This window comes from Sciurus carolinensis, chromosome 3 (assembly GCF_902686445.1).
Source record: "Sciurus carolinensis chromosome 3, mSciCar1.2, whole genome shotgun sequence".
Classification (NCBI taxonomy): Eukaryota; Metazoa; Chordata; class Mammalia; order Rodentia; family Sciuridae; genus Sciurus; species Sciurus carolinensis.
Genome location: NC_062215.1, coordinates 14,797,973 through 14,903,345, shown reverse-complemented (window position 1 = coordinate 14,903,345; position 105,373 = coordinate 14,797,973). Strand labels below are relative to the sequence as shown.

The 105,373-nt window shown below is 42.8% G+C and overlaps 3 protein-coding genes and 1 non-coding gene across 21 annotated transcripts; 2 read left to right on the top strand and 2 right to left on the bottom strand.

The window, feature by feature from the left end:
- The first annotated feature begins 2,528 nt into the window (after positions 1-2,528).
- Positions 2,529-67,064, top strand: Map3k3 (mitogen-activated protein kinase kinase kinase 3). Of its 4 annotated transcripts, XM_047544117.1 has the most exons (17): positions 2,530-2,900; positions 10,753-10,874; positions 12,684-12,776; positions 23,902-23,942; positions 29,008-29,107; positions 33,530-33,643; positions 39,269-39,389; positions 53,206-53,339; positions 56,537-56,610; positions 58,991-59,058; positions 59,248-59,340; positions 59,931-60,122; positions 60,644-60,792; positions 61,410-61,541; positions 62,032-62,161; positions 62,543-62,720; positions 64,355-67,064. In XM_047544117.1, exons 1-17 carry the CDS (start codon positions 2,897-2,899, stop codon positions 64,581-64,583), a joined length of 1,974 nt encoding a protein of 657 aa, XP_047400073.1. In that variant the 5' UTR covers positions 2,530-2,896; the 3' UTR covers positions 64,584-67,064. The 4 variants fall into 4 exon arrangements, with proteins under 4 accessions (XP_047400074.1, XP_047400073.1, XP_047400076.1 ...); XM_047544118.1 differs by lacking the exon at positions 12,684-12,776 and having other exon boundaries at positions 2,529-2,900; XM_047544120.1 differs by lacking the exons at positions 2,530-2,900; positions 10,753-10,874; positions 23,902-23,942 and having other exon boundaries at positions 12,708-12,776.
- On the top strand, positions 50,881-50,956 carry Trnav-cac (transfer RNA valine (anticodon CAC)). The gene has a single exon. It is a non-coding gene; the product is annotated as a tRNA-Val (tRNA).
- On the bottom strand, positions 66,714-71,384 carry Limd2 (LIM domain containing 2). Of its 4 annotated transcripts, none has more exons than XM_047544123.1 (5): positions 71,260-71,384; positions 69,948-70,042; positions 69,768-69,812; positions 69,539-69,678; positions 66,714-69,464 (listed from the first exon to the last, which is right to left on the bottom strand). In XM_047544123.1, exons 2-5 carry the CDS (start codon positions 69,987-69,989, stop codon positions 69,305-69,307), a joined length of 387 nt encoding a protein of 128 aa, XP_047400079.1. In that variant the 5' UTR covers positions 69,990-70,042; positions 71,260-71,384; the 3' UTR covers positions 66,714-69,304. The 4 variants fall into 4 exon arrangements, with proteins under 4 accessions (XP_047400079.1, XP_047400081.1, XP_047400078.1 ...); XM_047544125.1 differs by lacking the exon at positions 71,260-71,384 and adding an exon at positions 71,066-71,084; XM_047544122.1 differs by lacking the exon at positions 71,260-71,384 and adding an exon at positions 70,721-70,879.
- Positions 71,385-74,327: 2,943 nt separating this feature from the next.
- Strada (STE20 related adaptor alpha) lies at positions 74,328-104,489 on the bottom strand. Of its 12 annotated transcripts, XM_047545586.1 has the most exons (15): positions 104,361-104,441; positions 103,895-104,080; positions 96,667-96,746; positions 94,640-94,697; positions 92,143-92,171; positions 85,057-85,158; positions 83,851-83,953; positions 83,332-83,453; positions 81,879-81,987; positions 81,638-81,761; positions 79,182-79,353; positions 78,531-78,635; positions 75,925-76,166; positions 75,467-75,509; positions 74,328-75,210 (listed from the first exon to the last, which is right to left on the bottom strand). In XM_047545586.1, the coding sequence occupies exons 3-15, from the start codon at positions 96,700-96,702 to the stop codon at positions 75,058-75,060; spliced, it is 1,398 nt and encodes a 465-aa protein (XP_047401542.1). In that variant the 5' UTR covers positions 96,703-96,746; positions 103,895-104,080; positions 104,361-104,441; the 3' UTR covers positions 74,328-75,057. The 12 variants fall into 12 exon arrangements, with proteins under 12 accessions (XP_047401542.1, XP_047401541.1, XP_047401544.1 ...); XM_047545585.1 differs by lacking the exon at positions 103,895-104,080 and having other exon boundaries at positions 104,361-104,489; XM_047545588.1 differs by lacking the exon at positions 103,895-104,080 and having other exon boundaries at positions 96,691-96,746; positions 104,361-104,489.
- Between the last annotated feature and the right edge of the window lie 884 nt (positions 104,490-105,373).

The following is a 105,373-nucleotide window of genomic DNA, read 5'->3' as shown; positions in this document are numbered from 1 at the left end:
AAATGAGAGCTGAAAAGATATGCTAAGTGTTCAGATATATGTTTGTTAGGGAAAACAAAGAATCAAGGAATCCTCCTCTTAGGTTTGTACTTTAAAAATTGGAAAATAGGAGCAGAATCTTGGGTGAAGGGGAAAAGAATCCAGAATTCTTATGGATTATGTATATTAGACATTCCAAGAGAAGCTACTGCTCAGGCTTCAGATATAGGTCTTAGAGTGGGTACTAGAATTCTGCTGGCATACATATTTTTTATATTGGCCTCAAGGTCATTAAAATTAAGAGTCAAATCTGGGCCTCAGATTGGTAGGTAGTGACTTCTAGCATTGGCCTATTATATATTTTCTTAATGGGGTGATATTGTCCCCAGTGGGACAAAAATTATCAGAGATGAAAACAAACAAACAAAACAAACCTTTAGACTTTACAATGATATGTGACCTGAGGTAAAAAACTTGGTAGACAAACTCTTATTCCTTAGTGTTTAATATCTTTTGTTAGGAAGAGCTTAAATTTAATTAAGTAATTAAAATTTTCAGACGAGGGACTGGGCATGATAGTGCAATCCTATAATCCCAAATTCTCAGCCTGGTTAGGTAACTTAGTGAGACCCTGTCTCAAAATTTAAAAATAAAAAAATTTAAAAAAGGAGAGAGAGAGAGAGAGAAAGAAAAAGGACTGGGGATATATTTCTGTGGTAGAGCACCCCTGAGTTCAGTCCCCAGTACCACTAAAAACAACTGGGATGTAACTCATTGGTAGAGCTTTTTTGCCTAGCATGTGCAAGGTCCTGGATCTGGGCCTAGGTGACACACACACACACACACACAAATAGATAAAAATTAATTTATTAAAATTTTCTCCTGGCAGGGATGGATAATGGGAAAAAAAAAATAGGTTGAGAAACACTAGACTTGTGTATGGAGTCAGACAGACCTGGTATAAATCCTGGTTCCATCACTTGGACATGGAACTTAAATGAAATGACATGTCTGTTCTATACTAAATGGCTGATAAATGTTTCCTTCCCTTTTATTTCCCCATCCCAGAAAAGAGATTATTATTGTTAAAGAACTCCAATAAATTGAGTGGCGACCTAATCTGGTGGGAATATGAGCTTTAAAAACTTATTGAAGAAAAATAGGATATGAGGGCTAATTAAATATTAGGAAGTGGGTGTAAGAAAAATGGAGGCACTGAAGTAATTCTTAAGGAATTTGACACTCAAGGCAAGCCCCCAGTAAAGGTTGTTAGGTGTCAGTTGAAAATGATATCTGAGAAGGCTTACTCTAGAGTCACTGGCATATTTTACTGAAAAAGTGATCAGAAGAAGAGAGTCACATTAATTGTGGTGGACTTGGAATCTGAAGATCTGGGTATATAAGATGTTGAACAATGAGGGGTTGGGAAAATGAATTATGGTCACTATTTTGAAATATCATGCAGCCGGTACAATTGTTTCAGAACAATATTTAGTTGCCCGGGGAAAACGCTTATAAGACAATGTAAGCACATTACAAAACAATATGAAGCCATTTTTGTCAAACTTATATCTAGGTAGGAAATAGATAAAATTATCTCTGGGCGAGTTCCAATTTTCTTCTTTGTAGTTTTCCGCGCTTTTCAAAAAAATTTTTTAATACAAAATGCTTGTGTTGTTTTTAATAACTAGAAAGAAGCTATTTTCCGAAAGAACCTTTGGCGGAATTCACAGAATGTGGTGACCCACATCCTAGCACTACCCCAACCTCTGGGCCCTGAGGAACGGAGACCCAAGGATGTGGCTCCGGAGGTCTGAGACCCAGGGAAAGGGGGGCAGTGGCGAGCCCTCCCTCCTCTGGGCAAGCCCGGCCTCCACACGGGAGGACGAACCAGGGATCAGATGCGAAGCTCAGAGCCAGACCCTCCCCATTCTTTACGCGCCTGGTGCTAACACCGGGAGGAGCAAGGCGCTGGCCTCCGGAGTGGTCCGGACAGCGGGGGCCTCCTAGAACTGGAGGGCGGAAGGCCCAAGGGCCCTGGCGACCGCCTACTAACCCCAGCCCCAGAGTAGCCCGCTGGGAACCGCGCCAGCCCGCGCGTCTGCGGAGCCTTCGATGACTGATGGGAGGTGGGAATATGGGCGGGGCCTCACACCCGAGCTGTGATTGGAGCAGCCCACACCTCCCGGGAAGAGATGGAGAGAGCGCCAGCTAGAGATGCGCAGCGACTGGGGCTCTCAGCCTTCTCCGTATTGGCTAGCAGCACGGGAAACCGGCTATGTTTTCATGATTGGCAGGCGCCAGCCATCCCTCGGAAACCGACTTCGCTTTGCTATTGGCATCCTGAGGGAGGAGGCGGGATTAGTTATTCGTGTGGTGCTGTTGATTAGCTGGCGGCTGAGAGAGTTTAGGGTGTTGGGAGAGAACCGGGGAGGGGGCAGCGGGGGCAGCTGACTTCCTCCTCGTTATTGGCTGGTGAAGTGAGTAGAGGCGGTGCGAAGGTCCAGCAGCTGCCTGGGATTGGAGGGTGCTGGCGTGAGTGACAGTCAGGGGGGCGAGCTGCGCGACCAGCGGTTTGTTTTTCGGAGCGTTCCTGAGGTGGAGAACAGTGGCCGGACCGAACGACTGCCGGACGGAGGGACTGGTGGGCGGGCGGGCCGAGCGGCGCCGCCGAGGCCGGGCTGGGCCGAGCCCGGGAGCGCCCGGGATGTAGCGGGCCACCCTGCCCATGCCACAGCGCCCGGCTGCGGGCGGAGCCGGAGCCGGAGCCTGGGGAGGCGGCGGGGGCCCCGAGCGCAGCCCGCGGCCCCTGTGCGGAGCCAGGCCCGCTGCCGTCCCCGCCGCCCGGGCCCCCGGCATGCAGCCTCTGCTGCGGAGGTGACACTCCTGGGCTCGAGCCGCCGCCGCCATCGCCACCATGGGTGAGTGTCGCCACCGCCCCGGCCTGTGCCCGCGCTGCTCGCGACGCCCCGCCCCGGTTGGAGGGGAGGAGAACCCTGGGCCGCCGCCTGACAGGCATGGACCGCCCGCCCGGCCCCGGGCTGCGGACCGTCGGCCCCCCGCCCACCCGCTTGCGGCTCCGGGCCGGGCTTATGGCTCCGTGGCTGCCCCGCCGACCAAGCCTACTAGGCAGCCCTTTTTCCCGGCGACTCGGAGGACGCATCCCCAGGAGGCGGCGGCGGCGGTGGGACCCAGGGCCAGTGCTCAGCTGGGCTGCGGGCTCCAGCCCCAGCGAGCCGGCTCGCGAGCCCGAGGGCGGGGGAGCGAGAGCTCAGTGTGAGGCCCGGGCTGGAGGCTGGTGCAGGCCCAGCTGCTGTTGTGTCTTTTCCTTGATTTGCTTTTTTTTCCTGCCTGTGTCATTTCCTTCCCTTTGCTCACATAGGCCAGCCTGTGAGTTCCCGGGGCTTGCTCTCGAGTCCTGGTGCGCGCCCCAGCGCAGGGGGAAGGGCGTGCGAGGATCGGCTGCGAAGTGATTAAACTCGAATCTCTGTTATCAACAGCGTGGTTGAGAAATGCGTGCTCACGCAGATTGCAGACGTTTAGGAATGGTAGGGTGCTGCAGGTTATAGTCCATCCGCTGCGTTTTGAAAAATTCAGTTGTGGTATTTTACATCTATTTTATCTTGTGGTATCCCTGAAATTATGTAACTTTTGAAAGAAACATTTGCTACAGAAAAAATTCTAGGAAATCATTTCCTTTTTGTCAATATTTGCAGTTTCAGCTGTGACTGTGTAATCTAAGAAAAGCTGATAATGTCTTCCACACTCAGCACTTGAACTAAATTAGATTTCATATCCTTTTTGGTACTCTACAAATGACCATTGGACTAGATTAAGGAACAGGCGGAACAGGCAGTGTGATACTATTGTCCCCATTCACAAGAATTATTAAAAGGGTGAACTTGGTGCAAAAAAGGATCCTTTGCAAAACCATTCATTGCTTCTCCGCAGTGCCCCATGTGAAGAAGGAATGTTAATGTTTGCTTTACCCTAATAATAAGGTCAAGTCATTTTTGTAGGAGGTTAACATGTGTGCTGTGTCACATTGGTTAGATATTCATTTGTGACCCATCTCCACACACTGTCTTTGAATGAATTGCCTTGTTCTGTTTCATGCTGTCCCTCTTACAGTAGAGGAAGGGTTTATTCATTTGCTGGACTTCTTGTTTCCTTCTCATTCTGTTCTTCAGAAGTTCTTTCTCCTAGGAAAGGTCTCCCATGAGACTTAAGGAACCCAATAAGGCCTGGTGTTCAAATATATAATCCCACAAACATTTTTTTGAACACTTAATATAAATGAGGCACAGAATTCTTTTTGTCCTCTCAAGCCTTTTAACATTTATAGAATTTGAACTAATCTTTGAATAGAATTATGAACCTGTATTGTAATAGTCTTCTATTAAGTCTTTGCTCTTCTCTTATGGGGCAGCATAAAGTCCAAAAGCGATTGTGAAAAACTTGAGGGTGTCCACACTTTGCAAAACCAGTAAGACTGTCCAGATATGAGGTCTACTACTCATTATCTAAAATAGATATATGAACCTGTTTTCACATATCAAGACTTTTTCAAAAAGTTTTAAGTCTGTGAGTATGGAGAAAGTGATGGGGAGCAAAGGAACTATATAGGTAGGTTCAGAGTCCCAAAGATAAAGGACGAGGAACTTTTAAGTTGTCCCCTTATCAGTTACACTTAGAAACTGAGACAGTGAAGAGGGGAATTAACTTGCCTGGTGGCAGCAATATGTTAGATAAGCAATTTAAAAAGGTCTGCCGTGGCTCTTTCTCCTCTTGCCATTCCCTACTTCTTTCTTTTCTGTAGATGATCTTAACACACTGTTAGAAGTAGTATTGAGTTCTCCAGACACAGGGTTCTTTCATTTGCTTTGTGTAGAGCTCAGCAAGGTTATATGAATACATAGACACACAGTCTCTCTGAAATACTAGTTTTATTTTGGTGATGTAAACAATGAAAACTCATCCCCAGTTTAGTTTGCTTTGGTTGCCGTAGTTCTAAATAAACTTAACCAGAAAGCAAGAGACCCTGGGTTCAATCCCCAGCACCAAATAAATGAAGTAATTTGGTGAAAAAGAAACATACATCCCTTAATATTTTAGTTAAACGGGTTAAACTCCATCCCAGTGAAGAAAGGACTAAAATGAATTTGAATACCCTGCCCTTCAGGTTCTTTTGTTAATAGTCATATTTTCCTGAGTTGTTCTATGCCCCAGACTCAAGCCTGTTTGACAACTTGGATTGTTAATAAAAACAGGTCAGATTTTATATTGGTTATTAGTTCCAGTAAATTTCTAGTGGAAACTATACTTTGTAAACAATAGGAAATATTCTTGTGACTTTGATACCACACTTTATAACTATTAAGAAAAAAGTGGGATTGACCGGTTGGTTTTTTCTTGGTAACTGTAGAATTCCCTCCTAGTTTTAGTAATTGTAGTGGCAAATGCTGTTTATAATACCTGAGACTAATTCACTAGTGTTTATTTGATGTTTTTATAAATGTAATCTGAAACTTAGTGGGATATATTACTGAAAAACATGTAACGACTTGGAAATGTTAAGGAAACTATAGTGAACTAAGTACAGGATTAAAGATGGTCTGGTTCTGGTTGACAACTTGATTTGATGTCAGAATCATTGTGATTTACAGAGAGAGGTCTGTGCCTCTAGGGTTCTAAGGCTGCTGGGAGGCTCTTTGGAAAGACCAAATTCAGTTCAGTTTGGCTAGAATCTGATCACCTGTGTAGACTCAGAATGGTTAGTAACTTTTTTTTTTTAAATATATTTATTAGTTGTCAATGGACCTTTATTTTATATGTGGTGCTGAGGATTGAACCCAGTGCCTCACACATGCTGGACAAGTACTCTACCACTGAACCACAACCCCAGCCCAGTTAGTAACTTTTGATTGAAACTTGAATTACAGCCAGGCTTAGTGATGTGTGCCCGTAATCCCAGTGACTTGGGAGTCTGAGGCAATTTAGCGAGAGGCTATCTCAATATTTTAAAAAAAAAAAAAAAAAAAAAAAAGCTGGGCATGTGGCTCAATGATGAAGTGCCCCTGGGTTCAATCCATAGTACCAGAAAGAAAGAAAGAAAACCTCGATTTGCAGTTTCACATAATTATGTTATAACTTGATTTCTGATATTTTTTTAAAAATGACAGTTGGATTTTAAAACTGAATTTTAAGCATTTGTAAATCCATTAAGTACTACTTTGGTGAACACACAGATGATAAGAATCAATTCTGATTCTTTGTAAGCTATCCATTTATTTTTTTGCCCATTTGTCAAGTATTTCCTATGTTCCAGGTGTAGTATTAAGCCCTGTATCTGCATTATTCTGCTCAAGAAGTTAGTTAGATTAGGTGAACCAGAAGCATAAACAAATACAGGTTGAATGTTAGTTTTTTTTAAACTCCAAAATACTTGGGCTCAGAAGTATTTGAAATTTCAGAGGTTTTGGATTTGGGAGTATTTGCATGGCATTCCTAACTCATTTCAGATTTTGGATTAGGGATGGTTAACCAGTAAGTGCAACAAGAAAAGTATAGGTACTTTGTCAAAAGTGTGTAAAGATTTATAAGAAAGAGAGCTCAATTCTGTAATTTAGGGGTTAATGCACATAATCCTATAGCCTCTAGTTTTTTCAGATATTAAAACATAAAGGTATTACTTCTTATGAGGAAGCAGTGGTTTTCTTTGTAATATGTATTTAAAATTTTGAACTGTAAATTAATGTCAGATGCCTGTTATATCCTAGAAACAGAAAAATAAACACCAGAATTTGACTTTGAGATCTAGCAAAGGTTCAACTATGTTATTGAAGGAGAAAAATTTGTGAACTGAGGATGTGAACTTTTTGCACATACTTGTTATAAAATGATGTTTGCTTGGGTATGAACAGGGTGGAGGCATTGGAAGTATGTGAAATGTCATGAAGAGAAAGAGTAAAATTTGACTCAGGGACATTCTGAAGCATAGGCTCTCCTGGGTGAGCAGTGTGATCAGACAATCTGGCAGAGCTGGGTAGAGCCTTGGCAAGATGAAGAAATAACATCATTAGTTAAGTGAAAACAAAGATAAAAATATTACTTTGGAGATTCGTATATATGGAAAAAAAGAGAGTGTGTGGCATAGTAATCAGACATCTTGCCAGATGACAATGTTTATTGGAGGACACTGCTTCTGGCCACTTTTCTGGGTTTTTAGCCAGAGAAACTCTTATATGGGAAATGTCTTAAGACCCTTCTTTTAGATAGAAGGAATATCTCAGTCTGGAAGGATGACTTCCTGCTGGAGCTAAAGAGAGAAGGGTGTGTTGTTTGGCAGCCCCCATGCCCTAGGTCCAGGTTTTGGAAACAAAAAAGTACATGCCGCTGGGGAATTATGGATACCTATCTGCTTAAAACTAAGAGTTTCCACTTTTTAAGCCTGAACTCTGATTCTTGTTTTATAGATGCCTTCTTTTATATTTTCTGTGAACACTCTTCCCTTTCCCTTCTTATGTTCCACCTTCCTCTTCCCCCTTCCCACCTCTCTTCCAATTTTTTTTTTTTGCGGAACTGGGGATTGAACCCAGGGCCTTGTGCTTGCGAGGCAAGCACTCTACCAACTGGGCTATCTCCCCAGCCCTCCTCCATTTTTTTGGAGGTTGGATACTGGGGATTTAATTTGGGGCCTCACACTTGCTAGCAAGTGCTCTACCACTGCTCTGCACCCCCCACCCTTTTTTTATTTTACTTTGAGACAAGGGTCTTGCTAAGCTGCCCAAGCTAGTCTCAAATTTGTGATCTTCCTGCCTCAGCCTCCTGAGTTGCTGGGGTTATAGGCATGTGGTTGACGGTGTCTTGAATTTAACATTTATGTGTGTGTGTGTGTGTGTGTGTGTGTGTGTGTGTGTGTGTTTTAAACTGTGCTGGGCAAACCCTCTACTGAGCTACATCCCCAGCCTTGGTCCATGTTTTTTATAAACTCATATTTTTGTATGGTGTTTATTCTTTTACCCCTTGAATTGAAATGCCTTGAAGAAACTTTTAAAGCTTTGTAATGGGGCTGGGTCATAGCTCAACAGTAAAGCACTTGCCCTGTTTCATGAAGCCCTGGGTTCGATCCCTAGTGCCCTAAAAGCAAACAAAAGAATAAAACTTTCTAATGTATAAAACATGATAAGTGTTTAGTAAATGGTTATTGTTAATGATTAAGAAATTTTCAGGATTAAATTTAAGTGCTAAGGTAGATTAAGTGGCCTCCAGTCTTTTTCCACTGACCTTTTCCTATTGATGATAATAATACCCAGCATTTTTTTAGCATTACTAAATGTTAGGTACCATGAGAAGTAATTTGTAAGTTAATTTGTTCTTTCTTCCTTCCTTTCTTTTTAATTTTCACAACAAATCTTTGAAATAAAGCTTTTATTATCCCCATTTTGCAGATGGGGAAATTGAAGTTTAGGGAGAGTAAGTTTTGTTTGTTTAGGAATACCACACTGAAGGGGTGCAAATAATTCAGTTAAAATTGCTATCAAGGAAGAAATGCCTAAAAAAGCCACTTGATTTGCTTCCTGTCTCTATCCATGTCCTCAGTTTGAAGTATCAGTTGAAGAACTTGTTTGCTTTTAGTAACTTTGACACAAAATCAGATTCTGTAACCTTGTTCTCTTGTGTCAGTCAAGTGATAGTGTCAAATCATTCCTAAGTGTGTTCTCAGTGCTTAAAACTACCAAACAAGTTTATCTATTAAGCATTATTGGGAATTGGTTAGCTTAACTTCCTGGAGACAGAATTTGTTAACCTGATAAGCCAACTCTTATAATAGCATCATCTGATACAGAATTAGAAATAATTCTGCCAGTCATACTTGTGGATTTGACTCAAATAAGTGTGTGTGCTTTATTCACATCCCTGTTTATTCAATATCAGAGTTTAGACAACTGAAATTCTCCCCCACCTCCTCTTTTTTGTGTGTGTGCCGGAGATCAAAACCTGGGCCTTATGTGTAATGGGTAAGCATTTTACCACCGAGGTACACCCTCAGCCCTATTTTCTAGTTTTAAAATCTTGGTTGTAAGGCTAAAAAACAAAACAAAAAAACAAGGTAGTCCCCCCACTACCCCTACCGCTGAGCTATATCCTCAACCCTAAGTTCTCTTTCTCTAAGGAGTATATAAGAAATTGCTAGAAAATATAACATAGTGATGGGACTTAATGTGCTTTAATTTTGACTAATGTCTTTTTGGAGATAACTACTTCCCATTTGTTGTCTCCTCTGAATGCTTTCCCTACTATAACTTTGTCGCCTTGTACAAACTTTTGTGTATGTTTTGAAGTAGAATCATAGGGAAGCTACTTTTCTGGTGTTTTTCTTGCAAGTTTTAAGTCTAATTTTACTTTTCTGGACAGACAAAAACCCCTATATAGGCACCTTTGTCCTTCCTTTCCTTTACCTCCTTTGAGGTGTGGCCGGCATCTGAGTAGAGTAGTCTAGGAAGAAGGGAGAGGCAACTAGTATGGGAGAAGAAACTGGAATCATGCTGTTCTTTCCTTTCCATTGGGGTATTAGAATATTTCCAAGGGACAAAGATAAAGGGCAGAAGATAGGCACTCTCTTTGGGAGGAGTCTTTTGCACTTGCTTCTTTAAAAGGTGTATCCCAAGTCCCTGAGTGACTCACTTGTCACCAAAGCTTGTGAGTGTATGTAACAACTCATCCCTCATATTTCCTTCCAGATCAACAGATTTATTTATTTTCAACCTCTAAATGTTATTTGAATGAACAGAGACCTCTTGAAGAACCTGGGAGAATTTAGCAAAACTTGGAATTGGGCTGATTGGGGTCCTGCGTTTGCTCAGTTTTCAGTATATGAGAACTCTAGTACTTTATGCTATTTCAAGGAAAGGAGATTGAAAGTAATGCCAGTAAGGTAGAGACAATGCATTGCTTGGTCGGGTAAGAAAAACAATAGAACTGCCCTTTGACTTTCCTATAGGAAGCAGAAGGGCTGTAAACTTTGTAGAGCTGGAGGCGAGGGCGGGGGGCATTCAAAGGCAAGGCTTGTAAAACAACTCTGTTCCAAGTATCTGAGGTCCTTGTTTCGTACCTTTTAAGATTTGCTGTCCTACATGTGATGCTTTAAGAATAGGTCTGGGACTGACCATGTCCCATAATCTGCTCTCTCTCTGAATTTATCTTTTCATTATCATTAATATCCTATTACATTGTACTGTGTTGTTCTGCACTCCAACTTTTTTTTCTTTTTTTGCGGTACTGAGAATTGAACTCAGGGGCACTCTACCACTGAGATAGATCCCCTGCCCTTTTTATTTTTTATTTTGAATCAGGATCTCATTAGCCCAGGCTGGCATTGAGCTTACTATCCTCCTGTGTCAGCCTTCTGAGTTGCTGGGGTTACAGGTATGTACCACCATGCCTTGGTTACAACTTTCATCTGTTTTTCCTGTTGAGTTTTTCTAATACTGGACAAATTACTCTTTTTCAGTACCTCCTTTAGTTGCAATCAGTTGGTAAATATTGTCAGACATCTGACTGAAGTGCTTTTAAAAATTCATTAAAATTCAAATTGTCATAATCTGACCTTAGTTATCTACTTTAGGGAGGCATCCACTGCAGTGATTGTTCTTACTGGGTCTGTCATTTTAACTGGGCAGAACCCCCTAAGTATTAGTTGTATAATTTTGTGGAACTCCTTTGCTGGTCTCTGTTTAAGTCCCTTAGCCTGTGTGTTCTTTTTCATTGCAGATGAACAGGAGGCATTGGATTCAATCATGAAGGATCTGGTGGCCCTCCAGATGAGCCGACGTCCCCGCGTGTCTGGATATGAGACCATGAAGAACAAGGACATGGGTCATCCAAATAGGCAGGTATGTGTGGCCCTAATAGAGCTTAACTAGATTTGTTAGGGAGGGATTTTCCAATTGGAAATATATGATAAGTTAAGGCTACTCTACTAACAGGCTTGAATCTGTTGGTTCTTTCCTTTCACAGTCTGTTGAATGGTAAATGATGTATATCAACCAGGTATGAGTCTATGACTTGGAGACCCAAAGCCTTGTGCATAGCATTTCATTTACAAAGAATGAAAATAATTCCTTCACTTGTTATAGTAAGAGTATTCATACATTTTTTTTCCTTTACTGATTATTTGGCAATTATTCAGATTTATGCTTCCTAACTCAGATGGATTTTAAAGTATACTTTCAAGTATGTACTCAGCAAAAATTAATTAATTTTGGCATTAGCTTGGGTAAAATATAACTAGGAAAGGAAATTTTTTTATTAAAATGCTACATATCTACTTGGGAGGCTGAGGCAGGAAGATGACAAGTTCAAGGCTAGCCTCTGCAACTTAGCAAGACTGTGTTTCAAAATAAAAAAGGACTAAGGATTTAGCATGGTGGTAGAGCACCCCTGGGTTCAATCCTCAGTACCACAGAAATAAAAATTTTTTTAATTTAAAAATGCCACATAATATATTCTAAAGGCAACAATGAATGATTTTGTTGTTATTATTTATAGTTATTTCCCATTATTGACTCATAATATATAGTTAAAAGTATCTGTTTAATTGAGAGACATGTGCTTCTTTAGGAAAACATCTCCTATTTTTATTAACCTTTAAACCTGTGTGCTCTTGGGAATCTTCTCACCTCTAGTGTCATTTATTGCTCTGTTTCCTGGGTACTTTGGCCTGCAGAGAAGAGTGATTGGCTGGGGAGCTTCCCTCTCTAGTAGGTATCGCCAGTGCTGTATCTGACAGTTTTGCACATTTGATGAAAATTTGTCCATGAGATCCTTTCTCTCATGAGCTAACCTCTTCTCACATTTGCATCTTATCTACCAGTACTTCCGAAGTATCCTTGGTTCCTAGAGAAAGCATAAGGCTCTAGAATTTTTTCTGTCTGTGGTCTTTGAGATAGAGCCTCCTAGAGTAAGTATTTCCTGCCTTTAGGAATTCTAGGGGGCCCCTGGGGATGGAGAGGATTCTTTTTGTTCCATGTTATAATGGAAAGATTTAGTTTAGAAAGCTGCTTTTATTGTAATTATCTTGTGCAACTGGGCTAGGAACAGATTAGGATCCATTCTTCTAATATTTTCATACATTAGTCTGTCTAAGTATGGGTTCTCCCTTGTTGTAACTTATTTACATTCAAAGCCACTTTTGCAAGGAGCATTTTACCAGAATTGAGTTCCCTCCCCCAGGCTTGAGCCTAATGACCTCACTTTCCTTCCTGTCTTCCTATGTGGAGTATGCCTGCGAACACTGCTCCAGTTAACTGATCTTTCTCCAAACTGGACTGTTAGCCTGGATATCAGTTAGTGGGTGAAAAGGGGAAGCTGTTTTGAGTTGTAAGACCCAAAGGGACTGTCTGAGAAAAACAGTAGTGGAGTAGTCCCCGATAGTTCCTTAACAGGAATTACGTTTTAGGAATCCTTCTGCTTAGAGCCTAAAAGCTATTATGAAAGAAGTCCTGATTTTTTTCCTGTGCCTGCTGTTATGTTATTAGTCAAATCAGTGGTTGTGAAGGTTGTATAAAGAATTGACTTTTTTTTCGAAATTAATCCTCACGGGGTACTGGCTCTTTGAACCTACAAGTTACTTGAATAATGTCACAATTTTATCTGTTACATGGAGGATACAAATCATTAACCTCAGTTTTTTGTTTTTAAAGAAAAAACACAACAGCAGCAGCTCAGCTCTTCTGAACAGCCCCACAGTAACAACAAGTTCGTGTGCAGGGGCCAGTGAGAAAAAGACATTTTTGGTAAGGACCTATGTTAACTGTTAAAGATGAAATGTGCTTTTAAATTTGCTATGCATTCTAGAATAGTGGAATTCATTTCCCAGACAAGTTGTTTCATTGAATTTGTAGGGACCACCATTTACTCATGATCCGTGTTCTGTACCTCTAATCATTCCTCACAATACTCGTAAACAGCCTCTCAGTGCTGTCTAATAAACTTCCTGTGATGACAGGAATGCTCCATATTTGTGCTGTCTAATATGGTAGCCAATAGCCACATGTGTCTGTTGAGCAATTGAGGAACCAGATTTTAAATTTTATTTACTTTTTTTGTGTGTGTGGTGTGCTGGGTGTTGAACCCAGGGCCTTGTGCTTGCGAGGCAAGCACTCTACCAACTGAGCTATATCTCCAGCCCTCTAAATTTTACTTACCTTTAATTAAGTTAAATACATATGACTGGTGACTATCGGAGAGTATAACCTTATATACCATATAAAGTATTGTTATTCAAAAAGAAATTAAGTCTATGCTTAGAGATACATAGAGATTCATTGGTGCCTCCATACTTCTACACAGGTCATGAGTTTCTACAAATTATTATAAACTCATCAATGGGAATCCTATCTAAGATTCTGTTGTTGGGGGAATGTGAAGCTCAAAGTTTTAGGCAATATTGGGTAAAAAGGCAATGAAAGTGTCAAGATGGCTTTTCCCCTGAAGTCAAGGTTATAGAATGATCTCTTCTGGGAAGCCTAGCAGGTTTCACCAGGAGAGGTATTCTTCAGCAAAAATCTTGAAAGCAGAAAGAGAATGCATTTATAGATGAAAGAAGGTGAGATGGGAGTATGGCGAACACATAGGGGAGAAGTGTTTACAGTTTATAATTTAGTGTAATAAAAGCACCTGGAAAGTTGACATGGGACTTTACAATTTATAGAGTAAATTAATGTTTGTTGTTGTTGTTGTTAGCTTAGGCCTAGGATAGGATGAAATAACTTCTTTCATTACAAATTCTTCACCAGAAGGTCCATGCTTAGGAAGAAAGAGGAATGAAAGATCGGAACCTAATTTAAATGGCTAAGAGATGCCAAACTGAGCTAAGAAATGTCAAATTGGGCTAAAGATTCAAATTACGGAGTTGCAGTTGAAGGTAACCAAGTGTTTTGGCTAGTTGGAAAGGTTTTTATTCATGGGTGGAATGGTGTTGGCAGAAGCAAAAAGCTCTTCAGTGTGCAAATGGCAGTGCTGGCTACAAGGCCAAGTTGAGACGGGCACAGCCTCAGGGGGCTCAAGCTCCACATAGCAAAGAAAAGCAGAGGAGGTGGGTTCATTGATAGAATTGTTTGGTGGCTGAGGCTGGATGAACTGGGAAACCTAACTCAACATGTCTGATTGGCAGGACTTAAGACATCCTCTTCTTTTAAGTAAACAGGGTTGATAATTAATTGAAAGGGAGAATGCATCTGGGAACAAGTAAACATTCTGAGCAGCTATGAAAGTATTATGGGCAACGAGATGCTCAGCCATGAACTAGAAGACTGGATCTGTGTTCTGTGTATTCTCTGTACATTTGGTCTCTGGAAACCTACAGCATGGTTAGAGCTGACTGAATATTTTAGGTGTAAGGCACATCAGAGGTGTGACTGGGGCCTGTGGATGGTTTTGCAGGCCATGATGTACAAAATTCCCTCAGCTGTCATCCACTCACAGTGTTTATCAGTGGGTACTAGCTTTCTGTAAGGCTGACAGCTCCCTGTAGTAAAGAGAGCACTGGCCTAGAAGTTATAGAATTGTTTGTTTGTTAATCATCTGTTAACAAGGGATTTCATAATTTACCGAGTATTTTCCACAATGATAGTTAACGTGTGTAATATTTTAAGATTTATAGAGCTTTTACATAAAGGTAATTGAGTAGAATCAGGTAGCAAACCCAGATCTTCTGACTCTTAGTTACATTAATTTTACCAAATGTAAGTCATATAATCTTTCTGAATCTCAGTTTTTCCTTCTGAAATGTGTAGACATAATATCATATTTACCTAATAAGGTTGTAGGTAAGATCATGAAAATATATTTTGTACATTGTAAAACAAATGTATAAATGTGAAGTTGTAGTGATTATATCACTTCTATTCTAGCTTTGTAGGTGTGAATTTTGGAAACAATTTCTAACCACAACTATATGTACTGTTTTGGAGTTAAAAGGCCTAAGTTTTTCCACCTTTATGGAACTGTCATTTCCAACTATCTGATTGATGATCTTCTGCAAACTTCTGGATCTAGTCTAATTTTGGAAAACTCCAGTAAAGGAAGAAATAGAATCTTTATTTCCACTATTCTGATTTCCCTTGAATCTTATCAAGATGGTAGTAAATGCTTGACCAGAGCCCACAGTCTGTATCTGACTCTCCAGACAGTCCACTAGTGGGTCCTTCTGAATGGAAAAACTGCTTTCCTTGTGGCAGACATCAGCAGGGCAGGCCCTTGGCTTTCTGTTCTAGAGGAAGAGTATCACAGGAGCTGTTCTCCTAGCGGGTGGATGATTTCGAGCAGACTGCCTTTTGCTTTTACTGTGACAGACCTGGCTCTTAAGGACTTCCCTTCTCTTTCAAGGGTTGTTGAAAAGAGGGTCAGCCAGTTTGAAAATAAGATATACAGCAACACACAAGCCTGGTATTTTTTTTTTCTAAGAAGGTTGGTTTATAATCATCTCTTCTGCTGAACTCTTCTGATCTCTTTTGACTTTCCTGAGTTACACATGCAAACATGCAAATAAAATTTGTATTTTCATTGCCTTTTTTTTTGCAGTGCTGGGGATGAACCCAGGGCCTTGAGCCTGTGAGGCAAGCACTCTATGAACTGAGCTATATCCCCAGCCCTGTTGCCCTTTTCTCTTTTCTTTCATTTATTTACAATCTCTGACAAAATAAGGACTCCAGTTCCAAAGATGTGGGAAGCCATCAAAGGTATTCATCAAATACAGGAAGAGGGAGCAATACAGAATCAGAGAGAGGGTAAGACAGGTAATGACTAACCGAGTCCTCTGCCAGAACAAACTAGTTCACAAACCTTTGTTTAATAAACAGTGATTTTTTTCTGGATTCTCAAGAGTTCTTTTGGATTATGTGTTTACGTATCAGCCCAGACTTTGAGAAAGTCACTTCTTCTTAAATTTGGTGTTACTGGTGACTTCCGTTGCTTCTGTTGATTCCCAAATCTAGCTCAACCTTGAGGCCTGCCCTGTCCCATTTTGGAGTGTGGCTCTTACTATTACGCTTACAGGGCACTAGAACTTACCTAAACCTGAATTTTTATACCAGAATGAACGAACGAACTAACTTTCTTTCTTTCTTTCTTTCTTTCTTTCTTTCTTTCTTTCTTTCCTTTCTTTCTTTCTTCTTTTAATTTTTTTTTTTTCTGGGGATTTAACCCAGGGTTGATTTACTACTGAGCTACCTCTTCAGTTATTTTTATTCTTTATTTTGAGACAGAATCTCACTAAGTTGCTGAGGGTTTCACTGAGTGGCTGAGGCTGCCCTCAAAGTTGCCATCCTCTTGCCTCTGCCTCTCAGTTTCCTGGGATTATAGGTATGTACCACTCTGCCAGCTCCACAGTTTTTTTCAGCAGCTATGTCACCTCTGTTCAGTTCAACACATGAGTATAGTCAGGCTTCTTAGAAGCATAAAAGAAATGTTAGTTATATTCCCTGTACCCTAGGATTACTGGGAAATGAGAAATACATGAAAAGAAGAAAGAAAACTACTGTAGTATGTGACTGTGCCTAATCAATTGTATGGTCCAAAGAGTGAGTGCTGTGAGAAACCAGGAAAGTGAAAGGTGTGAGCTTGAGCCAGAGGAGTTATGGGGTCATTTCTTGTGGAGGTGGCCCTTAAATCTAGTCTGCGAAGGTTGTGTAAAAGTTCAGTTAGGTGGAAAGGAGGAAGAGTGGCACTCTAAGTCAAGAAACATTGTTAAAGGCTAGAGGAAGGAATAGATATGGCATATTTCAGAAAATAGAGTGGGCATTGGTCTGACTGGAAAGGAGAGTCCTTGGGGAACAAATAATATGTGACGGTTAGATGAATGGAATGAGCATAAATCCCAAAGAATTTCAAATGGTGATGGAGAATTTGGACTTTATGGCATAGTTAGAAGTATCCCTAATTTTTTTGTTTGTTTGTTTGTTTGGTACTAGGGGATTGAACCCAGGGGCACTCTACCACTGAGCTACATCCCCAGCCCTATTTTATATTTTATGTAGAAACGGGGTCTCACTGAGTTGCTTAGCACCTCGCTTTGAACTTGTGATCCTCCTGCCTCAGCCTCCTGAGCTGCTGGGATTATAGGTGTATGCCACTGCACCCTGGTATCACTGATTATTTTTTGAACAAGAAAGGAATATGGTGAAAGAGATGATTAAGATAGTTGGGGCCAAGCACAAGGGCACAAGACTATAATCCCAGCAGTTTGGGAGGCTGAGGCAGGAGGATCATGAGTTCAAAGCCAGCCTCAGAAACTTAACGAGGCCCTAAGCAACTTAGAGAAACCCTGTCTCTAAATAAAATCTAAAAAGGACTGTGGATGTAGCTCAGAGGTTAAACCCTCTGGGTTCAATCCCTGGTCCAAAAAAAAAAAAAAAAAAAAAAAAGAAGAAGAAGAAAAAGAAAAGGTAGTTGGGACTGGAACTGGGCATGGTGGTGCACACATGTAATCCCAGTGACTCCAGAGGCTGAAAAAGGAGGATCACAAGTTTGAGACCAGTCTCAGCAACTTAGTAAGGCCCTCTGTCAAAAAACAAAAAGGGGGGGGGGTGCTGGAGAGATAGCTCAGTTGGTAGAGTGCTTGCCTTGTAAGCACAAGGCCCTGGGTTCAATCCCCAGCCCCCCAAAAAATAAAATAAAAAGGGCTGGGGATGTGGCTTAGTGGTTAAGCATCTCTGGGTTCAATTGGTGGAATAAACAAACAAAAGACAAGATACTTAGAACTGTAGAGGAAATATAGAGTGGGTAGGAAGTGGGGAAACTGAGAAGTACAGAGGTAGCCTGTGGAATCCAGAATCAAGGGGAAAGGGTCTCAGCATGGGTGATGTCAGAAAGAATGGGAAGCAGAATCTTATTTCAAGGGCTTCTGAAGGGAGAAATTGGAACTTGGTATCTGTCTGTGAGGTGGGTAAAGGGAGGAAAAGATCAAGCAGAACCCAGGTTTAAGCCTGTGTAGCTGAGAACAGTAGTACCAACTTAGAAACAGTGATTCTGAGAAGAGAGATTCATTTCAGAGGGTAGTTGATGTAGACACATGTGGCTAGGTTAAGTTTCAGATTATAGGGGGGAGAAAAACTTGAGAGTGTGTGAGGGGTGTGTGCATGTATATGTGTGTGCACACGCACACTGATTTTTGCAGGTCCACAATATTAACTCATTTGGCAGTAAAACTTGCCTGAGTGGATACAGGGCTATTTATAATCTTCCTCTATTCTACTTATTGTGAATATTCTTTTCACCGCAAAAATTAGAATAGCTTAGATAACTAGTTTGTACTGTGTAACAAATGAACTTTGAATCTCAGTGGCCAGTATGAGGAGGGAGAGGAAAGTGTTCCCCAGTCACTTAGCAACTTGGGTTGAAGGGTTCCCTGCTATCTTGGGATATTAGACTTGCCAGGAAAGAGTATAGAACTCAATTCTGTTTCTAGCTTTTGGTCAGAAATAGGCACAATGTCCTATACTAACTTTAGGAAATGCACGGGGATGCAGGAAATACTTGTGAGCATTCTGCCTCTCGGGTGGGAGTGCTGCCCTAGTCACTTCCCCAGGGTTGGGGGAGGATCATGTGATATACAGAGTACACACCATGTTAGCTCTCTAAGTACTGAATGTGCATTCTGAAATACTTTTGGCTGCAAGGATTTTGGCTAAAGGATAGTAGACCTTTTTCAACACTTAAGTATCAGGAACTATTCTAATTTTTTTTATGTAATTATATAATTCTTTTGATGAATCTGCCAGATAAATGCTATCATGATTCTTTCTTTGCAGATGAGGAAATTGAATCACAGAAGTAATAAGTTCAGGCTCATAAGAACTCGGCAATTATAGAGCCAGCATTTAAAGCAGGTGGTTTGACTCTACTGTTACATTCTTAACTACATATCTGCCTCAAATACATGGAAAGCAGATGAAGTTTTGCTTCGTAGATTGAGATTGGACATAGAAATTTGAGAATATTCTAATTAGACGTTGACTTGGTGAAGTTTATCCTTACTGAGAAGGTGTAAGTAAAGAGGAAGAAAGCCAGAAGTTGAAGGTTCATGGTCACATGGTGGGAGGAGTGGGAGAGGGCATGAAGAAGAGGAATCAGCAAAGAAGCAGAAGTAGTTAGAGTGTTAGGAGTTAGAGTGGCAGCAGGTTCCCAGAGGAAGTCTCGGCTACCAGTGCCAAGTCGTGGCTACCAATGCCCCAGAGAGGTCAAGGAGAATGGTTGCCAGGAAGGAATCGAATTAAGTTATCTTCCTTATCCATATCGTCAGCCTGACAGGAGAAACAGATTTAGAAACTCAGCAGATTTGGGCATGCCATGTCTTACATGGAAGCCTGCATCTTGTGTTGGGATGGCTGTGATGATATTAGACAAGGCATCTTTGTCACTTCTTGGTTTCACAGATTTGGTTAGACTTGAGTAGGAGTGAGTTGTGGTTTCGAGCAAAAGTTTAATTCATTCTCTCTCTCTCTCTCTTTTTTTTTTTAAATTTTGGTACCAGGATTTGAACCCAGGGACACTTAACCACTGAGCCACATTCCCAGCCCTTTTTTGTATTTTATTTAGAAACAGGGCTTCACTAAGTTGCTGAGGCTGACTTTGAACTTGTGATTCTCCTACCTCAGCCTCCTGAGCTGAGGGGATTACAGACATACACCACTATGCCCGGCTTAATTCCCTTTGTGACTAACCTCATGTAGAGAAGTGCCCAGGTTATGGCCCATAATGAAATAAATTTAGTTCCTTCAGTCTCATAAAGGAACTGAAGAGGTTCCTTCATAGGTATATCAAAATATAATGTTCCAGGTTAACAATGAGAGCTATTATTGTGTTTTTAAACTATCATTTTGTAAAATGAAAAAAAAAGTAGATAAAAAAAAAAAAAACCTGAGGAAATCTCAGTAAACTATGGACTTTAGTTAATGCATCGATATTGGTTAATTAATGGTAACAAAAGGAAATGTGCCATAACTAGCATAAGATGTTAACAATAGGGAGAGCTTGGTGTGGTGGAGAGAGGAATATATGGGAAGTCTGCTCTATCTGTCCAGTTTTTCTGTAGATCTAAAACTTTTAAAAATCTATTCATTAAAAAAAAAAATGAGAGCTACATCAAGGTGTGCTGAGCTGTAGGCAGGAGCGCTGAAAGGCTGTGGTAACCCACCTGCAGGGGTAGACAGGTGAGCACTGGGGATACTTCAGAAGCTATTGTGGGAATAGAGTGGGAAGTGAAGCATGTCAGTGTGGACCATGGTTTGGAGGTAACGTGTTATGGTAACTGCTTAGCTTTTTGGGTAAGAAGAAAAAGAAAACCATGAAAAAACTGCTGTCATTAATATAAACCTTGAATCCATATGATAACTTCTCCACAGCACTGCTCCATCTTCCTGCTTTATTTTTTATTTTTTATACATATAGTTTTTTTTTACTTGACAGTGGACCTTTATTTTATTTATATGCTATACTGAGAATCAAAACCAGTGCCTCGCACGTCCTAGGCAAACGCTCTGCCACTGAGCCACAACCCCAGCCCTTCTATACACACACACACATATATACATATACACATATATACACATGTGCATGCACAAGCGTCTGTGTGGGTGTGTTTACCTAAAATGCAGATCAGATGGGGCAGCCTACCTTCTTCCTGTTCAACCTCCTCTATCTCCATCCACCCATAATCTCAGCCAAAGGCTCCCCTACTGGTTTCCCAGCTTATTGCTTGATTGATACTCCAGTCCCCTGGTTCTGACTCCACTATTATTCCAGATATAGAGAGATTTCTAGCTCTTTCTCCATAAGTTCCAAAAAGTAAATCACATAACATCCTTTGGTAACTTTCTTATTTATTTATTTTTATTTTTTAATTTTTGAGGGGAGTACCAGGGATTTAACTCAGGGGTGCTTTACCACTGAGCCACATCCCAGCCCTTTTTATTTTTTATTTTTGAGACAGAGTTTCACCAAGTTGCTTAGGGCCTTGCTAAATTGTGATCCTTCTGTCTCAGCCTCTTGAGTTGCTGGGATTATGGGCATGTGCCACCACACCCAGTGGTAGTTTGCTTCTTTTAGCACTTCCATTAAAGCCCTGCATGTGTGAGTGAAATAAACATTTACCTGTGTGACACTTAAGTTGTAGCACAGCATGATAGTTAAGAGCTGGTCTTCCACAGCTTTTTAAGCAGTGATAACTTGACCTTTGGGAAACTTCCTTAACCTCATTGTAACTCAATTTCTTCTGTAAAATAGGGACAGTAATAATACCTGTTGTGCAGATTAGTTTAATAAACATATAACATGCTTAGGACAGTCTTGTTACAAAATGCTCAAGCCAGGCACAGTGGCACACAAGGCACACAATTTATAATCCCAGCAATTTGGGAGGCCAAGACAAGAGAATTGCAAGATTGAGACGAGCCTCAGTAATTTAGTGAAACCTTGTCTCAAATAAAAAATAAAAAAGACTACGATTATAACTAAGTAGTAAAGTGCTTGTGGGTTCAATTGCCAAGTACCAAAAAAAAAAAAAAAAAAAAAAAAAATTTGCAGTCCTTTTGCCTTAGCCTTCCAAATTGCTCGGATTGTGAACATGTGCCACTGTGCCCAACTCAGGGCTATATTTGAAGAGTTAGCACATTACAGGCCTTGTCCCTCAAGGGAGCCTTGCTGTCTACTTTGTGTGTGTGTGCGTGTGTAGGTACTAGGGATTGAACTCAGGGGCACTCAACCACTGAGCCACATTCCCAGCCCAGTTTTGTATTTTATTTAGAGACAGGGTCTCACTGAGTTGCTTTGCGCCTTGCTTTTGCTGAGACTGGCTTTAAACTTGCAATCCTCTTGCCTTAGCCTCTGGAGCTGCTGGGATTACAGGCGTGCACCACTGTACCCAGCTTGCTGTCTGCTTTTTAGTGTATGTACTTTCCAGGGATATTGAACTCTTTGAGCCTCACTTTCTTTGTTTTTAAGATAATGGACTAGAGGATGGTATTCTTATATTCTAATTCAGTGATTCTCAAGATACAGTTTGGGTACCCCCTAGGAGGTTCCTAAGACCATTTCAGGGTCAAAACTTTTTATAGTAATACTAGATGGTATTTGTTCTTTTCACCCTCATTCTCTTAAGAATGAATGAACAGTAGAGTTTTCCAGAGGATAGATGTGTTATTGCAACAGATTGAAAGCAGAAACAAACATGAGAATCCTGCTGTCTTAGGCCAGGCATTAAAGAGAATTGCATTTTCTCACTATATTTTTTTGGAAAATACTGTTTTTTAAGTAAAATCTGTATTAAATACTATATTTAATATAAATATTATATTTAACAAAATATCTATATTATTTTAATTGCTTTGTGTGTGTGGTGGGGGTACTGGGACTTGAACCCAGGGCTTCACGTATGCTAGGCAAGCACTTTACCACTAGGCTACACCCCCAGCCTTAATTGCTATTTTTAAATGAATAAAACAAATTAAATTTTCTGAGCTTTAGTTTCTAAAATGGTAAATATCAATGGATATAATACACAGAAACTAAAGTGCTTTGGGGTCTTTTTGTGTTGTAAATTAGAAACACTATTTCAGTGGACTAAAAGAATTCTAGTCCCTAATGGGAGAAAGGAATTCTTTGTGCACTCTCCTACCTTTCAAGCTCTCTCCCTTTTCTGTCATCTTTGATTACTAAGTATTCTTCATCTTTTAAAATTTATTTTTATTGGTGCATTATAATTATACATAATAGTGGGATTCATTGTTGCATGTTCATACATGCACATAACGTTTTTCTTGTTTAGATATTCTGAAGTTCTCTTTTTCCCTCCCAAACCACAGTCTCTTAATTTGTCTTTGTATAATTTTTGTTCATTGACTTTGAGCTCTTTCTCACCTTCATCTGTTATTTGATGGCTTCCTGATGATCCTACTTTCCTTCTTTCTGTTTTTTTTCTTCTGTCATATCTTATCCCCTTTTCTGTCATTTTTAAAACTCCTTGTGCAATATCTCTCAAGTTGTTCTTTCACATTTTAACACTTATACTTCTCCCTATTTCTGACATTTATACTCAGTTCTGTTCTTCAGTCCACTTGTCTATTTAGCAAATATTATTAATCACAAATATATACCACTCCTTTTGCTGGACACTGGGGATTCAGAAACAAGATAAAAGTGATTCTTGCCCTCTCAGAGTTTACATGCTACCCAGGATGGTTACCTCAGATGAAGCTGGGGACACTTTCTAAGGTAATTTGTCCAGGGTCTTACTTTACCTTGGGAGAATCATGGGAAATCCATGATAGTACTACGTAATAATAGCAGCAGTAGATACAAAAATCATTTATCGCATGTCTGTTACTTGTCAGCTGTTTTACTAACATTATCTCATTTAATTCTCATAGCAGCTCTGCAAGATGTGTTTAGCCCTACCTACAGATAAGAAAAAATAAAACTCACAGAGGATAAGTAACTTACCTATGGTCTATACCTAGAAAGATCAGCATCAAGATTTCTTTTTGTATATAGTTGCATCAGCCAAGAGGTAAAGGTATCTTGGTCAGGAAGTAAAGATTTGGTAGGAGAAATTCCAGAGTCACTTGTAGAAATAGTGTATGAAGCAGAAAATTGCTGTTTCAGAGCATGGCAGTTGAGCTAGGGCAGCTACCTAGGGATATTATCCCAAGAGCTTTGTTGCCCCTGAGGTTAGAACTGGAAGTTGTAACTCACTGGAAAGGAATGCCTTTCTGGGTAGGGAAATTGGACCAGGAGCCATCAGGTGTTTGCTTAATGCTGATATTTGCTTAATGTTGCCAAAGGACTGCTCAAGGCTTACGTTGGAATGGCTAGAGGAACACATGTCAGAGAATGCTCTAACCTATCAATCATTCCTTTTGGCAGAGTGATGTCAGAATCAAGTTTGAGCACAACGGGGAGAGACGGTAAGTTGCCTTCTAATCGGTGCTTGTGTTCATGTGTGCTTAAGCTATCAGAAAGTATTGACTTTGGGAAGCCATACCCGGTCATGTTCTCCGTGGGAACACTGGCTGGGGCATGGGCTTGAATGGGCATAAAGGGGAAAGTTTCACCTACCAGTCGAACCCTGTTTCTACTCTTAGAATTGGAATCCATTTCAGTTGCTGATGTTCTATTCTGCTCTGTTCTGTTATTGTTATTTTACTAGAGGAGGAAATGAGAGCTCTGTTTCTACTCCAAGTCATGGCTTCCAGACAACTGGAACCATGCCACCTCTGAACATTAAAGGGAGGTCAAGATGGTCCTGTGACATGGTGCCATCCCTGTTTTCTGTAGAATTGCCCTGGCTTTGTCTACATTGGGGCCATTGAAAGTTGGGTGAATTGAAAGTTTCTTCATGATGTCTTTAGGACACGGGAAGCTGTATCAAGTCTATCAGTTTTAAAAGATTTCAGAACCTTTAAGGGTATAGAAAGAGGGACAGTTTTTTTTTGTTTTTGTTTTTTTAAAGTCTATTCTGAATCTTACCTCATTAGTGAAAGTAATGTTACTAAACTCTTCTGTCTCCTCCATTGTGGATATTTTAGTAGCTGTCATTGTTATTTTTATTATTGTTATTATTTTGTGGGAAGCCAAGGTAGAAGTTCTCAGATGAGAAAAAAATGTGACTCCACTTCTTTCTCAGGTTAGTTAAGGAAAAACATTTTAAAAGCATACAGAACTCTGTTTGAGCAATATTTGGGACCCTGTTATGTGTATGCATATGGTCCATGTGTATCTAAGTGTGCCTTTCAGTATTTGTTTCCCACACTTTGCCTCTCTTTCCCATTGCTATTCCCCTTTTTTCTCTTGTTTGAGCATTTGAAGAGGTGAAGAGCATGCCAATGAGAAGATCTTTCTACTTTAAAGAGTCCCACCACAGGACCTTAGTACCTCTACACATTCTTCATGCTGTGAGTTGTCTGTAGCTGGTACTTTTCAACCCAATTTGAAGCTAGGTCCAGAGGAGACTGATGATTACTGTTCTCCCTTAATAAGATCCATTCACAACCTGCAAGTTTGTCAGAGACTGCCTGATAGAAACCTTGTGGAAAGTGTGGTCTATGGAACCAAATGCTCGCCCATGTGAGTTTCAGGCCTGAAGGAAGGAGGTTTTCTGAGATCTGTCCCCAGCTGTTCATTCTACTTCCTCAGAAGCAAGGAAGTTAAATTGCCACTTCATAGTTGCTGTTTTTCACACTTTCTGACCTGACTGAGTTTTGGAGGGACAGCCAAACTTGGAGCAGCAAAGAATTTTCAGAAGTAGATATGAAATCAAAAGCTCAATTGTGTTGGAGCCTAATTATGCAGTTATGCTCTTCTGAATTCCCTGTTCCCAAAGTGGTGTGCAGTTACAGTGAACAGACTTTTACTGAGAAACTGTGTGTGTTTGCCTTCAAAGAAACTGCCAAATTGAAACCACAAATATTTAAGGTGGTCAGGCAGGAATGGCCTTCTGAAGCCCTGAGTGGCAGAATGTTGGTATCAAGGTTTTGAAAACTGTATTCTCTTTTTATGGAGCTGACATTTCCCTGTTTGTGTACTATATGTGGAATTGGAGACTTTAGAAAGAGCACAGGGAAGCCAAGTTCATGCTGCTCTTTGCCAGACAGCTCTAGTTACATGTATTTCATGTCAAGATTTTGTAGAGAAAGTTGTTGTGTATTTCTTTAAACTACAGGGAATATAGTAGGATCTTTCTAAATGTAGGCCCTTATAGAATTAGAATTTATAGAAAAAAGCAAAGAAATAGTGACTTTTCCCATTCATTCATGTCAGGTGTCCATGCTCTGGCAGTGGACTTTCCCTTTGTTTTAGAAGGGTGGGGACCAGACTCCTGACCCTCCTTCCTCTTAGTGGCTGGGGCAGAAAAGAAGGACTCTTTCTCTTTGAAAACCTTAGTGGCAGATAACATGGAGGTTGTTGTCTGGGATGTAGATCCCTCTTTGAAGGATAGGCCTAAAATTGCCTAAGTAGTACCTATGATGGCAACAGCTTGGGCACTACCAAATCTTAAAAGTTCTGGTTTCTGATTTTGACCAGACTTTGGGCAACTTTTAGGGGTTTTGAGTTGCTCATTTCCAGACGAAGTTCGGGAAAATTTAATCTCTGAGCTTGATCCTTTTCTAGTACTGTGCTAGGGAGGGACATCTGAGTGAGCTTTTGGCATTTTTATCCAGAAAGGCTGGCCCCTTTTGAACTACTGCTGAGGCCCGATGAGATGAATATGATTTGGTATTAGGAATTAATGGAAAACCATTCTTTCCAAAGGCTACGTAAAGCCCCTCTATCTAAGGTAACCCATCTAGCTAGCATCTAGATAGTACCTGACACTGCTTGGGACAGTTGATGGAGTAGGGTCAGGGGAGGTATGAATAGATTTTTCCCAGTGGAGACAAATGAATATAGTTGGCAATATAACTTCCAAAAGGAAAATTACGGGGAAATTACCTTCCTGAAGTATAGATTATGGTTTCTATCAGAGTTGTCTAGTAGAACTTTTTGCTATAATGGAAATGTTCTATATCTGTGCTGTCCAATACACTGGCCAATAGACACATGTGACTGGTGAGACTGAGGAACCAATTTTAATTTTAATTCAAATGCTTTAAATTTAAAGCTGGGTGTGGTGGCCATTCCTATAATCCCAGCAGCTCAGGAAACTTTCGCAAGAGGATTGCAAGTTCAAAGCTAGCCTCAGCAACTTAGTGAGACTGTGTCCCAAAATAAAATATAAAATGGGCTGGCAATGTGGCTCAGAAGTTAAGCACTTCTGGATTTAATCCCTGGTACCCTCCCCCAAACTAATTAATTAATTAATTTAAATAGCCACATGTGGCTAGTGACTGATATATTGAATAACAATTCTAGATGATGAAGGTTTTTATAAAAAACCTTGGCTCATTGATTGGAGCCAATCTAGTACAGAAGAACATTAAAGAAATTTTATCTGGTCATATTTTATTAAAACTCAGTGACTTAGATCCCTCTTTCCTGTGGCTGATTTCTTCTTCCTCTGGTTATACCATTTCCCACTCTAGGGGAGCAGGGAAGATATGAAAGAGCCACATACTTCCTCCTGTCATCATGGAGGATGGCAAGAAATGCAGAGCCTATAACTGAATTCTGCAGCTGTACCAGTAGTGTGATTTTTGTCTTGCCTAGGTATACTAAGATATGAAGGTTTTTAAAGTATGGGTTTTCCCAATTACATGGGATATCTTTTCATGTGTGAATTATCAATTCATAAGTCTCCTGTAAATTATCTCTATTTTTTTTGTCTTGTTGATTTTTTGTTAAGTGTTTTCTCTAAATTCAATATTTGTTCTTTTAACAATGTTGTTTTTTATTTATTTTGTGATTGAAAGTTTCAATTTTTGTCCTCAAGTCTGTCTTCTCCCTTGTCTTCTATATTTCACGTTATACTTAGGAAGACCTTCCCAACTCTAAGAATTTTTTTAAAGATTTTTTTTAGAATTTAAAAAAAATTTTTTTTAGTTGTTGATGGGCCTTTATTTTTTATTCATTTATTTATATGTTGTGCCGACAGTCAAACCCAGTGCCTCACACATGTGAGGCAAGTGCTCTACCACTAAGCCACAGCCTCAGCCCTTTGAGAGTTTTTTTTGAGATGGAGTCTCACCATATTGCTTAGGCTGGTCTTGAACTCTTGGACCTAAGTGATCTGTGATCCTCCTGCCTCAACTTCCTGAATAGCTGGAACTACAGATGTGTGCTGCTGCACCTGGCCAAGATTTCATTTTTTTAATCCGATATTTGTGTGTGTGTGTGTGTGTGTGTGTGTGTGTGTGTATGAGAGAGTGTATGTGTTTCTGATGTTCTCTTCTGTTTCATTTTTCTCTTTGCCTATTTTTATTGAATTCGGTTCTAGAATTGGGTTGGACCTATTGGAAATTGCTACTTTTTTATATCAAAAATGGTTGACTATTAGCAGCCCTATGTAATTCAACCTAATACCTGCATTAAAACAGTTTACTATGAAAATATCAAACACACACAAAAGTTGATAAAATACTATACTGAACCCCCATGGACCTGTCGTTCAGCTTCAACATTACCAATATTTTGCCAATCTTGTTTCATCTATCCCTACTTTTTAAATTTTGCTGGAGTATTTAATAACAAATCATATTTTAATACCTCTGTACTGAAGGTTTTACTCTACCTTATGTTTATAGAACTTGTTGTTTGAACTGACCTAATGAATTTCCCTAGAAAAACTTCAATATCAACACTACTTTCATGCCTAGATGGAATACTGGTTAAGAAAATCAATCAGGCATATCAAAAACTCAAGGGAAGGCTGGGGTTGTAATTCAGTGGTAGAGTACTTGACTACCATGTGTGAGGCACTGGGTTCGATTCTCAGGTGTATATATATATATATATATATATATATATATATATAAAATAAAGGTCTATTCACAACTTAAAAAAAAAAAAAAAAAAAAAAAAAAAAAACCACTCAAGGGAATTCCTATAACTCCATGCTAGGAAATCTTAATTCTGAGGGTAATCATATTGAGATTTCTGTGCCATCTCAAAAAGGAACAGTGGAAAAGATCTTAGAGCTGAGTCACTTTAGGAATTGACATCATGTTTCCAGACCTGGTGGTTTGATCTCTGATTTTTCTAGCTTATTTCCTAACAAGAGTATTTAGAACATAATTTTTAAGCCCAGTGGCCTGCTGTGATGCTGTCATTGGAAGAAAGATGCAAGCTAAAGTAGTAGAAGGAAAAGTGAGATTGCAGTATGGTTCCGAGAGCAATTGTCAGATCTGAGAGGTGCTTTAGGTGAAGGGTGAAAAGGGAAAGATAGATAAGAAAATAAAAGGAAACAATAAAGAAAAAGCAAAATGAGTGAAAGAATAAAGAGAATCCTATGTTGAGAAGAAAGGGAAAATATATGCAGGTCATTCTCAATCCTACATTGTAAATATACAGTTAACCAACCTTCCTGTTTCTTTTCAGAATTATAGCATTCAGCCGGCCTGTGAGATATGAAGATGTGGAGCACAAGGTGACAACAGTATTTGGGCAACCTCTTGATCTACATTACATGAACAATGAGGTGAGAGAGATGAACAGTGCAGGGACAGGAGAAATAACTGCTTTAAGAAATTAAAAAAAGAGGAATAGATGCCTACCTTTATTTCTTCCTGTTTTAACTGAGCATTTTTTATGTTTTTTAGTCTTTTCCTCTAATATCATCTGCAGATTTTCATTTTCTGGAGCTCCTTTTCTTAATTCTAACAACTCCAGAATTTCTGTTTTTTTACTATATGAGAAATAGCACAGTTATTTCCATTCCTCCTACTCATTGATTGCAGGTATATCTAATATTCCATGGTAGAATCAGGTATGGTACCAGGGCCAGAACTTATTTTGTCTCCTTTACACTTTGTAGGTGCATCTTTCTTTTCAGCATAGACTTATCAAAAAATAGATAATTAACTGGACTTGGTGACACATGCCTGTAATCTCGGTGACTCTGGAAGCTAAGACAGGAGGATTGCAAGTTCAAAATGAGCCTCAGCAACTTAGACCTTGTCTCAAAATAAAAGAGCTGGGGATGTAGCTTAGAAGTTAAGTATCCTTGGGTTCAATCGCCAGTATTCAAAACAAAAGAATTGTAAATGTAGGGTTGGGGATATAGCATAGTGGAAGAATACTTGTGTAGCTGTACAAGGTGCTGAATTCAATCCCTTGTACTGGGGGGAAAAAAAAGTCACCTGTCTCTAAATGTCCCTAAATATTTTCAAACTCTTTTGTTAGTCAGCAGCTGCTTAGAATATTGAGCATTCCCTTATTTTAAATGTTCGTATAGATATTAATTTAAAGCCAAATCTAGATACTGTTTTTAATTATTTTAGATCATGCATCTAAACTATTTTTGCTGTCCATACTTTGTTAATGTCAATGATCATGGGTTGACCAGTTTACATTTTGTTAATTTAAAATTCCTCGTTTTAGTTGTACTATTGGCCTGCTTTGGCAAGCCCCTATGTGGAAGAGATGGGGTTAGAAAATGGGTCCATCTGGCTCTAAGCCTGTGCTTGTTCCATTTCAACAGCTTTAATGCTGCATTCAAGGTGGAAACATGAGTTACCAGAGTTGAGATTTACAAGCAAGTGGGAATTTTCTATGGTAATCTAAGAACCACCAGCAGTGTGGTATACGTTATATAAGGCAATAAAGAAATCTTTTTTGTTCTTCAAAATAAATAAATAAAATTCCTCCTTTTCGTTCTTTTGGTTGCTCCTAAATTCTGCCCTGTCAGGATTTGAGACTCCCAAATGAAAAATCCATTGAGGTTTTATTTAATATATATACATATATAAAATATATAACATTTTTTTCTTTTCTTCTTCTTGCCCCTCCCCCCCAGTACTAGTGCTTGAACCCAGGTATACTTTACCACTGAGCTACACCCTCAGCCCTTATGAAGTTGCCCAAGCAGGCCTTGAACTTGTGATTCTCCTGCCTCAGCCTCCTGAGTGACTAGAATTATAGGCATACACCATAGCTCCTGGCTGTTTATATTTTTGTAATAATGGTATTATTGAGATACAATTCATCTACCATAAAATTCATCCCGTTAAAGTATACAATTCAGTGGTTCTTAGTAGAGTTGTGCAACCAGTACCACCAACTAATTAAAAAACATTTTTATCACCTCAAAAAATCCTGTACCAATTAGCAGTAATTCCCCATTCTCTTTTTCACCAAGCTCTAAGCAACATCTTAACCTAGTCTCGCTCTCTTTGGATTTATATATTCTGAATATTTCATATAAGTGGAATCATATAGTATGTGATCTTTTGTGACACTAAGCCTATGTTTTCAGATGTCATCCATGTCGTAGCATGTGTTAATACTTCACCTCTCTTTGTGACTGAATCATGAATATTCCATTATGTGGATATATCATTTTTTCCGTATCCATTCATCTGTAGATAGACATTTATTTCCAGTTTTTGGTGATGATAAATAATGCTGCTATGAGTACATTTATGTACAAGGTTTTTTAAAATTTTTTTGTCAACGGATCTTTTATTTTATTTATTTATATGTGGTGCTGAGGACCAAACCCAGGGCCTCACACGTGCCAGGCAAATGCGCTCTACCACTGAGCCACAACTCCAGCCACAACTCCATGTATAAGATTCCCCCCCCCCCCCCCCCCCCGTACTAGGGATTGAACCCCAGGACCTTGCACGTGCTAGGCAAGTACTCTACCACTGAACTGCACCCCAGCCCCTGTGTTCAAGTTTTTATGTGAATATATGTTTTCACTTTTTTTTTTTTTTTTTTTTTTTTTTTTGCAGTGCTAGGGATTGAACCCAGAGCCTTAAGCTTGCAAGGCAAGCATTCTACCTGTTTTCACTTCTTAAATATACTTACAAGTGGATTTGCTAGGTTATACATCAACTCTCTAACTTTTGTTTAACTGCCTGACTTTTCTATAATAGTTGCACCAGGGGTTGGGGTTGTAGCTTGGTGGTGGGGTGCTTGCCTAGCATGTGTGAGGCACTGGTTGGACCCTCAGCACCATATAGAAATAAATAAATAAAATAAAAGTATTTTAAAAAGATTGCAAATACAGGAAGTGAAAGACTGCATTAAAAAAAATAGCTGCACCATTGTACATTCCTTCCAGCAGTTTATAAGTTCTCCACTGTAGTAAGCGCTTGTTCTCTTTCCTCTCTCCCTCCTCCTCCCCCTCCCCACAGGGATAGAACCCAGGGCTAGGCAGGCACCACACTACTAAACTGTACTGAACTATATCCCCTAGTTCTGTTATTTTCTTTTTTTTTTCTATCTTTTCAAAAATTATTTTCAGTGCAGGAGATTGAACTCAGGGCCTCATGCTGTCTAGCCAAGCACCCTACTATTCAGCCCCTTTTTTCTTTTTTCTTTTTAAGTTTTTTTTTTAGTTGTAGATGGTCCAGTACCTTTATTTTATTTATTTTTTATGTGGTGCTGAGAATCAAACCCTGTGCCTCACATGTGCTGGGCAAGCACTCTTCCACTAAGCCACCCCAGCCCATGTTTTTTCTTTTTAATAGCCGTCTTAGTAGATGTTAAGTAGTGTGTCATCGTGGTTTTAATTTGCTTTTCACTAATGACTGCTGATTTTGAGCATCTTTTCATGTGCTCTGGACCATTTGTTTATCTTGGGACATATGTCTATTCAAATTCTTTGCCCATTGAAAAAATTTGATTATTTGTTGTTTTATTGTTGAATTTTTAAAAAAATAAATTTTTAGTTGTAGATGGACACAATACCTTTATGTTATTTTTATGTGGTGCTGAGAATCGAACCCAGTGCCTCACGAGTGCCAGGCAAGCACTCTACCACTGAGCTATGACCCCAGCCCTTATTGTTGAATTTTAAGAGTTCTCTATGTATTCTGTGTACCAGATTCTTATGCATTTGTTAAATTATAGCCGATTTGAATGTTAACATCTATTCCAGTGATCTCTCTCTTTTTTTGTGCCGGGACTGAACCCAGGAGCATTTAACCACTGAGCCACATCCCCTGCCCTTTTAAAATTTTATTTAGAGATGGGTCTTACTGAGTTGATGAGAGCCTTGCTAAGTTACTGAGATGTGCTGCAGCATGGATGAACTCAGAAACATTAAGCTAAGTGAAAGAAGCTAGATGCAGATGATTGGGAATCTTTGAGTTGAATTGAATATGTATAAATTGTTTGATTCCATTCATATAAAATGTCCAGAAAAGGCAAATCTGTAGAGGCAGAAAGTAGATTAGTGGCTGCCTGGGGCTGGAGGTGGGAAGGAGGAGTGACTGTAAATAGGTATAAGAAATCTTTTTGAAATGATGGCAGTCTTTTAAAATTTAATTGGGGTACCAGTTGCAGTGGTGCACACCTGTAATCCCAGCGACTAGGGAGACTGAGGCAGGAGAATTGGGAGTTTAAGGCCAGCCTTAGCAACTTTCACCTTATCTCAAAATAAAAAATAAAAAGGCCTGGGGATGTATCTCTCAGTGGTAAAGTGCCTCTGGGCACTTCAATAATAATTATGATGATGGTTCCACAGCTCTTAAAAGTTACTAAAAAATATTGAATTGTCCACTTGGAGGGAAAAAAATCTATGAGTTCATGTAGCTCTTTTAAGACCCCATAGTATTCAATGAGAATTTTTTTTCTCCAGACTTATTTTAAATTTTTTTTGAGGGGGTGTTACCAGGGATTGAACTCAGAGGCACTCAACCCCTGAGCCACATCCCCAGCCCTATTTTATATTTTATTTAGAGACAGGGTCTTTCTGAGTTGCTTAGCGCCTTACTATTGCTGAGGCGGACTTTGAACTCACAATCCTCCTGTCTCAGCCTCCCAAGCTGCTAGGATTACAAGCATGCATTGCACTGCACTCTGCCTATTTTTAATTTTTTCTGTTTGAAAATTAAAGCATTGAAATAGATTCGTATTTTATGATTTAATTTTTCTGTATACCATGTCACAGCTCTCCATCCTGCTGAAAAACCAAGATGATCTTGATAAAGCAATTGACATCTTGGATAGAAGCTCAAGTATGAAAAGCCTTAGGATATTGCTGCTGTCCCAGGACAGAAACCATGTAAGTATCCCCTGTCATGACCCAGCAGTTGAAGACAAAACTTGCATTCCTTCAGGCTTACCTTGCTTCCTTGGCAGAATTTTATATTCCATGGCCTCTGCCAAAGTGTGGGCATAAGCACAGGCCAGCCCACTGTTGTTGGTGGCCAGCAAACCTTCTGTGTTTGATTTCATGGAGATCCAGATTGTCAGTTTCAAATTTACAACTAATGGTTATTTAGCTAATAGTGTGGTAGGAAAGAAAACACTTTATGATAAAGGAGAAAATTCTTTTATCTATATTTATGTTTTCAATTAGATTTTGCCCCCACCATGAGAGAGTTGATTAGTGTAAGCGTGAGGTTTAGTAAAGGCTGTCAAGAACTTGAAACGATCATGCTTGTGAACCCAACTCCTACAGCTCAGCAGTCTTGCCTCTCCCTTGAGACACATGTAGGAAACACATTTTCCTTCTGTTCAATAGAGAAAAGGCCATGGATTGGAGGGCTTCTTGTAACTTACCAGCGGCTGTCCTACAAGTGGCAGGCAATCTGTAGGGGCCATCAGAAATGGAGAATTACCCCTGTGCACTTTCTTCTGCCAAATTGTCCCTGAGAGCCTACATTTCATGAGAACACTTGCAGTTAGAATCTGCCAGATTTCTTTAGATGCATGTTCCTAAAGGTTTCTTGACACTTTTTCCTTTCCTTACACTTGAACATAGGCAACTGTGGACAGCTGACATGACTGCATGAGAACTGTGAGTGTGCCATGGCAGGATAGAGTTTAGGTGGAATGGTATTCATGGTTATCTATTTTCTGAAGAGATTTATGTGCTGGAGCGTCTTATTGATTAGGAAGAAGCACAAGAGAATGCATATGTCCCTGTGCATAAGGAGAGCTCTTTTTGATCCCCAATGTATCTTTTTTTCTGGATATGTTTTGGAAAAGTATCATGTCATTATATTTCATTTCTCTGTTCAAGCTGTCTCCTCCATATAGTCCTTCCTTATTGCCTATCTAGCAAAATCTGAATTTAGCCTCCCATCCAGATTTCAAACTGAATGTCTCTGCTTTTATCTCCCTAATCTCATCTTCCCATATTCTTCATCATACACTCCCCTACTATAGAGACCACTGTTCTTTATTCCTCTTTGCCAGTTCATTGCTATCATCTTTTATTTTGGGATCCACTTTGATTAACCTGCTATAATTTAGTCAGCATTTCTGACTGAAGCCATTTTGATTATTCCTAATTCCTTCGGTCACTGATATGTTTTGTATACTAGTCTGTTGTTGTTCAGTTGTTGCCATCTAGTTGTTGCACAGTTCTAAGTTTTGCCCCAAAAGTTTATAAGCTCCCCAAGTACAGGAGCTATGTCATTTTTTTGGAGCCCTTTGCCACCTATTCACTAAATAAAATGTTAGTGCTTCTTGAATTGTTAGCAAGAGTCAAGCAGAGACCATTTTTAGCAAAACTCTTCCTTACAAAAGAAGCTGGAATTGAAATGTTGCTGAATGATTGCTGCCTGTGGTTGTGATCCCTATACTCCTCTGATCCCCTGATGAGAAGGCATAAAAAACTGGTCCTTTATATCAGCATCCCTATCACTAATGGGGTGACATGATTTCAGATGTTGCCACAACTCTCAGAGCTGTTTGAAAGATTTAGTCTCAGTGACTTGGATACTGAAGCAGGAAGATTGCAAATTTGAGTACAGCTTGGGCAACTTAGCGAGACCCTGTCTTAAGATTAAAAGGACCAGAAATGTAGTCTAGTAGTAGAGTGCCCCTGGGTTCAGTTCCCAATAGGGGTAAAATGACAATAACAACCACAAAAATTGGTTAGTTAATTAAATTATGGCATATCCATTCAAGACAATTCTATATACTTTTAAACTTAGAATTATGAAGATTATGTATTAGCATAGAAAAATGTTTGTGATTTAAGTGAAAAAATAAGTTAGAAAACTGAGTGACTATCATGAAACCATTAATATAAAGTGTGTGTACATATGGCCCCAAACTGAAGAGACATATGTAAAAATCAATAAATGTGTTATGATGACTTTAAATTTTATAAAACTTATATTGAATTGATTATGATTTCTGAAAACATAGATCCTTAGAAAAAGAGGCATTGATGTGGCATTTCTTTTTTTTTTTTTTTTTTTTCCACTGGGGATTGCACCCAGGGGCACTTTATCACTGGAGCTACATTCCCGCCCTCTTCTTTTTCTTTTTTTCTTTCTTTCTTTTTTTTTTATTCTAATTGGTCCTTTTTATTTTTTTAGTTTGAGATAGATCTTAAAATTACTGTAGTCCTTGGAAAATCTTGCCTGTACCCCTCTATAGTTGGATATCATTAATAGTCAGAAAGTACAATGTTTCCCATGAGGAGAACTTGTAGGTTATTGTATCTTTTTTTTTTTTTTTTTTTTTTTTTTTTGCGGTACTGGGGATCGAACTCAGGGCCTTGTGCTTGCAAGGCAAGCACTCTACCAGCTGAGCTATCTCCCCAGCCCATATTGTATCATTTTATTCCCCACCGCTGAGAAGATAACTGACTAGGAAAAGTCCTAGAGAAGACAAAATTTTCAAGGAATTGGAATCAGTTTTACATGTGAAAAGTTAAAAAGCTTGAAACTCTTTAGTTGGAAAGACAGTCTAATCTTGATTACCATCTAAGTCATCAAAGCATTTAAGAGTATAGATAATGAACACACAGATTTATTCACCTAGACTCAGTATGATTGAACACCTGGCATTCTGGCAGAATTTGTATAACAGGTGGTAAACTTGGCTTTGTTAGTCTGAAATTGTGTAATTTCAAACTGGATTGATTTTTTTCTTTTGAGACAAAGTCTCGCTAAGTTGCTTAGAGCCTTGCTAAGTTGCTGAGGCTCACCTCAAACTTGTGATCCCCCTGCCTCAGCCTCATGAATCACTGAGATTACAGGTGTACACCACTGCTCCCAGCTCAAAATGGATTAAAAAAATTAATGAGTTCATGGATAATAAAGCTGCAAATTTAATTAAGTAACCCCAGATGCTTCCACAACTATCTTAACCATCAGTCTTCTGTGTAAATGTCTCTTAGTCCTACCATTAATCAGGATGCTATGGATAAGAGCCCATGTGCCATTCCTTACCTTATATTTTCATGCACCAAACTAAAGCAACTTCTTTCCTTTCTGTTTTCCCTCTGTTTAGTTGAATCTACTTGTTCTTTTGTTTCTTATCACCATATCTTTTATTGAGATCATTCATGGGTTGACTTTTATAACTTATTTTTCAGCTGATCTCCTCCATTCACTGTTCATCTTGATGTAACCAGTTTCTTGGTAACTTTTCATATTGTTCGTGTCAACCACAACATACTACTACCCACATAGTCCTTCAGTGAGATTTTCATGGAATGATCAAATGCCACCTTCTAGCTGCTGTGTTTAGACTGTTTTGCTAGTTACACACATCACAACTGTGGTTCCTATCACTCTATGAGAGTCCCATTATTTTTTAGTATAGTCCCACCTTCCTCCTTTCTTTCCTATTTCTGAATCTTGTTCAGATTTCTATAACTCCTTGCAACAACTTCATTTTTGTTTTCTATGTGATTCTTCCTTGTCCTTTTAAATCAAGGTTTTCTCAAAACTTGAGTGAATATTATAATCACTTTGGGAGATTTAAAAATTATCAATGCTTGAGCCCCATACCCAGAGATTCTATTGTAGTTGGTATGAGACATCAAAAGTTCCAAAAGCAATCCTAATGGGCAGCTGGGGCTGAGAAGCATTACCTGATATTGAAGCATGCCCCAGCTCCTGAGACCTCACTACTCACAATGTGGTCTGTGGACAGCAGCATTAGCATCATCTGGGAGGTCCTTAGAAATGTAGAGTCTGAACCACACTGCAGACCTACCCAAATCAGAATCTGAACTTTAAGAAGGTTCTGGGGATTTGTGCATATGTGTATTAGAATGTGACTATGAAATCTTCTCTCATTCCCTTTACCTGCTTTCCAGACTATTGCCAAATTTCAGCCTTTCCTTTTACATATCTAAGCTTGGACTGGCTGATGAACCTACTTTCCTATCTCAGCCTTTAGATTTTAAAACAAAGGGTTTAGTGTGGATGTTCTTTGGAACTTTTCAAATTTATGCTACGAAGATTCAGTGAAGTCTCACAGTGTGGAAAGCCCTGCATCCAAGCAGGTGCCTTGGGGTGCTCACCATGCAGCTCTTCTTTCTGGCTGCAGGGCTGTGGCCCTCCCTTGCCCTTCACAGACCTGCTTTCCCCAGTGTGTAGATTTGACTGTTTTTTCCTTTCTCTGGGCAGAGCTATTGCACATCAGAGGTTTCAGCAAGAATATTCACTTCCCTTTAGTTTAGACTTCCCCTTAAAGTAAGTTTGTCAAGACAGCCCTACATGTTATTAAGTCTGGTATGGGGAGACGAGCAAGGCTGTTTGGCAGCTGGACATGCCCCTGGGAATGGGAAACCTATTTTTCTGGAGGACAGGATATAGAGATTATCTAGATCAAACTCTTTTCCCCCCACCTTCTCCTAGGGGTAGAGGAGATAGAGAAGCAAGTAGAAACTTTGACCTAAGTTGTTGATAAATCCTGAGCTCCCATTCCTACTCTCAGTAGTGGTTTGCTTATATTTGTAATTATACCCTGACATCATTTACTCACTTCTAGTGTTCAGTTTTAAGCTTTCTCAGTGAAAAGCCCCCACTGTTGGCTTTGATTTCTCTCTAGGGCTCCCCTGCTAACTTGACTGGGTTGGCACATTATGGGGGTAGGAGCAGGAAGCCTGCCGACCCTCTTCTGAGGTCCTTGACCTCCAGCACAATGGTGCCTCCCATAGTTTTTCCTGGTTGAACATGATCCTAAGATGATTTACGTGTAAACCCTGGTTCTTTGAAGCAACCAAGATATTTATACCCTAACTTTCAGGGAGTGATTATGGTTGGGGAAGAAGGAGCATATTGAGCTACTTTTTAAAGTATCGTTGTTACATATTTAGCAATGATAAAATTTTGTTGGCCAGGGAAGTTACCATCATTCTTTTTTCTGACCCCCTCACAGCAGGTGATTTGGCTGCTGAAATAATTTCCTGCTATTCTTCCAAAGCTCTCTGGAGAATTTTATGAGAGGGTATTTACAGTTCTGTCTTCTGTTTGGCAGATTTTTACAGGAATGCCTGTTATTCCTCCATGTCTGGGTCATCATCCATTAAAATGGGCATCAGATCTCAGTGCTTATAAATCACTGAAGCTGTAAAACTACATTGAGCAAATGGTGATTTGTCAAAACAGATTGAGGCATGGGATTTTAGGGGAAAACAGGTAGCTCTTGAGTTTAAAAGTATGAAGGTGGCTAGGCGCAGCAGCACACAACCTGTAATCCCAGCAACTCAGGAAGCTGAGGCAGGAGGATCGCTAGTTCGAAACCAGCCTAAGCAATTTAGCGAGACCCTGTCTCAAAATAAAAAGAGTACCCTTGGGTTCAATCCCCAGTATCGCCAATAAAAAAGTATGAAGGTGGCTGAGCGAGCAGGGAGTCCTAGAGAAAAGCCAGGGAGCCTTATAGGCCTGCCTGCTGAAAGACTTAGTTCAGCATTTTTCCTCTTCTCTTACAGACCAGTTCTTCTCCCCACTCTGGGGTATCCAGGCAGGTGCGGATCAAGGCTTCCCAGTCCGCAGGGGATATAAATACCGTCTACCAGCCCCCTGAGCCTAGAAGCAGGCACCTCTCTGTCAGTGAGTATTTCACCTCTTTATCCCCCTCCTCCCATCTATTTATTGGCTCACAGTTTAAAAATTCAACAAATATTTGGACAACCCCTGTCGGGTCTCTCTCACCCTGTGGGAGCTGTCTCTTCTCACTTCAATAAATCCTAGTCTTTTACACTCAAAAAATAAAAATTCGGGGCTGGGGAGACAGCTCAGTCGGTAGAGTGCTTGCCTTGCAAGCACAGGCCCTGGGTTCAATCCCCAGCACCCAGAAAAAATAAATAAATAAAAATTCAACAAATATTTATTAAATAGTCACCAAATATGTGTAGATTACTACTCTGTGCCAAATAATCGTCTATGTTTTTATTTGGGAAGGAGGGATGGGGAAGTGACTAGAATGGTGTCCTGACCCTTAAGGATCTAAGAAATAAAATGATATAATGTTCTGTTTAAATTTCATTTCAATACCCCTGAGAAAGTGATCTCCTCAGATATCTCTTTGGAGACTCCAGTGGAGTCTATACTCATTTTTGACAATTCTTTCTCCTAAAGATCCAGAGACTTGTACAGTTAGTAGTCAGGTCTAAGTTTGAGTTTCAATTTCTTGCTTATAATTCCTGAGAAGTCCTTATACTTTAAGGAAGATGCTGGCTAGTGAGACTCGTGAAGAATCAAACTAAGTATTCTGGGAAGGACAGAGTGTTAGCATATACAATTAGCTAACTACTTGGAAATCTATTTGAAGCTGGTGCCAGATTTCCCTAGAAGAGAATCCTAAATCAGGTTTGTGCATTATACCAGGTAACATAGTATTCCTCTGGATCCCCTTTCCCAGAGTCTGAATGGGGAGTTCATTTCTTGAATTGTGGAGTCTGTATCAAGAAGGAGGAAAATCTTGCTGCACATGTTGGCTCACACCTATAATCTCAGCAAATCTGGAGGCTGAGCAGAAAGATGGCAAGTTCAATGTCAGTCTGGGCAATTTAGCAAGACTCCCATCTCAAAATAAAAAACAAAAAGTACTGGGGATGTAGCTCAGTGGCAGAGCATTCCTGGGTTCAATCCCTGGTTCCATCAAAAAAAAAAAAAGAGGGAAATCTGGCCTTATCAAACATTTGTGTTGTATCTATTACCCTAATGTTGAGACACTGCTGCTACTAAGGAGCCAGATTTTCCCTTTTCCATACAAGCAGAATTGTATTAAACTGAGCTACTCTGTGAAGGCTCAGAGCTGAGCTTGGGGAGGTGTAAGCATTAGTCCTCCTACTAAACCTGTCTGTGAGTGGTAATATGTCTCCTGAGGAAATGGCAGGAAAAACTGTGTTGCTGTGGCATTGACTTTGACTCACTGAATAATTTCTGGAACTCAAGCAAACATTAATAGTGTTTCCAAGCTAAATGTCTATAAATGAATTTCAGATTTCTGTGGATAATTACAGATAATTGGTGGATATGTTTTCAGTATACTGGTTGAGGAGAACCAGCACCCCACCAAGGAGACCCTGTCCAGAATGTCCCTGGAATCTGAGTGCCCTGGAGTCTGAAAAATTCTGCCATCTTGTCTTCTTTTCCAGAGACCTTGTATAGATTAAAGGAATGGAGAGCAGCAGCATTGTCCTTTGTAGAACAGTAAAGATTGACAATGAGTAGTAATTCAGTCTTTTCCCAAGCATAAGCCTGTGATTAATGTGTGGAGGCAGGGACTAAATGCTGAGCCTTTTGGACCTTTTCTCCATGTTGTAGGGAGACATGTATGGAAATTATTTTCCTGGCTAAGAATCCTGGGTAATAAGATTTCTATAGCTATCCTGTTTATCTTGAAAATGGACAACACAGCCTCACCCCACCTAGATTCTGACTTCCTTCATTCAGCAAGCATAATGTACCATTTGGTGGGCGGGGTAAATGTGGCAGTGGAGCATGTATAAGGGCAAGGGTAGTGGGAGCACAGAGGAGGGATCACTGATTCTGCTCAGGAGAGGAGGACTTTCACAGCAAAGGGAACATCTGAGCTCGCACGCTATATATAGAGGCAGACTTTCCAGACACAGAAAAGAGCCCTACCAGGCATGATCATAAAAGAGTGTGGTGGGCTTCAAGAACCCCAGGCACTTTGGAGCATGTGGGGTGGTGTGGATGCAGCAAGAAAAGGGGGCAGAGCCAGGAAACAGAGAGAGGATTTTTAACTGGGATGACCTGAGAAATACTTTCTGGGGAGGAACTTTTCAGCTAGACTTGAGAGATAATGGAGGATTCCATAGGTAAGGATGAGCTGAGAGGGCTTTTAGACTGTACCTCTGCAGAGCTCACTGTCCTTCACGTCCAGATAGGCTCATGCATTTGGAGAAAGGATACCTGGGTTGCTTTCTGAGAAGCCCTGACTCGGCTTAGTTGTACTTTTTATTGTTTTTGTTTTGTGTGGGTATGAAATGTTGGGGTTTGAACCCAGGGTCTTGGACATACTAGACAAGTGCTGTACCACTGAGCTACACTCTGAGCCCTTTTAATTTTGAAACAGAGTCTTACTAAGTTGCCCAGACTGGCTAAAAACCTACGGTCTTCCTGAATAGCTGTGATTACATGCATGCACAACCATGCCTGGCATGCACAACCATGCCTGGCATGCACTTAGGTTTTTCTGGTAGGCTGCCGAAAATCTTCATTCCTTGTACCCTTCTCCATTATAATGCTTACCACATTATTTTGTTATCTTATTTCTGTCCCATTAAACTACATTTTTATTCATTCATTACCAAAATCTCTGGTGTGTCAAAAACATGAGAAATAAAAAAGGCATGGGCTCTCTTCCTGAAAACAGACATTTTCTGTTTGTCACAATGTGATGATATATAAGTCCAATATGTGACCAAAAGATGCACAGTACTGTGTGTATAGATGAGAGATAGAACCTGACCAGAGGGCCGTGAAAGCCTTATACTACTACCTAAAGCACAACAGAGGGTTCCAGGCAGGAGGTACACACATGTAGAAGCCTGATGACTGGAGGGTGTTTAGACAACTATTTGAGAAAGAAAAGAAGTCCTGATAGAGAGCTAGGAACAGAATTAGACTGAAGAGAGGCAGAATCATGTGGACCATGGTAAAGATGTTAATCCTTCTGTCTAAAGCAGTGAAAGGCCACTTCAGAGTCTTAAATGGGTGATGTTATGTATTCAGATTTGTATTTTGGTAAGATTGCTGTGGCTATAGTGTGGAGAACAGATTGGGTCAAGAATGGACCCAAGGGAACCATATTAGGATAATGCAGTAGTCCAGGTAAAAGAAAACAGAAGCTTCATTAGGCTGGTAACAGTAGTGGAAAGGAGGAACAGGAAGATCTGAGACTTGTAAAACTGATAGAACATGGCATGTCAGTGATTCTCAGAATGTGGAATAGGAACTCTGGGGAGCTCTTAACCCTCTTAGGAGATCTATGAGGTCAGAATTACTTTCAGAATCATGCTAAGACCTGATGCCCATTATCTCACAAATGAGTAGTGGAGTTTTCCAGAGGTTATGTGCTTAAGGTGATGTCATCCTTCTGATGACTAATGGAATGTGTGCTTAAGTATTGTGTTTTTTAAATTTCTGAGTTTGCAGGGTGTGGTGGCGCAGCCTGTAATCCCGGCTGGATCACAAGTTCAAGTCCAGCCTGGACAAATCAGTGAGAATTTGTCTCTAAAATAAAAAACAAATAAAAAGGGCCAGAGGTGTGCTCAGTGGTAGAGCATTTGCCTAGCATGGGTATGGCTCTGGGTTTAAGCCCTAGAACCACACACACCAAAAGGGGGAAAAAGAAAGAAAGAAGAAAATTCTGAGCTTTAATATCTAAAATGATAAATGTCAGTTGACCTTGTTGGGACTCTGAAAATGATACCTTGAAGTGTGGTGCCGTGGCATGCTGAGTACTTTGAACTGAAGGACACTGGAAGGGCCTCAGAAGCAGTGTCTTTCTGACATTTGTCTGCTCCTCTTGTATCCTGCTTCCCATTCTCCTCTATAGCAGACAACAGAAATTGGAATTCTCTTTTCCCCAAAGCACATTATGGAAATTAACCCCTCTTTTTTACAACCAGCCATAAAACCTAAAAGGATTCCTTCTGCAGTGTTTCTGTGTAAGAGCTGATCGTGAAGAAATTCCAGAAGGGGTGATGCCCTGTACCACAAAGAGAGGTTAAGAAGCATCGGAACAGGCAGGGCTTTGCTGGGTTGCCCTCCTCAGTCTGTTACCATTAGGTATACCCATTTTGTCTAATCATATTTCTACATTGTGGTTCACTCTTCATTGATTTCTCAGCGTAAAAATAGTTTGCCCTGGGTCTTTGGATCTTCATTCTAAAGACTCTTGTGTTATATGAAACTTTGATTAAATAAAATTGCTGTGCTTTTCTCTTGTTAACCTGTCTTGTTGTAGACATGTATATCCTCGGTTTTAAAGCGTTAAAAGGGTTCTAAGACTAAAAGACTTAAGTAATACTATGGTATTGGATTGAATTTTCAGGTGTTGAGAGAAAAGTAAGTTACTGGCTTATGGCGCTGACTAAATGGCACTGCCTTTCACTAAGGCAGGGATACAAGAAGAGAGCCTGATTTCAATTGCTAGGAAGAGGCAGAACTCATGTTTTAGGCCTCTTGATGTTAAAGTACCTTTAAGACAGCCAAGAGGAGATGTCAAATGAGCAATTAGATATATAAGTCTCGAACTCAGAGGGGAGAACATCAGAGCTGAGAAGGAAAAAAAGAAAAGAAATTGTCAGTTTGAAACCATGGACCCAGAGTGACTGAACAGAGACTGTAGAATGAGAAGAGAAAAGGGCCTAGGACTGAGCCTTGGGAATCCAACATTAGGATACACTTGGAAGGAAGAGAGGATGAACCTGCAAGGGACAGAGGAAAGGAGCGACTAGAGAGGTGGGGAGGAAATTAGAAGTGTGAGGAGTTGGCCTGACATGGAACCAGCCAAGTTGGACAGGACAGAAGGGTAAGAGACATAAACTTGCTGAGTACTTGTTATGAACTGGTACAGTATAAGGCTTTCTAGAAGTAAAGGGAAGCAGGAAGAAAGAGGAGTCAAGGTTATAGCATGAAGGACTGCTCAGCAAAGTGCTTGCAGTAGAAATGGGGTCCAAGAAGCCACTGGTAAGTAAGCCGTAGCAATTCAGTCTCCCACCCAGCTCTTCTCCCTTCACCCTTCAACAGTAACACATCTAATTGTTCTGTGAGGGCAGTGTACAGGCCATGCAGCTCCCACTGCAAGGGTTCCAAGGTAGAGAAGCACTAGGTAACCCAATTTTAGATATCTCTATTTGAAATTCTTCCTTATATTGAATTGAAAAATGAATTCTCTGCTCTTGAGCAACTCAGATAACATAGATAACATCTTTCAATGACAGTTTTTCAAATATTTGAAACAAGCTATCTTTTTCATCCTTTATTTTTTCTATTATAATATACATACCTTGAGTTCCACTTTTAAAAATCAATCTGTTAAACTAGTTCATGCTAAAAACAAACAAAAACTAAACAAACAAAAAACAGGCTGGGTTGTTGGTGCATGCCTATAATCCCAGCAACTCCAGAGACCGAGGCAGGATAATTACAAGTTCAAAGCCAGCCTCAGCAACTTAGTGAAACCCTGTCTCAAAATAAAAAGTGCTGGGGATATAATTCAGCAGTAAAGCACTAGATTCAATCCCCAGTATAAATAAATACATACAACAATACATATATACATATATACCTTCTAGGAAATGAATTAACCCAAAAGGGTTAAATCTCACTGTGGAGAGATTGCCACATGGATGGAATTTCCCTGTGTGAAGATGTCCTTCCTCCTGTCTTTGCATATGGAAATTCTACCAAGGGACAAGTCCTTTAGTTGAGGCCAAGCTGAAGCACCATTCTTCCATAAAGTTGGGTGATGCCCTTAAACCATGTAGCCAGGCCTCAACTAAAAGACTTGTCCCTGTGTATTCTGACTTCTGTTTTTCCTAGTGTATCTCATGAAGTACCTTTGCTTGTTCATACACCATCTTTCTCTTTTTCTTGCCACTTTATCCCAAATTGAGGCAAGCCAAACAGCAACCCCTAAAATGAGTGGAGTTGATCAGTCCTTTCAAGGAGTTGGGTAGTAAAAGAGAGGTAGGCTAATAGCTTAGGGAGCAGCTGGAATGAGGTGAGGATATTGTCAGGCTAGAGATGTAAGCAGTTTGTGAAGGTAAGTAAAGATGGCTGAAAAGAAGAAAGCCAAGGTGAAAAGACTAGGGGGAAGTTGGACCCTGCAGCGAGGATCGCAGAGTCCGGTAGGAGGGCAGTAGTGCCTTGGCCAGAAGAGAAACCTCTGCCTCAGAGGGAGGAGGAGGAAAAATAATCAAGCGAAGGGAGAAAAGGAATGCTGACATTGTGGGGTGACTTATGATAGTGATGGTTGGGCAGTGGAGAGCTAGAGCGCTGAGTGTAGTACAAACTTCCAGTCCTGGGGCAGGTTTGAAAGGGTCAAAGCCAGACTGCAGAGGTGGCAGTTTATACATAGGAAAAGAAAATGATCAGCTTCCTTCACTGCCAAAGGGTTTTTTCTCCTTCTTGCTATAAATTCTCCTGCCATACTAGATGAGGCCAGAAACTGGTTAGTGGTGGTAGCAACTTCAGAATATAATGGGAATTTTGGAAGTTGAAACACATAAGATGTTCTTAAGGTCTTGTGAGAGGAAAATGTTTAGAAGCACTGTTCTGCTCAATGTGGTCCAGGATGAGTATTTTGAGAAATATTGGTTACAAGTTTTTTCTTTCTTTTTTTTTTTTTTTTTTTTTTTTGGCGGGAGTTACTGGGGATTGAACCCAGGAGCACTTAACCACTGAGCCACACCCCCAGCCCTTTTTTATTTTATATTTTGAGACGGGGTTTCCCTAAGTTGCTTAGAGCCTCACTAAGTTGCTGAGTCTGGCTTTGAACTTGTGATCCTCCTGCCTCAGCTTCCCAAACCACTAGGATTATAGATATGCTCTACCACACCTGGCTGGTTACAACTTTCATTCTTTTTTTTTTTTTTTTTTTTTTTTTTGGTATTGGAACTTGAACCCAGGAGCACTTAACACTGAGCCACATCCCAAACAATGAACCACATCCCAGTCCCATTTTTTTTTTTTTTTTTTTGGTGCTGGGGATCGAACCCACGGCCTTATGCTTACAAGGCAAGCACTCTACCGACTGAGTTATCACCCCAACCCCCCAGTCCCATTTTTAAAAAATTTTGAAACAGGATCTCACTAAGTTGCTTAAGGCCTTGCTGCTTTGCTGAGACTGGTCTTGAACTTGTAATTCTCCTGCTTTGGCCTCGCAAGTCACTGAGGTTACCATGCCTGGCTTGGTTACAATTTTCTATGCCCCAAGAGAAAAAAAAGATTTAGAAATATCTCTTTGTACTTGAAATGACCTGACATGCACATTAACACTGACCCAGAGCCCTAGAACTCCCTGTGGAGGCAACTTCCTGACTGCATCAGCTTCCTGGTGAGGGTTCTCCTTTGAGAAGGGACAGAATCCAAGCTTTCAGCTTAAAGCCCCATCGAAAGAATCAGCCATATCCTAGGGTGAGAGTTTATCTGACTCTGCTTATCGAATTAAGGAGGCTAGCAGAGAGTGGTATACCCCAGGAGGAATTCAGACAGCTGGCAGCCTAACCCCCATCCCTTCTCCTTATGTACAGAATGCTTTCAGGGAAAGCTGTGAGACACTCTGAACTAAGGACTGCTCCTGTGCCCTTCTGCTTCAGCTGGTGCAAAGATGGGCCCCTTAGCACAAATGGCCTAATGAAGCTAGAGCAGCAAGATCAGGGTAGAATACCAGGAAAGCATGACCAGAGAACCTGTTCCCCTCCCCCTGCCTGTGCTCGCCTCCTGGGGGCCACCGAATGAGCCGAGCCTTGCACAGCAGAGCCTTCTGCTATCCAGCTCACTGTCATTGCTGGTAAATATCTGACCATCAGCATCATATAGCCCAATATCTTGGCCTTGTTTACCTCCTGTCCCACTTGTTCTTGACTGCTTGTTGTGCATCTCGTTGGCTCCCAATTTCTGAAATGAAGATAAAAACAAAACTGAAAATACCCTGGAGCAGTTCTGCCAACTCCTGGTTTTTCCATTCGCTTCCTCTGATAGCCATTGGTTTGGGGAGACTTCCCTTTCCTGCTCCAGGCCGTGGGCCTAAGCACAATAGCCCCTGGCATGTTGCCCATCAGATAACAAGGCTGGCTCTCTGCAGGCCGTAGTGTGGATTGGAAAAAGTGAAAGTCTCTGGCTGGAAATAAAAGCTTAGAAAACCTTTGCTATTTTCCCTCTCCTGTTTCTCTCTTGGCTTTGCATGGGCTAGTCCCATCCAACCTGCAAAACCAGGAGATAGTTCAGTGGAGCTAGTGAAGGTGGGGATGGGTGTCGGGAGGACCCTGAAAGTTTGACCCCAGGGAGATCTCACCCCAGACACTCTGTAACAGATGGGAAATTCACCCTGTTTAGGGATAGTTTGGACCAATGTCTGATATTTCATCAATAAGGAAGAATTTTTCTTCCTCTTTAGTCAATTCCTTTCAAGAGATGTTTTTTATTTCTTCTAGGTAAAATGTATAATACCTTTTCGCTCAAGCATATTGATCAGGGTTCAGTTTCACAGAAAAGAATCCATTTTAGGAAGAAGAGATTTAGTGCACAATCTACTCGTGGAATGAACCATTGGGAGAGTGAGAGAAGCGAGCTCTAGGTTCAGACGCACCACAGATTTTCTTTGTCTTTTATAGTTGGGAAGTCACCAATCCAGAAGCCCTATGCCTCTTGGTTCTGGTCCATATCACATACACAGGGATCCCTGCACTTCTGTGACTTTGCCCAGAAACAGTAGGAATGGCAGGAAGCCTCTAAATCTCACACAGGTATATTTGATTAGGTGAACCTAAAGGAATCTTAGAAATGTAACTTTTAGCTAATTAGTTTCTGAAGAACAGGAAGAGATACCAGACAGAATGGATCTTGAGTGTAACTCGTACCTGCCATATAAGTTGAAGGAAATAAATGAGATTCTGCTGAGTTCCTACTATGAGGTTATATCATAGGTTACACATGCCACCACATTTATAACTTCCCCCAAATAGTTCTGGGATAGATAGTTCTTTCCAATTTTTGCAGATGAGGAAATTAAGATGAGAATTTAAATCATTCAGCTAATGGGTTGGCAAAGCCAAGTTCACTTAATCCCAGAGCTTAGGCTTTCTTTGATACACCTTGCTTATCTTCTTAGGGTTGCCTCTACTGCATGGACCTAATTTCCACAGAACCTGGGGACTACCAGAGTGTTATCTACAGCCAAAAGCAGGAATCAGGCACTGGACTAATGTTGCAAATGTTAGCAAGATTAAATATTGTTCTGTGTTTTGAGTCATGGCAAACATAGCTTAAGAAAACCTTCATGTTTTCATGGTTGTACTGGAATTTTGTGTTACAGTGCAAGGGATGTGGCCAGGTACTTTGGTCTTTGATATCTGGGCCACTTGGAAAGTTTCTTATACTTGGTCCAGATTCTCTGCCCCCACCCCCCCATCAAATCTTTGCCTCTGGGCTCTCAAAATGGCATTTTGTATCCCTGGCCCCCTCCTCGTGAATAATCATGGACAAAACAAGTTTGAATTTGAGCTGTGTAAAACATAGCACTCTTTCTCTCCTGTACTGTCAAGAAATCCCCACACTTGTTGAGTTTTGTGGCACATCCTGTGGTCCCAGTGACTGAGGGGGCTGAGCAGGAGGATCACAAGTTTGAGACTAGCCTCCACAATTTAGCAAGACCCTAAGCAACTTAGTGAGACCCTGTCTCATAAAGGGCTGGGGATGTGGCCAGTGGCTAAAGGGCCCCTGGGTTCAATCGCTGGTACCAAAAAAATTTAAAAATAAAAAGGAAGCCATACACAGTGGCTCACACCTATAATCCCAGTGACTCAGGAAGCTGAGGCAGGAAGATTGCAAGTTCAAGGCCAGCCTGTCTCAAAATAAAAAATAAAGAACTGAGGATGTATCTTAGTGGTAAAGCGTTCCTGGGTTCCATCCCCAGTACTATGAAAAAAGAAAAGAAATCCCCACACAAGTCTCTTTTCTATTCCTTCCAGAAAGACTATCACATTTCTCCATGGAAGGGATCTCCATCCTCTCTTGTAAATCTCTCATGGGGGGCAGTTGGAGGAAAAGTTTTGCCTTTTGCTCCTATATTGAGCAGCATGCCTGCCCTTTTTGGAAACGAATGTCTCAAAATTACCTTGGCTGAACTGCACTGGGAGTCAAAAGCCTGTTTTCTAGCTACAGTCCCACCATTAAGTCACTTTAAGACTTTGGGCCTCAGTTTCCCCTTCTGTACAGTATAAGTGATAATCATGCACCTCCACTGCAGGGGTGTTGTGAGAGTTAAGTGAAAGATAACAGTGTTGAGAGAGAATTGCCTTGCTTGGTTTCATTGCTCTGTTACTTCACACCTGAACATCCCTAAATTTATACTCAGAGCTGCTTCAGTTTCTGCCTGGGCTTAAGAACTCATGAACAGACACTTCAATGGGCTGTTTGCGATCTTGTGAAAGGAATGATTCAGGTACTGCTTTACCTCAGGACTGGTAGCCTCTAACCTGTGATGACATGTTGAGTGCCTATTTTCGGAGAAATGTTTCTGGCAGCTGCTGTGGAGTCAGGTGAGGAAGCCACATTAATGAGGGCCCCACGTTAGCCTTCCTGCCCCAGACACATCCTTGGATTGATGCCTCCAAGAAACAATTGGAAGTTTTTGTTTGTTTGTTCGATACAGGGGATTGAACCCAGGGGTCCTTAATCACTGAACCACATCCTCAGCTCTTTTTATCTTTTATTTTGAGACAAGGTCTCACTAAGTTGCTGAGGCAGGCCTTGAACTGGTGACCCTCCTGTCTTAGCCTTCTGAGTTGTTGGGATTACAGGTGTGCACCACCATGCCTGGCTCACTTGTAAGTATTTTTGATGGCAGATTTATCAGGTGTCATCTACATAACTGAATGAGCCATAGGTTCTGATCATTTGACATCATGGAGAAGAATGAAGGAGTTGGTCTTTTGAAGGACAGCTTAAGCTCCTTAGACGCTGTCTCAAAGAGCAGAGCACCATTCTTTTTCTCCTTATAAGCGCCCTTGGGATAGTAGGAGGAGCATCCCTAACTCAGGGAGTTTTGTTGAGCCCCAGCAATTTGTCAGACCCGCCCTCTCCTCCAGGGTGTTCGAAGAACATAGCTGGACTTGTTAGCATCCTCTGCAGTAGATGTGCCACCTCTCCTTCCAGGCTGTGCTCCATATATCCCAAATTTTCCTTCTGAAACTGGTTTCTATTAAGAAAGGAGGGAAGGACGGGGAGCTCAGTTGGTAGAGTGCTTGCCTCACATGCACAAGGCCCTGGGTTCAATCCCCAGCACCACATAAATAAATCAATAAATAAACATTTAACAAACAAACAAACAAAAAAAGATGCTGGGGATATAGCTCAGTTGGTAGAGTGCTTGCCTCACATGCACAAGGCCCTGGGTTCAATCCCCAGCTCCAGAAAAAAAAAAAAAAAGAAAGAAAGAAAGGAGGGAGTTGGCATTGGCTGTTCCCACCTTTCAGAGGAGAATGAGTTAGATTCTTACCCATATGTTGTTGCAGCTGCATTTCAGAAAACCTAGTGTGCTGTAGCCCTGAACTAGACCAGAGAAACCAACCATTAGTGGCAGGCTTCTTTGTTGAGGAATGGTACTTCTGCTATTCCCAAAGTCTTAAGAATTGCCAAGTCACTGGGGAGAGGTGAGGAGTGTAAGATAAGGGTACTTAGGGGAGGGCTGTTTTGTTTCAGGTTTTCTATATGACTGGATAAATTTGTTACCTGCCTGGTGAACTTAGAAAAGGAAAATGTTGGCCTTGCTTTTGTCTTCTCTCATTATGGAAAGCAGAGAGTCAATCACAAAGGGCTCTGGGCTAGGGGTGGAGAAATCTGATTTCCCAGACTCAAAATCCCTTATGCTGGAAAAGTACTGATTAATGATTTCTAAAGCATCTCTGTACACGTGTGTCATTCCATGATATTAGAATGATAAACTATTCCATCTTACAAACCGATATATAATGTAAGTCCACACATGTTGGCTTAGTATTCTGTCACCTGTAAAATAGGTATGATTTCTCCTTCCTAAAATTGTTGGTATATTTTCTTGAGAAATGTAAAGCTCTCTGAATTCAGTTACCTCCTCTGTTAAATAAAGCAAATGCTTATGTCTCAGGATTATAGAAAGAATTAACAAATGTAAAAGTACTATATAGAGTACCTGACCCAGAAAATGCTACCCAAACCTCTGTTACAGGGATGTTGAAAGTCAAATGAAGTAATTACTGAATGTTCAATAAAAAGTAAAGGAGTACTTAAATGCAAAATAATATGATTATTTTTAGTAGTTAGGAAGGATAGAAATGTGTAGCTATGAAACAGGCAGCCCCTTGCTGCTGGCCAGAATGTCAGGGGGCTTTCTTACCTGATTCACATTTAGAACAAGTAGGGGGAGACACTGACTGGGGGGACAGGGCGGCAGAGGGAGATGCCTGGGTATATCCAGTTACCTTTCTCTGGATCCCAGATTAAAAGTGCTGCTGGGACCTAAAGCTCAAGAGGATTAAGCTTTTTAGCTTAAATCCATAGTTTTGCTTTCCACAGTTTCATTTACCACCAGTCAGCTGCAGTCAAAAAATATTAAATGAAAAATTCAAGAAATACACAACTCATAAGCTTTAATATACACACCATTCTGAGTAATGTGATGAAATCTTGTGCTTTTCTGCCTGGGGTGTGAATCATCCCTTTGTCCATTTGCTACCTGCTAGTTACTTAGTAACCACCTCAGTTATCAGATTAACCATCACATTTTAACAGTGCTTATGTTCTAGGTAACCCTTATTATATTTAGTAATGGTTCCAAAGTACTAGAGTAATGATGCTGGCAATTTTGTTAGAATATTGTTGTAATTGTTCTATTATGATTATTATGATTATTATTAGTAGTAGTAGTAGTCTTACCATGACTAATTATAAGTTAAACTTCATCATGCATATGTATATATAGGAAAAAACACAGTATATATCAGCCTTCCGAGGCTTCAGGTATCTGCCGGGGGTATGCCCAAGCATATGGGGAACTACTGTATTGAACCTTTTCCTAGGTTCTTTGCAGATTGGGAGGAAATAATTTTGATGCTCTATAGGGAGAGAGAGAAAGGAGTGGCATTATGAAGGAATAATTATATACATGAATAAGAGCAAATACAAAGCTGATCCGATTGCCAACTCAAATTGATTTCATAGCACTGATTCTGGTTCATGTTTTGTTCCCGCTTCTTAGTTACGTGTGCTGTGGCACATGCTCCACCTCTGGAGTTTGCTGCTGCTGCTTTTTTTTTTTTTTTTTTTTTTTTGTACTGGAGATTAAACCCAGGAGCACTCCACCACTGAGCTATGTCTCCAGCCCTTTTTATTTATTTATTTTTTTAGCCAGGGTCTTGTTAGGTTGCTGAGGCTAGCCTGGGTCTTGCCATCCTCCTGCCTCAGCCTCCCACGTAGGTGAGATGATAGACATGCACCGCCACACCCTGCTTGCTTCCTGTTAGGAAGGGACTTTGCCTCGGGGAGCTGGAGAATGCTGGACTTGGGTGACATAACCCGTCACAGCCCTGGCTTCTAGGCCTCAATATCTCAAACTGGCCCCATACCTGCTCCTCTTGAGCCTCGTGTCCTAGGCTCTGTTGTTAAAAACTTTGTTTCTGTGCTCTAGGCTCCCAGAACCCTGGCCGAAGCTCACCTCCCCCTGGCTATGTGCCTGAGCGGCAGCAGCACATTGCCCGACAGGGATCCTACACCAGCATCAACAGTGAGGGGGAATTCATCCCAGAGACCAGCGAGCAGTGCGTGAGTATGGGGGCCAAGCGTGTACCCATGGACTGTGTCAGACCAGAGTTATGACCAGGGGTTCTCAGTGGGCACAGTGTAGACCTGAGGGACTTGAACCATCCAATAGCTTTTATAAGCCAGGTCTGCCCAAATATTGGTCATTCATTTCTAGGAACCAAATATTAATTCTTACCAAAGTTGAAGTTTAAACTACCTAGCCGTGGTCTTGGGTGAGCACTCGACAGTTTCGCTCTTCTGAGGTCCCCTCAATGGTCCCCTTGCAGAACACCATTCTGCTATTTATGATGACCCTGGCAAATGCCTATCTTCATTTCAGCACAGTGAGTTTTAACATTTAACCAATCCTAAACTGACAGATTGTGTTTTTCATTGGCTATGTTTTAGCTCTGCTATTTCTTGATAAAAGGGAGAAAGTAAACTATATCCAAATCACCTTTTAGGATTGGTTAAGAGTGACCTTCTGTGATGATAGACAGCTGTATTAGTTACCTGTCGCAACATAACAAATTACAACAAACTTAAAATCTTTAAATGACTTATTGCTTTAGTTTCCCTGGATCAGTTGTGACTCATTGGTCACCTTGGGTGTATCCACTATGATGGTTCATCCATTTTGATGAATGACTTTTTATCTAGGGGCTTACTTGCTGAAAATAGCAATGTGGCCTAGCAAACCCAGCAAGGGTGAGATTTCAGGCTTCATTCTGGTCTTTTCAGTGAGCTTGCTTTAGTTACAAAGAGCAAGATCTGCTCTTATAAGTTTCTGCAATTTGGTTTGAGAAGGGGAAATTTCTTAAGGGTAAAATGTCCAACAGAAGGGCCAGTACCGTCACATAGAATTTTACAAAAAACAATTCCTGTAATGTTTCTTTCTTTAAGAAAATAAACTGTATAGTCTATGAGAAGTCCCTTACACTTCTCCCCTCTGTACTCCTGCCTGCTAGATAAATTCATGTTTGGAACAGTGACTCAGAACGCCTTTAGCTGCATATTCTTTTCCTGGGCATTTTCCTGACTGTCCTATTTATCTAACTATTTCACTTCTGCATACCTGCTTTCTAGAGGTGACTGGGTGTGAAATCCCAGATATTGCCAACAAGTTCCGTTGCCTTTTGTTTCTGTCATTCCCTGTGGTCTTATACCCTGGCCCCTTCACATTTTTTTTTTTCCTCCCCTTTCCCTGCCTGGAAAACATAGGAGAATTTGACTCTTAGTGAGTATAGACTTTTAGAAAGAGGCAGCTGGGGACTGTCAAGGTCCTCCCCCAGTCCCTACCCCTTCAACTGAAGCAAATTGTTCCTAGTAACAGGCCATTCAAGATAAACCAAAACAGCATAGTATATAGTGAAAGAATATTCACTAAAAAGTGAAACCAAGATAAGTTTATTTTGTTTTTTCTTTAATCAGATTTAGGTAACAGTTGCATCTATTTGCTGATTTTTAGAATGAACAAAGCATGATTCATGTTAATTTTTTGGCTTAGAAAAATTACTGACAGAAGCTAGCTAGCACAATGTAACTTCCTTTACTTCCCCTTTGACTCTGCAGCACTATCAAAATGAGGGTCATTGTTGCAAAAGCATTCTGGAACTCAGCAGTTTTTTTCAAGGCCTCTTGAACCTTTGGTATTTTTTCTCCATCACACCTGCTGTGTTGTTGTACTCATCCATTTTCTCTTTTCTGTTCACTGATCTAACTTTGCCAAATATGCACTTGCTGTATTTGGAGCAGTTCTTTCCCATGTTGGTTTTATCCACTTGGGGAATTTTGTATCCTTACCAAGATTTGAAATTTTACTTTGCAGTTAATTTGCATTGATGGACAGATTTTTAAAAATCACATATGTAATATGACCTAAAACATTTGAAATTATGGGTGGGGATGGACCCTAGTATGGAAAAAGAGATTTTAGATGGAAACAAATTATGTAAAATGTTATCGATTTTTCATAATTCTAATATTTTCTTTCCTGTGTGAAGTTTAACTTTGGAGCTAAGGTAATGCATATAGTCAGTTCTGTGTGTCCATGGGTCCCATGTCTATGGATTCAACCAAATGCACAATGAGTGTATTTTGTCTGTACTTATCGTATATGGATTTATTTATTTATTTATTTATTTTTGCACCGTGGACTGAACCCAAGGATGCTTTGCCATTAAGCTACAACCCTAGCTCTTTCTTTTTATTTTGAGACAGGGTCTCACTGTGATGCTAAGGCTGCCCTCAAAATTGCAATCCTCCTACCTCAGCTTCCCAAGTCACTGGGATTACAGGCTTGCACCACTGGACCCAGCATGGACTTTTTTTTTTTTCTTGTCATTCCTTAAATATTTCAGTATAACCATACTTATCTTAGACATGATTTAAAGTACACAGGAGTATATGTGTGGACAATATGCTAATACTGTGCCATCTTATGTAAATGGACTTGAGATCCTCAGATTTAAAAGGGAACCTGGAACCAATCCCCAGTGGATAGCAAGGAATGACTGTACTCTGAAATTGAATACCCTAGAGCCCCCGCTCTCTGTAAAGAGAAAACAAAGGGGAGGACCTTCAAGAAATTGGTTGGTGGGGGCGAACTATTCTGAAGGCTTTTTGTAATTGCACTAGACCAGGGGCCAGAGAAATACTTCAATCTATGTAGACATCTATACCTCTGTATTGGAACTAGGAACTGGGAAATTTTATTCTAATACCAGCTATGCACTGACTAGTTTTATGACTTTAGACAAGTCTCCTAACCTTTCTTAGCCTACAGTGCTCATCTATGAAATGAGGCAGTGCTTGTTTTTGTAAATTATGAATTATGGAGTGTAAACAGAAGCATTAGGGTCCCACCCAAACTCACTGGAAGCCTCTGCAGGGTAGTACCATCTCCAGCGCCAGGCGCCAGTGTTGATGAGCCAAGAAAATGCCAACAAGAAAAGCTGCGTCTCTGCTTTGCCCTCCTGGCAAAACTCCTTGGGATGCCAGCCAAGCATTTTTCTCCCTCCTGGAAACTTGCCACTCAAACTACAGGGGAGAATGGTACCTTACTAACCGTTCTTCCCACTATATGGGGAAACAAAGGGCACTTTCATATTTAGACAAAAAAGACCATGTGCTGGCCTCAGCTGGGTCATAAAGCCTGGTCACCTGCCTGGCTGGGATTAGGGTTGGGACTGTGGTTTTATTGTATGCTTGCCTTACAGATGCTGGATCCCCTGAGCAGTGCTGAAAATTCCTTATCAGGAAGCTGCCAATCCTTGGACAGGTCGGCAGACAGGTATGGGGCTATTGGGTGACTTGAGTGTTAATAGATAGACTTTTCTTTTTCCTTTTCTCTCTCTGTTTTTTTTTTTTTTTTTCTGGTCATGGGATTGAACCCAGGGCCACTTAAATCACTGAGCCACATATCCATAGCTCCCCCCTTTTTTTTTTTGGTAGTTGCAAATGGACAGAATGCCTTTATTTTATTTGTTTATTTTGTGTGGTGCTAAGGCTAGAACCCAGTGCCTCATAAATGCTAGACAAGCTCTCTGCCACTGAGGTACAGCCCCAGCCCTACCCAGCCCTTTTATTTATTTATTTATATTTTGAGACAAGATATCACTGAGTTTCTTAGGGCCTCACTAAATTGCTGAGACTGGCCTCAAATTTACAATCCTGTCTCCACCTCCAAAGACGCTGGGATTATAGACATGCACCACCACACTTGACCAATACATAGGCATTTTTGAACTGATGGGTTGAGGAAGCGATATTCACTAGTGTGTGTCTCTGATCCAGCCACGGGTCAAAGGCCCAGGGTTCAAGCAGCATGGCCTGTCCTTAGTTTCCCAAACACCATGAAAATGTTTTGCTTGCATAATAAAATGAATATAATAATAGCTTATAAAATAGCAGTTCATTTATTAAGTGCTTGTTGTGTTGTTCTAAGTGCTTTACATGTTTTGATTCTATTCATAATACTTACCGCTCTTGTGCATTTTGGGCCTTTATTGTGATCTAGACTGAGAAACAATGGACTGTTGAGGTTTGCAGAAAAACAAAATTCTCATCCATGGGTTTACTTTCATTTTTTTTTTTTTTTTCTCCAAGTGTTTCTCTGGTGGAATAAGAAACTGGGATATGAAGATCAGAAAACAATACGCAGGCCTCCTCCCGTGTATGGAGTCTTGTTCTTACATTCTGGGAGGAAATGGGCTCTCCTTTAGATAGAACATGGCTCTTTGGCGCTGGCCCCAGCACTGATTCCACTGCTCCCATCCCGGCCTTGTTCTGATCACCTCTGACCAGATGTAGGGTTATGGTCAGAAGCTAGGGGGCAGGTTTGGGTTTTTCGTTTTTTCAATTTGTGTATCTGATTAATTGTTCATGTGGGTACTGATCTGACTGCAGCCAAATTTGTTCTGAGCACTGATACTCGTGGTCTTCCTCTAGGTGTAGTAGAATGCAGTCATAGATGCTTGTTGGTTCCAAGATGCAGCCTTGATTGGGTCTTGCTTTCCAATCAGGGTAGTAAGAAGGCACAAGTGGAAGTGCTCATTGTTATCACTGGCAAGGACTCTTCCAGGACAGGGACAGACTCTGACTTTGGACTATCTCCTGAGCTTTGAGTTAGGAAGAGAGGACAGAAGTTATAGGGAAGGTGGGAAGAAGAAGGCAGCCCCCAAGTTACTGCCTTGAAAGTCTGACATGTGACCTCTCAAAAGGTACTTGTGTGTTAGGGGAAGGGCCATTCAGGTGGATGCTGGGAAAGATAGCTGAATTTAGCCACTTCCCTGGTCTTGGACATTTCTTCCATCTTTCTGTTGTGCTTTGTTTTCTCCTGGTGACTAAAACCCAGTGATCAGAACTGACTTCCCTGAGGTCTGGCCTGACCTGAGTTCAGGGCTCTTGTCTTCCCTCCTGGGATTTAGGAAAGGGCAGATTTGGAGCCAGATAGACCTGTATCCAATTCCAGCTCCAGCAAATATTTTGGTAACTTCAAATAAGCCCCTTGACCTCAGTTTCCCTACCTCTAAAATAGGATGGTGACGACTAATTGAAAGGAAGATGCCTGGTATAACTGCAGAAACACAGACTTTGGAGTCATAGGCCTGGATTTGAAGTCTAACTCTCTTGCTTCCTAGCTCTATCCTTGGGGAAGTAAATAGGAATGTTCATACCTAAACCAGTAGGGTGTCCACGAAGACTAGTGATATAGCACAGCAGCCGTTCAGTAATTGGTACCTGCTATTATATTATTTTTATTATATTTCCTACCTTGCAGAGTTATAAGGGTTAAATAAACTGTGCTATTATTATCTTTGTTACTGCCTGGGCCAGGGATTCTCTTGCAGCTCTTCACTTGTTACATAGGTGGGACAAAAGGCCAAGAAGGGAAGGCAAAGGGGTGTGCAGCCAAGGTGGCATTCAGTAGGGCTGCCATTCGCCACCCTGGGTCGTGTCAGATTTGGGCCTCTGACAAGTGAAGGGTGGAGAAGGCAGGAGATTAGACTCAGGAAAGGGCTGCTTCCCTCCAGCTCCCCTTGCCACCACCTGTGCACATGGGAGACATTTGAAGGGGAAACAATTAGATGCTCTTGACTTCTCTTCTGCCTTCTGGGCTGCACTGGAAATACATTGAGGTCTATTTTGTAATTCTTTTTTGCTCTCTTTAGCCCATCCTTCCGGAAATCACGAATGTCCCGAGCCCAGAGCTTCCCAGACAACAGACAGGAGTACTCAGGTAAGTTCTACAGAGCCTGGGTTGGCAAAGCAGGGAAGTCTGGGTGGGGCCAGAGAGTTCTGAGTTGGGAAGCCAGGGTGTAGAAATTCTCCTGGACTAACTCCTCCAGCGTCTCAAATGACCTAGGAGCTTAAGTGGCTCACTCAAACTGACCTACCCAAAAGCCAGTGACTCCCCTGTCTTACTTAGATCGGGAGACCCAGCTCTATGACAAAGGGGTCAAAGGCGGAACTTACCCCCGGCGCTACCATGTGTCTGTGCACCACAAAGACTACAATGATGGTGAGTGTGCCTCCATGCTGCCCTCTGCTGGCTGCCTTCAGAAAGACCATGCTTAATGCTCTGCTTTGGAAAAGCCACCACTAGTGGGTGCGACCTGGGTATGCTAGGATCTGTGTTCTCTATTCCTGGGGAATCGTGCCTCAATCTTGAGTGAAGAGAGACAGAAAACTAACCAAATGGGGAGGGTGGTATTTATAAACTAAGTTGCTGCTGCTGGGAACTTTGGCCTTCCTTTGTGTCCATGCTGTGCTCTGGAATGCCACCTCTCAAGCGTTCTTTTCTGTAGCAGCAGCAGACACACTGGAGCTGTGGCAGAGGGGGTAGGAGTAGGATGCCAAGGAAAAGGAGACTTGTGTTGGGGATTGGCCTTACCAGTCCCCGGAGCCTTCCCTGTGGCCAGGACTCCCTTAATTTCTGCTTTTGTCTTGATGCTCAAGGTGCTTGGGACAGCAGCCTTTCTGGCATGAGTCATTTGTAAGGGCAGACAGGATGGACCAAGTCAGTGTTGTTTGTCACTTCTAGCTGGTTTGCACGTTCAATCTTGTGGCCTAGGGTCTGACTTGCCCTACTCTGACCCCTTATCTTTTTAGGCAGAAGAACATTTCCCCGAATACGGCGTCATCAGGGCAACCTATTCACCTTGGTCCCCTCCAGCCGTTCCCTAAGCACGAATGGCGAGAACATGGGTCTGGCTGTGCAATACCTGGACCCCCGTGGACGTCTACGGAGTGCAGACAGCGAGAATGCCCTCTCTGTTCAGGAGAGGAATGTGCCAACTAAGTGTGAGGAGTGTCCCTGGCTAGGAGAAGACTGCCAAGGGTGTTCAGATGAGCTGCAGGGGTGGAGGACAGCCTGGCTTCGAGGGTGCTTAGGCTCAGCGTTCTGCTGCTCTGACCCATCCTCCCCACTCAGGGAGCTCCCCAGAGAGGGCAGCACACCCTGGGTCTTAGGCCTGACTCCACTGCTGTGGAACAAGCCATTTCTCTCTGGTCTTTAGTTTTTTCATATTTAAACTGAAAAGCACACTCTTAATCCCTGACATATTAAGATATTTAGGAGCTTTGGAAGTAAAGACCTTTGATCAATGCAGAAGAGCATTTCACCATGACTTTAGCAAGTCCTTTGTTTCTCAGGACTCTGATCTTAAGCCCCCATTGAACAGGGCTCTGGGTCTGCTTCAGGTGGGGTACTAGGCATGGGGGAGCCTAAGCCAGAGCTCTCGTGATCAAGTAGCTGGAGAACAAGGAGGGTCTCCATGAAGAACACACATGCTTTGACACTCTTTCCTGCTGTTCTCCTGCAGCTCCTAGTGCCCCCATCAATTGGCGTCGAGGGAAGCTCCTGGGCCAGGGTGCCTTTGGCAGGGTCTATTTGTGCTATGATGTAGACACAGGACGTGAACTTGCTTCCAAGCAGGTCCAATTTGACCCGGACAGTCCTGAGACAAGCAAGGTATGGCCTTCTCCATTCTCTGACCTCCAGTTCTCCCCTTCCATCAAAAGTGCCTGTCTTGTACCACACAGATGAATTGCTCCCGGTGCTACAGGTTGTCACCCCCATCACTCGTCCTCCCAAGCTCCTTTGCTATCCACCTGGTCCTGGCTATGGGGTGAAGGGTTGATGGTCCAAGGAGCAGCACGCACCTCAGGGAGGATCTAAGACCATCTCACAGTCCCATGCAACCCAAGCTGAGAGGTGACGATCACTGCCACAGAGGGCACTCCCTGCCCCACTCCCCAGGCACCTTTCCCTGCTTACTTGGGCCAGCTCTCAAGGAGAATCATGTGACTGACACCTCAGTTTGAATAGGCAAATGTAGTAGGTGCCTTAACTAAGCCCCCACAACCCCTCCTCCTTTCTCCCTGTCTGCCTTCCTCCACGTGCGAGTGCCATATCTCAAGGATTGACCGGCACTGTGGCTAAGGGTCAGACAGCTAACAGGCCACCTTTTCTCCAGATGAAGTTCCCAAGGCAGACCCCTGTGAAGCACAGTGTAAGGCAAGCCGAGTGGATCTCAGGCAGGCCGGCCCGGGGCTCAGGTGCCTGGGTAACCACTGGCTTCTCCCTAGGAGGTGAGTGCCCTGGAGTGTGAGATCCAGTTGCTGAAGAACTTGCAGCATGAGCGCATAGTGCAGTACTATGGCTGCCTGCGGGACCGCGCCGAGAAGACACTGACCATCTTCATGGAGTACATGCCGGGGGTATGTGCCCCTCGGACATATGAGTCTCCACACAAGAGGAAGCCTGATCTAGGGCAGGGCCTTGGGGTGACCCTTGGCCTGGGTCACCTCCTGAGGCTTCAGAGGTTTGGGAGAGCTAGGTGAGGTTGTGGCAGGACCTGGCGTCAGGAGGGCCCTACCTGTGGCTGCAGTGCGGGTGTGAGGTGAGGCATGTCCTAGCCCAGACTAACCTGAGGTTCGCACTGAGATCTGGTCTGTCCAGTGAGCATAGCCTTCACCTGCAGCAGAGGCCCCTTCTCCTGGATGAGGGTTATCCATTGCTTGAAGGAAGGACTGTTGTTTATGTTTTTCTCCAAGCTGCCTGGCAGCTCCTGGCAAAGTGCCCAACACATCACAAATGGAATTTGGATGAATCACTGCTTTGCTACAGTGCCTGAGGCCCGGAAATAGCCTTGCTCCCTCCCACAGCCATCCCCTGAGGGGACTCCCTCTGCCTCCTTGTGACTGCTAGGGCTCGGTGAAGGACCAGTTGAAGGCCTATGGAGCTCTGACGGAGAGTGTGACCCGCAAGTATACCCGGCAGATCCTGGAGGGCATGTCCTACCTGCACAGCAACATGATTGTTCACCGGGACATCAAGGGTGAGCAGGGCTTAGGCTGTATGGAGTCCTCAAGACCTGGGTTCATGTCCACCATTTAGTGACTGGGTGGGCCGATCACTGAACCATTTTGAACTTTCTGTAAAGTGGGATCCCCCGTTGCTTCCCCAGTTGGGGATTGATGTGAAGATTGAACAATTTGGGAAAATACCATAGTTCAGTGTGAATATTGACCATGAAGACCCGTGATTTCACACTGTAGGTCTGAGGCTTCCCTTCCCTGACTGTGTGCCCTGTGCAGCTCATGTCTAATTCAGTGGTAGCCTCCACCCTCTCAGTAGTTCTCTGTGACTTGGGAGGGAGGATGGATGGTAGAAAATGCAAGAGGGGCCAAGGTGATAGCTTCTCCCTTCCGTGCTTTAGGAGCCAACATCCTCCGAGACTCTGCTGGGAATGTGAAGCTTGGGGACTTCGGGGCCAGCAAACGCCTGCAGACCATTTGCATGTCAGGGACAGGCATGCGTTCTGTCACTGGCACTCCCTACTGGATGAGCCCTGAGGTCATCAGTGGCGAGGGCTATGGAAGGAAAGCAGATGTGTGGTGAGTGCTGGGACATGCCGGGACTCCATATCCCTGCCTGGGCTGTACTGGCTCTGAATTGGAAATGGTTTTGGGAACCTTGCATATGACAGGAGGGAACTGAGGGCCTGCCTTTTGCTGACTGATGCAGCCAGGCTCCGTGTGTGCAGCGCTGATAGTGTTTGCAGTACACAGATGGGTATGTTTTAATCCCAAATAGCAAATCTTGTTCGTGCTAGGAATTTAAGCCATGGAAGAAGTATCCTTGGGTTTGCTGAACCCCTTGAGAAGCAGTATCCACTCTGAAGGCCTGATCTGTCTCTAAACAAGAGCAGACTTCTGCCCCTTCTCCTAGGGCTCAGGTGGGCTTGCATTTGCTCTGCCTGACTTTATTTCTATTTTCAGTAAGGACCCAGAAGTCATGAGAACTTCTTTCCTTGAATAGTTATTGTAAGGTGGGCTTAACAATGGCTCCCCAATGTCCTAATCCCTAGAATCAGTAAATGTTACCTTACATAGTAGCAGGTCTTTGCAGCTGTTAAGGGTTAAGTGTTAGCTCGGATTGTCCAGGTGGGCCTGGCACAAATCACAAGAGTTCTCAGAAAAGAGAGTTAGCAGTGGCACGCTCCTGTAACCCCAGCTATTTGGGAGGATAAGGCAGGAGGATGGAAAATTCAAGTTCAGTCTGGGCAATTTCACAAGATCCTGTCCCAAAATAAAAATTTTTTTAAAAGGCCAGGAAAGCCTGGGTTGCTTAGTGAAACCCTGTCTTAAAAAATAAAGGGCTGTGGATATAGCTTAGTGGTAGAGCACTTGCTCAGCATGTGCAAGATCCTGGGTTTGATCCCAGCTTTGTAAAGAGTGAAAATAAAAAGGGAGGTAGGTTTGAGTGGGAAGTGGGAAGTGTGATAGTGGAAGCACGTGAGCCACGAGACGGGGGCAGGGGCGTGGCTCCCTGGTGCAGCACATGCTCGAGTGCACAAGGCTCAGGTTGGTCTCCATTGCACACGTGTGTGAGTGCACACACACACACGCAAACAAAAGAAAAAGGGAAGTGCAGGTGGCCTGTAGAAGCTGGAAAGGTGAGGAAATGAATTCTCGCCTCAAGCCTCCAGAAGGAATGAGCCCTGCTAATTAATGGTTTAACTCTAGTCTGGGGAGACTAATTTTAGATTGGTGATCTCCAGAACCATATGATAATAAATTTGTATTGTAGTTATGCCACTAAGTTTGTAGTAATTTGTTATAGCAGCAGTAGGAAATTAATTTAACTATCTAGGAGGGTTTTGTGTTTGTGTGTGTGTATGTGTGGTTCTGGGGATGGAACCCAGTCTCCCACATGCAAGGTGTGCATTCTAGCAGTGAACCACACTCCCAGCCCTCTTGGAGCTCTGTCAGTGCCCAGTGGTTCCTTTTTCCCATCTGAAGAAGTACCCAGGTGAGTGATTTGTGTAGGTTGATGAGGCCTATGTGGCTAAGGGCCAGGAGTCCTTTAAAGTCTTTTCTGGTCTTGAGGATTCAAGGAGTATGATTCCTCAGCTTGTCCCATCCTGTATCCCAGTGTGATCTGAGGAAAGCACCTCCTTTCACAAAGGTGGGTGAGGCAGCTGGGAATTCAGAACTGGCTGAGGGGTGACATGAGGTTCTCTCTCCAGGAGCCTGGGCTGCACAGTGGTGGAGATGCTGACAGAGAAACCACCCTGGGCAGAGTATGAAGCTATGGCCGCTATTTTCAAGATTGCCACCCAGCCCACCAACCCTCAGCTGCCCTCCCACATCTCTGAACATGGCCGGGACTTCTTGAGGCGCATTTTTGTGGAGGCTCATCAGAGACCTTCAGCTGAGGAGCTGCTCACACACCACTTTGCACAGCTCGTATACTGAGCTCTTAAGGCCACGCTGCTGCCAGCTGTCCCCTGCTGCACAGGCAAGGGGCTGCTGTGGGGCTCAGTGAAGTTGCTGCTTCTCCCAGACAAGGCTGTGGACCTTGGAGCTGCAATCCAGCCAGCATTTGTCTTTGCCCCTTCTGCCAGTGGGGCTCAGCTAGGATGGGATGGCTGTAGCCTCAAGGACTGGGAGCCCCCAGCCTGCTAGACCCAAGAGCTCCAGTGTCTTAAGCTCAGTGTGGAAGGAAGGGGCTGGGAAAGTGTGTGAGGCAGCTGCAGGCACTGCTCATGGGATGTGTCCTGACACTGCAGTTGACTGGGAAGCCAGAGGGCCTGGGGGACAGGACTGACCCAAGGGTATGAATAGTGTTATTTTCATTCAGAGTGTTATTTTGTTTCTCCTCCCAATGTCTGGAGACTACCAGGGTGTCTCTGGGCTGGATGAGCCCACTCAAGCCTGAGGTAAAGCCCAACATCCCTCAAACAAGGGAAGACAAAGGCCCAGCTGCCCTCTCCCTCAGAGCACCCAAGTCAGCTTTGCCAGTCCTTGTCCTTTGCCAAAGATGAATGAAGCAAATGTTATGCTGCCTTATTCAGGGAAGGAGGAGCATGTCCTGCCTGCCCCCATGACTCTGCACCCCCAAGCGGGGGCCTGAAATATGGCTACTCCCATTGTGGGGGGAGACCCAGTTTTGTCAATGCAATTGTCTCTGTTTTACAAGTTGGAGTCACTCTTATGCTGTACTCAGTTTCTAAACTGGAGACTTTGTGCCCTATGGGTTCTGGATACCCCTGTGTGAGCTTGGGCTTTAGGCTAGATTCTAGAGTTGATGGGATGACCTTTGTGCTTCTGGCCTGGCATGTTTCCCACTGGAGCAGAAAGGAAGATGAACAACTCAGTGGGCCCAGCAGGGCTGTCCAGGAGAGCCCAGGGGTTGACTCTGCCTGTCAGTCATGACCCTGCCAGGCTAAGCCCACTCCTTTTGGTAGAAGGGAAAGCCCATGTGCTGCCACCAGCAGTGTCCAAAACCACCAGCTCTGTTCTTCCTTAGCCTTGCCCATCCCTGTGAGGTCTCAGCCTCTTTCCCTTCTTGCTTCTCCTCTGGGGGAGGAATGGCAATGGGGAACCAGTATCTCCAAGCAGCTTAGAGTTGGCCATATTTACCTCAGCCTGGGCGCTGGTCCTTTCTTCCGGCCCCTCCCCTCCAAAATGTGCCTATTGCTAGAGCTCCTCCCTCCCAACACCCAGTTTCCTTGGGAGTTATCATTAAAGAAAGGAAAAAAAAAAAAAAAAAAAAAAAAAAGCTAGTGCCCATGGATGGGCATCTCCAGGGAGCTGGGGATTAGCACCAGGCAGCTCACTGCCAGCCATGCCCACTACCCCACGGGCACAGAACAAGCCAAAGCCTTCGTTGTATGTTGACGATGCACTTTTATGAATGTAGTTTCTATCGCTGTTTTTAGCCTTTTCACATCATGTAATGTGAGGCCTTGTACTTGTTAATTTATATCTCAGATCATATTTGATGGTTTTTATATATCAATTCTAGACTGTTACAGGTGATGGACGCCTCAAGAGAGAGAAGAGAAAATGAAAGCAGCTGGTTTTGCAGAAATGTGTGTTGCACGGTGCCAACTGGGCCCCTCTTCCATCCCTTTTCCTGAGGGGCCTCTGTCAGGCCATCTTCCACCCACCACTGCCCTGAGGCCAGTGAGCACACGCTCCTGCCTCTACCTCGGCCCTTGCCCAGGGTGGGGACCGGCCCCTCATCTTGACCAAAGCTGCCAAGAGGCAGCTCGGCCTCTCCAGGACCCCATCCTGATGGCTGTAGCACTCCTTGGCCCACACCCTGTCCCCAGTCCCCAAGAGGAAAAGAGCATGGTGCCGCTGATGAGACTGAGACGACTCTGCGTGTCCCAGGTTCAGGCTCACAGAGCCCCACCCCTGGGGTCTTACCTCACAGGGATTATTTTTAAAATGAAATTTTAAAACAAGCCAACAAACCCTGCACTCCAAAATATCAAAAAAGACCGACTTTTGTGCCAAAAACTGTGGACATGCTGGTTTAGCATCCTCAGGACCAAGCTGTTGCTTAATTTTAATTTATTTTTTTTTTATTATTAACTAATCCAGATTAAAAGTTGTGGGATTCTAGGATGGCCTGGGCCAAAAGTTCTGAAGGGCAGTTTCCTTGCAGCCCCAGGCTTGCTGTGGAAAGGGGCCATGCTGCCATTTTCTCACCATTCCATGGGGTATGTCTGCCTTGGCCAGCCCCACACACGAGGGCCAGGGCTGGTCAGTGCTCGTGCTGCCGCCCTTCTGCCCCTCTTGCCCTCCCAGCTCTGTGTCTGTGTCTGAATTGTGGATAGTGCAGAAGAACCTGCAGCCATAGTTATTTGATTATATCTTGACCGAGGGCTTGCAGTGCAAAGCCAGGCCAGTGTCACGCATTACTTACAATAAAAGGGATCATTTATACCAGAGGGGTCCTGTGTGGTGCTTTGGGTTGGGAGTGGTGGGGGAGATAGGTGTTTGCCTGGGAGGGCCAGGATAGCACCTAGTAACAAGCTTGGGTACCCAAAGCAGAAGAGAACTTGATGCCAAGAAGAGGGGCCTCGTCATGACTTGGTTAGGTACCACTGTTAGCTCAGAGGGGCCCTCCCCTCTCCCTGCCCCTCCCCCTCTAGGACCTCCACTGAAAGTGGTAAACGAGGGCCAATTTACTGAGGAACTGTTGGCCCTTCTAACCTGAACATCACCAGTGGCTTGGTTCCTGGGACTTTAATGGCATCTAGTAGGGCTGTGAGATTCCTTTGCCCATCCTGTAGGGCGTTGATCAGAAACCATCTCAAGCATCTCTCCCTGGCTCAGCTGCTATTGTTGAACTCTGAACAGGGACCATCCTTGTCCCCATCAGAACAGGGGTGTGGATGTGAGTCTGTGGGCTTGGGGTGTCAACCAACCCACAGCCGAGGGGAGAGGAGTTTGTTACAGAATCACACTGCATCTGGCCACGAGGCTCCCTGGCTGGGCTTTCCCTGAGTGAGGCTCTGAACAGCTCCCAGGATCCAGGCCTTGGGTGCCATCTGCGTATTAAGCATTAGCTCTGCTTCTTCAAGGAGAAGTGCTTACCTCCACAGAGCACAGTGGCTCACCTGCCATCAGGAATTGAAGCCAATTCCTACACTGCTTATTAGTAAGTTGGGTTGTGTGGAGCGGTGGCAGCAAATCCTAGATGTCTCTGTCCTCTTTTTTTCTTTTTTAATTATTTTTTCTCTGTTCTCTTGCTCCACCAGCTTATCTATCCCACAGGCAGTTTGGGGAAATCAGGATAACTGAATCTGGGCAGGATAACCCAGTAAGGGTGTTCCTTACTCTTCCAAGATTGCCTTGTTTCTCTGCTCTGTCACCCCTTGGTGAGCCTGAGCTCTCAGCAGCTGAAGAACAGTCTCCCCTTGGATGATCTGGCAGGGGTAGCCGTGGTTGTCCCACTCCCCAGAAGACAGCAATGAGACAGGGTTACAGGGCACAAAAATGAGGAGGGACAAAAGGAAACCTTCAGCAACACTTGCCAGGTCTGTGGGTTCCCACTGTTCCTTGCAGATTTCCAAGGCAAAGGGACAGGAGTGGGGAGCTGGACAGCTGGGACCAGCTAGTAGAAAAGGGGTCAAAGACTCAGCAGAAGGGTTCTTCCTTGTGCCCCACCCAAGCACAGGGAGGCAGTCAGGTGCCATTAATGCTTCTGGCTCCCCTCTTCAGAACAGGGGTGTGGATGTGAGTCTGTGGGCTTGGGGTGTCAACCAACCCAAAGCCGAGGGGAGAAGAATTTCAGTTATAGAACCACACTGAGTCTGGCCACAAGGCTCCCTGGCTGGGCAGAGGAACACCCCTTTTCTCAAGCAGCATGTATTTCATTGTTGCCCCTTCATCAAGGACAGGAGTGCTCTGGACTGACCCTAAACCCCTTCCCCTCCCTGTGGTGAATGGGCATCCTATCACAAAGCCCCCACAACAGGCCACATAAGAGTCAGGATCTGTTTAAACATGTTTAAAACAGGGTTATCACAACAGTCAGAAGGCAGAAACAAGGGAGAGGAGAGGGAGAACGGCCGCTGCTGGCCCCACAGGTCTCTGAAGCGCTCAGCCTTGCAGGGACTTTAGCTTCATGGTGCAAGGGGGTCCCGGCCCCAAGGCCATGGGCCCTGCCTTGCCTTCTACTTCCCCATTCCCTCCCCCGTCAGCTGCTGTGGCATCCTTGAGGTCCAGCAGGTGACACTCTCACTCTCCTTCCTCCCAGTCTGTGGCTCAGGACCAGGCTAAGGGCAGAGGTAGATGGGGAGACATGGGGGCTGACATGGCCCAGGTGGCAGTGAGGGAGCTTGGGACCCTGAGGGGAGCATACTGACTCCTTGCTGGAGAAAAGGCACCTAAATAGGGAAGCTGGGCTAGGGGGCCTCCCAGGGGGCCATGTGGTGAGGTGGGGTGGGCAGAAGGAAGCAGGGTGGTGAGCAAACCCCAATGCTGGTTCCCACCCCCTGATTCCCACTGGAGAAGGAAGGAATCCTGGAGCAGAGCCCTGCCCCTGGGACCTTCTGCCTGAGCAAGCCTCCCCCTTCCCACCCTGCCCCACTACTCAAACCCAGAGCAACCTTTTTCCCCACCCTTCCCAATGCCCAGTTCCAAGCCCTCTGCGGAGGGAGAGGATGGCCAGAGGGGCCTCAGGCTGTCTTGGTGCCGGGGTCCACTTCTTTGTGGGCCCAGAGCTCCTTGTGCTGTTTGCGGCCGAATCCCTCATCGTAGTTGCCTTTGCTCTTAAACAGCTGCTGAAAGTGGGGTTTGCAGTAAAACTCACCATGCAGCGCTGCATAGCTGCCCAGGCTGCGGAAGCAGAGCAACAGGTCAGGCCAGGTCAGGGCTGAGGCAGGGCAAGGGCAGGCAGGGCAGGGCCGCACCTGAGCTTGGTGTGGCAGTGCTTGCAGCAGAAGCAAGAGTTGTGGAAAATGAGCTTGTCTGCCACCAGCCGCTCCATAGGGTACACAGTCTTCTGGCAGGCGGCACAAGTCTCCTTCACCTGGGCCCGCAGGCTGAAGGACTGTTGCGAGGGACGCTCAGCCAGGAGCCTGGCCAGCGCCCGCCCCTTCCTCCGCCCTCACCCACCCTCACCCACCCTCAGGGCCCTACCTTGGAGCGCTGCACAGTGCTGCTGCCACCGCTGCTTTTGGCTTCCTGAGAGACAGACAGTCAGGGCAGGCATTGGGGCGGCTCGGCCCAGATCCTAGGGGCAGTCAAGAGGGGGCAAAGGGTGCCCGGCAAACACACGGCTCCTCTCCCCTCACCCCTCCCACCTGGCTGGTCACCTACATGAGAGGGGGTGGTTTGGGCGGCTCCTGCAGCCTGGAACATGGCTTGTCAGAGGTGATGGAAGCCCGGGGCGGAGACTCGGCACCCGCTGGGTTCTGCAAGGGGAAGTCAGTCGATGGGGCCCCACGAGCCTTCTCCAGGCTGCAGGGTGGGGGTGTTTACAGGCAGGGGGCTGGGGGGCTGTGGTTGGGACTTTCCCTAAGTCATTTCCTGTTGCTCTCGGTCTTGCCACTTCCGCCCCTCACCCACCCCCTTGCCTGCTCGTCCCCCACGCAGCTCCCCAAGGGGCAGGGGTCCCTGCGTGGAACATGTGTGGGAAAAGAACAAAGTTACAGGGGAGCAGCCGGGTACAAAGGGTCCCGCACAGCCTCCTCGTGCGCCCCGCGGGCTGGGACCCCGCCTGGGGTGAGGGGAGGTCAGGGGAGGTCAGGGGAAGGAGGGGCAGGCGCGGCCGGGCGAAAACCCGCTGCCCCAGCCTGACTCAAGCCGCACGCTGCCCGGCGCCGTGCCCAGGCGCCCAGCTCCTGGACAGCGCTCCGGCCCGGCCGCCCGCCCAGCCCAGCCCCGCCCCGCCGGGCAGCCCCACGTCGGCTCCGGCGCCTGCCGACCCGCGGGGATCGGCCCCCACACCCGGGACTCCCGCGGGTCCCGCCCCTGCCCGGGACCGGCCCTCAAGGCAGACGCCAGCCTCCGGGCGAGAGCGAGAGCTACGCGCAGAGCCGCCGGGCGTCGGGACGCCGCGGACCGAGGCAGAGGTGGCCCTCGTCCCCCACCTCGGCGCCCGGGCTCGTGAGCAGATGCGGGCCCTCCCCCCGGCCGCCCGCGCGTCTCACCGGGCCCCGGCCTGGGCCGCGGGGCGGGGGTCGGTCTCCGGGGGCCGCCTCGGGTGGGAGGAAGGCGAGGGCGCGAGCTGCCGCCGCTGCCAGTGGTCCCCGAGCGGCCACCGCTGCCGCCGCCTTATCGCGGCGCCGCCCCCGCCGGCCCCCGCCCCGCGCCCGCCCATTGGCTCCGCCGCGCCCGGAGCCGCCTCCGGGGCCCCGGCGCCGCCGCCGACCCCCCTCTGTGCTTTGTCTTCCCCACTTGCCGTCCCCCCGCCTTTGTCTGCCCCCCGCGCCGACCCCTCACAGCCTCTTGGGCTTGCGGGCCTCCAGGGACCGGCCGCCCCGTCTGCCGGTTCTCGACGACGCCCGGCTGTGAGCGGACGCGCGTGGGGACAGGAACCCGAGGTTGCGCACCGCCCCCTCCTGCGGGGACCAAGTTCAGGCTGTGGTCTCAGGACACGACGCTCCTGGCACAGCCGCGTGGAGCTTGCCTGAGCCTTTCACTGCCCCGGTTTGCCCGTTGGCCCTCGTGGTCGCAGGTCCCAGCGGCTCTTGTCCCGCCCGGCGCAGTGGTCCCGTAGCTTGAGAGACCCCGCTGGGCGACCCCGGAGGCAGGGCAGGAACCCCAGATTCGACTCCCGCGCCCCCTCGGACCGCGGAGTCCTCCCGCCGCCAGGGGCCGCCCCCGCGCCCGCACAGCCCGCCGAGGAAGATGGCAGCGGCACGCGGTCCCACCAAGCCCCGCCGCGAGGCTGCGAGGCCCGTCTTCCGGCCGCAGGGAGGGCTCGGGACAATCGCTTTGGGAGGCCTCGGGCTGGCCGCTTGCCATGGAGCTGGCCTATACGAGGGGTCGGGCGTGATTGCTACCCCAGTGCGCCTTCTGCCGCCGGTAGACAGGGGCAGACGAGGCTGCTGCCCGCAGGTTCCCAGAGCACCCACTCTCCCAGGTCCGGCGGCTTGAAACCTTTCTGTGGCCCGACTTTATGAAATTATTAATATTAGTGGCAGCTCAGCCCAGGCCCCCTGCCGGTTTCCCAGCTGGTTGGATTCGGCTCTCGCCCCCATAAGAAACAGGCAAAAAATGGGAAAAGGAAAAGTGAACTTTATGCAGTTTGACAAACTGGAGAGAAGCAGCTAGATTGCTTCTCCAGTAAGTGGCACTGAAGCGGTTACAATTTACAGAAATAAAAGCCAAGTGATATGCATATATATATTTAGTTGGCCCGAAGAGGGGTCAAAATGGGACAAAAGGCAAGAAATAAACATATATTTAGTGAGCCTGTGATAGATTTAGATAGGCTGAGCAGGAGTCTCCCTCTCAGCCTCTTTGGCACCTGTTAGGGTGAGGATTGCAGACTTCCCCTTCCATTCTCTGCTTGAGGAAGTTCCTTGTAATTCAGAGGAGGGCCCCCAATTCGGTCTGTTTCACTAACCTCTGGCCCTCTAAGGACACCAAGGGCAGGTCCTCAGGGAAAGAATTTCCATCCTACCAGCAAGCAAACCTCTGGGCACCCAAGCCTCTTTCTGCAAAAGAGAACCAAGGACTAGATGTTTGAAGTGACATTCAAGGGAACAAAGGCTAGTGCAGCAGCATTGTTTCCTGCTGCTCTGCCTCAGTGCACTGCATGGCAGGTCTAAAGTGACAGCCACTATGGGGAGTAGAGCCTCAGCTGTGCCTGTGGTCCCTTGTGGACCTCTGCAAGGAGGGGGCTTCCTGGGATCCAGTGAATCATTTGGCTTTGCTTGAAACCAGGCTGGAGGCTGTTTCACAATGCACAGCCCTAAACAGTATGTTCCCACACTGTGGCAGGAATAGAACTGGTGGCTCCAGATTGGGCCCACACACTTGTCAGGGAACAGAACAGCTCCCTGCCTGCCACCTGGTAGGGAAGCAAGGAACTGCCCAGCCCCCCAAACATTTCCCTGGCTGGCTGGCTGCACCCACACTGTGGGCCTGAGGACTCCCTGCTAGATGGGGGAACCCTCCACAACTGCATGTATCTTTGGGGAAAGTGTCCACATCTGTAATCCAATTCTCCAAGGGAGCTGTTTGATACAAGAAAGGTGAAGCCCTCCCAGACACTAGGAGTAGGCTCCTTTGCTATGGGGCACTATAAAGCAGCCATCCCTGAGGACTGTATCCTGCCTAGGACAATGAATGGGCTGAGCTGCAGGAAACTATAACAGTAGTTTAAGTGTTGAGGATGAGCTGACTGCATGGAGAAGGCAATCTTCAAGGAAAGAAAACTAATATGGTGATAAGTTGTTAAGGAAATTTAAGGCTGGTCACAACAGCATATGCTTGTAATCTCAGGGACTCAGGAAGGTTGAGGCCAGCCTCAGCAACTTAGCAAGACCCTGTCTAAAAATTCTTTAAAAGGGCTGGGAATGCAGCCCAGTGATAGTAGAATGCTGCTGGGTTCAATCCCTAGTACCAAAAACCAAAAAAGGGAACTTAAGGCTCCAAGAAAAAATGAACTGGGCAGGGATTAGGAGAAGGGCTGGAAACAGATGCAATGGAACCTTCTCACATTTCAGGTCCTCCACCCCTAACTCATGGCAGGTGTCATTCACTTCACCTTTGGCCCTGTAGATGCTCAAAGGAAGAAATTTAAAAATTTTCTTTAAATTGTTGTTTAAAATTGCTCAGGAAGAGGAAAGTAAGGGTGTTCGATAGTTCAGAGCAGACTTCAGGGAAAAGGGAGGGGCACCTCCTTAATCTGACATTTGAAGTGCCTGGGCCACAGTCTTCACCCAAAAAGACTAGCAAGGTGGAAAGCACTATGCATGCACAAACACATGTAAATGAACGTGCACATGCCTGTGAAGCACCACAGAGGAGACAAAGGTTGGAATTGTCCTTTTGCTACCACTCAATAGCTGACAAGACCAACAGGGCTGGAAGCAGTGGCAAATGCCTGTAACCCCAGCAACATGGAAGGCTGAGGCAGGAGGATCACACTTGAGTCCAGTCTGGGAAATTTAATGAGACCCTGTCTCAAAATAAAAAGGGCTGGGAATGTAGCTCAGTGGTAAAATACCCCTGGGTTTAATCCCCAGTACCAAAAAAAAAAAAAAAAAGAAAAAAAGAAAAGAAAAAGGATGACAGGAATGGGCAGGTCTTGCTCTGAGTTTTCTTGTTTTTTGGGTATTAGTGCCAATGGTAAGGAGACTCCACAAGTCTTGTGTCAGGTCACAAGACAAAACCCTCCACTCCTTCCTGCCAAAGGCAGTGGCCGAGAAGAGGTCCTGCAGAGGGCTAGTCTTCACCACACAGACCTTCCCAGCTCCACGTGGTTTGATGGCAACATGCAAAAATTAATAGTCTTAGAATTTTCAGTAGTTAAGAGGCCATCTATTATGGGTTTTTAAAGAAACTGGCCTACGTACCTAGTGAAAGAAGTCCCTTCTATGCTCCCACAATAACTTCTGGGCCTGTTCTTGGGTGGAAAGGACCAAGGCAGAATGACGAATCTGAGCCTGTCTGGCCATCCTTGGAAGCACAAACACCAGGAAGCAAGCCTACAGTCTCTGTGTGCTTGCAAACACTAAGCCATTCTCTAACAGGTTCTCTGAAAATTTTAATATGTTCTGACAATGAAACTAACACAGCATAAGGATTTAAGCCTTCAGGTGAGGCAAGACATCATGGCCCTTGGAAGAAGCACCAAGGCAGCTGGCAAATTCTTGGGAAAGGAAAGAGCTGCACAGATGAATTATGGGAAGGTTTAGGTGTCAAGGTCCAAGAGATAAGGGGGATAAGGATGGACTGCCCCAGCTTTATTAACCTGGTGCTTAAAAAGACAGATCCTTCCCTTTGTTTATTAGGGAGAGGCTTCAGAGCAAGGGAAGCAAACTGCCAATGACTTGCCCTTTCATGGACCAATAGGATCTGCAAGCAGAGGAAAAGAATACAATCAGGCTGGCAAAAGAGCAAGTGATGGGAAGAGGAGGTGACAGTTCCCTGGGTTGAGGAGTCAAACCCTGGGCTTCGACTTCAGCCTCAAGGCCAGGGCAGCATCTCTTCCTTTTGAGAAGGTTGCCTGAGTTCGCAGGACAGGACATGTCAGCATTCTGACCCTTCCCAACCCCTGGTGCCTGGGATTCCCTTGTTTCAAACGCAGTGCAGAAATCTCTCCTGGATGCTCTTCCAATCACAGCCTGCTCTGCTGACAAAAGGTCCTTTCTACCCAGTCTGCACCCAGGAGAGTAAGAATGTGCCAGCCCTCAAAAAGGGCCCCTGGGTCTTGCATGCCCTAGGCTGGAGAACATGCATAGTCTGCAGAGGCTCAGAATTCCCAGTCGTCCACCTCCAGCTCTTCCAGGTTTGTCACCAGGCCAAAGATTCCACTGTGATCTTGAGACTGGCTGCCCTCAAAATTGGTGATGGGGGTGACAGGACGAAGTAACTCAGGCAAAGCCTCTGAAGCACGTCGCTTGATCTGGGGAAAAGAGAGTTGGGTGATGGATCCTGCTGCTCAGGCCCCGGGATAACACAGAGTAGGAACAATGGCCTAGTGACAGATGACCTGTCAGAGCCAAAAGGAGCAGTGCCTTTCAGTGGCTTCAGAAACATGGTCATTTCTGTAGTTCAAAAGGAGGAGTAGAGAATGCCTAAACATCCTCCAGCTAAGGGAATCAGGGTCAGTAGAACAATAGGCCAGAAAAAACAGGAGCTGAGGCAGAATGCTACTGTACCTGCTTGAAGAAGGAGTGGCTCAGGAGGGCACTGGCACTTGGCCTGGAGAAGAAGGTGAAGAGATCCACATCACCCATGCCCAGCTCCACATCCTGCTGCTTACAGCTTGTCCTAAAGTACCTCTACTTCTTCCCTCAGCTCGCCAAGAATGACAACCAGAACTACCCAGGCTGGCTTCTTAGCAAATTCATGAGCTGATCCCTCATGCTGTTGGGCCCCTCATTCTTCCTGGGAGCCAAAACCCTACTTTGAGAGGTGCATCTTTTATTTATTTATTTATTTATTTATTTATTTTTTGCGGTGCTGGGGATTGAACCCAGGGCCTTGTGCTTGCAAGGCAAGCACTCTACCAACTGAGCTATATCCCCAGCCCTAGAGGTGCATCTTTTAAAACCCTGGTCCCAACTCTGGAGCTCCCTCTGCTTCCCCAAAACCTGGCTCCAGGTCAGAGAGATACCTTTCATCTGGGTTGCGCTGAAGGCACTGCTCCACAAAATGGTGAAAGTGGGGGGAGAAGGTTCGATGGTAGGGATGGGAAGGTGAGTCACCATTGGAAGGCCGGGGGTTGCTGGTGGTCAGACTCTCACTCAGGCCAGGGTTGGCCAAAGAGCGTGAAGGGCTCATGGTCAGTTCCTCAGCAGGGATGGTGCTGGTGTCCAACAGGCAGGGTACTGTGCCATTCAGCTTCTCCAGCAGCATCTGGGGAGGACAGAGCCAGGACCTGGGCTGGAGGGGGCCCTGGAAGACCTGGGAGTCTCTTCACAAATAAACTCCTCCCCATAAGCAAATGATCTTTTGGGAACAGAGAAAAGATGGAAGAAAAGATCGAAAAGATGGATTCCTTTTCCAAAGGAATGCTGGCCACTGACTCAGCAGCTCCTGCTACCTAGGCTGACAGGAGGAGGAGGAGGGGTTGCAAGAAGTGGCCCTTCACCATGGCTGGAAGGGCCACCACTGCCTCTCTCTTTTTATAAGACATCAAATTTCATTAACAGTAGAGCCGTCACCCTAAGGTAGAGGCAGCAGCCAGGTCACCTTCTTTGAAGCCCAGCCCATTTGCCATGCCCAGGTGGGTCCAACTGAGTTCACAATATAGAACCTACAGTATTGGATCCTGGGTTTTTGCAGTGGCAGGCTGCACAGGAGCAGTGTGCCTGGGAATGGACAAACTTGGGTGACTGTTCCTAAGTCTTTAACTAGCACATATAAAACCAGCCCACCTTGAATATAGCTGTCCTCATGAACTTCATGTGCTGCCCAAGCCAGAAACCTAGAAATCTCTCTAGGGCTGCACTAATGTCATAGTCACTAGCCACAGGTATCTATTAATATTAAATTAAATTAAATTAGGTTTAGAATTCAGTCCCTCATTCTAGTCACATTTTCAATGCTAATAGCTATAAGTGGCTGCCATACTGGACAGCACAGGTACTGCAGAAAGTTCTACCTGCACAAGTGCTGCTTCTAAATCTGAACCTGAGCATTCTTCTGTTACTAAATTGTTTTTCTTGGATTTCCTGATACTTTACCTACATTTCTACACCCTCCTAACTCATCTACCACATTTAATGCAACTGCTAGAATGACCTTTCTAAAATATATGTATCTGATGCGATCACACCATGCTTTACCACTGAGTTACACCCCCAGCCCTAATAATATTCAACCATATTGTCTTAGTAAGTTGTGCAGGTCAATTTTTTTTGGGGGGGGGGCGTGTACTGGGTTTTGAACACGGGTGTGTAACCACTGAGCCACATCCCTAGCCCATGTTTTATTTTTTATTTTTTATTTTGAGAAAGGGTCTTGCTAAGTTGCTGAGGCTGGCTTTGAACTTGCAATCCTCCTGCCTTAGCCTCTTGAGCTGCTAGGATTACAGGTGTGTACTAGTATGGTGAATTTTTAAAGATACAACCATAATTTAAATATTTATCAATTGCTTGAAAACATATATGTACATAAATGTGTGTATGTATATATATGTATGTATATGTATTATTTTATATAACATATATATTATTTTGTGTGTATGCGTGTGGTAGTAGGGATTAAATTCAGGGCCTCATGTAAGCTAGGCAAGGGCTCTACCACTGAGCTACATCCCAGTCCTTGATCTGGCCACTCCTAAGCTTCCCTCTCCCCACATGGTGAACAGTTTGCAGCTGGGAGAAAGAGAGGCTTGCTGAGAGTTCATGCCTGCCCCTTCCTCGTTCTAGGCCCCTTCCTCCAGAAACTTGAAACCCAGGTAACCCTTGCCCAGATGACTCTAAGTCCACTTTCCGGGATCTGATGGGGCCTGGATCAGCCTCTTCCCTGGGCCTATCTAACCAGACTGTAGTACAGGCTGTGTATCCTGAGGCCAAAGGGTGGGCCAAAGGGTAGCCATGTATAGGGAATGAATAGAAGGTAAACTTGCGAAATGGAGATTCCAAAGGTGTGGGTCAGAAAGATGGTACAGAACTCTCAAGTGTCAGCCAGGCATGGTGGCACACAACTGTAATCCCAACAACTCAGAGGCTGAGGCAAGAGGATCACAAGTTTGAAGCCAGCCTCAGCAACTTAGCAAGACTCAGCAATTTAGTGAGACCCTGTCTCAAAATAAAAAATAAAAAGGACTGGGAATGAAGTTCTGTGGTAAATTGTCCCTGGGTGCAATCCCCAGTACTGCAAAACAAAATGAAACACTGAGATGTCTAAGAATTCCAAACTAGAAACTGACCTTTCATGGTAGGAGACAGAAGATAGATAGAAGATATTTTATAAATTTATAAAAATTGCTTAGCTTGATTTATACATTTTAAATAGACATATGTAGGTGGGTCTCCATTTGCACTGCTACTCCCAGGCTCCTCCCTTCACTGGGCTGGGCTCCAGGACAACATTATTATCACATAGAGAAGGAAACAAAGAAGTACATAATCATCCCTGACTTCTTGAAGAAAAGGACTGTCTTTTCATCCGAGTTAACCCTTTGTCTATGTCCCTTATGTAGCAGATACTCAGGAAACTTTTATGGAAGGCAGGCAGGTGGGTAAGAAGGGAACCACTGGGCTACAGGCTCACCTGAGTGGCAGGCATATCCTTAAAGGGGACATGGCCATTGGCTAGTTCACAGGCAGTGATTCCCACGCTGTATATGTCAGACTTGGCATCATAACCCTGAAGATTCTAAATCAGAAGAAAAAAGCCACAGATGACTTCATTTGTAGTCCCAGTCTTTGTTTAGAAAAAGAATGTTTGAACGAAAACTGAGGAGGAAAGAATGCCTGTTCCACAATCAGAACCAGCTGCTAATGACTCTCCTTGCCTGTACTGCTGAAGATTAACTGCTATTTTACAAGGAAAAAATGTTTGGTGTTGCTATGTAATATGCTGGAAGGAACACTGGGGTCTTGCTCCTGCAAAGCATAGGGATCTCAAGAGTATCAAGCATTTCCAAAATGCACACTCTTCCATTGGGTGGGAAAGACCCCAAGGGGAGTTGAAAAAGGACTCCAGCAAGAGGGAACCACATCTACCTGCAATGGGTAGATAATATCCATGTTAAATTGGATACCTAGGCACCTAGGCATACCTGGCCAACAAGGACCCCTCCCTCCAGGATCCCTTTACTCCACTCAGAAGTAGGAAGCCATCCCACCCCATCCCAGGAAATTCCTGTGGGCTTTCCTGGAAAATCATGAGTTGTCGGGAGATGGGACCCTGTGCACAGACCTGCTGAAGGACTTCAGGGCTGAGCCAAGGGAGGACCTTGATACTGTACTTAGGAAAATCATGGACCACACGTTGCCGCTGCCCATGGCTGATCATGCTGAGGTTGCTGCGTAAACCAGAAAGGTAGACTTTCCCGTCCACAGAGATCAGAATGTGGCTAGCTTTAACACTCCTGGTAGGGAAGCAGAGGGGTGTAATGAGCAATAGGAGCCCCTCACACTAAAAGCCTTCAGCATTTACAGACTAGATCAGGTCATCTCACACCCAGGTGCATGTTATACATTTTATACATAAACATGTTTTCATGAAAACTTCAAACATACAAAAAAAGAGAAGATAGCATGAACCCATGTATATATCATCAGATTTTTTTTTTTTTTTTTTTTTTTTGGCACCAAGGATTAAACCTAAGGGTGCTTGGTTTGAGCCACATCCCCAGCCCTTTTTATTTTTTATTTTGAGACAGGGTCTTACTAGGTTGCTTACTGCCTTGCTAAGTTGCTGAGGCTGATTTCAAACCTGTGATCCTCCTGCCTCAGCCTCCTAAGCCACTGGGATTACAGGCATGTCACCACACCCGGCAATCAGATCTTAAAACTTACTATGTCCTGTTCTGCTTTTTTTTTTTGGTGTGTGTGGGGGGGCATGACAAGGATTAAACTTGACCACTGAGCCACATCCCCATATATATTTTTTAAAGACAGGGTCTCACTGAGTTGCTTAGTGCCTCCTAAATTGCTGGTGCTGGCTTTGAACTCATGATTCTACCTCAGTCTCCTGAGCTGCTGGGATTACAGGCACACACCACTACATCTACAAATGCTTTTAATCTATACTTTCCATTTGTAGGCATTCTTGTACAGTATGTCATTCTTTTGTATGTACATTTTAAATTTACCTAATGGTTCTGTGTTATGCAACTCATTCTTCCTTTCTCAGTACTATATTTTCAAGACCCATCTGATAGTTGTCTTTATATATCTTACATGTCTGATCTTTGCTTTTGCTTGCCATGTAGAGCCCAGGGTGGGATCTACCACTTTCAGTCTCATTCTCCCATTCTCCAGGGAAGGACACTCATACTGCCTCTACTCAGTACAAATATGACCAATGACATTCATGCATATGTTCCCTCATGGGGCTGTATGAAGGTTTCTTTGGGGTGTACACCCCAGAGGCAGTATTAACTGTCTGTGTATCTGACTGGCTGCATCAGGCATCTCCCACTATCTGAAAAGGAGGGAGCTTCAAGTTCCCACTGCACTGGGCTTCACCCAGCCACCATTGGTTTCAGGAGTATAAAGTGACATTTTGGTTTCATTTACTTTTCTCTGATTGCTAGGTTTCAGGGTTGGTTCTTATGACTGTTAGCTTTTAGGTTTTCTCTTTTATAAACTTCATATCCTTTGCCCATTTTCCTATTCTTTGTTGTCCTTTTCTTGTTGCTTTGCAAAATTTTCTTATTAATCTCTTGTGTATTTTAGACAAAGTTAACATCATCTTCCACTCTTGCCCATTTCTTCACTTTGTTCATGGAATTCTTCATTGAATAGGGAACTGAATCTTCATATAATCAAATTCATCATTTTTTTTGCCTTATGTTTTATGTTTCTAAAATGTTTAAAAGTTGTTTTATGTCTCAGATCAAAAAACCATTTCTTCACATTTTCTTCTATTTAAGTCTGAGTTTTATATCTTACACTTAGGCCTTTAATCCATCGGGAGTTCTCTCCGTATATGAATATAGAAGGAGTTCCAGTTTTATCATCTTTCCTACTATGAGCCAGTTTTCCTGACACCACCTACTAAGAAATCTGTCTTTGCTCCAGCCACTCATCTTAGGACCCACTCAGGAGCATACAAGGAAGGAGACAGGGGAGTGGTCCATGTCAGATGTTCGTTCCTCTCACATAATACTCAGGACCAGGCTGTCCAGTAAACACAAATCAGCAGCTTCAACACTGACAGACTACGATCACTACCATCAGTGGCAAGATCAAAACCTAGATCCTTGATTTAAACTCTGGCTTCATTAACTCCAGTCAACTTTCAACTGTTTCCCTGAGGGTTCATGGCCACAAGTTCCTTTTGCTTGTTTTGTGGTAGTGGGGCTGAACACAGGGCTACTCAACTTCTAAGCTATATCCTCAGCCCTTTTTTATTTTTATTTTGAGACAGGGTCTCACTGTGTTGCTGAGGTAGGCCTCCAACTGGTGAACCTTCTGCCTTGGCCTCCTGAGTTGCTGGAATTAGAAGCATGCACCACAGCATTCGCTCTTATTAATAGAAGGTGAAGTTGCTGAAGAGTGTACCTGTGGGGGCTGAGGTTGTAGCTCAGTGTAGAGCCCCTGCTTAGCATGTTCAATCCTCAGCACCACATTAAAAATAAAGAAATAAAATAAAGGTGTTGTGTTCATCAACAATTAAAAATACAAAGAAAAAAAAAAAAAGTGTACCTGTGCACATAGCCCATATGGTGGATGTAGTCCAGGGCCTTTAGCACCCCCTGCAGGATATAAGCAATCGCCAGTTCATTCATGCCATCCATGAAGTGTGTGCCAATAAGATCCTTTGCAGAACCTGAAGAAAAGAATTGTGGGGAGGAAGCAAAAGGTAACAGAGGAAGGCGATGGCACATAAGCATTCTGCCAAAAGAGTTCTTAGAACCCTCTGTACCAGGAACCCTTTCCCACTCACCATATGCCATGAATGCTGTAACAACCCACAGCTCATTGTCTGCAATAAAGGTGGCTCGATATGGCACGATATTGGGATGGTTGAAGAGTTTAGAGACATGAAGTTCCCCCTGAAAGGAATGGGAAAGCTGAAGTCAGAATCAAGGAGCCCTGAAGAATGATACCCAGTGTGAAGGTGGGAGCATGAATAACATGGGAAACTAGTTCTTTTGGATGTTCTTCTCAGAATCCTAGGATTAGCCCAAGTGCTTCCAATATAGAAGAAACTGAGCCCTGCTGTTCCTGCAGTCTGTTTTGCCTGCTTAGGTCTCAGGGTGGCCCCATACTGAGCCTCAAGAAACAATCCCCGACCAGACAGGAAAATTGCTGTCAACACACTGGAGGGTTCCAGTTAGCCATCTCGGAGATGATGAAAATAAACTTCTGATTAAAGATTTAGGAAGTTAAAAGCTTAGCTCAACTTCAAAGGCCAAGGTACTGAACTCCTCTTGAAGAAAACAGATATCAATTTTCTATTATAAATGAAAATCTAATAGTTGATAGAAACAAAGTATAAAGAACAAATGAATAAATGACAACTATGAAACACATTTTCCAACAACGTCAGACCAAGTGATCTCTTCCTCAGAAGCAGCTATAGGAGTGTAAAAAAAAAAAAATCAGACACAAGATCTACAGAAATTCCAGGGTCCTGGCCTTTGGTTCTTTGGGACAAGAGCTAAGGCCAAGCAGTATGTACCTTCTGCCTATCCTGTGCTTCACAGAATGAAAGCCAAAAGAATCACACAAGTCTAACATGCACTAGAACAAACTCAGATTTTTTTTTTTTTCTCAAATAACAAAGCTGCTTCACTAGCCTTGCTCCATCCTCAGCCCCAGCAAGCTACTCTGAACAGATGAAGTGAGAGTAGAGCACCATCAGGTGAGCTTCAATTCAGGAAAACGCTACAAACACAGAAGAGGCAGGGCTGCAAGCAAGTACACTGAACATACACAGAGCAGGCTCCTAAATCCAAGCCATGTCAGCAAAGGAGACTCAAGGCCCCAGTCAGTTCCCAGACCTGTGGTCTCTCTCAAATAAACAAGAAGGCAACTATTTGCTTCCTAAATAGGAAGGGCCCTAAGGCAAGCAGGATGCTAAGAGCCAGAAGATAGCCACTGGTGGCAGGGCAAGAAGCTCTGCATTTGAAACAAGATGGCCTGGGTCTGAATGCTGCCTCTGCCACTTACTTACTGTGTATTACTGTGGGCTACTTACTTAGCCTCTTTAAATAATAAATGAGCGAAAAAGGAATATTTGAAGAAGGGAGCATAAAATATATATGATGGCCCAATTCTTAGTGTCAAAGGCCTAAGATTCTCCACTGAAAGATTCTGGACTTCTGAATGCTTGAGGTGAGAGATGTCTTATAGTTACTATGGAACTTTTAAGTGTTGCATTCATTTTTCATTACCTGCAAAAACGTCACCATCTCATTGGAACAAGCTTCTAGGTTAATCCTTCGTACGGTCACATATTCTCCTGTTGGTTTGTATCTTGCTAGATTCACTATCATCAGGTCCTCAAATCCTTTGCCTAAAAGAAAAGAGGAATGCCATAAGCAAGGACAATAGCCACAACAGTTTCTATTCTCTTCAAAGGAAAAGAAACTTGATTTCAACAGAAAATTCAATTTAAAAATTTCCCTACTATTATTTTCATGACTGATATTTCTTGGTTTTTCTACTCAGTTCCTTCCTCAGTCAACTATTCTAGCTAACTATAACCCAAGACATCAGAAGTATACAACCATGAAGAAAAAAATGGCACAAAAGAGTTTCTCTCCTGGAAACTTCTTGGCAGAAAAAAAAAAAAAAAACAACACAAAGATGACCCACAGAAGCCAGTTTTGTCACCATAAATCCTACTAACCACTGAGAAAGCTACAGCAGTCCCCTGGAACAGAAAAGTAATGATAGTCTCTGGACATTACCTATAGTGGTAAGCAGCTCATAGCATCCTCCCTCTGGCAGGAAGCTACTCATGATCTCTTGTTTAGAAAAGGATGCTATCGACTCTGAGCTTGCTTCATTGGTCTAAAGAAAAACAAAAATAGGTTAACAGAGAAAATGGGGTGGGATAGGAGTTGGGTGAAGGTGGTAATTTAAACCCATGAGGAAACTGGTGTCTAAACAAACACACAAATCCTGACTTGGAGACAAAGAAACAGTACTAACACTATTTGGAGAGAAATGTAAGATGTACAGCGTAGGAATCAACGATGACATCTGAGTAAGTGCTACAATATCTACAAATGTGGGGGAACGACAAGGGGCTGTTCTAGTCACTGTCAATCTGCTTGTTCCTACAGATGATTCATTTGTTAAAAATCTATGAAATTGGGACTGGGGAGATAGCTCAGTTGGTAGAGTGCTTGCCTCACAAGCACAAGGCCCTGAGTTCGATCCCCAGTACCGCAAAAAAAAAAAAAAATCTATGAAATTCTTACTTGGGGAAAGGATGTCTGGAGAAAGGTATATTTAGAAAAGAGGAGGGAGATAGAAAGATGGAGGGTTCTCTTGAATTTCCTGCTCTATTAGGGTCTTGCTTTTAAGGTCCTGAACTGCAAGTTCTCAAAAAGTCAAATGCTAAATCTTGCTGTGGAGAAAATGTGGGCAGAAGCAGCCCTCTCTTAAACAAACCAAGAGCCCAGGTTAGTCATCCCCTGATACTTCCAAGTAAAGCAAGGTGACAATGCAGGCACTGAACTGCAGGCCAGGAACAGAGCTGCCAGTTCTCAGCTGTCTCCCCAGCAGCAGAAGCAACCTGCTCCCTCCTTCTGTGCTCTCATGCTGCAAATGAAGCCAGAGCCCTGCCCTGCCCTGTCACGCAGATGCCATGTAGAGTTGTGCCTCTGGACTTTGAGGTCCTAAAGGAAAGTGTTCAGCAATGTCTGAGGGTTGAAAGCAAAACACACAGCAGACCAACAGCTCTTCTTTCAGCTAAATGGGCTTGATTTTCTTCCAGACTTACATTTATTTGTATGGTTTAGGGCCCATATTTCTCTTTCTTTCTGATACTCTTTTCTCTTTTGGAGGGAGGCGGGTAACAAGGGATTGAACCCAGGCGTGCTTTACCACTTTTACCCTTTTTATTTTTTTATTTTGAGACAGGGTCATGCTGAATTGCCCAGGCTGACCTCAAACTTGTGATCCTTCTGCCTCAGCCTTCTGAGTTGCTGGATTACAGGCATGCACCACCATGCCTGGGTTAGACCCTCTTTCTTCAGATGTGCATTCAACTGAAATGGAGAGACCCAAGTCAGCTCATATGTCATATGCTACATTCAGAAATCTGGTCCCTAGCTAGGTGTGGTGGTGTATGACTGTAATCCCAGCAACTCGGGACACTGAGGCAGTAGGATCAAGTTTGAGGCCAGCTTCAGCAACTTAGAGAGAACCTGTCTCAAAATAAAAAATGAAAAGGGTTGGGGATGTGACCCAGTGGTAAAATCCCTGGTGCCAAAACAAAACCAAAAACCCGCTCCCTAGTCAGAAAAAAAAAATCTTTATGAACACATGAAGGGTTGTTGGCTCAGCACGAGCTAGAAGGACCCAAGTAGGGAATGTTCTGACAACATGGTATTTGAATCATCACCAGGGAAGTGGCTCTGCACAGAAGCCCATGAAAACAGTCATGTTCAAACCTGTTATTTGAATATAATATACTTTTCGAGCATTTTCACATTGCATTTGATCTTCCCTATAGCTCAGTGAAGTCTATTTTTCAATAACGAAAATAAGGGCCAAGGAGATGAAATGACTTGGCAAACTTCAAAATATGAGTACACAGCATAGATAAGATCTGGGGCCAGGGAGGGAAATTAATGTATCCTTTGAATGGCTGATGTTTATAGCACATCTGGTTTCAAAACAGTTGACAACACCTATGGGGAAAGAAGCCAAGTGGGGTTCTGCCTCCTTTACCACTTATGCTGACACTAAGAGGAAGTTAGTCAAGCACAATTAAGCACTGTTAACAAACTCCATTTCTAACTTGGTCCATTTTTTCTATTTCTAAGACCCAGCAATACTGTTGTATTTAGCTGTTAACCCACTTTTACTGTTCTATGATGTTCCTCTAATTAGTGAGGCCCTAGGTAACTTAGCAAGATCCTGTCTCGAAATAAAAAATACAAGCCTCAATTTATCCATTCCAATACTGATGGGCATTTGGGGTTGTATTCCAATTCTGCTAGGATGAAGTGTGCTACTTTAAACACATCTGGATGTGTTTCCTGACTAAGCTTAAACCTAGGAGTGGATAGAATTGCTAGGTCCCAGAGTATATAAACAATCAACTTTATGAGATAATGCCACATTGTTTTCCAAAATGGTTATACCAATTTATACTTGGCTGATCCATCTTTTCCCAACACTTGGTATATTCAGAGTTCCCTCCTTTTTTTTTTTTTTTTTTTAACCAGGGATTGAACTCAGGGATGCTTAACCACTGAACCACATCTCCAACCCCTTTTATTTTGAGACAAGGTCTCACTAAGTTGCTTAGGTCTTGCTAAGCTGCTGTGCCTGGCCTCAAACTTGCAATCCTCCTGCCTCGGCCTCTGGAGTCACAGGTATTAGAGGCATGCACCACCACACACTGACAAGATTTCTTAATTTTTACCAATCTCATTGTGGGCTTGATTTACATTTCCCTGATTACTAATTAAGGTGAACATCTCTTCATATATTTACTGGTCATATCAGTTTTCTCCAAGGTGGAAATGCTTTTTTCTGTCCTTGGTCTATTTGTTTATTTTTATTTATTTTTTTGGTACTGGGGATTGAACCCAGGGGTGTTTAATCACTGAGCCACATCCCCAGCCCTTTTCATTTTTTATTTTTGCTAAATTACCTAGGACCTCACTAAGTTGCTGAGGCTGGATTTGAACTCAAGATCCTCCTGCCTCAGCCTCCTAAATTGCTGGGATTATAGGTATATGCCACCATGGCAGGCTTTTGCGGGGGGCGGTACTAGAGATTTAATTCAGGGTGCTTTACCACTGAACCATATTCCCAGACACTTTTTATTTCTGTCTTTTTTTTTTTTTTTTTTTTTTTTTTTAATTTTGAGATAAGGTCTCTCTGGCTGAGATCCTTACCAAGTTGTTGAGATTGGCCTCGAACTTGTGATCCTGCTGCCTCAGCATCCCAAATTGCTGGGATTACAGGGGTGTGCCACCATGCCTGGCTTTTCAGTCTATTTGTCTACTGAGTTGTTTTCAGTGTGGTACTTTCCCAAAATAGGCACCATGGAACACTGGTCCTAGCAGCTAATGCATGAAAAAGTTTCCACAACCAATTAAATCAGGAAATGTACATGCTCTCTGTCATGGAGAAGCACAAGGAATACTCCCATACCAAAAGCATGGGGAAGTATACTATGCTACTTATTCAACATTTTTTAACCTACCATTTCCCAACGAGAACTGTCTAGGAAATTTTTATTGCTTAACATCTGTTAAATTTTGAGAAAGAAAATGCTATTTTAAGTGAAACATATGGTATAATACAAAGATCATAGCCTTAGGAGCCAGAGGCAGAATTTGAACTCAGGTCTATCACTTGCCCTGTGAACCTGGATAAGTCATTCTTATCCCTTGGGGTCTCTGCTTTCTCAGCAGCAGTACAATTCCCATCTTGCAGGCTTGTTGTAACTATAACATGATATAAAATATATAAAGAGTACAGCTGCCTGCTAAGCAACAGGTATTCAATATGTGTTATTCCATTCTTCTCCCTCTACTGCTGTCTACTTTTTTTTTTGGTGGTGTACTGGGAACTAAACTCAGGAGCACTCCACCACTGAGCCACATCACCAGCCCTGTTTTGTTTGTTTAGAGCAGGGTCTCACTAAGTTGCTTAGCATCTCGCTTTTGCTATCTATGAAAACCAATTCTATGATCATTTAATTGTCACTGTAGCTCTCTGAAAAATGATCTTGTCTTTAGAACAATTTTAAAATACTGGTTACTACATGCCATGTACTCATACAGGTGAGAAAGATACAAGAGAAAATCGGAGCAGCAATTTGAGCAAGAAGTCTAAATTCAATAAAATCAATGTCACCTGTTAACAGAAAGCTCAGTGGGTTGCTTTCAGACCCAAACTTTCTGTTCTGGCCTATGACTATCCACAAGATCTGACCCCTGCCCACCTCTTTGATCTCTTCCCTTACCACTCTCCTCTGCCATTTTCTCACTGCTGCCTCAATTCATCACAGAGGTGTACCTTAACTGTCATCTCGTCAAGCTGGGTGCCGGTGGCACATGCCTGTAATCCCAGCAGTTAGGGACTAAGGTTGAGGCAACAGATCGCTAGTTCAAACCCAGCCTCAGCAACTTAGCAAGTGAGACACTAAGCAACTGAGACCCTGTCTACAAATATATATATTTTTAAAAAGAGGCTAGAGATGCGGCTCAGTGTTTAAGTGCCCCTGGGTTTAATCCCTGGTACCAAAAAAAAAAAAAAAGTCATCTCTTCAGAAAAGACTATAAAGCAAAGTAGGCTCCTAGTTACTTTATTAGATCTCCTTGCTTTATTTTCTTCATAGTAGTCATCACTGAAGTTTGTTTAACTATTTCCTGTCTTCCCCACTAGAATGCCAAACTTCCTGAGAAAGGAACCTTGTCTGTCTTGACACATATTTTTTATTTTTTAGTGTTTCCCAGTTGTTTTTATTAAGCATTAAAATAGTAAATATAAGTTGAAACCATTTTAAGGGCCAAAATCAAGATTTTATAGGTATCCATTATAATTTCAAATTCCATTTTTTCAACTGTAAGTGGGAAAGCTACACAACCAAATATCATTCATTTCAGTGTGAAAATTTCAATGAGAAGCTTCACCAGAAGGTTGAAGAGGAGGAAGGAGGTGACCTTGGCACTGTGAAAAAGCCACGTAATAGTTTTCCAAAGGAGACGGAACTTGGGATGATTCTCTGCAGCCCTGCCTGGCGTAGGTCAACAGGATATGTTACATTCTTCAGCAAACAACCTGTTATCGCCTCCAGCTCCCCGGTGTCCGGGTCTCCCCATGGCTCCCACCACCACAGCGGGTCATCACTCCACCTGTAGAGCTAGCCCGGGTACCACGGCGACCCGAGATGCACTAACAAAAAGCTGTCTTGACATATATTTAAAAAATAAAAATCATTAAAGCAAAGATTGAAATGAGGTTTTCTGCCCATGATCTGTCATTTCCATGGGCTAAAGAGGAGGGTAGGACGAATGCCAGTTCCTTTGGAGACAGGGCTCAACAAAATGGCCTATATTAGAAATGCCAGCACTTACACAACACATTCACTGGACCCCCCTGTCACCAGGGGCACTCTACAGAACAGAATCTGACACCTGCACATGAGAAAGTACTGCAGTTTTGGGCAGGTAACATTATGGCCCCCAATGAAAAATAACTACTTTGTATTTAAAGGTTTTCTCTCCTCTAAGCTCCAAACTCCTTAAACTTTGTCTAATCTGAAAGAGAAACTATGTAGGAAAACTGAGTCCTGAGATTAAATATTCATTATATACACTTTAAATAAGTATGTGAGTCAGTCTGTAATCCCAGCAACTCAGGAGGCTGAGGCAGAAGGATCAAAACGTGAGGTCAATGTGGCAACTCAGTGAGACCTGGTCTCAAAATAAAAAAACAAAAAGAGTTAGAGATGTAGCTCAGTGGTAAAGCACCCCTGGGTTCGATCCCTAGTGCCAAAAAATAATTAACTGCCTTTGGAAAGACTACAAATAGATTCACTTTACCACTTTATGTCAGGGACACGTATACTGTCTCACCAGGCTTCACATTAAGATGTGCCCTTGTTGAGCAAACAAACAAACCAAGAAACAAAGGCAAGTTAAAGCTTTAGTCAAAGAAAAAACCCCAGTCACCGTCATCATTCTTCATTCAATCTTGGGGCTACCTAGTTTAAACACATTCATTAAACTACTGATGTGCTTAGTTAGCAACCTGACAAATATTTCTACTATCCAGGAGTATAGAAAACCATTCAAAAGTGTTAGTTTTAGAAAATAAAATTCTTGGGCCGGGGAGTACCTGCCAGGCATGTATGAGGCCCCAAATGTAATCCATAGCAACACAAAAAATGGGAGGGAGGGAAAGAGGGAGGAAGATGGGAAAATTCTTTAGGTAATTGGGAATGTGAGTTCATGGGCAACTGAGAATTGCATGAAATTATCTAGTCTAGTGATTGCTGTGGCTCCTCTGCCTCACTGTCCCCAACTCACTGGAAACAATTCTAAAATGAAGGTTTTCTACTTTGTGGCTATTCTATAGGTCTAAAGTCAGAGAGACCAACTTTCACTTATGAAAGCAAATCAACCAACCAAGAAACAAAGGCAAGCTGGTGAGATGGCACACACCTATAATCCTAGCAATTTAGGAGGCTGAGACAGGAGGATTGAGTCCAAGGCCAACCTCAGCAATTTTGTGCTCAAAATAAAAAATAAAAAGGACAAAGTACCCTTGGATTCAATCCTGGTTACCCCCTAACCGCCCCCCAAAAAATCAGTTTTGGTTTGTTGGTTTGTTTTTTGGTACCAGGGATTGAACCCAGGAGTGCTTAACAACTAAATTATATCCATAGTTCTTTTTACTTTTTATTTTGAAACAGGGTCTTGCTAAGTTGCTGAGACTGGCCTCGAATTTGTGATCCTCCTTTCTCAGCCCCTTGAGTTACTACGATCATAGTGCCACTGCACCCAGCTCAAAAGCAGTATTTTGAAAGGAAGAGGTCTGGTCTCATATTAACACAAGAAAGGGAAGTTAGTTCATTACAATGAGACTTAGAGAAGATCTAAATTCAAAAAAAGGAATTAAATATTTAGCTCATTATCTTTAAATGCAGCATGCATAGCTTTATTAGTATAATGTATAATCTCAAATTGTTCAGGGAAAGAAACCAATACAATTAAGATCTTTCTTAGGTTCCTATCCATGAAAAACATTTTATTCATTTCAAAGTATTTGAAAAACATATAAAATCAGGTGTGGTGGACCACATCTATAATCCGAGCTACTCTGGAGGCTGAGGAAGAACCATCACAAGTTAGAGACTAGTCTCAGCAACTTAACAGATCCTAACTCAAAATAAAAGAGGTTGGAGATGTAGCTCAGTTATGAAATGCCCCAGGTTCTATCCCCAGTACTGTAAAAAAGGAAAGTACACAAGCTATTGACATCTATAAATGACCATAAAATGAAGACTTTGTTTAAGCAGCTTAAAACAAAATACAATAAAGCATACAAAGACAATACTCATGAAATGCTTGCAAATGAACACTTTCAACTCTCCACAGGTTTCACTCAGGATAGCTTTTGGTATATATAACACTGACAGCTCTGAATATATAAAAATTATATATAATTGGCATTGTATTCTGGGGGGGAAAAAAATCATCCTACCAGGGAACTTTTTGGGTCTCCTGAATGGAAAGTATTTGGATCTGGTAGAGAAGTGCTCCTGACAGCCTACATGAGCACAGTCAAAAAGCTGTAATCACTGAGAAATTCCCAGTCACCATCATCATTCTTCATTCAACCTTGGGGCTACCTGCAAAAGGTATAAGAGTCCGTAATCCTTACTGAGTCAGAAGTCTACTTAAAAAAGCATTATTATCCTGTCTCTTAAAGACACTGGCTCACGTTTCCCAAAACAGCATGATACACTGCGTACATCTAGTACTATTTACTTAGGTAAAATAAACCAGAAGAGGAGGAAGCAGAGCAAGTCTTGCAGTTTTTGCTAAAGGAAAAAGTTAATTTTTAGTTTTGAAATTTTTAATTTTGGTTTTATTTTTTACGGTAGAAGATCTGAAGTTTTGACTTAAAATCTAGACAGAGATCTGTATTATCTTCAAGGACTGGCATCTACTATTAACAGACTAAGGTTGGAGAATTTAAAGTCACCCGTCAGAATTCGGACTGGTGAAACATTTTGGGGACTGGCAGGTGTGCAATAAGGAGGTCGGTTGGGAACAGAACTTAATCCCCAGAAGAGAAAAAAAGTGAGACATTTTCACTCTACAAACTGTATATCCAGGGTGAAACCTGAATTCCCCACAAGTAGAAGACGTACACTACAAATAAAGCTCAATGACAGAGAAGCAGAAACATAACATAATAAGCCAACGAAACATACAAATTTTCATGATAAGTCATCTTCATGCAACAGCCACCGTGCTAGAAACTAGAAAATCACTTACTTTTCTCCGAGTGTCACCCGGAGGCTGCTCTGGAGTAGAGAAATTGATTGTTGGCATTTTGTTGTTTAGCAAAAGACACACCCACATTCAGAACAGCATTACTACACTTAGGACTACATTTATTAATAGAATCCACTTAAGAGTCATTATAGCAAAAAGTGCCTGCAGCGTAACACAAACACACAGTGAAAATGCTACAGCTAGACAGGGTTTTAAACATGAATCTTCCACTCTTCAAAACTTGGCAAGGCTACTACTCTAAGGGAATTCTTTACTGGGTAGGACTCAATTGTTACGGTTCTGTCATACATTTACTTGTCATCAGCACACACATCTCTTTGAATAGGCTGGTTTCAGTCTCATACTTTGTGAACTAAAAAGCTATTTTCTTTTGGTTTTTTTCTTTTCTTCTTCCTTTTCATGGTATTAAGAATCAAACCCAGGGTCTAGCACATGTTAGGCAAATGCTCTACTACTATATCTGCATTCCAAAAATTAATTTTAAAATCAGTGATGGTTGGCTATTTCCTAGGAAGTAGAGGGACTAGAAAACAGTGTTTGTTTTCAAGGCAAAAAGCCCTTTAATATAGTTATGTATGAGGGGTAATTCCCCATTGTGATTCTACAAAGTCAGATATATTCTCTTCTCAATGCAAATAAAGCAAGGGCTTTTTATCACTGTTACTCAGTGAAAATGAACAAATTATAGGACAACTGAAATAATTTTCTGCTCTTCAATTAGACAAATTCTGTATGTGCTTTTTATTTTTCCCATTTCATACAAGTGAAAAGAAAAATCATTAAAGTGGGGGCTAGGAGCATAGCTCAGTGGTAGAGTGTTTGTCTAGCATGCATGAGGTCCTGGGTTCGATCATCAGTATTGGGAAAAATTATCATTAAAGATTTTGAAATATAAAGTACTCGGGTAATTATATAGTGTCACTATCTTAAATTATATAGTTTTAAATATCTTAAACTATACAAAATCAGAGGAAAAAGTCTAGTCACCAAGAAAAATGCTTCTCATAAGACACAGAGCCAGGTGTGGTGGCACATGCCTGTAATCCCAGCAGCTTAGGAGGGCTGGGGATGTGGCTCAGTGGTCGAGTACCCCTGAGTTCAATCCCTGGTACCTCCGAACACTAAAAAAAAAAAAAAAGATAGCAAGTGTTCCAACACTCAAGACACTAAATACAAAACCTATTCATTCAAATCACTAGACTATACCTAATTCATTATAAACTACACTTGCAAATTGATTTTCATTAATGTCAATTTTAACTTTTATTTATTTTTATTTTTTGAGATGTGCTGGGGATTGAACCCAGGAGTGCTCTACCACTGAGCTACATTCTCAGTCCCTTTTTATTTTTTACTTTTGAGACAGTCTTGCTAAATTGCTGAGGTTGGCCTTGAACTTGGGATCTTCTTGCCTCAGCCTCCGAAGTCACTGGGATTGTAAGTGAGCATCACAATATACAGCCAAATGTTTACTTTTAAACAATTTTATTAACATTAATCATGGGAAGAAAATGAAAATTGGAACAGTATTTAATGTTTTTCCATTAGTCTTTCTTTTCTGTGTACCTAGTTTCTACTCTTTATAACTAACACAAAAAAGAAATCATCATTTTCTAAACTCTCATTTGTCTGAGACAACACTTGGACAAAATTCTACAAATAATTCTATTTTAGAATTTCTTTGAGATGCATTACAGAAAATTAATAGGTACCACCTAGTAAGTAACAAGTTTGAATTTTCAATTACTTAACCTATTTGGAGGCACTGTGAGTAAGTCAACCAATGCACTCAATCTGATAACCGGTTTCTTTGGCTATTAGAACCTAAGACACTATCTTGATATTCGCATGCAAAGAATGGGGCTCTACTACTATTATCTTTATAGAAAGCAATTTTCTTTGCACTGAATTAAAATCACTTTTGCCCAAAAGGCTCACTTTGCTCAAAATGGCCAAAGAAGAATGCCTTAGCCTATTAAACCTCAAAGTTGCAAATGTACTTTACTTCTGAAATTTACATTTAGGAAGTTGATATTTTGCCCTGATAGATTTTCCTCAATACTCTTAAGTCTCATAATTCCTACAATGAAAAAATGACTTGACTAGATGGGTCAGTAAAACCAGAACTTTCATGTTATTGCCTTTTATTTTTAGAATCTTCAAGGCTAGAGACTTTTAAACACTTTTTTTCCTTTAAGAATTATGTACTTCAGCAGGACAAATACTTAGAAAAAAACATATCTGCCTTTAAGTAAATACTGCACTGACTTTCTAACAATCAAGACAGGTCAAGGACAACTGCCAGACTAGTCCTCAAATCTTTGGGAAGCAATGCATTAAAAAAGGAGCCAAATAAATCTAACAACTATAGTGCATACTTGCACTGAGAATCACTAATTTGTAAAAATTGATCTAATCAATGAAAGAAGAGTGATATTTATCCTGAAGTGATTGCTAAGTGTCATACTGTACTTACCTCCAAATAGTTCCAAATCTCTTAAGCCCTCAACAATGAACTTTTCCGAGACCCACCGCTAAAGAGGAAAACCCCAAAGAGAATTAGTATTTCTTCCAAGCCAGAACGAATTAGCCATCAGCCTTTAGAAAGACAAATAAAACCACAACTACAAAAACAGAATCATGCAGTACAGTTAGGATACATTTCTATAGAAAAGAATCTTGAAATCAGCTAAAAACAAGACTAATTCCTTCTCAATTCCTCTTTACCTAATCTTAGGTAAAAGGATAACTAATCTTAATCCTAATATCTGATAAATGCAAAACATATACTACTGGTCCTACTTGTGAGAAACATGTTTGTCTTTCCTATATGTAAAAACTACATTTTATTCTTTCTTATTCATTCCATAGCTATCTATTACAGATGCCTTGAATCATTAACGCCAATCTGAAAAGTATTATTAGAATTCAAAACATAGGAAACAAAAATGAAACAAGCTCTTCGCAAGCCTCCATTAGTTTGTCAAGGGAAACACAGCAAGCTGTATATTCTTTTATCCACTGGAGTTTCTAAAGACATCCAAGTTTACATTGTCTACCATTTTTACAAGGATCAAACTAGCAGGATCATGCTATGGTTTGCTTTACTGGCCTACTTCAAATGAGTATTAGATTTCCATTATACTGATGAGTTGTCTGGTTTCACTTGAATGAGGTTAGGTTAAAACAGAGAAGTACTTCATATTTAAAAGCAATGGAATTAAGATTGTATTTCACTTAAGGACTAGGGTTAAAGTTTGGCCTCAAAGCATTCTTTCTGCTGAGAAGAGTTTAGGCTAAGGAAAGATACACTTCTTCCTCTCAATTAACACTGATGTTTACTCTTTACAAAAATACATTATTCTGATATACATAAACATAAAAGAAAAAATACCAGACTTGGTGGTGCACCCTCTGGAGGCTGAGGAAAGAGGATCACAAGTTTGAGGCCAGCCTCAGTAACCTAGCGAGACGCTGTCTCAAAGTAAAAAATAAAAAGGGTTTGGGGAATGTAGCTCAGTGGTAGAGTACCCCTGGGTTCAATTCCCAGTACTGAAAAAAAGATTAAGTAACATTCTCAAATAAGTTACATAATATGGATTGTGAAACTATAAAATTATTCTGTCCTCTATAATTTTTTCCAATTCAAACAATAATACCCTAAATAATTTTAAGGATTATATGCACTATACCTTGAAATATAATTTGTTTTAATAATAAAAAGTAAAATCATGTCTCGTACCATTTATACACTATTAAATTTTTTAGATAATTACTTCTGTATTCAGAAGTTAAGTACTTGATAATTAACAAAAGAGGACACTGAGGAATTAGGAGAGCTTAGAAAGAAGTTAAATTCAATATTTGTTCTTGAACCTATTTTGACTGAGAAAGTTTTAAGGTATAATAACTTTCTCATGTTCAATTTTAAAGTCTTCAGTTAATAATAATGATTATACATAGAAAAAAGTGTCCTAGTAATCGAAATTTGATACTTATTTATTTATTTTTCTGAGATGGAGTCTCACTATGTGCTACATTGCCCAAGTTGAAATCATGAGTTCAAAGAATCCTCCTGCCTCAGCCTCCCAAGTAGCTAGGATTATAGGCATGAATCACCACACCTGGTTATAATTTGATACTAGGTATAAAAACACATTAAAAAAAAAGAAAATGGTAGATCATTAACAGGATCTACATTGAAAAGTAGTATCTACATTAAGTCCTTTAGCATGTAAGTGATATTTATTCATAAAATATGACACTTTCTTGTTTCTTTCCCATCAGACAGGCTGGCAATACATCCTGTGTCTCTGGATAGTCTCTGCCTGCAAGCTCTTCTCTCAGGTGTTAGAAGTTGCAATGTCTGCCTTACTTCCTACATCCCTTATTTCTGCATAATTCTGAGTATCACACACACAAAAAAAACCCTACAATATCTGCCTAAACGCTTTATTTTTTAAATAAGAAAAATAGTAAAGTCAGAAAAATGGAAACACTCACCCTAATTCGCTCTGGTTTACTTACAAGAAAAGACATGAGTTCTTAATATGTAGACCTACTTCAATTTCAAAAACTTAAACCTAAAAGGAAAACAGAAATAGGTTAAGTTAGTCAAATATTCTTTTATAGAAATATCTTTTGATTAATAAAAACTTAAATAGACCTATAAATTGCTAGCTTCTAAGTATATGTTTAAGGAAACTTCAAGTGACAATAAACATGGATATACTTTGGTCAAGTACATTGTGAAACCCTAAAATTTCTTTTTCTTTTTTTTCTTTCCTTATTCACAGGGGTGCTTTACCAGTGAGCTACATCCCAGTCCTTTTCATTTTTTATTTTGAGACAGGGTCTTGCTAAATTGCTGAGTCTGGCCTAGAACTTGCAATCCTCCCCTCAAACTCCCAAATCACTGGGATTACAGGCCTACACCATCATACCTAGCTGCAACTCTGCAGTTTCTACAAGAGAAGTTGGTTATTATTTGGTTTTCTCTAATTTTTAAATTTCTCGTGACCCAATCTCCCACTGACCTGTTTCCAGAAGCAATTACCTTCAATTCTTTTGGCTATTTATTTTCTTTTTATCACCACCTTAAATAATGTCTATATGGCTATGACTATCAATCTTAGATATTAACCTACTAATTTCATGCCATGATAGATGAATGAATACTAAGTTCTAATCACCTTCCCCCTATTTACTGCCCTCATTCTTCCAACATTGTTCTGATATAATTTTTGTTTATAATAATCAATAATTCAATAATAAATCAATAATTCATAGTCAAATGTTTCCAAGAGCTTTTGCTCTTTCTTTAATGTGTCTCCTCCTCACCACCCCATCTTATTTGATCAGTTAGTCATAGTTAAAAAAATTTATATCCAGAATGGCTAAAAGCATAATATATCATGACTAAAGAAAGACTAAATTAACATCAAAATGAGTAAATGAGCCAGGCACACTGGCTATGCCTGTAATTTCCAGCGGCTCAGGAGGCTGAGGCAGGATTGCAAGTTTGAGGTCTCAGTAACAGTGAGAACCTGTCTCAACATAAAAAAATAAAAATGGCTGGAGATGCAGCTCAGTGGTAGAACACCCCTGGATTTGATCCCTACAACAAGAACAACAAACAAATCCCAAGAATCAATATATAAAAAAGTGTTTCTGTTAGAAGTTGTTGGTAAAGAACAATTTTAAGGAATCAAAAATAATTAGCCAGTGCAGAAGCACACACTTGTAATTCCAGCAATTTGCAAGGCTGAGGCAGGAGGACTGCAAGTTCAAAACCAGTCAGGGGGCTGGGGAGATAGCTCAGTCGGTAAAGTACTTGCCTTGTAAACACAAGGCCCTGGGTTTGATCCCCAGCACCAAAAAAAAAAAAGACCAGTCAGCCTGGGCAATTTAGTGAGCCGCTATTTCAAAATAATTTAATTAAATTAAACTTTAAAAGCGGGGGATGGGGATATAGTTCAGTAGTAGAGTGCCCTGAGTTCAAGCCCCAGTACTCCCAAAAATAAATAAATAAAATAATAATTTAATTTCACCTTATTAACTAAGTATATGAGGGGGAAAAAAAACCAATCATCTCAACAGATGGAGAAAAAGCAACTGATAAAATTCAACAATTTATGATTTAAAAAAAAGAAACATTTTCAAACCTGGCATCATGGTGTATACCTCTCCTTCCAGCTACTTGGGAAGCTAAAGCAGAAGATCACAAGTTCAAAGACAGCCTTGGCAGCTTATCAAGAGACTGTGTCTCATAATAAAATAAAGAAAGGGCTGGGGATGTAGCTTAGTGGTAAAACACTTGCCTAGCATGTGGGAGGCTCAGGTTCAAGCCCCAATACTGTAATAAATAAATAAATATAAAGGATAAATCCATTTGACCTTGAATGGCAAGGAGGGTAACACAATGAAACTATAGTGAAGAATACCACTTGGCTCTTTAGTGAACAATGCTAAAAAATTATAATAACTCATTATGAGTTTTAGAATGGAACCACAAAGCATGATAAACTTAATTATAGTTACAAAACAGAATAGGAATGTCTTTGAATTTGATAATATGAAAGGAAAGGTTTTGCTGACAGAGATTTAAATTGAAAGGGGAAGAGTGAGAGGAATGACGAGGGAAGCTAACATTCGTATCTTTCCAAGGAGATCGCTGCTTTTATTAGCACATTGTACCTTTATCTTTGAAACTGCATGCAGGTATTTTCTTTGATACAATTTTGTTAATAAAAAAACATATATATTCAACTGAGATGGTTGAGAGTAGCTCTACATAATGATTAAGAGTACACGTTACATAAATGTTGAAGGACGTTCCTAGTTCAAATAAACTTTGTATAACATTAAAATCATTATGCTGAGCCAGGCATGATGTGCATACCTATAATCCTAGCATAAGATTGCAAATTCAAGGCCAGCCTGAGCAATTTAGTGAGTTGCTATCTCAATATTTTAAAAAAGGCTGGGGATGTAACTCAGTGGTAGAGCAACCTTAGGTTCAATCTCCAGTAATTGCTACCACCAAAACAAAAACACCATACACCATAGCCAGATACAGCCAGCCATGCCTATAATCCCAGTGATGTAGGAGGCTAAAGCAGAACTGCAACTTCAAGGTCAGACTCAGCAATTTAGTGAGACCTTGTCTCAAGATAAAAAATTAAGGGCTAGGAATATAGCACAGTGGAAGAGCACTCCTGGGTTCAATCTCTAGTACAAACACAAGCACACGCACACGCACACAATGATATTTAACACCAGAAAACATGAGCAAAGCAATATTCCTAGTGGACAGATACAGAAATAGTTTCCTTTGTTTAGCAATATTAGTAGAGGACAGATGCAGAAACAGTTCTGTTTGCTTGTTTTGCAGTGCTGGAGTTTGAATACAGGCCTCACACATGCGAGGCAAGCACTCTACTACTAAGTTACACCCCTATTCCAGAAATAACTTTATTACTTAAAAGCAGATTTAAATGATATTTAAAATATTCTACTGGTATTTGAGGCTATGAATAATATACTGAAGAAAAGTGAAAATGAGGCCTGTCTTGACTAGCACTACTAAATCTTATACACTTACCACAAACTGTCTCTAAGTATCAGCACTAGAATAATGTGATATTTACATTAAGACCACTGATAGAATAACTATTATGGAGAGGTTTGTACACTTAGACTGGGTGTGGCACCTACTGCTAATCTTAAAAACACAGAGTGTACGCTGAGGACAGGACTCAAAGGATAACCACACAGCTTTCATCATCCTTAAATGTGTACTTCCTCTGACAGGGCTCTGTGCCTTAGCAACACAAAAAGATATGACAGGGCACATTCCTGGAAAATAAGGAGCTTATAAATTAGTGGTGGAAACAGGACACAAATAGCAGGACAGGGAAATGTCTAAGTAGAAATTAGCAATGGGTAACTTCTTACAGAGTTCAGCAAAGATAAAGAATACCATGAGCTGTAGCGGACTTGGAATGTCAAACAGGACTTCAAGTAGGAATTCCGCTACACATGCCTGTCACTCCATCTACTAGGAGGCTGAGACAAGAGGACCCCAAATGCAGGGACAACCTGGGAAACTTAGTGAAACCGTCTCAAAAATAAAAGGGACTGGGGTTGTAGCTCAAGTGCTTGACTAGCATGTGTGAGGCACTGGCACTGGGTTTGATTCTCAGCGCCACATAAAAATAAAATAAAGGTCCATCGACAACAAAAAAAAAAATTCAAAATAAATAAATAAATGAACATGGAAATCCCAAGTCAGAACCAGTATAAGCTCCTGATTTATCTAATGCTTATTTTGTCCTGTCCACAGGTGTGTCTTCCAGTTTCTACAAGAGTGCCTGCTATACCACAGACACTTAATAATACTGTGACTGACCTACATGTGGAGAAGTGTTAGCACTTTGCATGTACTCTCCAAATGTGAGGGCAGTGACAGAAGCACCACATATATAAGGATAATCAACAGGCCTTCAATGCATACTAGAGTACGGATTTTATTCAGCAGGCAGTAGGAAGCTACTGTAGGTTTTGAACAGAAAGATGACAAATACTCAACAGTGGTATAAAACAGTGTCTCTCAAACTTTATTGTGTATGCAAATCAGTTGAGGGTTTTATTAAAATGCAGATTTTGATTCAGAATGAGGCCTGCCAGTTCTAACCTGCTCCCAGGTGGTAGTAATGCTACTGATATGTGGGTCATCATATTAATATTTGAGAAGTCTTGTTTCAAAGAACATTCTAAGGAATGTTGGTCTGCAAAGGAATGGGGAAGGGGAGAGGTAAAAATAACCCACAGAAGCTGATGTGGGGGTACAGCACCCAGTGACTCTTCAGGGCGAGGAAGGAAGACTGCAAATTCAAAGCCAGTCTGGGCAACTCAGCAAAGCCCTAAGCAACTTGGCAAGACCCTGTCTCAAAAAAAGAGAGGCGGGGGGTTGGGAATGTAGCTAAGTGGTAAAGGATGCCTGGGTTCAACCTGCAGTACAAATAGTATAGAATAAAATAACCCACAGAAAGGAATGCCAGTTAGAAAATAATTACAGTGGACAACATTTGTGGTGATTAAGAGCATGTGGCACCCAGAAAATTAAGAAATAGATGCTGGACATGGTGGTACACACCTGTAATCCCAGGGATTTGGGAGACTGAGGTAGAAAGATCACAAATTCAAGGCCAACCTCAGCAGCTTAGCAAGGCCCTAGCAACTTAGCAAGACCCTGTCTAAAAATAAAAAAAAAAAATTAAAAAAAAAAAAGAGTTGGGATATAGCTCAGTGGTTAAGCACCCCTGGGTTTAATCCCCAGTACCAGAGAGAGAAAGAGAGAGAGAGACAGAACGAGAGAGAGAGAGAGAGAGAGAGAGAGAGAGAGAGAGAGAGAGAGAGAAGCCAAGTGCAGGGACATGCCAGTAACCCTAGCTACTCAGCAGGCTGAGACAAAGAGGATCACAAGATTGAAGACAGCCTAGACAATTTAGCAAGATTTTGTCTCAAAAAATAAACAGAAGGGCTGGGGTGCAGCTCAGAGACACAACATGAGTTCAAAGCCAGCATCAGCAATGGCAAAGCTCTAAGCCACTCAGTGAGACCCTACTCTAAATAAAATACAAAATAGGGCTGGGGATATGGCTCAATGGTTGAGTGCCCCTGAGTTCAATTCCCAGTACTCCTGCACCCCGAAAAAAGAAATTATAAAGTAATTAGAAAGGACACCAGGAGTCCTTTAGCCCATTCTCTACCTTTTGGTTAATATGTTTTACAAATTCCTGGATATATGGTTATTTAATTTCTATGTGAAAACTTCCCATGTCAGAGACTTAGTACCTTTTATCAGGGAGCCCATTCTACCCATGGATAACTAATGATTCCATTTTTTTTTTTTTTTTTGAGTGTTTGCCAAGTGACTGGGAAAGGAATAGTGTGTCAATGACAGAAATAGAAAAGTTCAGAGTAGAAGTGGTTTGGGTATAAAGATGAATTCAAGTTCTTAAATCATACTGAGGTTAAATAGATAGTTGTATATTCCAGGAAGAAATAGGTAGCAGTATTCACTTAGAAAAATAGGACTGATGACTAAAAGGTTAGAGGTGACTATGTGGACCTGGGGGAATCAGCAGTTAAAAGTTGTGAGAGTGACTAAGATTCACCAAAGGAGAAAATAAGAAGAGAAAAGCAGGATGAGAAACAAGAATTGGGAAGGACCACTTTTTGGGTAAGGCCCTTGAAAAGTAAGAAATGAAGCCCAAAGGAAATGCTTGATGGAATCTACTTCTTCTCTGGGACCACCTCCTGTCTCCAATCTGGCTAACTTTGTCCTATCCCTTCTGTATTCACTTCAGGTGTCCTATGCTATGGGAAGTAGCAAACATTTATAGCAAACTTACTATATGCCAGGTACTAAATGTTTTGCAGACATCAGCTCACAGAAAGTTTACCATGCCCCCTTTTATAGTTTGGGAAATTAGGGTTCAGGAAAACCTTAGTCCAAAGTCACGTAGGCAAGTGGTAAAGGACTGATGAAATCTGTTCCAAAGTTTGTGATCTTAAAAACCACAGTGAGAGTGAAACCTAGGGAGACATTCAAGACTGGGTGTGCAAAGATAAAATGACATCAACTAATTAGCAAAAGTGGTTGACCAGTTGCCAAATGGTACAGAAAGAAATTATTTACTGATCATTTTTCTCCTATTCTCTACTTTTGTCATTGGTTCTCTAAACTTCCTTCATATCTGGAATCACAAATATAAACACTGAATTTGAGCTAGAATACCTCTAGGAAACTGGGTTAAAGGGTGGGCAAGAGATCTGACCAATTCAGCAGAGTAACTACTATGTGAATTAATAGACTCCTGGCCTAAGGCAGATATCAAATTTGATTTCTCCATCAACTTTCTGGAAAAAATCTCTGGTATGTCTAGAAAGTGTGAATCAGTTCTTGAAGAGAAATGTCTGACCCAGGCGTGGTTGCACATACCTGCAATCCCAGCTCTCTGAACCCTGAGGAGGCCAGCCTCCTCGGCAATTTAGAAAGATCCTGTCTCAAAATAAAAAATAAATAAAAAGACCTGGGATGCAGGTCAATGGCAGAGTGCCCTGGGTACCAAATCCCCAGTACCAAAAAAGAAAAGAAAAAAGAAATGTCTACATATTGGAACACGATTGTACTTCAACAGATATTGAATTAAGAGGACCAATTCCAACGGCTTTTCCTGTGTGTGTGTGTGTGTGTGTGTGTGTGTGTGTGTGTAGGGGGGGATCAAATTAAAATATGCTAGGATCTTAGCAAAGGTTGGGCAGAGAGATTAGTTCTCTATTTCCTGAAAACCGTGAACAACTTTATTTAACCACTCCCCTTCCCTTCTGCTCAATTCCCCTCCCCCCGCCCCCATCCCCAGCTCCGGCCTCAAATCTACTGGGGACATTTAAAATATACTTTAACTAAAATATACTTCAAGGTGGCGCAAGCCCGTAATCCAGTGGCTTGGGAGGCTGACAAGAAGAATAAGAGTTCAAATCCAGCCTCAGCAATTTAGCGAGGCCCTAAGCAACTCGGGGAGACCCCGTCTCTAAATAAAATACAAAAACGGGCTGGAGTTGTGACTCAGAGGTTAAGTGCGCCTGGGTTCAATCCCCGGTACAAAAAAAAAAAAAAAAAAAAAAAAGAACCCAAAAAACAAACAAACAAAAAAAAACCAACCCTAAAAAGACAATGAGAATCTCCTCTTCGTTTTGGCCCGGATCTTGTGCCCTTAATGGGGGCTTGACCCGATGCCTGTCCAGCCTCGGATGAGATGATGGGGTTGGACGGAGCACCAGGATCTGCTGCTACGTTACTGGAGCAGGACGAAAATGACACCTGGCCTCAGGTTCCCCACCTGGAAGCCTGGGGTGGAGGGGTAAACGGCAAGGGAAGGCGGGAGTTCGCCTCTCCCAACCGGCAACTCCGCTCCCGCGTCTCCCGGCCAGGCCCAAGCCTATTCTGCTCTCAGGCAGCCGTCCCTCATTGCAGGAACCCAGGACGCGGTTTAACGGGGGCCGGAGAAAGGCAAGGGAGAGCTGGGATGGCCACTCTGACGAAAGCCCGCGCCGCAGGAGATGGAATTGGCGTCTGGGCGAGAAGGACTGGTCCGGAAAGCGCACCAGGCGGCCCCGCCACCCAGTACCTGGTCCTGGAGTTAGAGCGCAGTCCCGACTCGGTCTCGACTCCGCCTCCTCAGTTTTGTGGCCGCGCCGCCGCCAGGCCGGTTGCTGGGAGGGAGATACGCAACGTGCCATGCGCAGTCGAGGGACCCGGGGAGGCCGGTCGAGCTCCGCCCCACCCCCGGTGGGTGGGGAAGCTCCGCCCCGGCTTAGCCGGGCCCTGGTTTGAGTGGGCGAGGACGCTCCGCCCCGCCCCGGAAGTAGCGCACTGCCCCGGCCGGCGTCGGTCGGAACTTCTGCCTACTTGCAGCAGTTTCCGCAGGTGCCGCGATCTCCTCGGAGTTGCAGCCCGGAAGTCTGTTCACAGGTCTTTTGTTGCCCCTTTCCGCGCGGTGCCTGAGGGTATTCCGCTTAGGAGGGGGGTCCGTTTCCCCAAGTGTGAAACCAAAGACCTACCTGGTTATTTGTGCAACCTACAGGGTCCGTCCCCAGGCTTTGCTCCAGCAGGAAGGGAAGTAGGGTGGTTTCAATAATGAAGGGTCCAGGGGACTTTGAGAAAGGCAAACCAACTCCGCCTGCTGACTTGGCTACTTTGAGGATCCCCTCCACCCCCATCCCGAAATTATTCCTTGTGTTAGAACTTAAATGGAAAGACACATCCAACATTTTCCTTCAGAGACATCTCAGTTGCTTCATTTTGGCCTCCAGAGGAACTTGAGGAACAAACTGTAAAGAGGAAACTCATTCTTTGTGCTCTAGAGGATAAAAACTCAACTAATAACTACCTCCCACCCGACTCTTGGATCTTTGTTCCCGAACCCTTCCTCAAACCACAACTGGGATATATCCAGTTTGTGGAAAGCTATGATAAGAACCATGCCTGGTGGTGCATGCCTGAGGCAGAAGGATCAAAAGTTGGAGGCTGCCGGGCACAGTGGCACATGCCTGTGATCCCAGCGGCTCCGGAGGCTAAGACAGGAGGATTGAGAGTTCAAAGCCAGCCTCAGCAATTTAGCGAGGCGCTAAGCAACTCAGT

Bases quoted from the DNA above. Each gene is read 5' to 3' on its own strand.
- Map3k3 (XM_047544117.1), top strand. The intron at 59,059-59,247 runs GTAAGTTCTACA...TGTCTTACTTAG, and splicing joins CAACAGACAGGAGTACTCAG to ATCGGGAGACCCAGCTCTAT. The intron at 60,793-61,409 runs GTATGGCCTTCT...GCTTCTCCCTAG, and splicing joins ACAGTCCTGAGACAAGCAAG to GAGGTGAGTGCCCTGGAGTG.
- Limd2 (XM_047544123.1), bottom strand. From the start codon at position 69,989: ATGTTCCAGGCTGCAGGAGCCGCCCAAACCACCCCCTCTCAT. The intron at 69,679-69,767 runs GTAGGGCCCTGA...CCCTCGCAACAG, and splicing joins GCACTGTGCAGCGCTCCAAG to TCCTTCAGCCTGCGGGCCCA. The intron at 69,465-69,538 runs GTGCGGCCCTGC...CTGCTTCCGCAG, and splicing joins CACTGCCACACCAAGCTCAG to CCTGGGCAGCTATGCAGCGC.
- Strada (XM_047545585.1), bottom strand. From the start codon at position 96,702: ATGTCTTTTCTTGTAAGTAAACCAGAGCGAATTAGG. The intron at 85,159-92,142 runs GTAAGTGATTTT...TCTCCATTTCAG, and splicing joins CGGGTGACACTCGGAGAAAA to TTGAATGCACATCTGAAGAA. The intron at 83,954-85,056 runs GTCAGCCTGGGC...GTTTTTCTTTAG, and splicing joins AGAAGGATCACAAGTTTGAG to ACCAATGAAGCAAGCTCAGA.